We start from the raw sequence: 106,438 nt of genomic DNA, 5'->3' as shown, positions 1-106,438 counted from the left end.
CCAAGTCCCAAGCGATGTGGCTTGAGGCAAGTCTCTTCCCCTCTGGGCTTTATTTTTCTATCTTTAAAATGAGGATGATGAGTAATGTCTTCCTGCAGACCACAACCAGTACTGCCTGTTAACTGGACAGACTTGGAGCTCTTTCTGTCTTCTCTGAGGACTTTATTCCATGTCCCTCTTCCCGTCTCTGTGTGCAGTTCCTGAGTGCAGAAACATGAGGGAGCCTCTCCCATCAAAATCCTTCCCTTGTCCAAGCAGCCCTCAGCTGTGGCTCTGTCACAGCCTGCCCTTCGCCCCCAGGTTTCTGGGATGAGGACTTCCCACACTCACTCTCTAGGACACTCATTGGCTTCCCCCGCCCCTGCGACACCAGCCGCTCCCGGCAGTAGCTCTCAGCTCGGCCTTACTTGATGGTCTGCATGGCTGGACGACCTTGACCACACTCCCCCAAGGCTCTGCTGCCTTAGGGAAACTGATGCTCAGGGAAGAGGGTCAGGGGACTGGATTGGGGCCGAGGCTCAGGCTCCAGCCCTCCCCTCCCCGCCCTCCCCTCCCGACTGTACTGCACTGTGTCTGGCTTCCCAAACCTCCGGTCACCCGCCTGTTCCTCATGTTTCCTGGCTGCGACCACATTTCTGGCAGTGCCTGCTGGCTAGTGAGGCCCTCACACTTCCTGGTCTGGGCAAGGAGCGATGTCCTCTTGGATTCCTGGACCCAGAGTCAGGTGCCTTTTGCCTGGAGTGTCACCGGTGTGAGCTGGATGGTTAGAGGGAGCACCCTGCACCCAAGCAGGACTGCCCAAGGGGATAGTGGGAGCACACCACCAGGCCACTGCCGATAGCCACGCCATCCCACAGGACCTGCCTGCTTACCAGGCACTAGGACACGTGAATGCTTCAGTCCCTGCTGTGTTTCTACGAGGTGGGTGTCACTGGTCACATTGTTAGCCTAGGAGTCACAGCTAAGAAATTTGTTCACATCACTAACAGAAGGTGGAAGCAGGATTAGCACCAGCCTGGCTGAATGGGGGTCAGAGAAGCTTCCTCATGGAGATTATTCCTGACACTCAGGCCGCGGTCTCCAGGGTGGGTATACAGTAGGCGCTCAGCAAGTGCGTCTGGTGAAGTTTCTCGGACACACAGAGGTGAGCTGTACTGAGAGGCAGAGCAGCTCACCCAAGCAGGTACCTTCTGGGGTATAGAAGGAGGGTTCAGGGTCATCTCCTGTCCTGGGGTGACCCATGTGCTCTGTGACTTGGGTGAGTTCTGGTCCTGTCAACGTGGGTGGTACCCAGCGGTGAGGTGAGGGTAGAGTGCAGAGGAGCCCAGAATTGTCACCTAGACAGGCAGGAGGCCGACGCCCAGTCTTTCAAAGCGCCGGTGCAGCCCGAGGAGCTGGTGAGGCACCGCAAGCCGCTGGCGTATGTGTCCCCAGAGTCGTGCATGGAGGACTGTTCCCGCTGCCGCTGGTGGGTGGCCTGGGGCAGAGCCTGGAGCCTGTGAGCAGGAGCTGGCGTGATTGGCGGTGCTCACAGCACCTCCTTCCCTCCACACGGAGCAGACGGTGCCTCCTGATGTCTTCCCCTGCACTCCGCTCCCTCCGGCTATCCTGCAGGGGCCTGGCTCCCGGCCTTGAGGTTGTAGCCAAGACCTTGACTCCTAACCCCAAACGTCCGTCCCAACACTGCGGGCTGCAGTGAAATCATAGATGCATATGATCAGAGCTGGGTAGAACCTTAGACCAAGAACAGACTGAGAAGGAGAGAACAGGGAGGGAGCCATTTGCCTAAGGGGACAGATGGTGGAGCGGAGGAAGCTGTGCTGGACGCCAGCAACCTGCCTGCCTGTCCTCAGAGCCAGGAACCAGTCCCTTAAGAAGCATTTAAACCCTTCTGCATATCACATCCCTGCCTCTACCTGGCGGCTCACCTGGGTGCGCGCATACACTCACCCTGTACCCCCACTCACACACACACTGACACACACTCACACGTTCACACACATGTGCGTGCACGCTTTCCGGAGCCTTCGTCCTCACCTCTCCTGGGCTGGCTAGTTCCCTGTCCCCTCCCCTCCCCCATTAACCTCAGGGTGCTGGTGTCTGTGGCCCAGGGCTGACGTGACAGCGGGGGTGTCCGGACCCTGGGCCTGTCCACTCCCACCCCCACGGGCCAGGGGCCAGGCACAGGGCTTCACCACTTACAGCTGCGAGGCTCGAGGCTGGAAACATCCCCTCCAAGCCTCAACTTCTCACCTTGCAAAGGGGGAGAATAACACACCTCGCTCAGGGCCTGGTACCCCGTCAGCTCTTACTATTGGAGGGGCTGGTACTGTGCCTGACAGCAGCGACTCAGTGGGCAACCGGCCCCGGCAGCCCTTCCAGTGCGGTCCCACCTCCTCCCCAGGAAACCAGCACCCAGGAGTCCTTGAGGGGGTCTCAGTCCCCATTTCGCCCCATTGTCAGCCCAGCCCCTGGCACCTCAGCCCTGTCTGTTTGGGGTTATAAATAACCCTGCCATCTGTCCTGTGAAACCTCAGTGCTGAGAGCACAGCAGAAGCGCCTGGATCCGTCTCCATCCTTCCCCAGCTCCCTCTGCTCTGGCAGAAATGTGGTCTCTGCTCTGGCAGAAATGTGGTCTCTGCTTTAGGACCCACAGCTCTTTCCTTGTGTGCCTCCCCCCCGCCCAATCTCTGTCACCGCAGCGGGAAGGTGCACTCAGGGAGACCGCACCCTCCTCAGGCCCTGGCTGGGCACTCAGGGTGGGCTGTGCACAGGGAACCTGAGGGGTCCGGGCGGGCGCCACAGGAAAGGGCTCAGAAGTTGTAGGTTTCTGGGTCTCCAGAGCGAAGCAAGCCCACAGCCTCGTTGCGGGGATGAGGTGAGAATACGTGGGACCCGTCTTTTCTCATTCCCACTCCCCCTAACACACATTCCGCATAAGTCCCATGTGACTCAGCCTCTCTCACCCTGCAAGGTGACAGGGAGCCCCCGAAGTCACACGTGGCAGCCCGAACTGCCGTGTGGTGGCATGTGGAGAAGGGGCCCTTGGGGGTAGTGGGGGTTAGACGAGGTTCTGATGGTGGGTCCCTCATATGGGGTTTGTGGCCTCACAGAGCGAGACACCAGAGAGCTAGGCTCCCTCCATGTTCTTCCACCGGGAGAGGCATGTGGGCAGGGAAGAAGGCGGCACGTTTGCAAACCAGCAGGCGTGTCCTCCCCAGAGCCTGACTGTGTTGGGGCCCTGACCTTGGACCTGAGCCTGCAGATTTGTGAGAAAATAAATTGTGCGACCCCCATTCCGCAGTGTTTTCTCACGGCTGCCCGAGCAGAGTGACCCACACCACACAGCGTCCAGGACAGCCCTTCTGCCCAGGAGGAGCATTTCAACAGGGCTTCCTCTGCAGTATGCACACACGGCTTGTCTTACAAAAATTGGTTTAAAAGCGTTGCTGCGGTTATGTCTTTGTGCTTACGTTGTACACTGAGCAGCCCCTCGTCCAGGCACTGGTCGTGAGTGAGAGAAATCTAGGAAGAGAATGTTATCAAAGATGCACTCGTCCTTTTGGGAAGAGTGAGCTCTTTGCTCCTTTGGATGTGGAGCTTCGATTGCTTCAGACCCTGTCGGTCTGCCCGCCCCTCACACGTCCCAGCAGGTGGAAGTTGGGGGCTTTGAAGCGGAGCCTCAGCACTGGGGCCCGGATGGAGGGCAACAGATGCAGCCACACGGCCCGAGGGGAACAGGTGGAGACTAGGGGCTGGAGTGTGAATGCTGGCGATTCATGAGTGTCGGGCAGGCAGAGTGCCTGGCTCAGGGGCAGTGACAGCTGGCAGCACCTGGGTGGGGGCGGGGTGGGTTCAGTCACAGAAGAAGGCACCAGGGGGCAGGAGAGCAGCGAGGGAAAGAGGGGGAACTCCTCCTGCCCCCCATAGGCTGGGCAGGCTGAGCTGAGAGGCTTGCGAAGCTTCGGGGAGGGTGGGCATAATGAGACGGACAGGAGGCTCCTGGTGTGCACCTTCCCCTCCCCTCCCCCCCGCCCCGGCTGTCCTGGGTCCAACCCTAAACCCAAGGCATTTGGGCCACTTCAACAGCTGTGCCCGGCTTCTGGCTGGGGACAGAAGCAGCTGCCATCTCCCCTTGCAGACAGGGGCAGGAACCCAAGGAGGTACCCGGGTGGAGGGCATCTCAGCACATGACAGGACATGCCACACACACCCTGTGCCCCTCACCCCGTGCTTCTTCATGGAGAGTGACGGGGAAGGAAGGTGACATCTATGACCATGGAGCTACTGGTTTCACAGCACATTCCTACCTCCTCCCCGCAGCCCTGTGGACAAGGGTCGTACCTTCCATCTTACAGGCAAGAAAACCGAGCCTTCTTAATTAGACACGCAAGAAGGGAGAGAAGTAAGATTTGACGGCAAATTTGTTTGGCACTAGGGACCAAATTCATCACCTCCAAGGAAGACTGAATTAGTGAGATTCCCAGCAGCCCCCCATTTGCAGAAGAAACAGGAGGTGGGCAGGTCTAAGAGGGCCTTTCTCATGGTCAGAATGGCGGGCAGCCAGATGTGGTGGAAGATGAAAATCCTTTTCTCTGGCGATGTCTCCAAAGAGGAGTGACCTTGTCCCCTGGGGCTGGCTTTGGAGACTTGGCCCAAAAAAGAGGGAACAGAGCACCTTGGATTGGGCGTAAGGACACAGTCTGTCCATTCTCTGGTGGGCAGGTTGCTGGGCACCTTAGGTGCTGGCCCATGGCCTTCAGCTCCCCAGGTGGGCTCACAAACCCTCGCAGGGTGGGGTGGAGCTGCTCACTGAAGCCTCATGCAGACAGGGCTCCTCCTCTCAGCTCAGGAACCAGCTGGGAGCACTGGGCCGGGCCACTTCCTTACCCCATGCCCCGGTTCCTATCTGGCCAGCAGGGGGACCCTGCGCCCCAGCCACCAGCTCTGAGCAGCTACCGCCCCAAAGACCCACACCCCTCCCTGAGCCTCAGTTTCCTATTCGACTTCACCAGCCATGCTGTGGGCCTCGAAGGGTCCTAAGCAATGGAGAGTGAAGAGACTTTGTTCCTGTGATTGCTGTAGTCCTTCCTGCATGATGTCATTGCAAACACTCAATCCTGAGGTCCCCGAAGCCCTGGATGAAGTCCATCCAACCTGTGGGCCAGGGACAGTGGTTGGACGAAGAAGTCCCTGTAGCTGGCTGGCTCCCTGGATCTCCCACCCAACTTGACCAGTGGACACCTCTCACCAGCTCCTGCTTGTCCCTCTGGCCTGGAAGTTGGGACTTTGGGGTGGGTGACCATGTATGAGAGCCAGGCATGTGGTCCCACATTTTCTTCCAAGACAGAAGAAAAACACATGTTCACACCGATACTGTGAATGGATGTTCCCAGAAGCAGCATCTGTAAAAATGGACACAAGCCTGTGGCCATGAACTGAACTTGGGTAAACAGAGTGCCTTATCACACAGCGGAACATTACTCAGCCCTAAACATGTTAAACAGAGGTGACCTGTGGAAACGCTGTGCTAAGTGAAAGGAGCCCCTCACAAAAGCCACATACGTGATGGCTTCACTTATGTGAAATGTCCAGAAAAGGCAAATCCACAGAAGCAGAGAGTGGGTTAGTGATTCCAGGGTATGTGTAGGGGTGGGTAGGTTGGGAAATGGCTGCTAACGCATGCAAGGTTTTTTTGGGAGGTGATGAAAATGTTCTAAAATGAAATTGGGGTGACAGTTGTGCGAGTCTGTAATCACACTAAAGACCGTTGAGTTGTACACTTCACACAGAGAACTTTATGATACACAGATTATATCTCAAGAAAATGCAACTGGGTTCCTGACTGTAACCTGGCCACTCTGACTCTGTCTCCCCAACCCCTGCCCTGTCTCCAAGGCCTCTTCTCCCTCTCAGAAGTGGACATGTTTCTTTTTCTTTTAAAAAATATTTTAATTATTTATTTTTAGAGAGAGGGTAAGGGAGGGAGAAGTGTCTTTCAGATCCTTCAGGCTCCTGTTCAAAAACCCTCCAAGTGTCTCCTCACCAACCAAGGGGACCACGCGATCTGTCTCGTGACGACAGCTTGGGCAGCACTTTCAAACACGTAAAGCAGCTGGTGCGATTCAGAACCTAGGCTGAGCGCTGTGGTGCGCCGTCCGGGCTCACCCAGTCAGTGCCAGAGAGTGGAGTCCGGACGGGGTCCAGGCCTCCCGGCTGTCACTGACCTCCCAGGAGCCCCAGCAGCTCCTGGCTGTCACCCTGCGGCCGCCCCTGGTCCTGCCCAGGCAGCTCTCTTTCTGTTGCCCATGAAACCCTGCTCTAGTATCCAGCCCTGCTCCACAAACACAGCTTCCGGCCACTGTCGAAGGCCCGCCCCAGCCTGTGCCGGCCCAGCACACGGCCTCCCTTGTCTGCGACACCTGGGATGCACCGCCAGGAGCACTGGCCGTTCTGAGCATGGCAGACACAGCTTTGCCCTCCGCCCCACACTGGATTCTTGGAAGTCACCTTTGAATGTGCCACTTCCATAGAAGGACCCTAAGAAATGCCACTGAGCATGAACGTGAATGGCGCTGCTGGACAGTCTCCTCCTCCAGGAAGCCCTTTCACACCAGTGGGTTCCATGGATCCACTCACCCTGAGGAAAACACATCAGACTTGAGGAGTCTCAGCTTTGCTGCCTGGTGTCCCTCGACTCTCTCAGCTGTGGTTCCTCACCTACAATTGGGGACTAAGAACATCTGCTTTGCAACCTCCCAGGTGTGCAGCGAGAATTAAATGGGAAGCCGTACTTAAACCCTGAACTGCTCTGGGTGTATCGGCCTGAGGGGTGGTTGGGGGGGAAGCCAAGACCTGGTTTTACCAAGTTCGGAGTTTCAGGGGCTGGTGGTAAAGGGGTCCCTGAGCGTGGCTCACCTCTGACGTCCCCCTGTCTGGCCTGGCTCTGCCCCCAACTCATGCGTGGGTTGGAACAGGTTCATTGCCTGTCTGGGTCTCAGTTCCCTTATCTGTACAGTGGACAGATTAGCTCGAACCTCAAAATTTCAAGCTTTTAAAGCTACAGAGCTAAAAGAATCTTATGTTCAAGTAAAATCTCATCCCAAGAAGCCATATGTGGAAACAGTCAAAGCAGAGCTGCTCTGGCTAAAGTAGGGGTGCTTGTCTGAGTCCCCAGGACCTGGCCCTCCTTCCCAGCCTCAGCCAACCCACGGCTCCTCTCCTTGGCCCACATTATTGAACCATCATCCTTCAGGCATCAGCTGTCACCCGTGCGCATCCCTCTGACGTTCAGCTGGAGGAAGTGCTCCTGGATGCGGGTGTGACAGGTGTCCTGACCCTCACTGGAGGGACTGTCATTTGGGGTCCCTTGTGCCTTAGGTCCCCACCTGATTGGCAGCTCTTTCTGGAGACTGTGGCGTTTTTACCTCTGTTCCCAGCGCTCAGCTTACTCTGCATAAAGTGGTTCAGTACACATCTGTTGAGCAGAATAAATGGATGAATGAAGTAAAGGATGATGATGTTGAGAAAGAAATGAAAGCCACACACTCATGTAAGGGTTTAGAATATTCTGCCGTCTGGAGGCACCTGGACCGGCAGTCTCCCATCCCCCAACCACCCTCCCCCAACAGGCCCAGAGGGGAATACTCCGCCTGGGCCTTCCTCCTATTGACCCAGCATCTCCCCCACAGAAGCCTCTGAGGTAGGAGAAGGGACAGAGAGGAGGGATGGTGAAGAGGCAGAGACCTAGATTGCAGTCTGGAAAGCGGGGGCGGGGGGGGGGGGCGGGACTCCAAGGAAGTCACTGCAGGGACGGACTGGGCTAGGCTTGAGGGGCCCTGGGGGAAAGGCCAGGGGCTTTCTTGCCCTCATAAATCTTCTTTCAATCTTCCAGCCATGGTCCTTTCCCTCCTCCCCAACCCTCCCCCTCCCGCCCGCCATGAGCCCTGCCAGGGAATGGCTGAAAAGTAACACAAGGACCGCAGCAACCACTGCCTGTTGGAAGGGGGAAGCCTCTCCAGGCCTCCCTGAGCTGAGCCTCAGCACCCTTCTGCTGGTGTCCAAGGCATCTCCCCTTTCTAACGGGGCAGCTCAGGCTGCAGAGGATGGATGCAGAGGTTTCTTGCTGCGGCAGGGCCACCGTGAGCCTAGACGAGCCCCCTGGAGTGTTGGGGAAGTTCCTTCGGAAGCCTGGGCTCTAGGGAGGGACCGCAACTTTGCCGTCTGAGGCAGAAATGGAAGTTATCGCCCCTCCGCGGGAAGATTCAGCAAAGACCCTCGTCTCTGGCCAAAACTCTCTGGGGTCCTGAGATACAGAAAGGGGCAGAGCCCCAGCAGGCTGGTGTGGCCAGAGGCATGGGGTCCCCTTCCTGACTCTCTGCTCTCCCAGGGTTCTTTCCCATGATCCACGAGGAAGGATTTCTCAGGCTGGGATGTCTGCAAGGCACCTGTTCTGAGTGAGGGTCTGCGCGGGGCGGGGGTGGGGGGGTCGGGTGTCAGTAGGTGCCAGTGGACCACCTAACCCGAACCTTCCGCAGGAAGCAGCTAAGAAGGGAATCTGGGTCAGGCCAAGTGGGGAGCGTGCTGTTTGGGGGCTCCTTAGGATTTACTGGGCACCTGATTCCCTGGCGGGGCCTGTTTATCTACAACACCAGGGGACTGGGCTGTGCGGGCGTGGGGAGCAGAAAGGGGCCCCAGAGGCAGGATAGGATCGAGCTGAGCCTCGGTGCCCCATCTGTGAAATGGAAATCGCTCACATACAGATCTGAGAGCCCAGAAAGGATGCGGTGACTCAGGAGGGCGCTCGCAGCGCTGGTGCGGCTGGGTGCCAGCTCCTGAGCACACGCCGGGCTGGCGGGAGTCTCCCAGAGCCGGTCTCGGGTTGAGGGGTGGGGTGCGGCAAGTCTGAGCGAGGCCCGAGGGGGTGCTACGCGGCCGGCTGCAGGGGTTGCTCTCCGGGCACCATGCATCGGGAAGGCGGACTGAACGCAGGGAGGCTGCACCTCTGACCACTCAGGAGGCTGGATTTACACAGCGGACCCTACGCAAAGCTCCCATTTCCCAGCTTTTCTCACCCAGAATCATTGCCTTTGTTCAGCGTAGGTAGGGGGCGGGGAGAAGACGGAGGGCGAGGAGGGAGGGCCCGCGGTGCGCCGCCCCCGCCCCCGGTGTGCGCAGACCCGGTGTCACTCAGCTCCCGCGCGCCAGCGCCCGAGGCTCCATCCCCCGACCTGGCACGCCGGTCCCGGGTTCTCGGGCATCCTCGAGCTGGCGGCGCTGAAGGCGTCGGGGTTGGGGTGCGTTTGTACGGAACTGCTCAGGTGGCTGTGAGTTCTGCCAGCTTTGGTGACCTTGGGTAGGTCTGTGTTTCCGTCCGCACCAGGGCTCCCCGAGGTGGGTGCAGGAGAGGGTTGAAAACGGCGACTAGAAAGCCCCCTTCCAGGGGCAGGAGTGGGCGAGGGTCCCCGGCGGAGCTGGAGCGGGGCCCGAAGCGCAGCTGGGAGACTGGCGCCCAGCGACCAGGGTGGGTGGGCGTCCGCCGGGGAAAGGAGACCCCGTGCCCCGCCCTATGCCGGGCTGGGTTCCCCAGACCAGCGTCCGTCAGCCCTGTCCCAGGTGCAGAGTAGGGCGCTACCTCTTTAAAAGCGTCCGGGGCCGAGCCTCGGCGCACCATGTGATTGCTGGAAAGGCCGGGGCTGCGGTGGAGCAGGAGGACGATGAGCCGCGCGCGCGGTGCTAGGAACCCTGCCCAGCCTCGCGTGGCCCGGAGCTCTGGGCGGCACCAGGTGCCCCCAACTTTGAGCACCAGTACTGGGAGCCCCTGGCATCAAGCAGGCAGGCTGGTGAGCCCCTGGTATTCTGTTCTTTGGGCTTAGGTAGGCAGAGCCAAGCATGGGGGAGCCCTGTAGGGTGTGTGCTGGGGAGCTGCCTCACACCTGATAAAAAAAGCCTGGGGAGGGCAGGGTGCTGCTATCTTAAGTTACTGAGTGGAACTTCTGGGAGTGGGGGTGGGGGGTCAGAGATTAGGCCAAGCAAGGGCCAGGGAGTCTCGCCAGTCCGGGCTGGCGCCAGCTATGCCAAACAGGGCACATCTCCAGAGGGAGGGGACTCCAGAGCCCCGTCCCCTCCCTGCCCGGCAGACCTCCCACCCCAGGCTTCCTGACCACAGGTGCCGCCGCTGATGTGCCCAGCCTCCACCTGCAATGCCGCCCTCCATCTCGGGCTTCCAGGCTGCCTACATCAGCATCGAGGTGCTCATCGCCCTGGTCTCCGTGCCTGGGAACGTGCTGGTGATCTGGGCGGTGAAGGTGAACCAGGCGCTGCGGGATGCCACCTTCTGCTTCATCGCGTCCCTGGCAGTGGCTGACGTGGCCGTGGGCGCCCTGGTCATCCCACTCGCCATCCTCATCAACATTGGGCCACAGACCTACTTCCACACCTGCCTCATGTTCGCCTGCCCCGTCCTCATCCTCACGCAGAGCTCCATCCTGGCCCTGCTGGCCATTGCTGTGGACCGCTACCTCCGTGTCAAGATCCCACTCCGGTGAGTCCCCAGCAGAGCAGCGGGAGGTGCTGGCCACGCCCATGCTGGGTGGTGTGAGGGTCATCGAGAGGGTAGAAGGTGGTGCACAGAACCCAGTGAGCCAGATGTCCTCTGGGCCATCGTGCCCCAGTCCCCACTCTGTCCCCTGCCCTCTGCTTTGTGGTGTCAGGCTGAGCTGTCGTTGAAGCAGGAGGATGCTGGGTGGCCGAAGGCATGTGACCCTGGCAGTGCCCAGGGCCCCGAGCTATGCTGCTGCTGTTCTCTGGACACTGCCAGCTGTGGGGGCTTTGGGGGGGGGGCACCAGGACAGTCACAGCGAGCACTGGGCAGAGCGAGCTGAGCCCACCAGTCTTGGGGGAGAGGAAGGGGAGAGTGAGTTGCTAGGGTAGGTGAGTGTGGACTGAGGGTGGCTCCCCAGGGGTCGGGGGCAGCTGCCGCAGTCAGACAGGGCAGGCCTCCTGCAGATGCTCATAACCGCGCCAGCCAGCGGCCCCCAAGGCTGTGGAGCTGAGCAGTGAGATTGCCTCTGTCCGGCTCCCGCGCTGGGGTCTCTGCTGCAGGGAGGAGGAGGGAGAAATGTGGCGCCTTTTCTTAACACTCCTGTCTGTCACAAAGCTGGGCAAGTCTGTGGTGGCCACAGCACTGGCAGCCCCAGGGCAAGTGGCCTCATGATGGCCGTCGTCTCGCGGGTATGAGTCCACCCTGGGCTGTGTTCCCAGGACTTCCAGCCCCTGTCTCATCACCAGGCAGGGCCTGGGCGCAAGGCCAGCGGCCCTGCGGGGACACCCTGTGAGGCCCCTTGGTGAGTGCCGTCAGCAGGAGAGGGGCTCTGGCCATCTCTGGCACCTGCCATCTCTGGAGCAGCTTCCATATCAGGGACGTGGGGCCTCTGGCCTCACTTGGCAACTTGCCCAGGCAGCCTAGCCTCCCATGTTTCTCCCGTTTGCATTAAATTTGTGCAACTTTTGCAAGCTTTTCTTCATGTACCATTTTCTCCTGTCTAGAAGCTGCAGGGGGAGCAGGTAAAGGGAACACTCAGGCCCAGAGGGTTTCCTGATGCTGGTCGGGAGTAGAGCCTGCACACCCTGACCACCTACCTCTGAGCCTCCAGGTTGCCCAGGGGAGGTGGGGTGAAAGCTGCTGCTCTGGGGAGAGAGAGGCAGGGCAGGCAACCGGAAGCCCAGGAAGCCCTTGAACAGCCCTGGTTCCAGGTCATGGTGAGCTGTGCAGGTGGTGCTGGTCGCAGCCCATTCTGGTGGCTGGACCTCTGCTGACCGACCACACACAGTGCCACTGCCCCGGGAGAGTCACACAGACGTGCAGGTGCAGGAAGCTGCTCAGGAAATCCTGGCTGCAGTGGGTGCGAAGGTGAGCAGAGGCCTGGTCCTGATGTGACAGAGGTGGAACATGCCCTACCTGCTCTGCGCGGGTAGGGTAGCTGCAGGCCTGCCCCTCCAGGCGGCCGCTTCTGTGCTGCAGACCTCGAGAAGCTGCGGGTCTTGATGGGCTGCTTTCTAAGGACTGCGGTGTGCACAGAGGCTGAGAATGAAGGCCTGGGCTCCAGTCACAGCCGTGAGTTTCTAGCCGTGTGTCTTTGGAAAGCCACTCATTCACCTCCTTCAACTTCAGCTCCCATCCACCAAAGGGGACATGAACACTGTACCTTCTTCGTGGGATGCCTGGGTGGAGATAAAGCACTTAGTCTGTGTCGGGCATACTGTGTGCAAGCTACACACGAGAGGTTCATATTTGTCATCTCATTATTGTTAACATAAGACTCAAAGTAGGGCTAAATAGGCGGGCACTGTCCCCACCCATGCATGCCCCCCACCCCATGTTCCCAGGGAGGTGTCTAGGCACCAGGGCACGTGGGCAGTGATGGGGGCAGGCGTTGCATCTTGTCTGTCCCACTATTTCTCTAGAAAGCCTCGTGTGGTGTTGGGCATGTGGCAGGTGCTCAGTAATGGGATGGGACTCAGTGAGTTTCCGGAGCTCATGCGGCTGAGCCTCAGGCAGGCCTCCGAGAGGCTGGTCCTCCGAGTGGCCTTCTCTTGCAGCTGGAGCCTCCCTGCTTCCAGGGCTGCCCAGCAGCTCAGGCCCCAGTGCCTGCAGGGCCCATGGAGAGGAACCTTACTGCTGCTGGGGCTGCATTCCCAAAGCTGGGGTCCTGGAGGCTGGGCTGAGGTGGCAGGCCACTCCTGTCCCTGCCTGTCACCTCCCTAGTGCTCCCTGGAGTCACCGGACTCCTGGGTCTGGGAGAACACCTCTCAGCCAGAGGACCCCAGGCAGCCCGAGCCCGTCGCAGGTGCACGTGGACCCGGGCACCGGGGAGGAGTCCTGAACCAGCGTCTAGAGGCGTGTATCTGCAGCTGGTGGCGTGTCTGCTGGGCCCTTCACTGAGCCGGGCACGGTTGGGTCAGTCGACCACAAGTTTTATTTGCTTCCACTCGGCAGAAAGACAAGGGGGAAAAGGGGTCACAGCCTGTAGTGTGATCCAGTTACCAAAAAAGGAAAAACCTGAAATGGTGGGTTCATCAATGACCTGTGGTCATTTACATGTGCTTTGCATATTATTTGCAGAAAGCCTTCATGCTATTGCTCTCTACTCCTACCACAGCGAGCTCTCCCGCTTTTATCCCTGCACCACTCACCCTAGGTGTCTGGGTAGTTCCTACCCGGGGGGCTGCCTCTGGGAAGGAGTGCCAGCGGGCTCCCTGGCAAAGCCCTGTCTGTGGGCAGGCTGGGTGGTGGGTGTTTGGGAGTGACCGCGACCTGAGGCTCAGCCTGGCTGTGTTGCTGACTAACAGCGTCCTTAGCTGCAGAACCAGCGTGCAGCGTCTGAGCCTCCCCTCCTGCCAGACTGGGGGGCTGGACGTGAGCTCTGCGGTGCCTGTCAGCCGTGTGGCTCTTCCCCATTGTTGCCCCTGACAGTGCTGTGCTGGTGTCCTGGGGAAGTCGTAGTGGTTTTAGCTCCTGGTGTAAGAAGTAGGCAGGCTGCTGTGGCTTTATCTGCTTTACCTGACTTAACGCTCCCAGCCTTTGTCTGGCACAGACCCCTGATGGCCCCTTCCTACAGACACGTTTTTAGATAAACTGAGGTCTGAGGCTCAGGGAGGTTCAGAAGTTTGCCCAGATGAACATCTTGTCAGGAGAGACAAGGCCAGCCACCTTTACACAGCGAGTCCAAGGGCATCTGGAATCAGCCTCAAGTGCTACAGAGTTTGCGGGGGAGGCTGTTGGCCGTGTTAGCTCTTTCCTCTGATCTGCACCCGCGTCCCCGGCTCGCTGCTCAGCCCACACACGGTCCTCCCCGCCCTCCTCACCTTCACCCCAGTGGGCAGGGGAGGCCCTGATAGCCTTGCCTCTGTCCACAGCTGGAAGCCTGCCCAGCTGGGCTGCTGACCAGGATGCACAGCCGGGACGAGGAGGCCGGCCTGCTGGACCCGGCTCAGGCAGAGCAAGAAATCGGGTAGATTAGGGTGTGTTCCCTTTCACACAGGAATGTAGCCCTCCTCCCTCCCCACTAGCCTGGGCTTTTCTTGACAATGAAAGGGGTCCTGGGCCTGTGCGCCCCCCAGGCCACCATCTGTGGCCCCAGGGCCCCAGGGCGTGGAGCCTGCTTTCAGGAGCCGTAGGCGCCCCCTCCTCTGGGTAAGGACCGCCCGTCAGAGGCTGGGGGCAGCTGATGGGTCTCCAGCTCTTCCCTCCAGCCCCCCCACCTGCAGAACGGGAAGAAGCCAGCGTTCCAGCATGTTTAAGGTCACTCACCAAGAGGTCCGTCCAACCCCCGCCCCCGCCACCAGTGATCCCTCTTGCTCCCCAGCCTCTGACCCCAAAAGCTGAAAGGCTGGGGCAGGAACTGCTCTCAGTAGTTACCCCTTCTGGAGGAACAGAGCTCAGAAATGCAGGCTCTTCAGGAAACGGCGAATTGGGGCTGGGCTGACTGGGAGTGTGATTTGTGATTGTAAAGGTAACTTCTTTGAATTAGGGACGGCCTTCAGGTAGGTTTTGCCAAAGTGCCTCAGAGCTGCTGTGGATTAGCTTCAAGGGTGGCCACTTCCCTGCAGTGGCTTCCAACCTGCCCCCTGCCTAGGTCTGAGCTTCTTGGAAGCAGGTAGAGGCCAAGGTGCCCCTGCTCGAGGGTCCTGTTGTGGAGCCATAGAGGCCATAGCGTGGCATTTGATCCTTATTTCTAGGCATAAAAATCAATGTAGGGTTATTGTTTAAAATTTGAAAAATAAAGATGAGAAAATCATTGGTAATTCTGCCACTTACAGATAAGTATTTATATTTGGTTTCCAGAAAATTTTCCCACACATCTATTTATCTACCTATCTATCAATCATCTGGTTTTGCCTATTCTTGAATTTTTATGAAGGAAATGAAGTACAGTATTCCCTCACTTATCGTGGGTATTACGTTCTAGACCCCCTGCCCCCTCCCCCCGAGATAGGTGAAAATCCACGAATTAGGAACCTTACATTTATTTTAGTATTTATATATGTTTTAAGGCTTTATAAACCGTTCCCAGTCCCTTATTAACCTTTTCCACACTTTTATAAACACTACTTATGTTCATAAACATATTCTACACTCTTAAACCTACATAACTCTAACAGCATACGTACACAGTATCACAAAATCCCGCGATATAGCGAAAAATCTGTGATAAATAATTAGATATAATATTTTTAAAAATCCCACTATACAGTGAGGCCGCGATAAGTGAACCACGATATAGACAGGGACTACTGAAGTATGTAGGCTTTTCTATACACAATATTCTATTCACTTTAAACACAGATTTGTTTAAATTGTGGATCTATTTGGAAGAAAGAGCCAAAGAGTTTGCTTGTGGGTTGGATGTGGCACATGAGATAAAAGGAGGGCCAAGTGTGATCACACTTTTGGTCCAGAGCAACTGAAGGAGGGGCTGCAGGTGATGCCGGGATCACTTTGGGCTCACGCCACGTACCATGCTGAGCAGACAGCTAGATGTTCAAGGGCGGAGGTCAGGATAGAGGCCAGGGCTGGGGGTGAGAGCCGTTGGCACGTGGGCCCATAGGGCTGCATGGGGTCCCGAGATGCAGAGGGAGACCTAGGACTGGGTGTTGAGAGGTTGGCGAGAAGAGTGGGTGCCAGCACTGGGGAGTGAAGGAGACCCAGACATGCTGGTGGGACCCGGGAGCCCCGAGGATGGTGACCGAGAGGCCGAGAATGGAAAATGACCCTGAGGCAGCTGGCCGTCTCCTCTGAGGGGCGTGCAGTGTGACCAGCAACGCCGTGGAGCTGGGAAGTGGGAACAAGGCATTTTGTTCCATGTCTCTCAGACACTGGGCTGTTTGTGTGCTGACCGTGGCGGCAGGAGACAGTGAATAGCTCAGGCTGCAGCGAAGAAAGTCCTGGGTCAGGAAGCGGGCAGGACCTAGGGGCCACTCAGAGGGCTGGTGTAGAGGGGCGTGGAGCTCCTCACAGGCAGGGGCCAGAGTGTGTAGGTGCAGGTGCAGGTGCCAGGAGGCAGCGTCCCCTCCTGAAGCCAGGCCAGCGGCTGAGGGGGAGGACGGGGGTGGCCCTGACGGAGGCACTCGCGAGTGTGAAATCGGTCTCTCGGAAGTGGGCGGCCTGGTGTCAGCGGGAGCAGCAGAAAGCGCCTGCCTGAGGCTCATGGTGCTGAATTCGAGGTGAGACGCGTGTGCCTGCAGCCAGCCCCGTCTGCTGCATGGGCGCAGCCCCGGAAGAGGTCTTCCTTCACTGACCTGGAGGCGCCAGATTCCGGCACTGGCGTGAGGCCTCTGCTTCTGTGGCCCTTAGAGCCTGGTGGGCAGAGAGCCACTCCCCAGGGGACAGGCAGAGCTGCAGTCGCAGCCTAGGAGGAATGCAGGGCAGGAAGCCTGGCGTTCTCTGCGCAGGCTGTGCTGGGCTTCTCCCAAGTGTGGTCTGTGCAGAGAGACTCATGGCCGAGGACGGAGGGAGGCGGGGCCTGTGGCTCGGGGTCAAGAGTTTACATTTTATTCTAAGTGCACTAAGAAGCCTCAAAAGTGCTTTAAGCAGGGAATGACATAATCCCAATCATACATTTAAAAGGTCAAAAGTCCTTAATAAAATATTAGTGAATCAAATCCAGTGATATGTGAAAAGCATAATGTATCACAACCAAATTCTATGGGTGCCAGGGTGGGGCCTCACCCCGTGCACTCAGGAAGGTCCTGGCCTGCTGCTGGGAGAGTGGGCGGAGGCCAGGGAAGACTGTGGAGGGCAGAGTGGGAGGGACCGGGGGGTGGAGAGAGCAGGAGGGGTCGCAGGCATTAGCCTTAGAGCCGCCTGGAGCTGGAGCAGACGTGCAAAGTGGGAGAAAGAATGGGCCACGACTGCGGTTTGTGGCTGAAGCCATGGGGTGGGTGGTGCTGCTGTTCCTAGAGACGGGAGTGGGGGTGAGGAAGGATTGGGGGGAAGCCCAGATCTGCCAGGGGAGGTGACGGCAGATCCCCTGCCGTCTCCCTCTCACTGGCTCCTGCACCGTGGTCTCCCCCACCCCTCTGCCCCCACCGCCAGCAGGGCCTGTCACAGCTGCTGGGGCAGTGAGTGGCAGCAGGTACAATGGTCACTCAGGAGGCTGGCTGTTATCGTGAGCCCGGCTGAGCCCCAGGTGGCAGACCTGGTGAGCATGGGGGTGCTGGTGTCCAGAGAAGCACCCCAGCTCGCTCACACGGACAGTCTCCTTAGCCCCAAGAGCAGAGAGCACTTTGTGTGCATCTGGGGCTTCTGCCAGGCTTCCCAGCCCCCAGAAGCACCGCGTCCGTGTCTGAGCCCCCAGCATGGCCAGCACCGGCTGTCAGCCTTGTTCCTCTCCCAGGAGAACCAAGCACTTGAGCCACAGCCGCCCGGCGGGACCAGGAGCTCACTGGGCAGGACTCTCCTGGGAGCAGGGGAAGGGAAGTTCTGTTTCAAAGAAGCCCCTGTAGCCTGGAGACTTATAATGACCTTCTTTCCTAGAGGCATCGCTCTTCCTGTTCACAGAGACACAACTGTGGAAGGAAAGGTGGGAGCAGGCACCCAGGCCGATGGCCTCCTCACGCTTCCTCCACGTTGTTATGGGGCTTCCAGATGAGACGTGGGGGCCCGGAAAGTGCAGGTGCTCGGGGAGTGGGGGCTGTTCCTGGGTTAGACCGGAGCTTGTTTTCCATTTACCATGTGACGTCCTGCGGCCTCTGCGGGCCGCTGGGTTCAGATCTGCGTCAAGATGAGCTGCCAGCTCATGGGGGCAGGTGTGGTTCTCTGTTGTCTCGCTTGCTGTGTTCCTGTGTTTAAAACATGCCTGGCCGGCACTTAGCAGGTGGCTGAATCAGTGTCTGTCAGTGGAGAAGCGGGGGAATGGTCAAAGGCGGGGACAACCATACTGGGGAAGTGGGGTAGCCCAAGTGGGAAGAGGCCAGTCGGATATTTGCTGTTCACCCGCAGGGCAAAGGCAGGTACTGGAGAAGGAAGGGTGTTTGATGAAAACAGTCCTGAGAGATCAGAGGGTGGGTGGCTGGGGCCCAGAGAGGTAAACGGTCTCATCCAGCTTACCTGGCAAGTTAGGGGGGAGAATGCCTGTGTCCTGACCCCCTGCAGCTCCTGTTTCCAGGAGGGAAGGGGGTGAGCAGCCCCTCCCGAGTGCCTCCTTGTCTCCTGAGGGCCCCCTGTTGTGTTCCAGGGGAGGAAACAGGCAGTGTGTCTGGGGACTCCCAGAGCCACCTGCCGCGGGCCCCGGGGCCAGTGCTCTGCAGGGTGAACACAGCCCCTCCCCCTGTGTCAGGGGCTTCGAGCACAGTGGCCCAGCGAGGGCTGAGAGCAGTGCCGGTCCCCCTCAGAGGCTGGCAGTCTGGACTGGGTGAGCCCTCGAGGGCCATGAAAGCTTGACTGTAATGGGGACAGAAGGCCACAGCTGCTTTGTGTGTGTGTGGTGGGGGGTTGTATTCACACCTGTGTGTGTGTGCATGTGTGTGTGTAGATTGTAGCTTTTCATTCTTACTTTCACAAATCAAAAAGTACTGTCCCAGGCTTCCAGATCTTCCACAGGACTCTGCTTGCTCACCCCTGGCCCCTCCCCGACCAGACCCAGAGTGAGTCCCATCCAAGCAGGGCTCCATCCTGTGCATGCCGCCCCCAGCCTGGGAGGTGGTCCGGTTCGCTGCTAGCAGTGAGTCTGAGTCAGTCCTCGTCCCTCTGTGGCCCGCCTGTGTTTCCTCCTGGCCAACCAGTGTCCTTGTGTGAAAAGCAGGCGGCAGCTACGGAGGTCAGAGGTTGAGGGGGGACAGACGGGAGCAATAGTGAGGCCTTTGGGGACTTGAAAGCTGGTGCTGGGCTCTAACGTCTCAGCCCCGTGGCAGCTCCAGGGTCTAGTGTGGGACCTTCCTTGTGGCCCACATTGTGGGTATTGATTTCAGGGGGGAGGGAAGGCACTTTGGTGTGCCCTCCCCACTCCCCAGGCATGTTCTGCCCATTCTGGCCTCATTCAGTCCCTAAGGCCCATTGTTGCCAGCAGCCTGATGTTCTTTTTCCAGCTCTGAGCACTGTGCTTTCAAGATTTCATGCCCAGTGGATGGGAAAAAAGGGCTTTGATTTAATAAGCTTGCTCCCCCCGCCCCCACATCCAGGGTCCTGGCCCACATGAGAGCTTCACAGGGCTTTGCTGAAGTGGGAGAGCTGACTGAGAATGAGGTGATGGCTCACTCCTCAAAGGCCCACTCTGGGATGCTGCCAGGCTCTCTGCTGCTCCGTTCGGGGGTGCAGGGCACACCCCACAGCGGAGAACAGGCTGTTCTCCACCTCCACCAGGGCTGACAGTGAGCGGGAGGTTGGTCTTGCAGCAGGAGGAACTGAGGGTAGACTCCTGCTGGAACCTCTTAACTTGTTGGGCTGGTGGTGCAGCAGGACCATGGAAGGGAAACCTGGAGGTTCCCACGGAAGGTCCGCTCTCTCTGTGTGTGGCGGGGTGGGGGTGGGGTGCACAGGCTCTTGTGCTGGCGGGAGGGGCGTTGTGGAGAGCAGGAGGCCTCGGCCCTCCCCGCATTGACATCGAGTTCGTTTTCTGGTCCCCCCCAGGTCCTCTCTATCTCTATGCTCTCTGGTTGTAACTGAGAATTGCAAGTGAATCTGCTTTCCTTCCCCAAATGTTACTGGATGGTGACTGTGTGCCACGAACTGTGGCAGGTACCAGGAATCCACATGGGACCAGACTTGGTTCCCACCCTCCGGTACCTGCAGTTAAATACTCAGGCAGGAAAGCATAATTTCACTGACTGTCCCACATGGGGATCCTCCGTGCCTGCATCCACCTTGGCAAGCCAGATGCCTCCCTACCTCCTACTGTATCAGGGCCCCTCCTGCCTCCAGCCCGTCTCTGGGGCAAATGCCAGGGGACTGGAGGGGCAGGGTGAGGCAGGGCACAGGGGCCACTGGCTGAGAAGGGCTGGTTCCTGGATTGGGCCTGGGCTCTGGGCTCTGGGTTCTGGGCAAGTTTATTGAACAGAAGGGAGAGAATGCAAGGAGACACCACGGAGAGACGGTGGGAAGCAGCTGTGTGCTGGTTTTTTTCCCGCTGTGCCCCTTGGGTTGTGATGTAGCAGGAGTCACTGAAGTTAGACCCCAGGGAGGACTTCCTGATATAAAAGTACAAGCGATGGAATGGAGGTCCGTGGATGGGAGTGCGTTCTTTCTCTAGAAAGGTTTCCAGGGTGGGAAGTCTCCCCGTCTTCTGTCCTCCTCTTGACATTCTGCCACTTGCAGCATCTTTTCCAGAGAGAGGACTAGATGCCATCGGGAGAGCCACTGCCCCCTGAGGCCAGGGAAGATTCGGGCACTGGGGCGTCAGTCTGTGCAGGGTCTGCCCTTCAGGCAGAGGGCGAGTCGCGCCTGGTTCTAGACAGGTCAGAGGATGCCCAGAAGGAGGCGAGAGGAAAGGCCTGTGTGCCCCCACAGCTGCTACGGCACCCAGGAGGAGCAGGGGGAGGGTGGGGCCTGCTCACCCCTCTCACTTCACCTCCCCCCACTAGTCAGAGGGATCGGGGAACACAGACTGATTCTGTACCAAGGCTGAGGTCGCTGCAAAGCAGATACTGAAGCCATGTGAGCAGCCTCCTGAAGTGAAACAAGCAACTTTTTGTTTCTTTGTCCTTGCAACCTGCTCGCGTCTCTGTAGGACTGACCATGTGTTCCAGAGCGCTCAGGGGTGTCCTTCCGGCGGTGAAAGCAATGGGTGCTTCGCAGGACCAGCTCAGTCCCTGAACGAGCCTCTCAGCCACAGTGGTTGCCAAGCGCGTCTCGTCCCACTGTGCAGAGGACAAGACCCAAGACAAGGAACTGTGACCTGCTGAAGGCCACGAGCTATTAGCTGGTGGAGCCCAGTCTGAGCCCTGACTGGCTGCTCAGCACTCCGCTCACTCAGCAGATCTCAATTCTCTGCATTCCCTGGCACTCCCATCCACCCCACCCTCCCCCACGGGCAAGTAGCTAGAGTGTGACTGACATCCCTAGCGGGGATGCCCCTTGGGGAACGGATGTAACTCTGGGCTCCTGCTTCCCAGGCTGGTTCTCCTGTTTGTGCTTCCCTCCTCTGTGTGTCCAGGAGGGGAACTGAGGTCTGGTAGCACATGGGCACCTCTCAGTCAGTCCCACGTCATCCCGCTGAGGACCCAGGTGCCCCGGACAAGACGGAGGCTCTGGCGCCAACATGGCAAGGCTGCAAGGGAGGCTGCTCTCGGGTCCCGGTGTGGCTGCTTCACACGCATGCCCCACGCTGGGCAGCGTGGGTCCCTTTGCACGCTGCAGGTCAGGCGCAGTGGCATGAGGACAGGAAACTTCCAGGCTGTGGGGTTCTCTGCTGCCTCTCGTAAGTGACCACGGTCTGCTCCCGTTCCACACGACAACAGCTCTCTCCGCTTCACTGAAAAAGGAATGTCGCCTCCTCTGGCAGGCAGATGCCTCATGGAGACCTTGTTGCACAGCCAGTCATAGGTTACCGCGTCCTTGCACAGAAACGGTGGCTTTTTCCACGCCACCCGAGGAGTCAGAAAGTCACCCCAGCAGGTGGCCCTTGGTTATGGCCCTTGCACTGCCCTGGCTGTGCCCTGTAGCTGGCGCGTCAGGTTGCCGAGTAGGAGTGGCCAGGATTGCTGAGGTCAGGGGACACATTCCAGAGTTGGCTGTTCAGGTCAGCTGCCTGCTTTCTCAAGGACCACCGGCCACTGGGCTGTACCTGGTCTTGGGAGTCAGAGAGCTCGTTGCACCCGGGGAGGGGGGGAGGGGGCGAGGAGGTGGCTGTGTCTGAAAATCACCGAGGACGCTGTTTCCAAGCACAGTACCTGGGCTTCCAGTCTCCCTGGTGGGGCATTTCCCTGCGTCTGGACTCAGGAAAGGGTAGCGACTGTGGACAATGCGCCTCCCCTGCACCTGAGAACCTCCCTCCAAGTCCCTGGGGGCTCCCTGGGTCAGACCTCTGAGCAAACCGAAAGCCTCTGTCAGACTGGGAGGACACACCAGGGACCAGATACTCAGCCTGGGAGGCCTTACCCTGCGCGGCCTGTGAGCGTGTGGACAGTTCTGCACATGCTGGAGCGCCCTTTGCTCAGGGCCTGTGCCGCCCCCCAACCAGCTGGTCCCTCGGGCAGGAGCCCTGCTTCTCCTGCCGGCAGAGGCGGCGGGGTCCTGAGACGGAATCTGAAGCAGCCGGGGCGGGGAGGCACGCACGCCAGCCTGCGGAACGATGTGTCCTCAGAGAGACCAGGAGCAATTTCCAAAGCCCATCACGCTAATAACCTAATCTGCTCACTTGGCTCCTTTCCCTCAGGGAGCTCAGGGCACCTCCCTCCCTGGCAGCTCTGCGAGCTGGCTCCAGGCTCAGAGGTCCCACAGGGGACCCTGGGACACAGAGAGTCCCAGATGGTGGGCGATGCCAGAGGCCCAAAGCAGCAAACTTCAGAGCAGGGTCATTAGGACCCAGCCGCCCTTGCCTCCCGGTGCCCGCCCCGCTTCTGCTGCCCTTCATCCAGACTCCTCTGGGCAAAGTTACTGCTACATATTTGGCCCCTGGAGTGATTGTATCTGGTTTCCTGTTCTCCTCTGGGAGGAAGACTTTTTCTACAGGAAGTAGTTTAATAGTCTGAAAGCCTTACCTCTCTGGTCTTGAGATCCAAGTTTTCAGTTACAAGTGGCTGAGATCCTCGCTAAGAAAGGAGGCAAGAAAGAGTGGACCACAGCCATGAAGCACCCTCCTCAGCAGCTATGGGAGAAGCGTTCAGCCATCCCAGCATCAGGACTGCAGAGGGTGCTGGCTCCCCTGGCCCCCCACCCAGCCCTGGATCGAGAGCCTGAGCGAGGAGCCGTGACAGGGACACGGTTGGCCAGGCCTGGGGACTCTGCCCTGGTTCCAGCAGTTGGCCGGCCACGTCGTCAATGCTGCTTCAAGCACAGCCAAGCCTTTTTCAAACTCACCACACAGGGTCTCTCCCTGTCAGGCTGATGTGTTCTGTCGGGCAGGGTGACTTCGTGGCGGCTACTCCCCGTGCTGCCCGCTCCAGCATCACTCCCGAAACTTTGGGGTCTAACCAGGAACACAGAGATCAGTTAGGTGTTTACAGCTGAAGGCCTTTCATGCCAGAAATTGGTCACCCAGGGTATGAAACAGTTGAGAAGCCAAACGGGACAGTGAGGTAACCCAGAGCCCGGCCATCACAGCCAGTGACCCCCACCCTGGGCTGCGGGACCCAGAGCTGGCCTGAGACCCATGGGTGTCAGTGAGAGAGAGAGGCGAGGAATTATTCCGGCTTCTGTCCCCTCCCTCTGGCACTGCAGTGCTTCCCGTGGACCCAGATGACTCAGGAGCTTGGGAAAGGCCCCCCGCGAGGGTTCAGAGCCCTCAGTGACGCAGCGCGGGGCTTCAGGGCCAGCAACCCCAGAGCGCTCTGTTCCCCGTTCTTGTTGGAGCAGAGGGGGCCTTAGGGTCTCCATGTGCAGCCCTTCTCCTCGCTGTCAGGGGCTCTTTCCTGCCGGGCCCCATGGTCCACTAGGCACCTGCTGGCATTGTGAGACTTCCCTGTTTGAAGGAGTGTAAGCACCAGTCCCTGCTGGGTCCCGGAAGAGCCCTCCTGGGAGGTGTTGGGCAGGGAAAGGCCACTGCTCCGCACACAGGCCCCCCACTGGAAGTGGTCTTATCATGAAAGGGGCTATTCATGAGTCAAAGAACAGATAAGGAGCCCGGGACACGCGCTCATGGCTCCCGCTGTGATCTGGCTTGAGATTGAGACCTGGCTTCTCTGGGCTGCAGGCTGGAAGACTCGGGGTTGGGGAGGCTGGCTCTGGACATGAGCCTGCTGGTCTCACATTGCGTGGGGGCAGCATGGGGCTGGGGTCGTGCTGCACTGGACGGGTTGGAGTGGGGTGCATGCATGGTGGCATTGGCTCACGCCTCTTGTAAGGGTCCCGTCAGAGCAGCCTTGGGGGACAGGAGCTGTGCAGGGATCAGCCGTTGTCTGAATCAGCAGGGGGCTCCCCGCCGCTCCCAGGGCTCCAGCTCTCCCTTCATACAGACCTTCTCTAACCAAGCATCTGCCACGTCATCCTCTCCACTCTCACATGGCAGGCCCTCAATCAGCCATAAATGACTGACTACATCATTTCGATTTGTCATTGAATACATTTTATTTATCGTTGGGTAAATCATGAACAACTGAGTAAGTCACGCATGGACTTGTTCACCTACCGAACGTCTGGTTTTTGAGCAGCGTTCTAGGCATTGGGGGAAGCGGCGGTGACCCTGCCCGTGCAGGCTCCTGGAACTCACCCTCTGATGGAGAGAAACAGGGAGGAATATGAGTGTGGAGACAACCAGGAAAATTAAATGTGGGAGTTAAATAGGGGACTTTTGTGGTCGGGGACTATTCTCTGCCAAGGTGACCTCTGAGCTCTCTGGGCTGAGATCCTAGTGAGGGGAGGTGTCTTCCCAGACATCTAGGGGTGAGCAGCACATGCCAAGGCCCCAGGTGGGAGGTGCCCAGGTGCTCACAAAGAGGATCTGTGTCCACCTGGCTGCACTGCCAGTGAAAGCTGAACAGCTAAGCCACTCGTGAACACACCAGTCTGAGGCCTCTGAGAGGCCAGGCTGGGAGGGAGGAGGGAGGGTCCTAAGTAGGTTTGATGGCATCCTCACAGCCGCTGAGTCCAGGGGTCTTCCTGCACAGGCGAGATCCCCGCCGCCCCTTCCGCCCGCCCACCTCCCAGCCCCTCATCCTCCAGCTTCTGGAGCGGCAGAGCAGGCCCAGCATGGGCTTTGGACTCGGACAGATCTGCCTATGCCTCTTCCTGGCTCAGTGACCTTGTGCGTGTTTGCCTCGAAGTGGAAAACGAGAGGAACAGTCGCCACAACACCCACCACCTGGCCCGTGGGAGCCTCAGTGAAGGTTGGCTCTTGTTAGCGTTGTCATCGAGACTATTACTGTTTACACCCCCTTCCCGAGCCTCCAGAAGCCCCTTCCAGCCCTACTCAGATCCAGGGTTTGTCGCCTTCGTTTCTAACTTCCGATTCTGAACCGCGTGACTCGCTTCGGCATCAGCTACAATGAAATACTTGCCCGTCTGGCCAGGCTCGCTCTCGTCAGCAGGGACCCCTTCCACCTTTTCTTCAGGCTCTGCCCCTCCCTCTGATACCCTGTTATCATCAGCAGCAGAGGATACTGACTAATAGATCACCTCGTACTTTGGAGCTGGTGTTACCTGTGCACACAGAGGGGGCAAATCCAGACCCAAAGGGCCATCTCTGGTTTTAGCCCTTAGGAGGCAGGTGCTGGAGGTTGGGTGCAGCTGTTTCCTTCAGTGACGTCTTCAAGGAGCTTCCTGGGGACAGGGCCCCCTTGCAGTGTCCCTGCCTCTGCTTAGCCGCCCTTCCCACTCCTGAGGGCAGCCGTCTTGCTGGCTATTTCCCAGCACAACCTCGGAGCAGGTGAGGCCTCACACCCCATTTTGGAGGGACATCCCCAAGTGCTGGAGGCACACGCCCCACCCCCCACCCCACGGGCACCCAGGACTGGCAGCGTCCGCTCTTCTTTCCCACGTGTGGGAGAGACGGGCAGCTGCCTGGCTCTTCCGGGGCCAGCCTGCCTCACCTTAGCCAAGGTCCTGTGTCCAGCCCTTTCCCACCGTGGAGAAAATAGCAAGACAAACAGATGAGAGCTGATACCCTGAGCAGCAGGGTCTGCTGGGACCTGGCCCTGGAGGAGCCCCAGGAACACAGTGACCCAAGGGCTCCAGGAAGTTGTGACGGGACAGGGGGAGGGGGTTCTTCTGTGACCAGAAGTTGCCCCATCTCCCACCTGGGACACTGTCAGTACCCACCCCCTCCCTCAGTGCCTCCCACCCCCATCTCTGAACAGAGTCTAGACGGTTTCATTTTAAAGCCTGCAGGAGACAGACGGACATTTTTGGTCTGCCAATCATCCCGCGTCCAAACAACCCGCAGTGAGTCCACAGCCCCACGGGAGAGCTTGTTTTGGGAGACATGGGCACGGGATTACCACCTCTGGGCCTTGAGTCTGTACCCTGTGAAACTGGGGCTCCTTACAGCCTGTTACGAGGTTCTCTGAGGCGTGGGTATAAAAGGACTTGTACAGTGTGTTAGAGACACTGCAGGCAAGCTGGGCCCCTCAGCTCCCATCTCTCCCCCCAGAACTGTCTGTGCTCCTTGACCTGGTCCCCTGGACTCACAGCCAGGCCTTCTCTCACCACGGGACATCTGCAGAGCCCTGGGGGTCACCAGCAACCAGCCCCGAGCCAGGTGTCTGCTGAGCACCTTGTGGGGTCCAGGTGTGAGCATTTTGATGGGCTTGGAGGAGTGGGAGCCCAGCCGCAGTCTATCTAATCCGGTCTTCACAGTCTGAGTGGGTCCCACGGGTTATGGAGGGAGACTTGGTCTCACGTCTGGTCCGAGCATCTCCACCGAGCTTGCTCTCCTGTGGGGCCTCCAGCAGGAGCAACTGGGCCTCAGTCACAGCAGCAAGTGAGGATTCTGATGGAGAGGACCTCGGGGAGGTGCCCAGGGAAAGGGAGGGGCCCACTCCACAGGTGTGGGAATCATGGGTCTGCTCGGTGTTCCCACTGGAAAGGTAAGGAAATTGGAAATGAGATTTCCAAGGTCCCATCTAGCTCGCTTTGTAGATGGGGTTGGGGGGGAGGCCTGAGTTCTCCCCCCTGCAAAGTGTTCGGGGCAGGCATGGGGTAGAGGCAGCCATGGGAGGGAGGCCCCCTTCGCACCCATGGGTCTTGTAGCTGTTTACAGGCCGAGGAGGACACCCACTGTCTGTCTGTGAGGGCACGTGGGGGCTGCTGCGCTGCGCCAGCTCCGTCTCCAAGGCCTGCGTGTGGCCAGGGGTGCACTGGCTGCCGCAGGGTTTGGTTAACGGGAAGTGGGGATAGTGACAGCCTCAGCCCTCAGTGGTTGGCGGGTCCGTCACCAGCCATGGTTGCCTCATGGCTGTTCATGTCGTCAGAGGTTCTCATCATCTGTGTCATGATGTGTAAAAGCTCGGTGGCCCTGTCCCTGGGCATTTTCCCTTGTGTGTCCTTCCAAGGACATGTGACAGTCTTAAGTTGTTTTGTTGATTTATGTCCCTGCCTTTGTGTAACCTGTGTCTGATCCCAAAATGTGAGCTGCATGGGGCGGGACCTGGGACAGAGGCCACAGAAGTGTCTACTGAGTGAGGGCACCTGTCATGTGGCAGAGTCTCCATGACTGTCCTTTTTCTTTCCTGAGAGTAATTCCCAAGTAGCAGAGCCGGTTCTTGAGGACAAGCTCTCAAGAAGCGAGCCCTGGGCAGTGGGGGAGGGGAGGGGTGAGGAGGAGGTGGGCGATGGGGGGCTGGTGGGGGAGTGTGGATGGAATCTAGACGAGGGCTGTGGTGCTTGCTTGGAGTTGGGGATGCCCGGGGGAAGGCCGTCCGCGCGCCCATGGCTGTGCGGTCGTTGTGGGACTGCCGGGAAGCCCAGGGCAGCACAGCCTCCGTCCACGGAGCCTCGGCGGCTCACGGGACCACTTGGAACCTTCACGTCTTTGTCTGCCAGCGCTTTCCCACCCACGGGGGCTGTCGTGAAACAGTGATGCATGCCCAAGCAACTTTTACTTTGGTAATTTTATTAAAAGTGAAGGACGTCCTTGGCTTTCTGTTACAATTTTCATCATTAACCAGGAGAGGTGAGCCAGCGCTCGCAAGCTGTGCTGAGTCCTAGATCCTGAAAACGTGGTGCTTCAGCCACGCACGCACACTCCCCGCCGGGGGGCTGGGTCAGCCTCATTGGCGCCTCACACTCTGTCCTCCCCGGCAGGTACAAGACAGTGGTGACGCCCCGGAGGGCCGCGGTGGCCATCGCTGGCTGCTGGCTCCTCTCCTTCGTGGTGGGCTTGACTCCCATGTTCGGCTGGAACAACCTGAGCGCGGTGCAGCAGGCCTGGGCGGCCAACGGCAGCGTCGGGGAGCCAGTGATCCAGTGCGAGTTTGAGCAGGTCATCAGCATGGAGTACATGGTCTACTTCAACTTCTTCGTGTGGGTGCTGCCGCCCCTGCTGCTCATGGTCCTCATCTACCTGGAGGTCTTCTACCTGATCCGCCGGCAACTCAGCAAGAAGGTGTCGGCCTCCACCGGCGACCCTCAGAAGTACTACGGGAAGGAGCTGAAGATCGCCAAGTCGCTGGCGCTCATCCTCCTGCTCTTCGCCCTGAGCTGGCTGCCACTGCACATCCTCAACTGCGTCACCCTCTTCTGCCCGTCCTGCCGCAAGCCCAGCATCCTCATCTACGTTGCCATCTTCCTCACACACGGCAACTCGGCCATGAACCCCATCGTGTACGCCTTCCGCATCCAGAAGTTCCGGGTCACTTTCCTCAAGATCTGGAACGACCATTTCTGCGGGCAGTCGGCACCCCCCAAGGACGAGGGCCCCCCGGAAGAGAGGCCAGACGACTAGATTCTCTGCCCACCGCCAGAGTGGAGTAGCTCAGCTCTGTCCTCGCCAACGCTGAGGGTCCCACTTGTCCCAGTGAGCCTCCCCTGGCCGAGCTGTGGGGTGGGGTGCCCCGCACCCCTGGGTCAGGCAGGAGGTTTGGGGTGCATTCCGGGGGGAAGGAACGGGTAGTCTGAAGGAGGGGGAAAGTGGCTGGAGCCTTCCCATGTGTCTGACCCCCTCATAGGCAGCCCTGGCTTCAGGCAAAGAGGCCTCGGGGGCTGGGTGGGCAGGGGCTTGGCTCTCGGAGGCAGGGGAGCTCCCTGTCTCAGTGGTGGGGGCTGTGCAGCCCTGGGGCCATCTTTGGGATCCCCTACAAGATGAGTGGGGAAGAGCACCAAATGTCTTGGCATGGCCTTCTCCCCCATTCTGCAGGAGAAGGTGGCCAGAGCCATGGCGGGGCAGAAGGGAAGGAGGCTCTGCCCCTGCCTCCCGGGGCCAGGGTGCCCACCTCGCTTGCTCTGAGAAGCCCATGGTTATGCTTGGGAGGGAGGCAGAAACAGCAGGTCCAGAAATCAGTTCCAACATTTGCTTTATTCTGCATCAGTCTTTGGACCCTGGTGGGTGCTTGGAGACCCCGGAACGAGTGTGGAGTGTGGTGTGGGCCTCCCATGGCCACCAGGTGTCAGCACTGAGTGTCCCAAGCAGCAACTGCCCGTCTCCTGGGCCACCAGCCCCACACGGGCCTGGCCTCTCTTAGCACCTAGCACTGCTGCTTGTGGGCCTGATGGAGACGTGCCAACTCCTGGGAGCACTGTGCCTGCCCTGCGAGGGGGTGGACAAGGGGCGTGGCTGACTGTGGGCACTGCTGGGGTGAAATAGCACCAGCTGGGCCAGCCCACAGGTGCCCACCCTCCTGGAAGTATGGACAAGAAGGTGCTGCCGGCCTTTGAATACCGTCAGGAGCCCTGGCATTTGGTCCAGTTTTCAGGGTCTTTGGGGCTCTGCTGAAGAGTCGAGGATTTTTGGGGTGTCTGGGCAAGGGCACTACTGCCAAACATGGGGTCCTTTGCACAGAGGGGTGGGGGCGGAATTCTGTGTGAACAGGGGCTCCAGGCCTTGACTCCAGGCACTTCCCGCTCTCAGAGGCACACCGTGTCCTGACTTCCAGGGAGGCACCCACCCCCGCACGGGCCACAGACAGCCTTGACAGAGCAGATGCAAAGGAGGGACGAAAAGTGGGGAGTGGGGCGATGTGGAGGCCTTGGAAGCAAGGAGTGCACCAGAGAAGGGCGAGTTTGTTCTTATAATTGTTGTCTTGGGGTGGCAAGCCCCAAATGTGCAAGCAAGATTCTGGAAAATCGCATGACAGGAAAACCCCTGTGAATCCTGAGTACTTTCCCACTGGACCTTCCCGAAGGTGTCACATGTGGGGGCTCCCTCATGGTGACATGTTCAACACCACCTTGCAGGGACACACGACGAGGACCACTGTCAACGGAGGCCCGGCTGTAAAACACACCTTTATTTGCACGCCTGTCACCCAGTGTGCAGCTCTCTGCAGGGCATGCCGGTCGTGTCCCTGGTGCCCGGGAAGCCTGTCCCGGGCCTGCCAGGGCCCCTCCTGGGTCCTGGGCTCCAGCCTTGGGGGAGGGAGGCCAGGCTGGTACCAGGGAGCAGAGCTGTCAGCTGTCACCGTGGAAACGGGGGGCTTGGGCAGCAGTGATGGCCCTCACCCCTGAGGCCTACAGCACCTGGCAGAGAACGTGTTTCATGAGCCCTGATGGGGGATGCGGCCCCTCTCCTTCCCCGGATCTGTCTCTGCCCACTCCCTCCAGACCCTGAGCAGCTCTTGGCAGGGAAGGCTGTCGGCCTCACTTTTCTGATGAGAAGCACGCCCTGGCCTAAGGTCACGCAGAGTCAGGACCAGGCTGTCCAGCGAATCACTGCCCTCCTGGCTGCACCAGTATGGCCCTGCCTGCCCGCTGCCCTTGTGTCTCCGGGGGCCCCAGGACTGTGTGACTTCAGCCCTGCGCCCGAGCTGACTGCCTGCTCTCTGTCACCCTGCCGCACCCCTGCCCCTGACGAAGCTTAGGGAGCAGGTCCAGCCCATTACCTTTGTCCTTGTCACAGCCTCTTGCAGCCTCTTCAGTGTGTGGCTGAGGCTAGGAGAGATGCCACATGTTAGAGCTGGGGGCGGGGTGGGATCTGCTGGGGACCAAGTTGGCGGAGGGACCAGAGGCTCATGGCTACAACCGAGGGGACCCAGCTGCTCTGCCCACAATGGGCTGCCCTCCCGACAGTGAGCCACGGTCTCTCGAGCTCTCAGCCCCGCCTTGCCGCTCAAGGCTCAGCCTCACCTATGCCAGCAGCAGGGGCCGGGGCATCCTTTCCTCTCCCCCCATGGCAGGTCTCTGAGGAGAGACCCTCCTCCAGTCCTCACCTTTGACCTCCAGCCGGCAGTCCACAGAGGCCTCCCCCAGCACGTTGATGGCCTTGCAGGTATAGACTCCGGAGTCAAAGGGGCCAGGTTTTCGGATCTCCAGGGTGCAGACGCCTTGCTCCGAGAAGGCGCGGTATTTGGGGTCCCCCTGGATGTTCATGTTGTTTTTCAGCCAGATGATCTTGGGCTGGGGGGACACAGTCACAGGGAAGCCAGGAAGGCTGTGGGCTGGGCCAGGCCCTCCACGGCCGTCCGCAGGCTTTGGCGGAGATGCCTGGTCAGACTCTTCAGCCCCACTGTCCCGCCTGCCCCTCCCCCAGGGCCCAGCAGGGCCCTGCCCCTCACCTTGGGTGAAGCTCGGACACTGCAGGAGAGCTGGGTGCTGTAGCCGGGGGTGGTGGTATGGTCAACCAGGGGCTGGGTGAACGAGGGGGCTTCCGAGAAGTCTCTCACAACAAACCTTTTGAGGTTGGCAACAATATCTGGGTTTAGGGGAGAAAGGGGCGAATTTGAGGTTACGGGAGGAGACCTCTTACGACTGACCTGAGCCCTTCTGCTAAATAATCACTAAGCTCCCACCCAGGCACCATCAGCTGATTGCAGCTCTCAGTGTGATGTGCTGATGGCCTGGATGAAGAGCTTAGCCTCTGGGGCTCTGTGGCGGGACCCCAGGCCTGGCCAGTGTGCATGTGGGGACTTAGAAAGTCTCAAAGAGGCAGAGGACAGCTGAGCCCTGGGTGGGTGGGGAGGGAGCAGAGGGATGGGGGGGTCTTGGCAGCAGCCCCGGGACACTGCATTTCATTTCTGTTTATCTCTGGAAATCTGAGTGCTTTCCTTTCCTAAACAGAAATTTCCTCCTAATTCTGTGCAGCTCAGGCTGGCGTTTGGAAGAACGTGCCTTCTGGAGTCCATACAGCGTCAGCGGGGGGAGGGCCCTGGAGAAGGGGCATGGGGTTTCACGTGGGATGCACGGGGCCGCATCCCGTACAGAGACAACGACTTCCCGCCCCTCTCCTGCCCATCTGCTTGGTGTTATATCTGGGTCAGGAGGTGTGTGCTTTGGGCAAACTTGCCAGAACCCACTCTGCACGCTGCCCCTGGCGCCACTGCATGTGAGACTCCATGTCCGCAGCCACACAGCATCTTCCTAATAAAGACAAAGCCTCCCAAGGGACAGTTTTTATTTGCATGGGATTGCTCTGATGTGTTTGTTAGATCAATCCACTCCCTCTGTCTGTTGGCGGTTGCGTGTGTGTGCATCGCTGTGTGTGGATGTGCGTGTGTGTCTGTGCTCAGCCGTACATGGATCTGGACCAGACAGCACTGTCCAGTGAGTGGCATCCCTGAGAAGCCCTCGGGGAGGGCAGCGGGCACACCCAGGAAAAGTGGGAGGTGGCGATGGGGGGAGGGTGTCAGTCTCACGGGTTCTGGCTCACTTCCTGGTCCAGGCCCAGACCCAGACCTACCTGCCTTCCGGATATGGGCCAGCTCCTTGGTGACCGCAGCCGAGACACTGAGTCCACACAGGTTTTCCGAAAAGACCCGGAAGGAGTACGAGTTGCCCACAATGAGGTCAGAGATGGTGCAGGACGTTGGGTGGTAGCGCTCCAGCACGGTGAACCATTGCTGCGGGCAGGCGGTGCGGCCCCCTGAGCACCACCCCACCCCACCCTCCCTGCTCACCGCGCCCGCACCCTGGGAGGCCAAAGCCTCCAGCCTCGAGCTGCAGGCACTTTGTGTTGGGAAAAGGGGCCTCTGGGTCATTCAGGTGACCTCTCTGGGGTTCTAAGAGAATTTTCAAGTCTCACACTTGAAGTACGACGTGAGGACCAGACCTCGTAGGTCTCAGCCCTCACCCTGAACCTACTGAATTACAATCTTCATTTTAGCAAGAGTCCTAGGGGATTTGCACGGCCAGGAAATTTCCAGAAGTTCCATCTGGAACCCAGAGGGCCTCAGAGAGCGCCCCTCCCCCCACTGCACCCATGCCGGCTTCAGGAGGAACCCAAGGCCCAGAGAGGAGAGCCATCCTTCCAAAAGCTGCCAAGTCATGGTGGCAGGAGGTAGCCTGGAACCGAGTCCCAGACCCTCCACCTGACCACCTCCTCCCTGCCCCATGCACCCTCCCTCCTGGCTCCGGCCCAGCACCTCACCCCTGTTCGTTTGTCTGCCTTCTGCACCGTGTAGCCCAGGAGCTCTGTGTTGCCGGTGTCCTGGGGCGGCGTCCACTCGAGGGCCACGTTGCAGCCCCAAACGTCTAGGAGTCGGATGCTGCTGGGAGGTCCGGGCTTCTCTGCAGAACCAGAGCATCAGGGGCAGTGAGGAGGGGGCTGGGCTTGCCACAAAGCCCCCCACCCAGGGTCTTCCTCCCACCACACTGTCCTGGTCTGCGCAAATGAACATGCTCTGGGGGCGGGACGTTGGGGGTCTCTGCGTCCCTGGTGAGGCCCCCTGCCTTCCCGGCCTGTACCTGTGACCAGGATGTTGATGGCTGCTCGGGCCTCTAGGTTGTCCAGCCGCAGGGTGAGCTCGTAGCTGCCCGAGTCTGCTCGCTGGGCCGAGCGGATGAAGAAGATGGAGTCCTTGTCCCCCGTGTGCACGCTGACCCTCTGGCTGTCCAGGGCGTGGCCCTCATGGGTCCATGATGCCTGAGGCTTGGGATTCCCCTGGGCGGGAGGAGCCCCAGAGTGTGTGCAGGAGGCACCAGCACCCAGAGCCACCCAGTTGCAGGGCCTCTGGGGCTGTGTCGGGGGAGCCGCCCCACCTGCCCTTCCCGGGACGGGCAGCAGAGTGTGGAGCCACAGGTGGACCCCAGAGCCTCACCCTCCAGGCGTCCTGGCCCTGGGACGAGCTGCGCCGTCCACAGGTTGGAGAATGTGTGTGACAGAAGGAGGTTGGGGCCTGGGTGGGTTCCAGGCTGACCCCCCACGGGGATCCTGACATTTCCCGGCTCTTCCAACTACCTCCAATGTGGCCCTGGTTTCCACCCGCGTTTGTACCCTGGGCAGGAGAGACACACCTGGAAGGGAATCTGCAGGTTGATGGTCTCTCCCACCTCGCGGATGTACGTCTGACGTAGGTGGCGGGGCACACGGATCTTGGGGGGATCTGCATGAAAGCGGGAGCCTCAGCTCAGCACAGCAGTGGGGTTGCTGATTGGTGAGTGCTGCTGGCTGGGCTGGAGGGCTCCTGGGTGTGTTCTGAGGTTGCCTCCTTGTGGGATGGGTGAAACTGCCTCCTGAGATCCAGGGCCCCACAGCCTCTGGGGTCACTGGGGACAAAGAGCCAGGAGGCCCCAGGAGGGCAGGGCCCTGTGGACTGTGGAGTGAGTGGGAAGCATCCGGCATGCCCCGGGGCTCCTAGACCTTGCTTGGCAGGGACCTTCCTGCAGCCCCAGAGTCCTGGGCTCCTGATGTCAGGGATTTGCACTTGCCGGCTGGCATTCCCAGAAAGGGGAGCAAAGCCTTGGCCTCCTCGTCCAGCCCCTGCAGCCTCACTTGCCCAGGATCTTCCAAGAAGCCCCTGGGAGACCCAGATGCCCCATGCAAGGACAGGACACCACCATCCCGCAGGCACCTCACCAGGTGTCACCCGGAAGCCACCAGGCATTCCCAGGGAAGTGGCAGCCGCCACGGCCACTTGCCCCCGGTGGGGTGGTGGTGGGGGAGACTGAGGCTGCTCTATGCAAACAGGTGGCCACAGTTGGCCCGCAGGGTGGAGGGGAGGAGACAGTGAGGAGGACACTGTGTCCCTGAGGATTAGTTGTGTGGGCGCTGGGCTCCGGGAGCCTCAGGCTGGAATGCTTGGAAGCTGCAGGTGGCCAAGATGGACAGCTGAGCAGCTGAGGAAGCTGGGCTGGCCCCTGCCCTGCCCTGCTCTGCCCACCAGGCAGGCTTGGCTGGGTCCTGTTAGTTCACAGCCTCTACCCTCTTCTCTCCAGGAAATCCCCTCGTCCACTGCCAGAGGAATTCTGGTGGAGCTGTGGGTGCTGAGTCTGGCTGCCAGCATCGGGCTGTAGAGGAGAGGCCGAGCCCTCGCTGCTCCTAGGAGTCTGTGCTCACTGGGGCCATGGGAAAGCGCCAGGATCCTCCCCACCCAGAGGTCCTCGTGCCTGCGCAGCAGCAGCCCAGTGTGACCATGTGTTACCCAGACCCGAAGGCAGGAAATATCCTTGGGTTTAGAAAACCGCCGAGAAGGCGGCCTGCCACCTCTCAGGCGTGAATGGTCCTCTTTGGGTCAGATTCAGGGAGGGACTGTCCCTGGAGCTCCTCTCCGCTGCAGAGTCCCTGAGCTCTTGGACCAGCTGGGACATCCTTCAGCTGCCCCTGGGGCTCGCATCTCTCAGGACCTAGAGTTGAAAGTCCTGTTCTTGAACCAAAAACTTGATCACTTCTGTGGCCATGAAACCCCTGTTTCTGGAGTCCTTGTTCCGAACTATGGGGTCCCCCTCTCGGGGTTGAGTTCAGGAGGTAGGATGAAGGTGGAGAAGGCCTTGAGCCACCTGCTCTCGTGTGTCTCTCTTTCCTGGGGCCCTGCGCCATCCCCAGAGACCTTGGATCAGAACAAATGAGTCACTGACATTAACAGACTGAAACCTGACCGGCTCTGGGCGGGAGCGCCCCGCAAATAGAACTCTTAGCCACCAACGCAGGTCCCCAGGGCAGTGCTGGCCTCTGGGGGTGCAGAAACCTTCAGGGGCCTTCTGGTACCTCTCTATCGCCAACCCTCAGGGAAGTCTGGAACCCAGGCTGTGTGAAATGGGCAGAAAATGGGCAGAAATGAGTTTTTGTGGCCACTGGAGGGATGAAGAGTAGATAGGAGGAAGGAAGGAAGGAAGGAATGACTTAGGTTTGGGAATCTGAAGCAGGTGAACTGGGGGACTTGAGCTTAATTCTTGTGGGTCAGGAAGCCCCCTCATGCTTGGGGGCAGGACCCCTCAGGGGAATGGCCTCTTGCATCTACAGACGTCTCTTGGTGCTAAGCAACCTGGAACTTTATTTTCTTTCTGAAATTGTATTGTGTTTCACAATGAGCTGCTGTGAGAGCTATTCATATGTGAATTATAAATAAATATCTACCCACGTGTGTAGTGGCTGATAGTAGAACCTGGAACTCTCTTGAGGAAAGAATGTGGCAGTGTGTGTGTCTCGTGCCCTGTGGTGGGGGATGGGGGGTGACGGCCCTGTTCCCTGCGTCTACTGGCCTGAGCTTCTCCACCTGTCAGAAAAGGTTCCTGGGCAGGGCTGGCTGAGGACAGGAGAGGAAGGTTTACCTATGATCTGGCGGATGTGCACAGGCTGGCCCAGCTCCGCCGGTGGGCCGGCCCCTGCAGAGCTTGCAGCTGCCACGCGCAGGAAGAACTTGTCCCCCAGAGTCAGGTTCCTCAAGGTCTGCTGGGTCACCATCACCGGCCGGGAGTTCACCGGCACCCACTCCGAGGCTGGGGGAGGAGAGGGCGTGAGGCCCTGGCCTTGAGGTCACGGGTGGGGCTGCCGAAGCTCAGGGAGGGTGGATGCATTTGCCAAGTCACATAGCAAGGAAGGGCCCGCAGCAGATCCCAGGCTGACGTTGGCTGTCATGGGGTGGACAAGAGGAATCTGTTCCCTTTCTCCTCACTGGCTCTAACTTTCCCTCTGCCCCTCTGCACTCCCCAGGCAGGGTCTTCTGATATGTGGCCCCTTCCTCACTTCTTTGCAGAGCCTTTTGTGCTGTTACTCAGGGGCGCCCTGGAGCCAGAGGGCAAGCATCCCCTAAGGTCACTCGGACACCCCTGCCTCCACTGCCCGTGAGGCGTGTTCCCGGGCTGAGCAACAGCCGCGTCTGGGGGCTCGCCCCTGCATCCCCGAGCACATGCGGCCCCGGATGTCTGCAGAGCCTCGGCCAGAGCTCACCTCCCTCTCTGCGAAGCGACAGCAGGTAGCCCTGGAGCCCCAGCCGGCCCAGCCTCTCCGGCGGCTCCCAGCTCACGGTCACCGAGCTGTCGCTCACGTCCTCCACGGTCAGCAGCAGCGGGGCGCTGGGCAGGTCTGCGGGGGAAGGGAGAGGAAGAGGGGCGTGGCCAAGAGCCCCCCATCCTCCTGCCATGCCTGCCTCCGCCCTTCACCTGCCCCACCTCTTGTCACCTTCACTTGCAGGGGCAGGCGTAGGTGTCTCAGGGGCGGGCGCAGGTGCCTCAGGGGCGGGCGCAGGTGTCTCAGGGGCGGGCGCAGGTGTCTCAGGGGCTGCCATGGGAGCCTGCTCTTCCCTCATCATCTCCGACGTTGCCACTTCCTCCAAGGGCTCTGGGGGCACCGGGGCCAACTCGGAGGCATTCTCCTCTGGTTCAGAGGCCGAGGCCTCCGAGGCGGCTTTTCCTGTCATTGCCAGGCTGGCTGGGGGTCTGGCTGAGGTGCGCAGAAGTCAGTAGTGGAGGGCCTGGGCCTCCAGGGTTCCTGGGGCACCTGGGTCCAGGCTTATATAGGCAGGGGCTGCCCCACCCCCAGCCAAATGCTTCCCAGCTGTGGGGTCAGGTCAGGTGGGGGGGACGGGGGGCGGGAGGCGTCCAGGCCAGGAATAGCTCGGGGGAGGAACCGCAGGGTCCCTTGAGGAGCACACTGCATCGTCCGTCACCCCGGCTGGCTCTCGCAGGCCGGGCGCTGGTGCCCAGATGGGAGGCAGGCACAGATGGGTGAGAGGGGACGTTGCCAGGAGCCTGTGCCAGGGGTCAGGGCAGTGGGAACGAGAGCTTCCATCTGGAGGGTGAACCCAGATCAGGCCACCTTGGCCTTCAGGGGGTCACGTGTGCCCAGGGCTACTGGCCTGGGCCTGGGGCCTGGATGGCCTGAAACAGCCTTCCCCGGGTCGTTGGCCCCAGGTCCTCCCTTTCCCGGGGGTCTCCCTGGCACTGTAGGAGGTTGGGGACCATGGAGAGGGAGCAAGCCAGGGTTCCAAGGTGGGGCTGAGGAAGGACTTGTAGCAAAGGGATTCCAGGAATGGGTCCGAGGCTCCTGGTTACTGCCTCTTTTGGGGATGCTGACAAGGACCTCAGGATGACAGACCCCTAGCCATTGGGGTGGGGTCAGGTCAACCAGGCCTATGCGGCCGCACTCTGACTCCTGGACACAGGGCCTGTGGGCGCATGTGCAGCGCAGTAGATGGGGCACATTTGTAGTCATCCTGTCACTTGTCCACTGACGTGTTCCGATGGCGGCGCTTTCCGAAGCCGAGAAGCACCATGTGTAGGGGAAGGGAAACAACAAGTGCTCCCATTGCTGCTGCAAGTGCGAAGGGGAGGAATTACGTCGGGGAAGGTGGGGTGCGATCTTCTAGCACGGTGAAACCTGTGCACACCCTGGCGCCCAGCGGCGACACCCCAGAGCTCTCACACACACATGCCCCAGGAGACAGGCACCCTGAATAGCATCCCCCATAGGGTTGTTTGCAGCAGTGGTCCCCTGGGGAGAAAGCTGCCTGCACAGAGGAACGCATCAGTGACGGCAGAGCGTGTGCCCTGAGGAGGCGGAAATGGCGTCACCCCATCCACATCGAACGCAGGCATCTCCACGAGGCTGCCAGGGTGGGTCTGCCTCTGGGCGGAGCTTCAGGCCATGAGTGACGTCTCATCTCCTTATTACAGAATAAGGGCGTCCAAAAATCCCAGAGCCAGAGCTTGCTGCTGGGGGATGTGGAAAAGGAAGCAGCTTTTAACATGCCTTTGCATGCCTGGGGCTAGTGGCTGGTAACTTTGTTGCACAAATGGCTTGGAAAATTCCAAGGCCCAGGAAGATGGGAGTGGTGTTGGACCCTGGGGTGGTATTGAAAGAGCTTACAGAGCCTGCGTAAGGTTCTGTGAATGGTCAGAACTGGTTACCACGCCCACTGCGTCCGAGGACACAGCCAGAGATTTAAAAAGCAGCTGCAGACATTTTAGCAGGGGCTCTTGCCATGCGGTTTTGAGAAGGAGCGGAGATCCACGGGGTTTGCAGGAAGAAGGCGCTCTCTCTCCCCATGTGGATTAAAGAAGGTGAGTTCTCCATGCGGTTCTGCATTGAAAACTGGCGGGCACCACTACACAGAAAGACCTCCCTAATCAGGATTGAATGATCAGCAGCTACCGGTAAAGCTGAACTGTGTCTAGGAAGTAGGGAACCGGTATCTCTTACTTTTCTTAAACTAGCCTGGTTTGGTAGGGGGAGCCAGAACTATGTGTTTGTGGGTGTTTTAAGGAACATCAGACTTAATGGCAGAAATCCGCAAATAATCTAAATCTATATAACTGTTAAATAAACACTTATTTTTCTTTTCACTGAACTCTGGTATTGAGAGTTATAATTCTGGCGGGGGGCAGTCGGGCCCCTAACTAAACAGCCTGTGGGTTCTGTTTCAATCGGAGCAGCCCAAGGGCTCTGTTGCATCCTGTCTTGGGAGCCGGTGGCACAAGTTTTCACTCTCTAGCCATCCTTTAGATTAAAAACATAGCTTTCATGCCATCTTTAGCATGTACGGTATATCCCACAAGTAGAAAATAAATACACATGTGATTAATTTAGGGTCCTCATCCACAGGCACAGTGTCTTGCCTTTCTGGGGACAGTGGCCGCCTCTCACTCCGGCTGTCCTTGTTGGGCAGTGCAGGGCCTTGCCTCAGTGCCTGTGGCCTCTGCCAGGTGACTCAATGTCCTGCCGGGCAGGGGCGGGTCCTGGAGGCCCGAGTCCCATCCTGTCCTCTGAGTCTGCAGCTATAAGTGAGCGTGACGAACTGTGCAGCCCTGAGTCAGCCCTGCTGCTCGGTCCCAGTCGGGGAAGGGTGGGTGCCTTGTAGGCCTCCAGCCCCAGGCTTTCAAGGACCCTTGGGCAGTGGGCTGGGCAGTCGTCAGGGGGCAGGGAACACTTGGCCCCAGTGGCCAGCGGTGGAATGTCACGTTCACCCGAGGCCCTGGCGAGGTCCCCAGTGCCTTTGACTTTACCCAGGCCGTGACCTTGGGATCAGTTGCATCTGCTCATCTTCGGCTGGTTCAGATTTCAGGGTGGCCAATAGGTATTTCCTTCCCTATACCTCAAGCGAGTCTTGCAAGACGCTAGGCCAAGTTCCAGAGTCGAGCTTCAGGGACTCCAGGAACTGAGTTCCTGGGCTTTGAGCTGCATCTGGACTCTGTTTGGATACCAGGCATGCCGTCCCCCCCGTCCAGTGCCAGGCTGTGTGGAGGAGCCTTGGTCTCTGCCAGGTTGAGGTCTTAGTGTGTCCCAGAAGAGAGATGAGGGGATGTGGGCTGACCCTGGCCTGCTTTCGGGACTCCCTGGGTCCCCTTTGGCAAGCTCAGGGGCCCCAAGCCCGGGAGAGAGGAACCCAGAAGTGTTGGGGGAGTTGAGCCCAGTGGTCAGAGACAGATGGGGGCAGGTCCACACTGTGAAGCTGTGTCACTTTATTGAGGAAAAAGAAGTCAGATAAGCATGCTGGGCAGCTTGAGAGACTTGCGCCCGGAAGTGGGGGTGGAAGGGACAAAGCTTTCCGGAAAGGTGAGCAGCGAGATGCGTGTGAGGCGCAGGAGGAAGGAAAGAGAGACCGGATCGCGGAGAACAGCGGGGCGGCCCATAGAGACAGCATGGCCTGCAAAGCCAGGGACCCCCACAGGTTGGGGTCTGGACTCTACTTATTTGTGGCATTTGAACCTGGGGAGAGTTTTCCAGTGTCAGTCATCTCAGTAGAAAAATATCAAGCGTTTAGAGTTCTCATGAAGCACCTTCCTTCCGTGTTGATGACAAAAGGTAACCTGGGATCCAGGTAATGACCTGCACACCGGCACGATGAGGTCGGGAGCGGCTGGGAGCCCGTCCTCACCAGACGTCTTTACGCTCCCCTGATCCATCTGTCTTCCCTCCCCTCCTTCTTTCTACTGGCCTGAAATTTCTCCTTTCCTCAACTTTTCTTAGGCTTTTATCTCTAATTTTTTTGCACCACAATGTATCCCTGTCATTGAACTTTACATGATTTTAAGTCCCATTGTCTCAACTACCCAAAATTTGGAATGAAGTTGTTTAGAAATATTGTTTGTTAAATATGGTTTTGTCTTCCTTTAAATGATGTAATTATTTTTAGATAGAGGGGAAAAATAGGGAGAACGACATGAATGTGCGGTCGCTTCCTATGCATACGCAGCCTGGGCTCAGAACCCAGGCATGTGCTTGCCCTGATGGGGAATCGAGCCTGTGGTCCTTTGGCTCGCAGGCTGGCACTCCATCCACTGAGCCGCACCGACCAGGGCCGGTTTTGTCTTCTGTTAAAAATCAGGTCTCTTATGCTGTATACATGTCTGCCAATTAAGAAGAAGGTGCAAGAGCATCCACCGCTACATCAAGTGACCTAACATTGCTGTTTGCGCCTCAGGTGATTATTTTTTCAACTGAGATCACTGTTTCTTCCTAGAAAATGGCTGCTACCATGAGATCAAAGGGGACTGTCTCAAGGCATCCTAGGCCCTGGGCACCAGCAGGACTCTTCACTGGCCGGGGAGTGGAGATTCCGATGCCTTCCAAAGACCACGTGGCTGTGAGTCACCACAGGGATTCTCTGGACAAGGCCAGACATCGTGATCAGCCTGTCCTTCGATGTGGAGCAGGGTAGACGGGACTGAAGGAGCCTCTGCTTCTGCTGGAGGCTCTTACTGAAAGGAGGGGTTAGGTGAGCAGGGTGAGGGGTCACTTGAGACGAAGGGAAGTTCTGGCCTTCCCTCAATGTCCTTTTTTCCAGGAAGGGCAGTCAGTGGTTGGTGGTGGTTGCCCATAGTCAGTTGGTTGCTCAGCTTAACACTCCCCACTGTGGTGGGACACCGTGGACTCTGGTAGAGGTCCCTGGGCCAAGGCCACGTGGAGAAGCAGAGGTGAGGTCCTATCCTCTGTTCCAGGGCTCCTTTGAGTCTGGCAGTAGGAATATGGTGGGTAACATTCTTCTTCCATTGTGACTCGAGGGGTCCTGGGCATCTAGCCCAAATTATGGCCCGGGAGCCCCTCCTAAGGCAACTCCACCCGTCATTGGGTGTGGGGTTTAGTGAAGGAGTCTCAGGACATACCCCAGAGGCACCCCAGGACTCAGCCTTGGACTCAGAGAAGCCACATGGGCATACTGAGAGTGAAGACCAAAGAGGATGGGGTGGAGACTCCCATTCCTCCAGAGGCCCAAAGTATGTCATGAGAATTGTTGATACAGCTCGAGGGTCTCAAACGAGAGACCAGAGGAGTTCAGGGGGGAAGAGCCCTCTGGCCCGTGGATTCCATGGAACGGAATCCACGGAAACAGCCTGGATGACCGCTGGGAAGGGTTTGAAAAGCTAGGATGCCTTCCCTCTTTGCACGCACCGTCTTCCCCAGCTGACTGCCCAAGTCTCACCCCGAGCACCTGTTGGGTGAGTGTGGCCAGCCTCACCTTTAGGTCATGTACAGATTTTCTTCATGTAAATCGACTGAGGTGTAACCCAAAGCCGCAAGGACTGTCTGATCATTGTAGTCATGCAGGATACTGTGTGCGCGCATGCTCTCGTGGCCCATCTTGGCGCATGTAGGTCTTGGTTCGTTCTGGACTTTGAACTATATCAGAATGAGTGTTTAGTATAAATATCTGTGAAATACAGTTAACAAATGTTCCTGTCTCATCTAGCAAAAGGGAGCAAAAGGCAAGATGAGGCATCCAATGGGATTAAGCTAGGAATGTTACCCAAGTGAGCTTTATTACCAAATCTGGACTCCCTTTGTCTTTCGGATTCTCACTGTAGTGCGCAGTAGGGAAAGGCTTAGACCAGGGAAAGTCGGTCTGTGCCGCCTCCTCGTGGGCATTTAAGGAATAACAGTGCAGTGGACGTGACGGCATGGTGGGGTGGAGGTCGGGGAGAGTCTTTGCTGCCATCTCGTGTGCACCTTGTGAACAGCACCGTAGTGGAAGTCATCAAGAAACGGTCTTGGTCGTCGCTAGCGTGCACCTTGGGAATAAAATCTTCGCTATCTCCCGTGCAGCTAGAGAACGACACCTCAGAAGGTGCTAGAAAAAGTTTAACAAACGTGTGTAGTTTACAAGGAAAAGGTGTTCTCGCCGCTTTATTCTGTGTGACTAGTGAACAGCAAGCGAACGTCCGTCATTATACAGTTATTCTGTGCCTCCATGTAGTGTGCATTTTGAAAATAATATCTGAGTGGAGGTCATCATGAAAAGTTTTTCTCTGCAGTAGTCTCTCACACTATTTTGAAATAACACGTAAGGCCGCAGCCAGCCAAGCAGGTCAGTTGGTTGAAGTGCCATCACTGACGCCAAGGTCATGGGGTCCATTCCCTGGTCAGGGCGAGTATAAGAATCCACCAGTGACTTCTGGACAAGATGGAGGCCTAGACAGATACACTGTGTCTCCCTCCACAGCTAAGAAGACATACAACTACCTCAACACTAGAGATAAAGAGAAGTTCCAGAAGAACGAGCTGCATGGAAGTTTAACAAAGAAAAATATAAAGAAGAAATACTCATCCAGACAGGTAGGAGGGGTGGAACTGGGGCAGAGAGGGCGTGTTGTTGTGGCAGCAGTGGTGGCATTGGGAGGACATTGGAAAGCGCCGTCACATGTTTTAAAAACTAGGGAGGGACACCCGGGGATCACCCCCAATAGCTGATGGTTCCAGCGCCTGGGAAAATTGAGCCTCATTGCTCCTGGCTGAGCACACCAGTGTGGGCTGGGGTGGAGGAAGAACTGCTGGCACCTCAGCAGAGTCTGCTTTTTTAAAGGGCTCCCATGGTCGTACAACATCCGCAGACCTGCCCACTCTGGGAACAATGGCCAGGATAAGAGCTAGAGAAGCACCATTCCCATATGGAAGTGGGAGAAGTGCCTGGAAAAGGGGTGAAAGCTGAGCAAGGGGCATTGTTTCCTCTCAGACCCCTCGCATACAAATAGTGCTACAATGTGGTGAAATGGGTCGCCGCTTACTGAGGAATAGCAAAGATTCTGCCTCTTACAACATAACAGATGTGACAGTTCTCCCTAAGACACAGAGGCAAACAAACACAAGAGCCTGTTAAGATGAGGAGACAGAGAAGTATGGCCCAAAAGGTGCAGCAGATGAAGGCTCCAGTTGGGAGAACTAAGTGAGGAGGAGATAGTCAAGCTCACAAGCAAGGAGCTAGCCAACCTAACAGACATTGAGTTCAAAACAGTGTTGATAAAGATGCTCACAGGCTATGCAGTTTGTGTTTAGCATCTGGCCACAAGGCCTAGACCAGTAATAAAACAGGAATGCTTCTGCTTCAATTGTGCCCATTCCAGCTGACTCCGAAGCCAGTAAGGATTGTGCCTTGTAGACCTGGACTGTGCCTGGACTCTTGGAACTGTGGATGAATGGAGAGGAAAGTGTCAGGACTTGTGTCCTGGATTATTATATGGAGGCTGATGACATCATACCCTAGATCCTGAAGGAGAGGGTGGATAGATAAGGAATGGGGAACTGTTTGGCTTGGTTTTTGTTTATAGCCTTTTGAGGAGCAAGGGCAGTGTTGGGTCTCATGGGAAAAGAGGTCTGCAATCAGGATTTCTCACGGTACACCCAAGGTTGGAATATTGTAATGAAAGATCCATTTTAACTCAACGTTAATTGTGGGGCCATACACCTAGCTGCCATTTGAATAAGGCCCCCTTTGGTTGGTAACAGATCTAACGCTGGCCCCTGAACCAAAAGGTTGCCATTGTGATTTGTGGTCAGGGTACATTCCTGAGTGGTGGGCTGGTCTGCCAGTTGAGGGTGTGGGAGAGGTAGCCAGCTGATGTTTCTTTGTCATGCTGTTACAGAACCCCTGGGCTACTCCAGTTGAAAACAAACCCACGGGCTCTTTAGTTAGGGGCCCGATTGCCCGCCGCCAAAATTATAACTCTCAATACCAGAGTTTAACGAAAAGAAAAAGAATTGTTTATTTAACAGTTATATAGATTTAGTTATTTGCGGATTTCTGTTGTTAAGTCTTATGCTCTTTAAAATACCCACAAACACATATCCTTGCCTCCCCCCCCTTCCAAACCAGGCTAGTTTTAGGAAAGTCAGAGAAACCGTTTCCCTACTTCCTAGGCACAGTTCAGCTTTACCAGCAGCTGCCAATCACTCAGTTCTGATTGGGGAGGTCCTTTCTGTGCTGTGGTGCCCTCCAGCTCTCAATGCAGAACCGCCTGGATTCTCAGCCTCCTTGCAAACTGTCTTCTTCCTGCAAACTGCGCGGATCTCCTTTCCTTCTCAAAACCGCATGGCGAGAGCCTCTTAACGCAGCCTGGAGACCCCTTCACCAAGCCACGTGGAGGGAGCACACGAGAGTGAGAGCGAGACCCCGAGAGCGAGCGCGCGAGTGAGAGCCCGAGTTAGAGCGAGAGTCTGAGAGCGAGCGTCTGAGCTAAAATGTCTGCAGCTGCTTATATATCCCTGACTGCGTCATCTGACGCAGTGGGCGTTGCAAACAGTTCTGACCATTCACAGAACCTTATGTAGGCTCTGTGTGCTTTCCATACCGTCCCCTGGTTCAAGACTCCACCCATCTGCCTGAGGCTTTGGATGCATTAAAGCCATTTGCATAAGAAAGACATTGGCCACCAGCCTCAGGCATGTGGAGGCATTCTGAAAGCTGCTTCCTTCTCCCCATTCCCCAGCAGCAAGCTCTGGGGATTTTTGGACTCCCCTGTTTCTGTAACAATGCTGATGTTTGTCTCTCTGTCCCCCCTCTTCATGTTTTTCAGAAAAGAAGTAAGTAAATAAATAAATACTTTATTTTTAAAGAATGAGAAGCAGCGGTCCTGTGATGTGTACTGTGGTTTATCACAGTGTGATTCAGTCTGCTAAGGTGTCAGATGTTCCTTGGTTTCTGAGCTTTTGCTGGTGTCTTCTGGGCAAGTACACCGGTCCACAATATTTGTAAGATGGCTGGGTTTTTTCTGTCCTTGTTCTGTATCTCACTGCTTGCTCGAGGGGTTTGATATCAGATGTAGGGTGCAAAGTTGCATAGTGTTTTTGCTGTAATGGACTCTTCATCATGCTCCCTATAGATCATGCTTTGCCATTCTCAGTTTATGGGCCATTTTTTTTTGTGGGGGGGTATTTTTCTCTGCCTTGTAGGTATGTTGAAATAAGGACATAGTGATTCCCAAACCAGTAGAAAGTAACAAAAGGCAAATGTAATTAAAGGGTCTTAAGGGCAAATGTAATTAGAGGATCTCTGAGAAGGGAGTTGATAGCACTGGCATATGTACAAATCAGAGAAGGGGCATTTAGATAACCGTGTTAGATTGTAACTCCGGAGTAACCAGTGATGGAAAAACGGGGAAGAAGGAGAGGGGAGGGGGAGCTAATTGCATTAGGGCGGGGAAGCTAATCACTTTAGGGTGGCAATTTTAGGGTGGAAAAGATAATCACTTTAGGGTGGCAGTTTTAGGGTGAGGAAGCTAAGACTATAAACCCAGTTTCCTTTGTCTACTCGGCGCGCACATTCTCCTGGCTGTGAGCATGCGCCCGGCTCTGCAGACTCGTGAATAAAGGCTTCGCTTTACTGCTGAAGTCCTGTGTCTAAGTTTTTATTGTGAGCGTTTCTCACAGGGGTTTGTTAGCACTTATGACCTCTATTCACTGCCTGCCGGGAACACCCTCTGTAACCCCACCCTATAGACTATGTGAAAGGTTTCCATACAATGGCAAATGTCCCCTTTGGGCAAAACCAGCCTTTTGCTGAAAGCGGATGTTTAAGCTTGGATTGTTTCTGGAAGCTCAGTGATCCAGCCTCAGTATGTAGTGTTCTTGTTCTTAGTATTTCGTCCAAGTTATTTTGTAAGTCCAATGGCAATTTATTTTTTGGGTGGGGCTGTTATTTAGAATAGTATTTCATAAGTTGTGAGGATAAAGTATGTGAGAAGCGCTCACAATAAAAACTGGGACACAGAACTTGAGCAGTAAAGTGAGGCCTTTTTTCACAAGTCTGCAGAGCCGGGTGCACCCTCACAGCCAGGAGAATGTGGGCGCCAAGTAGACAAAGGAAACTGGTTTTGTAGTCTTAGCTTCCCCACACTGAAACTGCCACCCTAAAGTGATTATTTTTCCACCCTGAAATTGCCATTCTAAAGTGATTAGCTTCTCCACCCCAAAATTGCCACCCTAAAGTGAGAGCGATTATCTTCCCCGCCCTAACGCAACTAGCTTCCCCTCCCCTCTCCTTCCCCGTTTCTCCATGACTGGATACTCCAGAGTTACAATCTAAGACGTTCATCTAAATGCCCCTATTGTGATCTGTGAATATGCTAATGCTGTCAACTCCCTTCTCAGAGATCCTTTAATCACATTTGCCCTTTGTTACCAATGACATTTTACTGGTTTGGGAGTCACTATGTCCTTGTTTCCAACAAGTACTTTGTAGGTATCTTTTGTTACCGATTTCTAGAGTAAGGGCAATGTCAGCAAGGAATATTTCACATGGACATAATGAGTCTTTTGAATTTTGTTGTAATTTGGTGTATGTCACAATACATTTAGTCTTTAAAAAGTGCTAAGTGTGCTTGGTAGTCACCAGTCATTAGAATTTTTTGGGTTTAGTGAAATATTTATGCATGTTGAATGCAATCTGCTTCTCATGTCATTTTTAAACAATTTTACTCAATGTTCTGTGGGCTTTATGGTTCTGAGACTTGTACATTTTATCCTCCAATGAGAGAGGTTTGCTAATCTTCTGAAACCCAAACCGGAATAAGCCAGTGTCTATGCTGCCCATCATCTATCAGGCCCACGACGCAGAGAGAGGGATCGAGTCTTTCTGAGCGCCTTATTCAAATGGTAGGTAATGTCAGAAGACAATTGTTAGAAACAAGGACATAGTGACTCCCAAACCAGTGAAAAGTCATTAGTAACAAAGGGCAAATGTAATTAGAGGGTCTCTGAGAAGGGAGCTGACATCACTGGCATATCTACAAACCACAGAAGGGGCATTTAGATAACCGTGTTAGATTGTAACTCCGGAGTAACCAGTAATGGAGAAACGGGGAAGAAGGAGAGGGGAGGGGGAGCTAATTGCGTTAGGGCGGGGAAGCTAATCGCTCTCACTTTAGGGCAGAGAAGATAATCACTTTAGGGTGGCAATTTTAGGGTGGAGAAGATAATCACTTTAGGGTGGCAATTTCAGGGTGGGGAAGCTAAGACTATAAAACCAGTTTCCTTTGTCTACTTGGCGCGCACATTCTCCTGGCTGTGAGGGTGCGCCCGGCTCTGCAGACTCGTGAATAAAGGCCTCGCTTTACTGCTCAAGTCCTGTGTCCCAGTTTTTATTGTGAGCGTTTCTCACAATTTGGGGGCTCGTCCGGGATCCTCCGCCTGTGTGTGGGAAGGGCTCTGAGCCAAGGTGGGGAGACGCGTCCTACCCGCTTTTGGGTGGCCCGCTTGACCCAGGGCCCACCCGCCTCAGTGTCCGGAAACGACCCGAGACTTCTTGTTGGGTGTATTCGTCTTTTGGTGGAAATGATAGGGGAACTGAGGATATTAGAGAGTCAGTAAAGACATCCTGTGTGGTCTTAAAGAAGTTGTGCTCTGAATCAGTATTTGTAGAAGTGATAGAAGTTTATAAATATCCATCTGAAGAATACTGGCATAATGGAATTCAAAATTTGTAGTCTTAGATTTCCCTGAAAATGAAGTGTTTTTTAAGGTTAAGAATTTTAAGGAAAGATACAGAAAAGAGCTAGTGAAATGTCTAAGCGATAAATAAGATGTATTGTGAGGTGCATTTTGCAGAGAAAGAGAATTAGTTTTGTGTTAAGAGTGGCTGGTTGTTCTTGAGTGAGACAGTAAAAGCAGGAGAAAAGGTGACTGTGGAAAGGGAGGTGAGGTCAGATCTATGAAGAGAAAAGCAGGAATGCAGAGAGGGAGTGTTCCCTACGGTGAAGCTGAGTAAGGATGAAATGAATGTAATTAAATAAAGGAATGTAGATGTGAAAAGTAAGCTGATGTGGAAGCAGAGTCCCGTTGTACCTGACCGCGTTAAAAGGGCGAAGGTTTCCTGTATTGTGTGGCAGCAGAGAAGATAGCATGAAACTGTCTGTTTCTGTTTGTGTTTTGGATCAGTGAAGAAAAGAGTCTTCTGAGTCCTAAGAAGTAAAGATGTGAGAAGCAGATATCGATCCAGAGCCCATGTGTCCGGACCCCCGATCGCTGAGGTAGGGCCCCTCCTGACACTCACAGTACTGAGAGCGGCCGTAACCGCACACCGTAGTGCCCCTCAGACGACTCAGAGCTAACATCCCAAAGCCCCCAGTCTGTCACGTTTGCCTGTTCCACAGAGTCCCATGACCCAGGGGTGTTGTGAAAGGACCTCTTTTTGTTTGTGGCGGTTCCCATTTCACACTCAATGGAAGTATAAGTAATGTGAAAGAATCCCCAACGGTAACATGGAGGGATCCTGTCCCTATAGTCAGGGGACTCAGAGGCGATATGAGAAGACCTCCTGATCTCAGGTGGGACCCTTCCCCAGCACCCTGGGGCCCAGATGTGATATCTCCAGGCTCCACGCTCTCTGGTAAGGCCCTTTGGAGTGCTGAGAGGGTGCAGAGTGGATGTGAGAGATCCCCTTTCCTGGCCGTCGGCCCATACCTGTCTGTGGCCGTCAGGAGGAACTTGGCCGTGTGGCCGGAGGTGAGTGGCGGTCCAGCAAGAGAAGCTTCTGTGACCTGAGTGTCCGAGCTGCATTTCTTCCACGAAGTGGGTCCCTGGTGCTGAAAAGGCTGGGGATCTGGCCTGTGTAGCACAGCGTGGAAGCCCAGGCATAGTCAGGTGAGCAGATGCGGGAAGCATTCTTTTTTGCTGCCCGGTATTGCAGGTCTTGGGAATAGCATGTATTTATTGGGTTGGGTCCAAAATTCCCTTTTGCTTTCCCATTGAAATAAAAGGCTTGCTTTTCCTTTTTTCTAAGAACTTGATGGCTTTTGGGTGTTGTGATCCTATTGGCCATCTCCCACTATTGGGTTGTAGCAGGCAGAGGGCAAGGATGCCAGTAAACATCTTCCGATGCATAAGTGTCACAGCAGAGAAGAATGTACCCAAGTGTGCATCTTAGCAATAAACTTTGCAAGCCGTTTTTGAGACACTGAATGAGTCTCAGCACCAATCTTTGTTTGCATTTCAGTAGCATTTGTACCTTGTTGTAAATAGGAAGCCTATTATGCCAAAAAAGGTTTGTATGTTTGCTGCGGTCAGTGTTAAAACGGTTGTACAGGAATTCACCCGTCTTGACAATTTTTTTTTAACGTATGCCGATATGACGGGCGTCCTAGTTTACCATATGTTTTGGAATGAAGTTAAGAGATAGGTAATCAGTACCAGAGCCGTTGCCCAGAAGAAATGTAATGGAGTTCTTGGCCAACCCAATAATAAGCATCCACTTGTATGATTTTGCAAGGACACTATGAATCTCCAGGGTACATTCCCACCATGTGTAGCTCAGCATGTCATGTCTTGTATTTCTATCTTTGTAGGACTCAAAGTAAGTGTGGTGGGACCTACTGCTATCTGAAAATAGAGAGTTCACGTGATAGGATTCACTGTTGTCTCCAGAGGGTCCTTTCCCCAAATGAAGAGGATATGTATCTTATTGGATAAGGCCCTCCCTCCACTCTAGAGTGGGAGTACTGTCCTTAGTCATAGAAGTCAGACCTTGAGGGACATGACCCCTTTCTTTAACGGAAGTCTTTCCAACAGTGACAAGATGCAGACCTGTCCTAACAGGAGCCCCTAAGCCCCTACTGATTAAGGTCTCTCACGTGTGGTCGTTTGGAAATCCAAAGAGCCGAGATGCGAAGTCAGAGGAGTTAGTATACCAGTGGGAGGCTCTCCCTGGGGGGCGCTGGGCGGCCCTCTGTTCGCTGCCAAGAGCCATAGCTGACAGAACACGAGCTGTTACTTTGTCCGTTGAGGACTCAGAGGTAATGTTTCAGAGCTGGATAGTGTCGTAGGTAATAAGTGTTCCAGTATTCAGAGGACCCCGGGCTGATGCACGAGGAGACTGTCCTGTGTCAATCGTGACTGTGTGCATTGTGCCACACATTGGCATCCAGTGTGCTTCTGGAATAGCACCTGGTCTGCGGCCATAGGAAACGGGTTCGTGTGTTGTTGCGTGTGTCCGTCTTGGAAATGGTGCCTTTTTTGGAAGCATGAGCTGTTATTATTTTTCAGGGACACTGAAGTCCCAAGGTAGGTCCCATCATCACTATGTCAGGGTGGTTTATGTGCCTAGGTTTCCATTCTAGTGCTGATATTATTCAGCACTGGGGTTTCTGCCTCATGTAAGTGAGGTTCCCATGACTTCATGTGTCTTAAAAGCGGTTATTTTAATTTTCTGATCTGTGCCGTGTGTATCGGAACATTGCAGAAACCCCGAGATCCTTGAGGTCAGAGGAGAGCCCATTTGTCCATGACGTGAGCAGCTAATCAGATATTTAAGGGGAGGTATATCTGGGGAGCATTTGTATGTAGCCTTAGAGTCCGTAAAATTATTCTGAAAGTGAGTGAGAATGCCCACGAAAATGGGAGCAATGTACTCATGTTGCTTGTGGGTACCTGTCAACGTCGTGTTTGAAGTTTCTAAGTTGGTCATGAAAAGGGCCAGAGATTAGAATTTTATTTTACAGTGGATGTTAAAAATGGGAGTACAGATCAATTAATGATGATGCTAATATCATCTGTAAGAGATTAGCTTTAGGAAGAGAGCTTTAGTAGAATCAAGTTAGCTCTAGGCACTAATAGTTTCACCCAAGTCGTGTTCCCCGTTGTCCCTTTTTCCTTGTATATGAAAGTGTTCTGGTTTTGCAGAATGGAAAGGAACCTGCCAGGTATGCTGCCTTTTATTCCCCAAGTTACGAGAATGCCAGCCATGCGACATTAAAAATGGAAGAGTTTTCTTTTCCAACACATGGCAAAGAGGCAATATCATTGGTAGTCATGTGAATATGAATCCCCCTCCTGTGTGCATGCATATTTGATTACCATCCCAGCTGATACCATTTAGAAGGTATGATGTAAATCATCTAACCCGCCCCTCCCCCCCCCCAGTGTTGCAGAGCTGAGCAAGTGACAAGGACGGCAGGGACACTCCCATCTGGAAAGTGCAGCTTCTGAGGGATCACGATGTTTCCAAGAGAAGGTGAGTATTTTTAGTTTTTAGTGCTTCGTCAGGGTTTTTGGTGTATTTTTGCAGGGTTTGGCATCATGGAGCAGTTATGTGATGTAATTTTCTGTCATGTGTAATGAAGTGGGTGTGAGAAGATGCCTTAGAGGCTAGACCCTGGGACTTAGGGAGTGAAGAGTGTTGGCCATCACGTTGGTTCTGTTAACATTGTGAGGATTCAGTTCCACTCCCATAGGCTGTACCTGGCAACCAGGCTCTATCGTCCAGCTCTGGGATATGTTTTGGTGTGCCTTTGTGTCACGGGTTTGTGCTTGTGGTCCGCATAGAGTGTGATGTATGGAATGTGGTGTCTGCAGTGGTCTGTCAGTCTTTGGTGTCTGTCATTCAGGGTCTGTGGTTTGGGTGGGGTCTCAGGGACATTTTTGGGATCGGGCCAGGGGCTCGTGTTTTAGCTTTTGGTGTTCGTTGTTGTCCAGCGTCCAGGTTCCGGAGTCCACGTTCCCAGGTCAGTGTTTGGCAAATGCTGCCTGTGACGTCACGGTGCTTGGCTTTCATTCCATGGGAACATGAGTTCCGGTAAAAAAGGAAAGTTTATGTAGTGCAAAGAGCTCAAGTTGCATAGAGAGCGGGTGTGAGTGCGGTACAGCCGTTAGGGAGCTCCTTACAGGTGAAGAATGAAACAGCACCATGATGGATCAGGTCAGCGGTGTAGCTTCTTAGTTATGAAGCGTCAGGGCCGTGAGGAGTCTGTGAAGGGAGATAGGCCTGGGCAGATGGCCTGTCAGGCTGTGTTCCTGAAATATTTTCTCCTCATCATCCATCTGAGTTCTGGTGAGGTCCTGTCATATCTTTTCTTTTGCTTCATCTACCTAGAAAGAAGCATAGCTCTGTAAAGGAGCCCCTGCTGAATGATACATCAGGATGCAGAATGCCTTGTTTTTTTTTGTAAGTTACTTACCAATGAGAATTGGCGAAAATGAATTGAGTGTTCTACCCAAATAGGTAATAAGTGCTATCTTTTCAAATATGTATCCTTCCAGACATGTGTCCTTGAACATTTCTATTCCATTGTGTCTGGAGTAAATTGATCATTGTAGGTTTGTCCTATGGAGGGAAAACCTTTTTTTTAGACCTTGCTTCCCGATGTGAGGAAGGAATCACCACTCTATTTCCCTGTAGGTTTATTATGCATTGTTTGTGTTGTCATGAAGTTCAAATAGTTTTTCCGTTGTCATTGTGATGTAACTTGAGGGTTATTTAGAAGCCTGTTTCATATGTTTGAAATGGAAGAATGTTCTAGTAACCTGTTGTAACTGCTTTTCCGGTTAAGTTCAGTGAGAGCCAGGAACAGAGTTTTTGCTCAGCTGGTGTGGCTCAGCAGATGGAGCCTCAGTCTGTGAACGCAAGTGTTGCCAGTTTGATTCTCAGTTGAGGGCCTGTGCCTGGGTTGTGGGCCAGGTCAGTCGCTGGGGTTGTGTGAGAGGCAAGCCATGTTTGTCTCAGTCACAGATCGGTGTTTCTCTCCCTGTCTTAGTCTGTCGCTTAAATGTCTATCTGAAAGTAAAGAAAAAAAATTTTTTTTTTAAGAAAAGGAACGTGCAGTATAGAATGTTCCTCTATGCTATGTATTTGAAAGCTGTAAGTCTTAATGCGGTCCAAGTGGGAAACGTTCCAAGTGTGAGCGTTTGCTGCCATCTGCCGTTCATTTTGGCAATAACACCTTCAGGGAGAGGCCAGTGGGGAAAGTTGTCCCGTGCAGCTTATCTGTGACTGTTGAAAGTCCTCTGTTGCTTATGTTGCTTCTTATAGCCGTATTGTAATTTCTGAGGTGATGTGTTGTTTCCTGAATTTTCTGAGGTGCTGTGGTGTTTTGTTCCTGAAATAGACATGGTGTAGTCCTGGTGAGAGAGGTGTGATATGTGTAGCATGAGTCTAAGTTTTTCTTGACGTCTGTGTTGTCTCTAATATAAGGCGATGATATGAGTGACACGGAGGGATGAGAGTCTGCCGGGTCCATTACAGTGGTGGACAGGAAGCGCCCTTCCTCTGTAGAAAGTGTCTGAGGTGCAGTGCACATGTGGTTCATTTTTCATTCTGTTGACAGTTGCTCAATGCGGGGCGGTGCCAGAGCAGTCGGAGTGTCGTGAGTGGGAGCGGTAGGAGTGTGTCGTTGTGACAGCATTTCACCGCGAAGAGATCAGGTTACCAGGAGCGTGAACAGGTGTTTATGTTTTCAGTTTCCATGTGTTTGTAGCCTGTGTCCCAGGCAAGTCTTAGGAGGCAGCCTGTGAGGGACAGAAATGTGCATCTAGACTGTTTCTGGGGCACATCCTTAAGTTCCCAAGTGAAGGGATCATTTGTCTATTTTAATGTAATCTGGATTACATTCCATTTCTGGACAACTTTGGTAAATGGATGGGATTGTTGAATATCACATTCATGGTCAGGTAACTGAGTTTGCATTTTGTGTTTCTATTATCGGAGTGTGTCCTTTTTCAGAGCAGTGTGTTGTTTTATGAAGCATATATTAATATCGTATCTCTTAAGGGAAGTAGACATGTATGAGGATAGCCGATTCCTGGCTGAGTTTGTTTCCAAGGACCAGTAAGAATCGCACTGACAGTGAATGGGTGGGTCCCTTCTTAGGTTTAGAAGCCAGAATGGGTGGGAGGGGAGGAGCGGGGCCAAGGTAAAGACGTGAGCGGTCAAGGGTCGGTTGGATAGGAGGTGATTTTTGGTGGTCTTGGTGAGGCAAGGGATGGTCTGGAGGAGAGAGAGGAGGAACTAAGTGGACCTGAGGTCAGGAGCCCTTGGTTGCTTGTTTCTGCGGGTCATGACGTGAAGGTCAAGGCCAAATGTGACACCATGCGTGAGAGCCAGGGAAGTCAGGTGAGGCTGGTAGTTGGCAGATATGAAGCGAGGGGTTGGTGGAGCAGCTCCTGCTAGCCTGTGAGGAGCAGCAAAGGGCAGCCAGAGTGTTCTGGGGTGTCATGTCTTGGGTCTCAGATGAAGCAACCACTTGTATTGTAACCTAGATCATATCACATTTATAGACAACTGTGGTAAATAGTCATTGTGAGTGTGTGTCTGTTTTAATCCCAAAGTGGGTGATAGCTCATGTGTTTTAGTTTGTTATCAGTGTCATTTTTCAATGTTGGTCATGTAGATCTTATACATGGTCTTTAGGTTTGTCTCCAGCTTAATTCTTAACGTTTTTATTGTTATTGAGACTTTTAAAAATGGTATGTTTATCCCTGGCTGGTGTGGCTCAGTAGACCGAGGTGCCATCCTTTGAACGGAAGGGTTCACGGGTTTGATTCCCACTGTGGGCACAGGCCTGGGTCGTGGGGTAGTGTGAGAGGCAAGCAGAGATGGATGTTTCTCTCCCGGTTTCCCGTTTTTTTCCCCTGTGTCTAGAAACAAATGAGATCCTCAAGAAAAGTAGTAACAATCCAGGAAAATGTAAGTTAAATTTATTATTTGTACATAGGAAGATTTTAATGCATACCTGTTTTTTCCCATGAACATAGTAATTCGTCTGTCATCTTTTTCTTTGCATTCTGATGACAAGAGTAATGTCTGTTACTAGGAAAAAGGTGCTGCCATGGAATCCCAGGATTAGAGAGTGGCTGTGAAGGCTTCTGGGCTCCAGGATTTTGGCACTGCTCTCCACTGTTAGCAGGGAGGACATCTGGAGGAAATCTGAAGTCTACGGGGCTCAGTCGCCATGGGGATTCTCTGGACATGGGTGTGATGTTGAGGTGAGTGAGTGAGTCCTGTCCTGTGGAGGGTCACCCTGGATGGAGCAAGACCCTGTCCTTGGCTGTAAACTCATCTGAAAGGGAGGATCGTGGTTGGGAAAGCAGGATGAGGGGGCACTTGGGCTTTCCCACATTGTGTGGTAGAACCATGGTGAGTTGGGGGTTGAGGCCCCTGTTCCCACCAGTGGTTTTGTGTGTCGTATCGCTGTTTACCTGTGAGGAGCCTGAGGGAATGTCCTTGGTATTAGGTGTCATGCTAGTGGCACTGCTGCTGTTGTCCTACTGATGCTTCTATATCCCTGCATGTGGCCTGTACATGGCCCTTTTTTGGGCTGTGGTCTGCAAGGGACATGGGGGCCACAGGTGTGTGCAGGGGGGCTGGGAGCTAGCCTGTCGAGTATGGGCTTCTTGGCCCTTAGATGCATGTGTGTGTCCTTGGTTTGCAGGGTGGCTGTGGACAGCAAGCAGAGCATGGAGCAGGCCCGTCGGTGGTCCCTGGGGTGCGTGTGCAGCAGGTCGTTGCCTGAACGAGTGCAGGGGACTGGTCGGAATGGCTGCATGTTTTCCTCCCCAGTTTCTGCTGAAGAAAACCAGATGCAACACAAGAGCAATGTCGTGGGACGGTGTTTGGAAGCGATGTTGTTTTTCCTGAAGAGCAGTGTCTGCCTGGCGAGTGGAGCGGTGGCAGGAATTGTGGCCTTCCTTCACTGCCGGTGTGACTTCTGAAAACCAGCTGGTTTGGAGTGCAAGGCTGTGGAAGGAGGCTGGAGCGCTGGTCAGCAGTGCTGGCAGTGATTGTGCTGAGACCTTCCCCAGTTCATGAAGAAACGTCCCCCCGCAGAGTGTCAGAGTCTTGGCTTTTTTCTCACCTTGCGCTTCCTGTGCCAAAGTTCCTCCCGGTGCCTCTGGGTTCTGTGATTGGGGGCCCCCGGGGTGGTGGTGTGTTCTTCATTCACGTGGTTGGGGAGGGATGACATACTGGATGAGGAGCCACCCTTACTTCCCTTGATTAGGCATGGTGAGCTGTTTGAGGAGTGTCCTTTGGGAGACCCATGCACATTGAAGCCTGTGTGCAGTATGGAGAGTCCCCAGGCCAGAAGGGAGGCATTGCTGCCTGTGGATACCGGCAGCTGTGCGACTTCCCTGTTAGGGGATGTGGATGCTGATGAGTAGGCCGGAGTGCAGTCCCTGCAGGTGCTGGAGAGGTTGGATCATGTGAGTGTGCGTACTTTCTCTGTGTCATGCTGTTGGCTGAGCTGTGTGATGTTTGGGTGGGTGTGAGAAGGTGCAGTGTGGTTTCCCGTGTGGGTGTGTGCTGACCTCGTACGGGTGCCTGTGGCCCTGTTTGCTGTTACCAGGTGTGTTCCAAATGACTGGCCCTGTACACAAATGCGGGCCTTGGTTTCTCTGAAGCTTTTCAAATCAGTCCTGTTTCTGTGTGAGTGGTGTGGTTTATTTCCACAGAATGTACCTTAGTGTCAAGGGAGTTTTCTGCTTCCACGTGCACAGTGATTCTCATGGTGGCATGTGTGCTGCTTTCACTGACGTGTATCTTGTCACGTGAAAGGGCTGTGTGTGTGTGTCCCTGTACCTGGCTGTAGCTCTGTCCTATCTGATAGCTGAGTGATTGCCTGCTCTCTCCCCCATTGTGGGCATGCCCTGCAGCCGCCCTGGAGCGTAGGGTGTCCTTCAGCAGCTTGCTCCTGGGTGGAGCTGCTGATATTTTTAATGTTACTGGTGGCGGTGCCGGGATGTCCTCTGGTAGCAGTGTTGGTCCCTGTGGTCCTGATGACTGAATCAGTACCCTGCAAGTTTTGGAGGGCTTCTCACGTGCAAATTCTCCTTCCTGCCCTTTAGCTTTTTAAGTGCCTGTTCCCTGTTGTAAATTGCCGCCCCAGCGACAGCGGGGCTAGGACAGGCCGTGCCACCGACCGTGCTGATGGAGGTGGCAGCAGTGCTGCTGATGCAGGCTCCGTAGGGGATGTCGGCTGGGCAGTGGTGTTGCAAAGGTGTCAGGGACAGTGGGGGGACGAAGGTCTGGTGTCTGTTGCAATGGTTCTGGGACTTGGGTGGGGGAGGGGCTGTTATCTGGCCAGTGTTGGGCTCGAGGTCCACAGAGTGATGATGCCCTTCTCAGAAAGGACTTGTGTGGTGACTGAAATGCTGAGAGGAGATGGAGCATTTATTTTCCTTAGTAAATGCTGAGCACGGGGAATGGTGAGCCCCAGAGTCAGAGGTGGCAGATGGAAGGCTGAGCCCTGGGCTGCGGTGATGTTTGTGACTGTGTTCAGGGCCTCTGGAAAGACTTGGGGAGGAAGTGGGTGCCTGGATGGAGGGGTGTGAGATGGTGATGCCTGGGCATCGTGGCTGCTCCGCTTTGACAGCCTCGGAAAACCTGGGCCTGGGGTCTTGCTACGTGTGCCCTGGCTACTCGGTGATGCTCGACCCAGTGCTCGTGGGGCTGTGTCTTTGTCTAGTGGTGGTGGGAGGAGGCCCGTGGCCAGGAGGCCTACCCACTTTCCCGGCCTGTGATGGTGACTGGTACTCAAGGATGGTCCTGTGTGAGTTTGGTGCCTATTTCATAGTGTGTGCAAGGTGTCTCCCTCTTCGATGCATGAAAGGTGGTGGCGCCTGCCATGGAATCTGCAGCTGTTAGAGGTGGGCCGTGGCTGCCGATGATGAGTGTAGACTCCACAGTCCCTGGGTTTCCTGGTGTGGGAGAATGGGAGGATCTGCTGGCTTTTCTAGTGCTGCCCTGCAGTCTGGGCTGTGCCACTGTGGGATGGATGTGAGGCCCGTGCATTGTGTGGCCTCCCAGGTGGGTGTGTCTGTGACCACAGACCGGTGAGTGCCTGTCTCCCAGTGTGCTGCTAGCAGGGGTCTGTCAGAGGTATGGACCTTTACCCAAGTGCTGGGGCTTGGCTCATGTGACTGTTCTCCGCAGACGGTGGTGCTTCTTATTCATTCATGGCCCTGTGAGTGAGGTAATTCATTTTTGTGGCATTTTCCTCTATGTAAATGAGTAGTTTCCCTTTTCTATGGGGACAGTGAGTTTCATGGTGGTGTATGTTTTTTTTCAGTGATGTGTGTTGGGTCACGTGAGAGGTGTCTTGTTTGTCCCTGTCCTTCCTTGGAGATGTGTCATATGTCCTTGCTGAGTGAGTGTGTTCTTTGCTGTAGGACCCCCCCCCCCCCCCGGAAGCCAGCAGGTCCCTCAGCACCCAGACCCCACCCCCTGGGCATAAGCCATATGTAATATCTGCAGTGATGCTCTCACTGCTGCTGAGATGTTGTCTCCCAGCGGTGCGGGTCCCTGCCAAGTCTCTGTGGTCCTGGTGTCAGAAATGCCTACCCCATGCAAAATTCTGGAGGCAGTCTCACTTCGCAGTTGTCCTCCCCAGCGTTAGCGGCCCTTCTTTTCCGTGTCCGGCCGCGGTGACTGCAGGGCTAGGCTCGCCCTCCCCGTGTATCTGTGTAGGTGGTGGAGGCGGCGTGGGTGATGTCAGCTGGGCAGTGCTGGTGCTAGGGGGGGCCTTACGTCTGGTGCAAGGTTCTAGAACTTGGGGGGCAGGCGGGGCTGTTGTCTGCTTATTGTGGGCCTGGAGGCACTGAGGGTGGAAGGAGCGTGGCAGCCGTGTTTCCCTGCTCAAAAAGCACTTGTTGGCTTTGGGGTCCCGTGTCTAGAAGAGTTGCAGCCTTTTCTGCCATCGCTGAGGTCTGAGGGCCAGGAGGTGGGCGTGCCCTCTTTGGGGTCAGAGGTGGTGGAAGGTGGGTGAAGTCCCATGGTTGCAGAGGTGACTGTGCTCTGGATTATGGGCCCTTGCGGAAGAGTTTGGGAGGAGGCGGGTGGCCGGAAGGAGGGGAGTGAGCTGGGGTTGGGCTTGTGATTGTGCCTGTGGACCTGGGAGACTTCCGTAGTCCTGATGGAGTGTCCCTACGAATCTTTTAGGGCTGCTCCCCTTTCAGAGCCTCGTCCGTCCTTCCCAGTGCTGCATCCCAGGGTACTGCCCCCCCCCCTCCGTCGCCCTGTAGGTGCCACCGGAACCAGCGGCAGCGGGCCAGCCGGTCGGCAGTGAGAGGTGCTTTCCTTGCCTGGTGCCGGAGGGAGGAGAGCTGGAGCGACTTAGGCTCCTTCCCTTCCCTTGTCTCTGGCAGCGGAAAGTCTTCGAGGGGTGTCCTGTGGGAGGTTGGTGCCTATTTAATAGGAGTGTGTCCCCAGTGTTGCAGTGCCGGAGGGCAGAATGGTGCTGGTGTGTGGGTTTCCTGTTCTGGGAAAGTGGGGTGCTGGTGAGGAAGCTGCTCTCCAGTCACTGCACTTGTTGAGATTGGAGGACGAGTCTGCCCTGTTCCCCCGTCCCTCCTGCTGGCAGGCTGAGTGTTTGTAGAACGTGTGTGCATGTGGCCTCTCAGGCTGGCATGTTTCTGTCTGCTGATTGTGGCTGCCTGCCATCCTGTGCGCCTCTGCCCGATCCCTGCCAAGCTCCTGTCTGTATTTTCTAACTGGTGTCTGTGGTGGCCTTAAGCATAGGCTTTGATGTTTGTGAAAAATGGGCTCCATGGGGGCATGAGTGCTTCTGTCCAATGCTGTGTCCTGTCATGTGAGAGACCTCTGTCTGTGTGCCTGATTGAGGATGTGTCCTGTGTCATTGTTTCTTCAGCGCCCCACCGTCCTGGTCTCACTGACAGGGCCGCACTGTGGTCCTGGAAGAGACAGTGGTGGTGCCAGCGCTCCCACGTGCCTTTTGCATGCGCACTTCTGGGGCTGCTCGTGTCTGTGCCGTGTGGTTCCAGTGGGTTTTCCTCTCCTGGTAGTGCTGTCTGCACTGGCTGTCTGCCTGTGGTCTCGATGGCTGAGATGCACATGTGCATGCACACACACACATACACACATACACACATACATACATCCATGTGGGCCCCCAGAGGCTGTCATATTCGAGGTAAGACTGTGCCCTGAGCCAGCTCACTGTGTTGTCCCACTTGTGTGTCCCCCCTACTCCCCCATGACTGGAGAGCTGGGATGTCCCATGCGTGTGGGGCTTGGCTGGGGAGTCAGCAGGACAGTTTGTGGCCTGGGAAGGTCTTAAGGATGGTGGGGGAAGGGGGTCCGATATCTGTCGCAGAGCTTTCAGGATTTGTGGGGAGCGCCTGTTATCTGCTTAGTGGGGGTGTTTGTGGAGGTGCTGAGAGGGGGCAGAAGAGGTCAGCATCGGTGAGCGAGTGGCGTTTTTGTTCTAGAAGTGCAATTGTCACCTTTGGAGTCCAGTGCCTGGGAGTTGCAGCCTTTTCTCTTGTCATTGCATTCTGAGTAGTCGGGAAGTGGGTTTACCCTCTGCTGTGGCAGGGGCCCTGGGAGGAGGGTGGAGTGGGTCCTGTGGTGGCTGCTTGGGCCTGTGGGGCTCTGGGATGAGTTGGGAAGGAAGGGGGCCCCTGGAAGACGGACGTGAGCTGGGGCACAGGTGTTTGACTCAAACTGGGGTCCTGGGAGGCTTCCTGCACTTCCGGTGAGGTGGCCCTGCCAACCCTGTGGGGCTGCTCCCGTCGCAGAGCCTCGTTCATCCTTTCCTGTCCTGGATTCCGCAGTCCCATTCTCCCTCCTCCCTTCCTCTCCCCTCCCCTCCCCTCGATGCTGCCTGAGTCTGCGCCAGTGGGGCCCTGTGAGGCACTTTCTCCTCTGTCTGGGCGAGGGTTGAGGAGTGAGGAGAACCTGAGCAATGTGCCTTGTGCACTTGCTTTGCCACGTGGCAGTGGACTGTGTTGGATGAAGTGCCCAGTGTGAGGGTGTCATTTAAATAAGTGTGTCCCAGGTGTCACGGTGCCCTGAGGCCAACCCTGGTGGAGTTGGGCCCCTTGGAGTATGTAGCCAAGTGTGGGTTCCTTGCTTTGGGGAAGTGGGGTCATTGATGACGAAGCCGGTCTACAGAGTTTCCGCATTTCCTGAGGTTGCAGGGTGGGTCTCCTTCCCTGGGTCATCCCGCTGGGTGTGCTGTGTTATGGGGTGTGTGTATGGCCTTCCTGGTTGGCAGATGTGGTTGCCGGCAGATCATGTGACTGTCATCCTGTGCACTTCTGCACGATTCTTGCCAAGTGACTGCTACTTTGCCTGTGACTGCCTTGGTGGCAGTAAACATAGGCTTTGGAGTTTGTGAGTGGTGTGTTCTATGGGGACATGGATGCTTCTATCCAGTGTGTCTTGTCATGTGGGAGGCCTATGTCCCTGTCCCTGAATGAGGATGTGTCCCGTATCATAGTTTATGTAGGGTCCCCTTACGCTGGGCTTAGTGAGGGGCTGCCCCCACCGTTTCTTAAGAAATGGTGGCAGTGACAGCACTCTTCTCAGCGTCTTCCATGTGCTGGCGGGTTCTCTGCCGCCTGGTGATTTCGATGGTGCACGCTCGTGTGTGAGTGCAGGCACTGACAGACACACACATGCACGGACACACACGTGCACGCAGTGATACCCCCCATACACTCCCTGTGGTCCCCCAGAGGCTATGTCCCACCGTAGCCCAGACAGCCTTTAATGGAGGCACCTCCCTCCCCTGTCACCTCTGCCTAACCTGCCCTGTCCCCGTGAGTGCAGAGCTGTGATGTCCGTGTGTTGCAGGGCACGGCAGGGGAGTCGGCAGGGCGGTGTGGGGGCCTGGGAAGGTCTCAGGTGCCTGGGGGTGGGGGGTGGGGAGGTGTTCGATGTCTGTTGCAGATCTTCCAGGCGTTCGGATGTGAGAGGACGCCTATGTCTGTAGTGGGGAGGGGGGGGTGGAGGCACGGAGAGGGAGTGGAGAGAGCTCAGTATTTGGGAGCAGCGTGTTCCTTTCTCCTGTCACTGTGGTCTGAGGTCAGCAGCGCCGGCGGTGGAAGGCGGGTGGAGCGCTGTCCCGCCGTGACTGCTCGGGGACGTGGGGCTTCCGGGAAGTCGACGATGAAGCGGATGCCCGGAAGAAGGGGCCTGAGCTGGGGCGTGAGTGCTGACTCAACTTGGGGGCCTGGGAGGCTCCTTGCAATCCCGGGAGGTGGCCTTGCCAACCTTCTGGGGCTTCTCCCCTCGTGGAGCCTCGCCTGTCCTTTCCTGTCCCTGATACCGGGGTCCCGCTCTCTGCCTCTCCCAATCCTCCCCTTCATGCTGCCTGAATGAGAGTCAGCATGGCCCCAGGGCGGCGCTGCGAGGCTGTCTGCCCTCCCGCTGGGGGAGGGAGGAGCCCGAACAACGCGCCTTCCGCGCTTCCCCTGCCTCTGCCGGCGGACTGTCTTGGAGGAAGTGTCCTGGGAGGTGGGCACCTATATAAGCAGCGCGTGTCACATGTGCCCCGAGGCCAGCACGGTGGTGGTGTCCCCCACCCCGCAACGTGCAGCCGTGTGTGGGTTCCCTGTTCCGGGGCAGTGGGGGTGCTGACATGGAAGCCGGGCTCTGCACTCCCCGGATTCGCGGAGAGGTCCTAGGATGAGTGTACCCCACCACCCAGTTCCCGCCCACTGGCCGCGCTGTGCCAGCGCAGGATGTGTGTGCTCCTGTGCTCGTCCTACCTGGCTGGCGGGCGGCTGCCCGCAGACCTGGTGTGGCTGCTTGTCCTGCGAGCTGCCTGCCTCTTAGCCTGTAGTGGTGGCCTCGGCTTCGTGAGACAGAGGCCTGTCGTTCCTCATGTCTTATTGTGCGAATGTGCTCTTATGTTTTTGTATGTTTCTTATTGTAAATGAAGCTTCCGAGTGAGCAATGTGGGTGTGTGCTTCTTCCAGTGCTGTGTGGCCTGTCCTGTGAAAGACGCCTGTCGCTGTACCTGAGTGAGGGGTGTCCCATCTCATTGCTCACTCAGCGCCCCAGTCCTGAGTGTTCCCCGGCGCCCTCCTGGAAGAAGCAGTGGTGCGTCCAGCACCCCTTGCAGCATTTTCCCTTCCGGGACCCTTTGCCGTGGATCCGCTAATAAACCTGCGGCCCCGTGCCCCAGGGTCTCGTGGCCTGTTTGCGCATTTTGCGCATGCTGCTGGCCCGTGGTCCCGATGGAATGCCCCCATCCCTCCTGTGCGGTCCTAGAGGCCATCCGGCCTCCAAGCTGAGACTGTCCACCCAGCCACTGCCTGCCCTTGTCCTCCTTGGCCCCTCCCCCTGTGACTGCAGAGTTGGGGCGTCCCACGTGGGTGTAGGGGTCAGCAGGTGTGTCAGCGGGAAGGTGTGGGTCTGTGAAGGTCTCTGGGATGGCAGGGAGGAGGGGGTCGACGTTCTTTGCAAAGCTTCGATGGGTTGGATGGAGGGGCTACTATGTGAGTATTGGGTGAGTGGGAGCTCTGGCAAGGGACGATGGAACGGGGCAGCGTTGAGCGCCGCCACAGGGGCGTGTGCTGGGGGGAGGGTGGGCGCATGGGCGTAAGGGAGCACGGGCGCATAGAGAAAGGTGTGGCTGAGACCCTCAGGGGGCTGTGCGGAGGTGGGCGCTGGCAGGGGAGGGTATTGCTGAAATGGCCGTGGGAGGTGTTGGAGGCAAGGCTTCCGGGTTTCCGAGGTGGGAGGGGGAGGCAGGCGTATGCGGAGTTTTGGGAGTGTGTGCTCAAAGGAGGTCGAGATTTCTCCTGCCCACGCACCCCCCGCGTCCCCGCCCTGTTAGGGAAATGGACGACAGCGGGAACCCTGGTAGCCTGGGAGTGCGTTTTCAGAGGTTGGGGTGCCTCTGTGGTTGTTTTCTGGCGCTGTGACTTAGGGCCCAATGTGGGGTCTCTTGGCGTCTGGGCGATGGGCTGGCAGGCCTGGGAAGGGACCCTCACAATGTGTTCCCTGCTCCTGCTTTTTGTAAAGTCTGCAAAAGTAAGGTCTTATACCTGCAGTTAATAAGCGCTACCGTCTGTTTCTGCAGCGGAACATACTCGTTCGCAGATACTTCCATGCGTAGTGAGGTTATTGTTACTCACCTCAGGGTCGAAATGGCTCTCGGGACGTGTTCCTCATCCACCCGCTGAGCCTGCATACCCAGTATAGTGACAGGAAGGCATAGGAACAGAAGTTGTCACCATCGTTGGAAGTTCCTGGACAGTGGGAGAGGAACAGGGCTTGACATGTGCCAAGTCAGAAGCTCGTCTGTGGCAAACTTCATCCTTAAGGTGTGTGCAGTTACCATCTGGGGATTCAGGTCTCGTGATGCCGGAAACGCCGGGGGGCGGGGGGGGTGGTGCCTTACGGGTATGTCGGCTCATCGAACCACTGCGGTAATTTGGTGAGGTTTCTCATTCTGATTTTCAATTTGATGCCCAATTTTGTATTTGCACTGTCGTATTCTTTGGCTTTAAGAGGACACCGCCCCCCCCCAGCCCGCTACACACACACACAAATAGTATGTTCTATATAAACCCGAATCAACCCCTGCTTTCCCTCGTCCTGAGAATAAAGTCCATTTTCTTCATTCTGACCTGCAACTCGCCACTGCCTTGTTGCTGATGCTCTGTCCTGGACCCCCGCCCCCCGCCCCCCTCTGGACCGCCCTCTGTCTGTCCCTCACCCTCTCTGGAATGCTCTTCTCTCTGCACTCTGTGTCTCCCGCCCCCGAAGAACTACCCCGTCCTCTTCCCTGTCCCCGTGGGACTTCGGGGCCCTCTATCCTGCTCCCGAAGGTCTTACACACCCTCCGCCCCGCTTCCGACAGGCTGCCGGCACCTCGACCCCGCCCCTGGAGGACTTAGGAGCCGCCTCCGGGAAGTCTGATTTTCCGCAGCACTTCCGGGACACTTCCGCCCTCCCGGTCCGACCCCAGAGGACTTCCGGGCGACTTCCGCTTGCGGCGGACCCGCCATCTTGTTCCCGCCCTAGAAGGTCTGACGCAGCCGAGGCCCAACCCCCGAAGGTCCACGTAGCCTGCCCCGCCATCTTGGTCCCACCCCAAAGGTCTTCCGGGTGTTCGGCCTCGCCTCGCTTCCGGGAGTCTTCCGCCACCCTGTCCCCGCCCCCGGAGAACTGCCGCGTCCCCTTCCCGGCCTCCCCCCCCGGGACTTCGGGGTCCTCTGTCCCGCTCCCGAAGGTCTTACACGTCCTCCGCAATTCTATGGAGAGGTTTACGGTATCAAATTACAATAGTAAACTCAACATTTACTTAATCTGATGGTGCTCAGACTTTTTTAGAAAGTGCAAATCATCACCTCTCGATTCAGACGCCAGGCTCTGGGATTGCCAAGAAGCCACTTAAGTCCACTGAACTCAACGCGCTTCACCTGCTCCTGTGCGCTCCAGAGGAACTCTTCCATCAACCTGTCAGTGTGCTTGCCGGCTGTGGCTCCCCGTCTGTCTCAGTGCTGCCCTCCTGTGGGGAACTCTGGGAATTACAGCTAAGGGAAGCTCACCGAGTCCATTGTACGGATAGGGCTAGATGGCTAGGCTCAGGGTTGATAGGTTTAGCGTTAATGAGCCTAGGGTTAACAGGCTTCTATCTTTAATAGACTCAGCCTTCCTGGATGGAGCTTCAGAAGAGCTAACAGATTTCGTATGTACCCCATCATCAGGCCCAGTGCTCTTTCGGGGTGGCTGTAGGAACCCCGAAAGCGAGGAGTAAGGCCAGCGGGAGACTGTGCAGAGCGCACGTCTGTCCCAGCACACTAAGTGTGAGTAGTCGTAGCGGGGGTAAAAAGAAAAAGAATGGCAAACTACCTAGATACTACCTGACTTAGTGAGATAATATAGCTTATTTAATTTTTTCTGCACAACAGTGAGGCAGCAAAGCAGAAGTTATTCTTTCTTATTAATTTTCTAGAATTAAAAAATTCAAACATACATAAAATATTCAAATATAATGACTTGAAGAGTTCTTGCCATACACTTTTAACAATTATTGACATTGTGCCAATAGATATCCATATTGATGTAGGTTAGGATATTGTGGCATGTGCAGGTTCACAGCTAAACGAGTGGTGGTGCCAAGTATTCAAAATAAGGTTTTCAGCTTTGCAGTCCTTCGTCCTTCCTTAATCACCAAATTTTTTTAGGTAAATCATTCTTCTAACTCCCCAAATTTGAGACAGTACTAGAGAAATGATATTCAAAGTTAAAATTGAATTTGTACAGCCAAAACTTAAGTCTCTCAGAGTGTTAATGTCATGTTTCTTATTTATACCTTTTATGTATCCAGTTTACTTTGTCTCCTGTTATTGGCAATTTTTTGGTCTTGTTTTAAATTGTTGTTCTTTTACAGTTGTCCCAGTTTTTCTCCCGTGTTGTTTGTATTTTTAACTATCGACCCAATACCTTCCTATTTTTGTTCTTATACTGTTTTTAGTGTGCGTCACTGCTTGAACCCCTTCACTTTTTTTTTTTTTTGAAATATGTCATCTGTGTGCTATTAGTAGGTTGCTCTTCTAATTATCATTATTAGCTTTAAAGGGTGTAGACTCTGGGAAAGCTTCTTATTGAACTGTCATTGTACTGTGCAGAGAGTGCCCAGTTCCACAGACAAGCTCTTCCCTCGTATTTTGCAAGGTTCCGTTCCTCGGGTGATCTGTACGGAAACGACCTTTAGTGGCCCTCCGGGAGGTTTCAGGCAGAATCAGTAGCTCTGCAGGCAGTGACTGCTTTTGTTGCAGTATTTCTGTGTATTTGTGTCTTTGGAGGTCTATCGGTTACCATTACTCTAGTAGTCATTTGTGGAATAATCAGAATGACCCCGTGCTGGCACTTCCATGCACAGTTTTATTTCATCCTCACCGTGGTCAGTTTTACAGAAGGCAAAACTGATATGCAGAGAAGGAGGTAACTTGCTTTCAGGTCAGACAGCAGGTGTTAGAGGCTGGAAGGAACCCAAGCCGTCCACCTGAAAATCCTGTGTTCTTAACCAGCGTGCTGTTATCCCCTCTCTTCATACTCAAATCTGAGTAAGACTAGGTCTCCAATTTTAAGAAGCGCAGGCTAATGCCTCATCGTCCTTAATAGCAAATTTCTGCAACTAGGTGAAAGTTGTTTCGCGACCGACGATGAAACTCCGAATATTGGAAAGAAAAGGGAATTGTCAGATGGCATGGACTCATGTATTCATTCGTGTATTCATTCAACAAAGTGAGCACCTACTATGTACTTCGTATATCTTTGTATATTAAAATCATGTATGTCTGGCTGGTGTGGCTCCGTGGGTTGAGTGAACTAAAGGGTTGCTGGTTCGATTCCCAGTCAGGGCACAGGCCTGGGTTGCAGGCCAGGTCCCCAGTCAGTGTGGGTGCATGAGAAGTGACCACACACTGATGTTTCTCCCCCTCTGTTTCTCCCCACTTCCCCTCTAAAAATACATCAATAAAATCTTTTCTAAAAACATGGAAATTAAAGCACGTTTATTTTACATCTACCGTTGATACGTTTATTTTACTTCCATACATGTTTTCTAGGTTTGAAATGTTGTGTCAAGCAACCCCCTAACTGGTCATTTAAAGGCTTCTGTTACTCGGAAGTTAAATAAGTCTGTACTAAGTACCGAGTGCTTCTTAGGGAACTCTGCCTATTTCCATGAGAGTCCTCTGATTTAACTTAAAAACATACCTGAACTGGAGTGTTCCTTATTGATCACAAAGAATTGTATTAATATTTCATCTTTAAAGTACTATTAATAATAGCCTAATAGTTTGGTTCACTAATGATGACGAACTTTTAAAAGTTATTTGTAGGAGAGAAGCCAGTACGCTAACTTTTAAAAATTTGTTAGACAGGATTAGCTGAACCGTTCTTTATTGCAAAACATGAAGATAGCTTGTTTAAGGATTTATTTCGGGGCGACGAAAGATGGGTTCGTCCTGTGGAACACCCACGAATGACAAGATAAAAATCCAGTTTGGCCTCACCATATCTCAGTTAGTGGGTGTGGTAGGTGTGCATGTCATTCTGTATTCTGTACCCCGCCCTCTTCCCTGTCCCCGTGGGACTTCGGGGCCCTCTATCCTGCTCCCGAAGGTCTTACACAGCCTCCGCCACGCTTCCGACAGGCTGCTGGCACCTCGGCCCCGCCCCTGGAGAACTTAGGAGCCGCCTCCGGGAAGTCTGACCTTCCGCCGCACTTCCGGGACACTTCCACCCTCCCGGTCCCACCCCAGAGGACTTCCGGGCGACTTCCGCTTGCGGCCGACCCGCTGTCTTGTTCCCGCCCTAGGAGGTCTCACGCAGCCGAGGCCCAACCCCCGAAGGTCTATGCAGCCTGCGCCGCCATCTTGGTCTCACCCAGAAGGTCTTCCGGGTGTTCGGCCTCGCCCCGCTTCCGGGAGTCTTCCGCCACCCTGTCCCCGCCCCCGAAGAACTAGAACTACCGCGTCCCCTTCCCTGCCCCGCACTGGCACTTCGGGGTCCTCTATCCTGCTCCCGAAGGCCTTACACATCCTCCGATAGCGTTCCGGCACCTCGCCCCCGCCCCTGGAGGACTTAGGAGCCGCCTCCGGGAAGTCTGACCTTCCGCCGCACTTCCGGGACACTTCCACCCTCCCGGTCCCACCCCAGAGGACTTCCGGGCGACTTCCGCTTGCGGCGGACCCGCCATCTTGTTCCCGCCCTAGAAGGTCTGACGCAGCCGAGGCCCAACCCCCGAAGGTCCACGCAGCCTGCCCCGCCATCTTGGTCCCACCCCGAAGGTCTTCCGGGTGTTCGGCCTCGCCCCGCTTCCGGGAGTCTTCCGCCACCCTGTCCCCGCCCCCGGAGAACTGCCGCGTCCCATTCCCTGCCCCACCCCCGCCCCGGGACTTCGGGGTCCTCTATCCTGCTCCCGAAGGTCTTACACATCCTCCGATAGAGTTCCGGCACCTCGCCCCCGCCCCTGGAGGACTTAGGAGCCGCTTCCGGGAAGTCTGACCTTCCGCCGCTCTTCCGGGACACTTCCGCCCTCCCGGTCCGACCCCAGAGGACTTCCGGGCGACTTCCGCTTGCGGCGGACCCGCCATCTTGTTCCCGCCCTAGAAGGTCTGACGCAGCCGAGGCCCAACCCCCGAAGGTCCACGTAGCCTGCCCCGCCATCTTGGTCCCACCCCGAAGGTCTTCCGGGTGTTCGGCCTCGCCTCGCTTCCGGGAGTCTTCCGCCACCCTGTCCCCGCCCCCGGAGAACTGCCGCGTCCCCTTCCCGGCCTCCCCCCCCCGGGACTTCGGGGTCCTCTGTCCCGCTCCCGAAGGTCTTACACGTCCTCCGCAATTCTATGGAGAGGTTTACGGTATCAAATTACAATAGTAAACTCAACATTTACTTAATCTGATGGTGCTCAGACTTTTTTAGAAAGTGCAAATCATCACCTCTCGATTCAGACGCCAGGCTCTGGGATTGCCAAGAAGCCACTTAAGTCCACTGAACTCAACGCGCTTCACCTGCTCCTGTGCGCTCCAGAGGAACTCTTCCATCAACCTGTCAGTGTGCTTGCCGGCTGTGGCTCCCCGTCTGTCTCAGTGCTGCCCTCCTGTGGGGAACTCTGGGAATTACAGCTAAGGGAAGCTCACCGAGTCCATTGTACGGATAGGGCTAGATGGCTAGGCTCAGGGTTGATAGGTTTAGCGTTAATGAGCCTAGGGTTAACAGGCTTCTATCTTTAATAGACTCAGCCTTCCTGGATGGAGCTTCAGAAGAGCTAACAGATTTCGTATGTACCCCATCATCAGGCCCAGTGCTCTTTCGGGGTGGCTGTAGGAACCCCGAAAGCGAGGAGTAAGGCCAGCGGGAGACTGTGCAGAGCGCACGTCTGTCCCAGCACACTAAGTGTGAGTAGTCGTAGCGGGGGTAAAAAGAAAAAGAATGGCAAACTACCTAGATACTACCTGACTTAGTGAGATAATATAGCTTATTTAATTTTTTCTGCACAACAGTGAGGCAGCAAAGCAGAAGTTATTCTTTCTTATTAATTTTCTAGAATTAAAAAATTCAAACATACATAAAATATTCAAATATAATGACTTGAAGAGTTCTTGCCATACACTTTTAACAATTATTGACATTGTGCCAATAGATATCCATATTGATGTAGGTTAGGATATTGTGGCATGTGCAGGTTCACAGCTAAACGAGTGGTGGTGCCAAGTATTCAAAATAAGGTTTTCAGCTTTGCAGTCCTTCGTCCTTCCTTAATCACCAAATTTTTTTAGGTAAATCATTCTTCTAACTCCCCAAATTTGAGACAGTACTAGAGAAATGATATTCAAAGTTAAAATTGAATTTGTACAGCCAAAACTTAAGTCTCTCAGAGTGTTAATGTCATGTTTCTTATTTATACCTTTTATGTATCCAGTTTACTTTGTCTCCTGTTATTGGCAATTTTTTGGTCTTGTTTTAAATTGTTGTTCTTTTACAGTTGTCCCAGTTTTTCTCCCGTGTTGTTTGTATTTTTAACTATCGACCCAATACCTTCCTATTTTTGTTCTTATACTGTTTTTAGTGTGCGTCACTGCTTGAACCCCTTCACTTTTTTTTTTTTTTGAAATATGTCATCTGTGTGCTATTAGTAGGTTGCTCTTCTAATTATCATTATTAGCTTTAAAGGGTGTAGACTCTGGGAAAGCTTCTTATTGAACTGTCATTGTACTGTGCAGAGAGTGCCCAGTTCCACAGACAAGCTCTTCCCTCGTATTTTGCAAGGTTCCGTTCCTCGGGTGATCTGTACGGAAACGACCTTTAGTGGCCCTCCGGGAGGTTTCAGGCAGAATCAGTAGCTCTGCAGGCAGTGACTGCTTTTGTTGCAGTATTTCTGTGTATTTGTGTCTTTGGAGGTCTATCGGTTACCATTACTCTAGTAGTCATTTGTGGAATAATCAGAATGACCCCGTGCTGGCACTTCCATGCACAGTTTTATTTCATCCTCACCGTGGTCAGTTTTACAGAAGGCAAAACTGATATGCAGAGAAGGAGGTAACTTGCTTTCAGGTCAGACAGCAGGTGTTAGAGGCTGGAAGGAACCCAAGCCGTCCACCTGAAAATCCTGTGTTCTTAACCAGCGTGCTGTTATCCCCTCTCTTCATACTCAAATCTGAGTAAGACTAGGTCTCCAATTTTAAGAAGCGCAGGCTAATGCCTCATCATCCTTAATAGCAAATTTCTGCAACTAGGTGAAAGTTGTTTCGCGACCGACGATGAAACTCCGAATATTGGAAAGAAAAGGGAATTGTCAGATGGCATGGACTCATGTATTCATTCGTGTATGCATTCAACAAAGTGAGCACCTACTATGTACTTCGTATATCTTTGTATATTAAAATCATGTATGTCTGGCTGGTGTGGCTCCGTGGGTTGAGTGAACTAAAGGGTTGCTGGTTCGATTCCCAGTCAGGTCACAGGCCTGGGTTGCAGGCCAGGTCCCCAGTCAGTGTGGGTGCATGAGAAGTGACCACACACTGATGTTTCTCCCCCTCTGTTTCTCCCCACTTCCCCTCTAAAAATACATCAATAAAATCTTTTCTAAAAACATGGAAATTAAAGCACGTTTATTTTACATCTACCGTTGATACGTTTTTTGAAATGTTGTGTCAAGCAACCCCCTAACTGGTCATTTAAAGGCTTCTGTTACTCGGAAGTTAAATAAGTCTGTACTAAGTACCGAGTGCTTCTTAGGGAACTCTGCCTATTTCCATGAGAGTCCTCTGATTTAACTTAAAAACATACCTGAACTGGAGTGTTCCTTATTGATCACAAAGAATTGTATTAATATTTCATCTTTAAAGTACTATTAATAATAGCCTAACTAATAGTTTGGTTCACTAATGATGACGAACTTTTAAAAGTTATTTGTAGGAGAGAAGCCAGTACGCTAACTTTTAAAAATTTGTTAGACAGGATTAGCTGAACCGTTCTTTATTGCAAAACATGAAGATAGCTTGTTTAAGGATTTATTTCGGGGCGACGAAAGATGGGTTCGTCCTGTGGAACACCCACGAATGACAAGATAAAAATCCAGTTTGGCCTCGCCATATCTCAGTTAGTGGGTGTGGTAGGTGTGCATGTCATTCTGTATTCAATGCCATCCTCCTCTGTAGGTCAAATCGCTCGGGGGCCGTCCGCTAAGCTATTTATTCTTCTGTCCTCTCCGCGACTATAGGGACGCCCGGCGGCGGCGTCACTCTAGGGACGCAGAGTGTACGTACAAGCTTTACGAAGCTGCCGTTCTAGCTGTGGCCTCGGTATTTTTTTCTACGTAGCAGCTTCACAGAGATTCAAGCCTGTGCCTCGGCTCCTTGGGTGTTGGTAAGCTTGGAGAAGAATACACTGGGAAGGAGGACAGGGCGTGTCGGGGTCTGAATAGGATGGTCTGGAAAGGTGTCCCTGAGAAGCGGCCGGGCCGTGGGACTACCCCGGGGAGGGTGTGTCAGGCCGGGGAACTGTCGCGAGTGCAAAGGCCCCGAGGCTGGCGTGTGCCGGTGTGTTTGCGGAGCAGCGAGGAGGCCCGTGTGGCTAGAGGCGAGTGACCCCTGGGGAGGAGTGCAGGAGATGGGGTCAGAGAGGCAGTGGCAGGCTGGCCACTCGGAGATTTTGGCTTTGACAAAGATTTTGGCATCAGAACCTGGCGGCGGCTGGAACGCCCACCCGGACTTTTGACGTACGCAAATGAACTGCATGCAAATGAACCTAGTCCCAGCATCTCCCAGAGGAAATAAAAATGGACTTGGCTCCTTCTCAGAAGAAATGTTGATGGACTTAGCATGATACATGACCGGCCTGGCGGAGAGAAAAGCAGGGCGATATAAATAGCCTGCTGAATGTGTCGCCGCGTAAACTCGCTGTAAGTGAAATGTACTGTTTGGAAAGATGTGGAGGGAGGTCTTGCACCACCCCCGTCCCGCTTCCGATAGGCCGCCGGCACCTGGTCCCCGCCCCCGGAGGGCTTAGAAGCCGCCTCCGGGGAGGTCTGGCCTTCCGCTGCACTTCCGCCACGCTTCCGCCGCTTTGGTCCCACCCCAAAGGACTTCCCGGTGTTCGGCCTCGCCCCGCTTCCGGGAGTCTTCCGCCACCTTGTCTCCGCCCCCGAAGGGCTTCCTTGTCCTCGGCCCCGCCGCCCCGGAGGACTTCCGTATCTTCGGCCCGTTCTCCCCGCCCCATTCCCCCCCACCCCGCGAGATCGTTCTGCGCACGCGCGTGGGCCACATGGGCAGCGGACACTCGGTGGGGCGATAGTGGGTTCTTCCTGTGGCGTGAGGCCCTTCGTGTAGCCCTCGATTCTAGTTTTTCTTCTCCGGTTAGTACCTGCCTTTCAGGCGCCGCGGGGGTGCCGGCTGCGCCGGCGTGGGGCATGGGGATGAGGACTCTCCGGCGGCCTGGTCGCAGGTCACCGCCTCCCAAAGTGCCAGGCAGGCCCCGAGGCCCCGGCCCACCTTTAAGAAATCTCGTCTGGGCGCGCCGGTCCTGCGGCCTTCGTCTGGTGTTCCGCTATTTGGGAAATGTGCTCTGGGGCCGAGGTCGCCCCACGGCCCTACCCCCAACCCCCCGCCTCCTTCCGCATGCAGGACCCCAGCCCTCCCGGGAGAAGCCTCTGCCCCTCTTCACGTGTCCGTCCTCCTGGACTCCGTGGTCGGGATACTGGCTTAGCTTTCGAGCGGCTGCGATTCTTTTTTTTTTTTTTTTTTTTTTTTTTTGAGCTTCGGCCGTTTGTCTCTTGGCCGTGAGGCGTCTGACTCAGTGTTTTCTGCTGAAGCTTCCTGCTCCGCCTGGACGCCCTGTTCTTTCTCCTTCCCCAGTTCTTCCTCTTGGACCTGCAGGGTCTCATCCCTCTTTCTGCCTCTACCGTGTCTCATTTGGGCTCCTTTTCTGCGTTGGTTTTTTTCCAAAAAAGGGCTTTTTCGATTTTCCCCTCCAGCCCCGGTGCCTCGGTCTCCACCTGTGTCAAATCGTGTTTGCGTCCCTCACCTCGGCCAAAGAAGGGGGTGGACGGAACGGTTTTAAGCCGTGGAAATGCTTTTTCAGTTGTAACTTTCGTTTTAGTAAGGATCTTACCTTACTTTCTTTTGACAGGAGCCGTAAAGTTCAGAACACACGGTAAGTTCCGCACACGTCCGTAAGCTATCGCCTGACAGAGGGTCTGGTACTCAGCTTACAGACCTGCGTGAGAAAATGGGAGTGGGAAGAAATGATCGGTTCCCTGCTACACACTGGACTCTGGGTGCCAGGATGTGTTTTATGCAGGAGTTACTTTCAGTGGACGGGAGTCATGGGTATATATTTTCCTTTGCGGTCTCGAAGCTATGACTCCAGGACCACTATATTTTCTCCAGGAGGCAAAATAGGAATTGTAGAATCTGTCTCAAAAGTATTTTTAAGTGCTTGACTTTTGGGGGGGTGGGGGTGGGGGGGCGGAAGTCAAGACACTTTTTGTATAGTTCATGCTCTCTTGTGTTTTGATGTCATTATGGTCACCAGGTCGATCACGCGCAGCACGAGAGAACGAGAGAGGGACTCGAGGGTAGAGCCTGTCAGGGTTCCCGCTGACTCTCTTGGCCCAGTGGTCCAAGCACCCAGAAGGGAGTCTCGGTTTCTCACCGCTTGTGTTTTGCAGGTCGCTTGTACCAGGTTGAATACGCCATGGAGGCCATCGGACGTGCGGGCACCTGTCCGGGAACTTTAGCGAACGACGGTGTTTGGCTTGCAGCAGAGCGACGCAACATCCACAAGCTGCTTGATGAAGTTGTTGTCCCTGAAAAAATTTATAAGCTCGATGATGAGTAAGTGAGCTCACAGGGGGGAGAGGGTTTCAATATCTCATGTGCTCACATACGTAGGATCTCACGTATTTCGGGAGGGTTGGCCCGTGTGCCGTAGTAAACTTGAAGCGAACGCTTGTTATTGTGCCTTTACTGGTGGACACTTTTGATTCTTATTTGAAACTTCCTTGAGGCTTAGGACGATGCGTTATTATTTTGACGTGCAGGGCCAAGCCCTAGGTGGAGAAACTATTCTATACCGTTCGGAGTACAGGCGTGGTAGGTGTGCAGATCTGGGTTAAGTCTGTGTGGTCTCGCACCCGTTGCTTTCCTTCTCTGGGCTTCGGTGCCGCCTCGAGTGGTGGTGGCCGTTTAATGAACTAGAGTAAAACGAGTGAAATACACTAGCGCAGGGTCTGACACGTGGCAGGCTCCCCGAGTGTTCAGAACGGCTACTCGGGAATTGTGTGGAAGTGTCCCGAATCCTACCCCTGGAGGTCTGGGAACAGTTTAGATGAGCCCCGTCAGTTTCGCGTCGTTGGGCGTGCGGGACTCCTAGCCTGCGGGGCACTGGGTTTGCCTGTCAGAGACTTCCCCCCTGAGTGGGGGACGAGGCGGGTGCCGGTTCTAGGGCCTTTGGATGCGTGTCCAAGGAAGCGTCATCCCTCCAGAGTCACCGCCGGGCCACGGGCCGCTCGGCAGCCGGCAGGCTTGCGGAGGTGTAGTGACAGCAGGTGACAGAGGGTGCCAGCTCTAGGGGAGCCGGCGCAGCCCTCGGGGAGCGGCAGCAAAGAAAGGAAAGGCGCCTTTCCTGGGAGCCTAGCCCCTGAGCCCCCTCCCTCCGCCCCGGCCAGCCAGGCCTTTGGAGGTGAGAATACCGATGACCCAGGAGTGGGGGTAGTTTTTCTTCCCCTCTGGCAAAACCTCTGTCTTGCTTCTGGACCCTCTCGGGACTTGCTTTAGCTTCCTAGTGCTCCTTCTCTCGCCCTGTTCGGCGTCGTGGCGCTGAATACGCCTATCGAAGAACTGGAGGGGGCGCTGTGCATCTTTCATGTCATAAACGACGTCAGGTTTGTCCCGCAAAGATAAACCTTCTGTAGTTTCTGTCTGTTCAGAAGAAAACCAGAGCATTGACGCGAGCATGGTAAACTTATCATGGAACTTGGGGCTTTGCAAATACTTCTTAAAGGCCCTCTCAGACACCTGCTCTGCTTACAGACACATGAATACATTTTTTTTTTCTTCCTCCAGGGGCATGGCTTGCACCGTGGCCGGCGTAACTTCTGACGCTAACATTCTGACCAACGAACTGAGGCTCATTGCCCAAAGGTATGGTCAGAGAGAGTGTGACTGACGATCTATAATTCAGTTTGCTTGATATCTCTAAGGAGAACTCGTTTTTGCCAAGATGAGAGTCATCGCAGATTTATTAATTGAAAATTGCTTCTTTTTTCTAACCCGAACTTATAAAATGCTATGGTCATAAGATTGTTAGGATGTTGACATTCCCCTGCTCCCCTTTCAAATGACAGGTGACTGTCAATGTCCCCCCATGGCGCAGGTTTATGTCCAGAATATGTTTTGCTTAGATTTTTGTGTCTTAGGAAAAAATGATGACTATGCCAGTGTTTTCATCCTAGGTATTTATTTATTACAGTATCGGGAGCCAATTCCTCGTGAGCAGTTGGTGACAGCGCTCTGTGATATCAAACAAGCGTACGCGCAGTTTGGAGGTAGGAAATCTGGGGCATATTTATTCCAGAAAGGGGAAACATTTTCTAGGTAATAATTTTTTTATGAGATGGTAAAAAGAAATTGAAAAGTAAGTGAAAAACTTTTTGTACATTTGCGCTTCGTGGTTTCTGCGATATGTATTATCATATGTTTTATTAACAGACCATCGAGAGGCAGAAATAGCCTTTTTAAATCTGGAAACCGATTGCTTTTCTTACCTAATAATTAAACTCAGCACGGAGTAGCGGCCCTCCGGGTCTTAACTCCGTCTCCTGGCTGTGCCCATCTCCCGGAAGCAAGTGGACGTTTTGGTGGGCCTTAGTCTGTGGTGGCCAGAACAGAGCCACTTACGAATGCTCAGCTTCACAAGAAAGGTGCTTCAGCTACGTTCGGGGAGCTCGAGTGACTGTACCGATACTGCCTTTGGGCGGCTGATGTGCTTGACGGTCCTCTTTTCTTGGTTAAAGGGAAAAACGTGCCTTTGGCGTCTCGCTGCTGTCCATTGGCTGGGATAAGCGTTACGGCTTTCAGCTCTATCGGAGCGACCCAAGCGGAAATTACGGGGGATGGAAGGCCGCACGCATTGGCAATAACGGCGCCGTGAGTATTTCTGTGTTGCTGTAAAACCTAGCGATAGGTACCTAACGTGATTTTGCAACGGCGATGAATGTAAACGGTATTTTAAGGTAGCTGCAACAACTTTAGCACCTGTGATTGCTATAACGCAGCCGTGCGTGTGTGTGTTTGCCCCCAGTGGAAATTGCCACGCCGACCAGAGAGAATGGAAAGACGGTCATCGGAGTCCTCGGACAGAAGGAACTGGAACAGCTGATCAGAAGACACGAGGAAGAAGAAGCTAAGGCTGAGCGTGAGAAGAAAGAAAAAGAACAAAAAGAAAAGGATACATGGAAGACAGAATTGGGGGTCTTATAAATCTTTTGAGCCCCATTTCAGCCGCCCTCTTCCACAGTGAGCACGTGTTGGCTTTTGAACCCGGACGGTGGGAAAGAGGGATGGTAGCCTCTGATCGGGGCCTCGCCTTTCTGTAAGTTGAGCGGTGACTGCTCTTCATGGGCCTTTCTACCCCCCTCCCCCCTTTTCTTGGAATAAAACTCGGTAAGAATGGAAACGGTGAAGGAGAATTGTCTGTAGCAGTCACTGTTGTTCACCGGGGTTAGTGGGTCTGTGATCCTTCATGCTTCAGTGTCCTGGGGCAGCCCTGGAGGTGCCGGGACACAAGAGGCTAAAGTTGGTGGGTGCGAGTGTCATAAGCAGGGAAAGATGGGACTTGTGCCCTGAAGGCCTCCCTTGCTGTGTCCCTACTGTCTTGGAGAACCCGTGGCCCTCGGCCTCTGTGGGAATCACATTCTTGTACCTGTTGCCAGCCATCGACATCGATGGCTCTTCCTAGGACCGGAAGTGTGTGCGTGCACATGTATACACACACGCGTTCACGCAAACCGCTCCGAAAACACGTGAAAGGCCCGTTTACAGTGCAAGCCCTGCACCCGCTACAGTAATCGGTCATCAGTGCTTCTGAGCACCTCTGGATCCCTCAGATCCCATTTCCCTCTCCCCCTCTACTCCCGAGAGAGAACTCGAGTTTACCTTTCCCCTTACCTACAATGCGTTTGTCTGTTCCTCTGACCCAGGTGGCACATCCCTCAGGGTAGCCGGGTGTGCCCTCTCTCCGTCTCCAGCGCTTGGTTTAAGAACGACCGTGGGCTGAGCCGACCCAGACCAGACGGGCGGGGGGATGACAGCTGCGGACGCCGCAGCAGGCCCACGGCGGGCGCGTGGCAGGTCCTGTGCAGGAGAGATTATGGCCACAGAGGAAAAGGGGCCGCAGACGAGAGCAGTCGGTCTTGGCTGAGGCGGGGCGGTGGGTGGGGGGTGGGGGGCCCTGGTCTCAGCCCAGGAAGGCTCCAGGGCCACCGCCGCAGTGCCGGCCTCCCACACTTGTCCCCTCCAGCTCTCCTCAGAGCACATTGAACCCTTCCGTCGGTTCCCCATGCGAGACTTTCAAAGATCTGCTGCGAAGTGAGCGAAGCTTAAGCTTCAGGACCCCTCGCTTCCGAGGCCTGGGAAGGGACCCTCACAATGTGTTCCGTGCTCGTGCTTTTTGTAAAGTCTGCAAAAGTAAGGTCTTCTACCTGCGGTTAATAAGCGCTACCGTCTGTTTCTGCAGCGGAACATACTTGTCCGCAGATACTTCCATGCGTAGTGAGGTTATTGTTACTCACCTCAGGGTCGAAATGGCTCTCGGGACGTGTTCCTCACCCACCCGATGAGCCTGCATACCCAGTATAGTGACAGGAAGGCACAGGAACAGAAGTTGTCACCGTCGTTGGACGTTCCTGGACAGTGGGAGAGGAACAGGGCTTGACATGGGCCAAGTCAGAAGCAAAGTTCATCCTTAAGGTGTGTGCAGTTACCATCTGGGGATTCAGGTCCCGTGATGCCGGAAACGCCGGGGGGGCGGGGGGGTGCCTTACGGGTATGTCGGCTCATCGAACCACTGCGGTAATTTGGTGAGGTTTCTCATTCTGATTTTCAGTTTGATACCCAATTTTGTATTTGTACTGCCGTATTCTTTTGCTTTAAGAGGACACCCCCCCACTCCGCTACACACACACACACACACACACACACAGATAGTATCTTCTATATAAACCCGAATCAGCCCCTGCTTTCCCTCGTCCTGAGAATAAAGTCCACTTTCTTCATTCTGACCTGCAACTCGCCACTGCCTTGTTGCTGATGCTCTGTCCTGGACCCCCGCCCCCCTCTGGACCGCCCTCTGTCTGTCCCTCACCCTCTCTGGAATGCTCTTCTCTCTGCACTCTGTGTCTCCCGCCCCCGAAGAACTACCCCGTCCTCTTCCCTGTCCCCGTGGGACTTCGGGGCCCTCTATCCTGCTCCCGAAGGTCTTATACACCCTCCGCCACGCTTCCGGTAGGCTGCCGGCACCTCGGCCCCGCCCCTGGAGGACTTAGGAGCCGCCTCCGGGAAGTCTGACCTTCTGCCGCACTTCCGGGACACTTCCACCCTCCCGGTCCCACCCCAGAGGACTTCCGGGCGACTTCCGCTTGCGGCGGACGCGCCGTCTTGTTCCCGCCCTAGGAGGTCTCACGCAGCCGAGGCCCAACCCCCGAAGGTCTATGCAGCCTGCGCCGCCATCTTGGTCTCACCCAGAAGGTCTTCCGGGTGTTCGGCCTCGCCCCGCTTCCGGGAGTCTTCCGCCACCCTGTCCCCGCCCCCGAAGAACTAGAACTACCGCGTCCCCTTCCCTGCCCCGCACTGGCACTTCGGGGTCCTCTATCCTGCTCCCGAAGGCCTTACACATCCTCCGATAGCGTTCCGGCACCTCGCCCCCGCCCCTGGAGGACTTAGGAGCCGCCTCCGGGAAGTCTGACCTTCCGCCGCACTTCCGGGACACTTCCACCCTCCCGGTCCCACCCCAGAGGACTTCCGGGCGACTTCCGCTTGCGGCGGACCCGCCATCTTGTTCCCGCCCTAGAAGGTCTGACGCAGCCGAGGCCCAACCCCCGAAGGTCCACGCAGCCTGCCCCGCCATCTTGGTCCCACCCCGAAGGTCTTCCGGGTGTTCGGCCTCGCCCCGCTTCCGGGAGTCTTCCGCCACCCTGTCCCCGCCCCCGGAGAACTGCCGCGTCCCATTCCCTGCCCCACCCCCGCCCCGGGACTTCGGGGTCCTCTATCCTGCTCCCGAAGGTCTTACACATCCTCCGATAGAGTTCCGGCACCTCGCCCCCGCCCCTGGAGGACTTAGGAGCCGCTTCCGGGAAGTCTGACCTTCCGCCGCTCTTCCGGGACACTTCCGCCCTCCCGGTCCGACCCCAGAGGACTTCCGGGCGACTTCCGCTTGCGGCGGACCCGCCATCTTGTTCCCGCCCTAGAAGGTCTGACGCAGCCGAGGCCCAACCCCCGAAGGTCCACGTAGCCTGCCCCGCCATCTTGGTCCCACCCCGAAGGTCTTCCGGGTGTTCGGCCTCGCCTCGCTTCCGGGAGTCTTCCGCCACCCTGTCCCCGCCCCCGGAGAACTGCCGCGTCCCCTTCCCGGCCTCCCCCCCCCGGGACTTCGGGGTCCTCTGTCCCGCTCCCGAAGGTCTTACACGTCCTCCGCAATTCTATGGAGAGGTTTACGGTATCAAATTACAATAGTAAACTCAACATTTACTTAATCTGATGGTGCTCAGACTTTTTTAGAAAGTGCAAATCATCACCTCTCGATTCAGACGCCAGGCTCTGGGATTGCCAAGAAGCCACTTAAGTCCACTGAACTCAACGCGCTTCACCTGCTCCTGTGCGCTCCAGAGGAACTCTTCCATCAACCTGTCAGTGTGCTTGCCGGCTGTGGCTCCCCGTCTGTCTCAGTGCTGCCCTCCTGTGGGGAACTCTGGGAATTACAGCTAAGGGAAGCTCACCGAGTCCATTGTACGGATAGGGCTAGATGGCTAGGCTCAGGGTTGATAGGTTTAGCGTTAATGAGCCTAGGGTTAACAGGCTTCTATCTTTAATAGACTCAGCCTTCCTGGATGGAGCTTCAGAAGAGCTAACAGATTTCGTATGTACCCCATCATCAGGCCCAGTGCTCTTTCGGGGTGGCTGTAGGAACCCCGAAAGCGAGGAGTAAGGCCAGCGGGAGACTGTGCAGAGCGCACGTCTGTCCCAGCACACTAAGTGTGAGTAGTCGTAGCGGGGGTAAAAAGAAAAAGAATGGCAAACTACCTAGATACTACCTGACTTAGTGAGATAATATAGCTTATTTAATTTTTTCTGCACAACAGTGAGGCAGCAAAGCAGAAGTTATTCTTTCTTATTAATTTTCTAGAATTAAAAAATTCAAACATACATAAAATATTCAAATATAATGACTTGAAGAGTTCTTGCCATACACTTTTAACAATTATTGACATTGTGCCAATAGATATCCATATTGATGTAGGTTAGGATATTGTGGCATGTGCAGGTTCACAGCTAAACGAGTGGTGGTGCCAAGTATTCAAAATAAGGTTTTCAGCTTTGCAGTCCTTCGTCCTTCCTTAATCACCAAATTTTTTTAGGTAAATCATTCTTCTAACTCCCCAAATTTGAGACAGTACTAGAGAAATGATATTCAAAGTTAAAATTGAATTTGTACAGCCAAAACTTAAGTCTCTCAGAGTGTTAATGTCATGTTTCTTATTTATACCTTTTATGTATCCAGTTTACTTTGTCTCCTGTTATTGGCAATTTTTTGGTCTTGTTTTAAATTGTTGTTCTTTTACAGTTGTCCCAGTTTTTCTCCCGTGTTGTTTGTATTTTTAACTATCGACCCAATACCTTCCTATTTTTGTTCTTATACTGTTTTTAGTGTGCGTCACTGCTTGAACCCCTTCACTTTTTTTTTTTTTGAAATATGTCATCTGTGTGCTATTAGTAGGTTGCTCTTCTAATTATCATTATTAGCTTTAAAGGGTGTAGACTCTGGGAAAGCTTCTTATTGAACTGTCATTGTACTGTGCAGAGAGTGCCCAGTTCCACAGACAAGCTCTTCCCTCGTATTTTGCAAGGTTCCGTTCCTCGGGTGATCTGTACGGAAACGACCTTTAGTGGCCCTCCGGGAGGTTTCAGGCAGAATCAGTAGCTCTGCAGGCAGTGACTGCTTTTGTTGCAGTATTTCTGTGTATTTGTGTCTTTGGAGGTCTATCGGTTACCATTACTCTAGTAGTCATTTGTGGAATAATCAGAATGACCCCGTGCTGGCACTTCCATGCACAGTTTTATTTCATCCTCACCGTGGTCAGTTTTACAGAAGGCAAAACTGATATGCAGAGAAGGAGGTAACTTGCTTTCAGGTCAGACAGCAGGTGTTAGAGGCTGGAAGGAACCCAAGCCGTCCACCTGAAAATCCTGTGTTCTTAACCAGCGTGCTGTTATCCCCTCTCTTCATACTCAAATCTGAGTAAGACTAGGTCTCCAATTTTAAGAAGCGCAGGCTAATGCCTCATCATCCTTAATAGCAAATTTCTGCAACTAGGTGAAAGTTGTTTCGCGACCGACGATGAAACTCCGAATATTGGAAAGAAAAGGGAATTGTCAGATGGCATGGACTCATGTATTCATTCGTGTATGCATTCAACAAAGTGAGCACCTACTATGTACTTCGTATATCTTTGTATATTAAAATCATGTATGTCTGGCTGGTGTGGCTCCGTGGGTTGAGTGAACTAAAGGGTTGCTGGTTCGATTCCCAGTCAGGTCACAGGCCTGGGTTGCAGGCCAGGTCCCCAGTCAGTGTGGGTGCATGAGAAGTGACCACACACTGATGTTTCTCCCCCTCTGTTTCTCCCCACTTCCCCTCTAAAAATACATCAATAAAATCTTTTCTAAAAACATGGAAATTAAAGCACGTTTATTTTACATCTACCGTTGATACGTTTTTTGAAATGTTGTGTCAAGCAACCCCCTAACTGGTCATTTAAAGGCTTCTGTTACTCGGAAGTTAAATAAGTCTGTACTAAGTACCGAGTGCTTCTTAGGGAACTCTGCCTATTTCCATGAGAGTCCTCTGATTTAACTTAAAAACATACCTGAACTGGAGTGTTCCTTATTGATCACAAAGAATTGTATTAATATTTCATCTTTAAAGTACTATTAATAATAGCCTAACTAATAGTTTGGTTCACTAATGATGACGAACTTTTAAAAGTTATTTGTAGGAGAGAAGCCAGTACGCTAACTTTTAAAAATTTGTTAGACAGGATTAGCTGAACCGTTCTTTATTGCAAAACATGAAGATAGCTTGTTTAAGGATTTATTTCGGGGCGACGAAAGATGGGTTCGTCCTGTGGAACACCCACGAATGACAAGATAAAAATCCAGTTTGGCCTCGCCATATCTCAGTTAGTGGGTGTGGTAGGTGTGCATGTCATTCTGTATTCAATGCCATCCTCCTCTGTAGGTCAAATCGCTCGGGGGCCGTCCGCTAAGCTATTTATTCTTCTGTCCTCTCCGCGACTATAGGGACGCCCGGCGGCGGCGTCACTCTAGGGACGCAGAGTGTACGTACAAGCTTTACGAAGCTGCCGTTCTAGCTGTGGCCTCGGTATTTTTTTCTACGTAGCAGCTTCACAGAGATTCAAGCCTGTGCCTCGGCTCCTTGGGTGTTGGTAAGCTTGGAGAAGAATACACTGGGAAGGAGGACAGGGCGTGTCGGGGTCTGAATAGGATGGTCTGGAAAGGTGTCCCTGAGAAGCGGCCGGGCCGTGGGACTACCCCGGGGAGGGTGTGTCAGGCCGGGGAACTGTCGCGAGTGCAAAGGCCCCGAGGCTGGCGTGTGCCGGTGTGTTTGCGGAGCAGCGAGGAGGCCCGTGTGGCTAGAGGCGAGTGACCCCTGGGGAGGAGTGCAGGAGATGGGGTCAGAGAGGCAGTGGCAGGCTGGCCACTCGGAGATTTTGGCTTTGACAAAGATTTTGGCATCAGAACCTGGCGGCGGCTGGAACGCCCACCCGGACTTTTGACGTACGCAAATGAACTGCATGCAAATGAACCTAGTCCCAGCATCTCCCAGAGGAAATAAAAATGGACTTGGCTCCTTCTCAGAAGAAATGTTGATGGACTTAGCATGATACATGACCGGCCTGGCGGAGAGAAAAGCAGGGCGATATAAATAGCCTGCTGAATGTGTCGCCGCGTAAACTCGCTGTAAGTGAAATGTACTGTTTGGAAAGATGTGGAGGGAGGTCTTGCACCACCCCCGTCCCGCTTCCGATAGGCCGCCGGCACCTGGTCCCCGCCCCCGGAGGGCTTAGAAGCCGCCTCCGGGGAGGTCTGGCCTTCCGCTGCACTTCCGCCACGCTTCCGCCGCTTTGGTCCCACCCCAAAGGACTTCCCGGTGTTCGGCCTCGCCCCGCTTCCGGGAGTCTTCCGCCACCTTGTCTCCGCCCCCGAAGGGCTTCCTTGTCCTCGGCCCCGCCGCCCCGGAGGACTTCCGTATCTTCGGCCCGTTCTCCCCGCCCCATTCCCCCCCACCCCGCGAGATCGTTCTGCGCACGCGCGTGGGCCACATGGGCAGCGGACACTCGGTGGGGCGATAGTGGGTTCTTCCTGTGGCGTGAGGCCCTTCGTGTAGCCCTCGATTCTAGTTTTTCTTCTCCGGTTAGTACCTGCCTTTCGGGCGCCGCGGGGGTGCCGGCTGCGCCGGCGTGGGGCATGGGGATGAGGACTCTCCGGCGGCCTGGTCGCAGGTCACCGCCTCCCAAAGTGCCAGGCAGGCCCCGAGGCCCCGGCCCACCTTTAAGAAATCTCGTCTGGGCGCGCCGGTCCTGCGGCCTTCGTCTGGTGTTCCGCTATTTGGGAAATGTGCTCTGGGGCCGAGGTCGCCCCACGCCCCTACCCCCAACCCCCCGCCTCCTTCCGCATGCAGGACCCCAGCCCTCCCGGGAGAAGCCTCTGCCCCTCTTCACGTGTCCGTCCTCCTGGACTCCGTGGTCGGGATACTGGCTTAGCTTTCGAGCGGCTGCGATTCTTTTTTTTTTTTTTTTTTTTTTTTTTTTGAGCTTCGGCCGTTTGTCTCTTGGCCGTGAGGCGTCTGACTCAGTGTTTTCTGCTGAAGCTTCCTGCTCCGCCTGGACGCCCTGTTCTTTCTCCTTCCCCAGTTCTTCCTCTTGGACCTGCAGGGTCTCATCCCTCTTTCTGCCTCTACCGTGTCTCATTTGGGCTCCTTTTCTGCGTTGGTTTTTTTCCAAAAAAGGGCTTTTTCGATTTTCCCCTCCAGCCCCGGTGCCTCGGTCTCCACCTGTGTCAAATCGTGTTTGCGTCCCTCACCTCGGCCAAAGAAGGGGGTGGACGGAACGGTTTTAAGCCGTGGAAATGCTTTTTCAGTTGTAACTTTCGTTTTAGTAAGGATCTTACCTTACTTTCTTTTGACAGGAGCCGTAAAGTTCAGAACACACGGTAAGTTCCGCACACGTCCGTAAGCTATCGCCTGACAGAGGGTCTGGTACTCAGCTTACAGACCTGCGTGAGAAAATGGGAGTGGGAAGAAATGATCGGTTCCCTGCTACACACTGGACTCTGGGTGCCAGGATGTGTTTTATGCAGGAGTTACTTTCAGTGGACGGGAGTCATGGGTATATATTTTCCTTTGCGGTCTCGAAGCTATGACTCCAGGACCACTATATTTTCTCCAGGAGGCAAAATAGGAATTGTAGAATCTGTCTCAAAAGTATTTTTAAGTGCTTGACTTTTGGGGGGGTGGGGGTGGGGGGGCGGAAGTCAAGACACTTTTTGTATAGTTCATGCTCTCTTGTGTTTTGATGTCATTATGGTCACCAGGTCGATCACGCGCAGCACGAGAGAACGAGAGAGGGACTCGAGGGTAGAGCCTGTCAGGGTTCCCGCTGACTCTCTTGGCCCAGTGGTCCAAGCACCCAGAAGGGAGTCTCGGTTTCTCACCGCTTGTGTTTTGCAGGTCGCTTGTACCAGGTTGAATACGCCATGGAGGCCATCGGACGTGCGGGCACCTGTCCGGGAACTTTAGCGAACGACGGTGTTTGGCTTGCAGCAGAGCGACGCAACATCCACAAGCTGCTTGATGAAGTTGTTGTCCCTGAAAAAATTTATAAGCTCGATGATGAGTAAGTGAGCTCACAGGGGGGAGAGGGTTTCAATATCTCATGTGCTCACATACGTAGGATCTCACGTATTTCGGGAGGGTTGGCCCGTGTGCCGTAGTAAACTTGAAGCGAACGCTTGTTATTGTGCCTTTACTGGTGGACACTTTTGATTCTTATTTGAAACTTCCTTGAGGCTTAGGACGATGCGTTATTATTTTGACGTGCAGGGCCAAGCCCTAGGTGGAGAAACTATTCTATACCGTTCGGAGTACAGGCGTGGTAGGTGTGCAGATCTGGGTTAAGTCTGTGTGGCCTCGCACCCGTTGCTTTCCTTCTCTGGGCTTCGGTGCCGCCTCGAGTGGTGGTGGCCGTTTAATGAACTAGAGTAAAACGAGTGAAATACACTAGCGCAGGGTCTGACACGTGGCAGGCTCCCCGAGTGTTCAGAACGGCTACTCGGGAATTGTGTGGAAGTGTCCCGAATCCTACCCCTGGAGGTCTGGGAACAGTTTAGATGAGCCCCGTCAGTTTCGCGTCGTTGGGCGTGCGGGACTCCTAGCCTGCGGGGCACTGGGTTTGCCTGTCAGAGACTTCCCCCCTGAGTGGGGGACGAGGCGGGTGCCGGTTCTAGGGCCTTTGGATGCGTGTCCAAGGAAGCGTCATCCCTCCAGAGTCACCGCCGGGCCACGGGCCGCTCGGCAGCCGGCAGGCTTGCGGAGGTGTAGTGACAGCAGGTGACAGAGGGTGCCAGCTCTAGGGGAGCCGGCGCAGCCCTCGGGGAGCGGCAGCAAAGAAAGGAAAGGCGCCTTTCCTGGGAGCCTAGCCCCTGAGCCCCCTCCCTCCGCCCCGGCCAGCCAGGCCTTTGGAGGTGAGAATACCGATGACCCAGGAGTGGGGGTAGTTTTTCTTCCCCTCTGGCAAAACCTCTGTCTTGCTTCTGGACCCTCTCGGGACTTGCTTTAGCTTCCTAGTGCTCCTTCTCTCGCCCTGTTCGGCGTCGTGGCGCTGAATACGCCTATCGAAGAACTGGAGGGGGCGCTGTGCATCTTTCATGTCATAAACGACGTCAGGTTTGTCCCGCAAAGATAAACCTTCTGTAGTTTCTGTCTGTTCAGAAGAAAACCAGAGCATTGACGCGAGCATGGTAAACTTATCATGGAACTTGGGGCTTTGCAAATACTTCTTAAAGGCCCTCTCAGACACCTGCTCTGCTTACAGACACATGAATACATTTTTTTTTTCTTCCTCCAGGGGCATGGCTTGCACCGTGGCCGGCGTAACTTCTGACGCTAACATTCTGACCAACGAACTGAGGCTCATTGCCCAAAGGTATGGTCAGAGAGAGTGTGACTGACGATCTATAATTCAGTTTGCTTGATATCTCTAAGGAGAACTCGTTTTTGCCAAGATGAGAGTCATCGCAGATTTATTAATTGAAAATTGCTTCTTTTTTCTAACCCGAACTTATAAAATGCTATGGTCATAAGATTGTTAGGATGTTGACATTCCCCTGCTCCCCTTTCAAATGACAGGTGACTGTCAATGTCCCCCCATGGCGCAGGTTTATGTCCAGAATATGTTTTGCTTAGATTTTTGTGTCTTAGGAAAAAATGATGACTATGCCAGTGTTTTCATCCTAGGTATTTATTTATTACAGTATCGGGAGCCAATTCCTCGTGAGCAGTTGGTGACAGCGCTCTGTGATATCAAACAAGCGTACGCGCAGTTTGGAGGTAGGAAATCTGGGGCATATTTATTCCAGAAAGGGGAAACATTTTCTAGGTAATAATTTTTTTATGAGATGGTAAAAAGAAATTGAAAAGTAAGTGAAAAACTTTTTGTACATTTGCGCTTCGTGGTTTCTGCGATATGTATTATCATATGTTTTATTAACAGACCATCGAGAGGCAGAAATAGCCTTTTTAAATCTGGAAACCGATTGCTTTTCTTACCTAATAATTAAACTCAGCACGGAGTAGCGGCCCTCCGGGTCTTAACTCCGTCTCCTGGCTGTGCCCATCTCCCGGAAGCAAGTGGACGTTTTGGTGGGCCTTAGTCTGTGGTGGCCAGAACAGAGCCACTTACGAATGCTCAGCTTCACAAGAAAGGTGCTTCAGCTACGTTCGGGGAGCTCGAGTGACTGTACCGATACTGCCTTTGGGCGGCTGATGTGCTTGACGGTCCTCTTTTCTTGGTTAAAGGGAAAAACGTGCCTTTGGCGTCTCGCTGCTGTCCATTGGCTGGGATAAGCGTTACGGCTTTCAGCTCTATCGGAGCGACCCAAGCGGAAATTACGGGGGATGGAAGGCCGCACGCATTGGCAATAACGGCGCCGTGAGTATTTCTGTGTTGCTGTAAAACCTAGCGATAGGTACCTAACGTGATTTTGCAACGGCGATGAATGTAAACGGTATTTTAAGGTAGCTGCAACAACTTTAGCACCTGTGATTGCTATAACGCAGCCGTGCGTGTGTGTGTTTGCCCCCAGTGGAAATTGCCACGCCGACCAGAGAGAATGGAAAGACGGTCATCGGAGTCCTCGGACAGAAGGAACTGGAACAGCTGATCAGAAGACACGAGGAAGAAGAAGCTAAGGCTGAGCGTGAGAAGAAAGAAAAAGAACAAAAAGAAAAGGATACATGGAAGACAGAATTGGGGGTCTTATAAATCTTTTGAGCCCCATTTCAGCCGCCCTCTTCCACAGTGAGCACGTGTTGGCTTTTGAACCCGGACGGTGGGAAAGAGGGATGGTAGCCTCTGATCGGGGCCTCGCCTTTCTGTAAGTTGAGCGGTGACTGCTCTTCATGGGCCTTTCTACCCCCCTCCCCCCTTTTCTTGGAATAAAACTCGGTAAGAATGGAAACGGTGAAGGAGAATTGTCTGTAGCAGTCACTGTTGTTCACCGGGGTTAGTGGGTCTGTGATCCTTCATGCTTCAGTGTCCTGGGGCAGCCCTGGAGGTGCCGGGACACAAGAGGCTAAAGTTGGTGGGTGCGAGTGTCATAAGCAGGGAAAGATGGGACTTGTGCCCTGAAGGCCTCCCTTGCTGTGTCCCTACTGTCTTGGAGAACCCGTGGCCCTCGGCCTCTGTGGGAATCACATTCTTGTACCTGTTGCCAGCCATCGACATCGATGGCTCTTCCTAGGACCGGAAGTGTGTGCGTGCACATGTATACACACACGCGTTCACGCAAACCGCTCCGAAAACACGTGAAAGGCCCGTTTACAGTGCAAGCCCTGCACCCGCTACAGTAATCGGTCATCAGTGCTTCTGAGCACCTCTGGATCCCTCAGATCCCATTTCCCTCTCCCCCTCTACTCCCGAGAGAGAACTCGAGTTTACCTTTCCCCTTACCTACAATGCGTTTGTCTGTTCCTCTGACCCAGGTGGCACATCCCTCAGGGTAGCCGGGTGTGCCCTCTCTCCGTCTCCAGCGCTTGGTTTAAGAACGACCGTGGGCTGAGCCGACCCAGACCAGACGGGCGGGGGGATGACAGCTGCGGACGCCGCAGCAGGCCCACGGCGGGCGCGTGGCAGGTCCTGTGCAGGAGAGATTATGGCCACAGAGGAAAAGGGGCCGCAGACGAGAGCAGTCGGTCTTGGCTGAGGCGGGGCGGTGGGTGGGGGGTGGGGGGCCCTGGTCTCAGCCCAGGAAGGCTCCAGGGCCACCGCCGCAGTGCCGGCCTCCCACACTTGTCCCCTCCAGCTCTCCTCAGAGCACATTGAACCCTTCCGTCGGTTCCCCATGCGAGACTTTCAAAGATCTGCTGCGAAGTGAGCGAAGCTTAAGCTTCAGGACCCCTCGCTTCCGAGGCCTGGGAAGGGACCCTCACAATGTGTTCCGTGCTCGTGCTTTTTGTAAAGTCTGCAAAAGTAAGGTCTTCTACCTGCGGTTAATAAGCGCTACCGTCTGTTTCTGCAGCGGAACATACTTGTCCGCAGATACTTCCATGCGTAGTGAGGTTATTGTTACTCACCTCAGGGTCGAAATGGCTCTCGGGACGTGTTCCTCACCCACCCGATGAGCCTGCATACCCAGTATAGTGACAGGAAGGCACAGGAACAGAAGTTGTCACCGTCGTTGGACGTTCCTGGACAGTGGGAGAGGAACAGGGCTTGACATGGGCCAAGTCAGAAGCAAAGTTCATCCTTAAGGTGTGTGCAGTTACCATCTGGGGATTCAGGTCCCGTGATGCCGGAAACGCCGGGGGGGCGGGGGGGTGCCTTACGGGTATGTCGGCTCATCGAACCACTGCGGTAATTTGGTGAGGTTTCTCATTCTGATTTTCAGTTTGATACCCAATTTTGTATTTGTACTGCCGTATTCTTTTGCTTTAAGAGGACACCCCCCCACTCCGCTACACACACACACACACACACACACACAGATAGTATCTTCTATATAAACCCGAATCAGCCCCTGCTTTCCCTCGTCCTGAGAATAAAGTCCACTTTCTTCATTCTGACCTGCAACTCGCCACTGCCTTGTTGCTGATGCTCTGTCCTGGACCCCCGCCCCCCTCTGGACCGCCCTCTGTCTGTCCCTCACCCTCTCTGGAATGCTCTTCTCTCTGCACTCTGTGTCTCCCGCCCCCGAAGAACTACCCCGTCCTCTTCCCTGTCCCCGTGGGACTTCGGGGCCCTCTATCCTGCTCCCGAAGGTCTTATACACCCTCCGCCACGCTTCCGGTAGGCTGCCGGCACCTCGGCCCCGCCCCTGGAGGACTTAGGAGCCGCCTCCGGGAAGTCTGACCTTCTGCCGCACTTCCGGGACACTTCCACCCTCCCGGTCCCACCCCAGAGGACTTCCGGGCGACTTCCGCTTGCGGCGGACGCGCCGTCTTGTTCCCGCCCTAGGAGGTCTCACGCAGCCGAGGCCCAACCCCCGAAGGTCTATGCAGCCTGCGCCGCCATCTTGGTCTCACCCAGAAGGTCTTCCGGGTGTTCGGCCTCGCCCCGCTTCCGGGAGTCTTCCGCCACCCTGTCCCCGCCCCCGAAGAACTAGAACTACCGCGTCCCCTTCCCTGCCCCGCACTGGCACTTCGGGGTCCTCTATCCTGCTCCCGAAGGCCTTACACATCCTCCGATAGCGTTCCGGCACCTCGCCCCCGCCCCTGGAGGACTTAGGAGCCGCCTCCGGGAAGTCTGACCTTCCGCCGCACTTCCGGGACACTTCCACCCTCCCGGTCCCACCCCAGAGGACTTCCGGGCGACTTCCGCTTGCGGCGGACCCGCCATCTTGTTCCCGCCCTAGAAGGTCTGACGCAGCCGAGGCCCAACCCCCGAAGGTCCACGCAGCCTGCCCCGCCATCTTGGTCCCACCCCGAAGGTCTTCCGGGTGTTCGGCCTCGCCCCGCTTCCGGGAGTCTTCCGCCACCCTGTCCCCGCCCCCGGAGAACTGCCGCGTCCCATTCCCTGCCCCACCCCCGCCCCGGGACTTCGGGGTCCTCTATCCTGCTCCCGAAGGTCTTACACATCCTCCGATAGAGTTCCGGCACCTCGCCCCCGCCCCTGGAGGACTTAGGAGCCGCTTCCGGGAAGTCTGACCTTCCGCCGCTCTTCCGGGACACTTCCGCCCTCCCGGTCCGACCCCAGAGGACTTCCGGGCGACTTCCGCTTGCGGCGGACCCGCCATCTTGTTCCCGCCCTAGAAGGTCTGACGCAGCCGAGGCCCAACCCCCGAAGGTCCACGTAGCCTGCCCCGCCATCTTGGTCCCACCCCGAAGGTCTTCCGGGTGTTCGGCCTCGCCTCGCTTCCGGGAGTCTTCCGCCACCCTGTCCCCGCCCCCGGAGAACTGCCGCGTCCCCTTCCCGGCCTCCCCCCCCCGGGACTTCGGGGTCCTCTGTCCCGCTCCCGAAGGTCTTACACGTCCTCCGCAATTCTATGGAGAGGTTTACGGTATCAAATTACAATAGTAAACTCAACATTTACTTAATCTGATGGTGCTCAGACTTTTTTAGAAAGTGCAAATCATCACCTCTCGATTCAGACGCCAGGCTCTGGGATTGCCAAGAAGCCACTTAAGTCCACTGAACTCAACGCGCTTCACCTGCTCCTGTGCGCTCCAGAGGAACTCTTCCATCAACCTGTCAGTGTGCTTGCCGGCTGTGGCTCCCCGTCTGTCTCAGTGCTGCCCTCCTGTGGGGAACTCTGGGAATTACAGCTAAGGGAAGCTCACCGAGTCCATTGTACGGATAGGGCTAGATGGCTAGGCTCAGGGTTGATAGGTTTAGCGTTAATGAGCCTAGGGTTAACAGGCTTCTATCTTTAATAGACTCAGCCTTCCTGGATGGAGCTTCAGAAGAGCTAACAGATTTCGTATGTACCCCATCATCAGGCCCAGTGCTCTTTCGGGGTGGCTGTAGGAACCCCGAAAGCGAGGAGTAAGGCCAGCGGGAGACTGTGCAGAGCGCACGTCTGTCCCAGCACACTAAGTGTGAGTAGTCGTAGCGGGGGTAAAAAGAAAAAGAATGGCAAACTACCTAGATACTACCTGACTTAGTGAGATAATATAGCTTATTTAATTTTTTCTGCACAACAGTGAGGCAGCAAAGCAGAAGTTATTCTTTCTTATTAATTTTCTAGAATTAAAAAATTCAAACATACATAAAATATTCAAATATAATGACTTGAAGAGTTCTTGCCATACACTTTTAACAATTATTGACATTGTGCCAATAGATATCCATATTGATGTAGGTTAGGATATTGTGGCATGTGCAGGTTCACAGCTAAACGAGTGGTGGTGCCAAGTATTCAAAATAAGGTTTTCAGCTTTGCAGTCCTTCGTCCTTCCTTAATCACCAAATTTTTTTAGGTAAATCATTCTTCTAACTCCCCAAATTTGAGACAGTACTAGAGAAATGATATTCAAAGTTAAAATTGAATTTGTACAGCCAAAACTTAAGTCTCTCAGAGTGTTAATGTCATGTTTCTTATTTATACCTTTTATGTATCCAGTTTACTTTGTCTCCTGTTATTGGCAATTTTTTGGTCTTGTTTTAAATTGTTGTTCTTTTACAGTTGTCCCAGTTTTTCTCCCGTGTTGTTTGTATTTTTAACTATCGACCCAATACCTTCCTATTTTTGTTCTTATACTGTTTTTAGTGTGCGTCACTGCTTGAACCCCTTCACTTTTTTTTTTTTTTGAAATATGTCATCTGTGTGCTATTAGTAGGTTGCTCTTCTAATTATCATTATTAGCTTTAAAGGGTGTAGACTCTGGGAAAGCTTCTTATTGAACTGTCATTGTACTGTGCAGAGAGTGCCCAGTTCCACAGACAAGCTCTTCCCTCGTATTTTGCAAGGTTCCGTTCCTCGGGTGATCTGTACGGAAACGACCTTTAGTGGCCCTCCGGGAGGTTTCAGGCAGAATCAGTAGCTCTGCAGGCAGTGACTGCTTTTGTTGCAGTATTTCTGTGTATTTGTGTCTTTGGAGGTCTATCGGTTACCATTACTCTAGTAGTCATTTGTGGAATAATCAGAATGACCCCGTGCTGGCACTTCCATGCACAGTTTTATTTCATCCTCACCGTGGTCAGTTTTACAGAAGGCAAAACTGATATGCAGAGAAGGAGGTAACTTGCTTTCAGGTCAGACAGCAGGTGTTAGAGGCTGGAAGGAACCCAAGCCGTCCACCTGAAAATCCTGTGTTCTTAACCAGCGTGCTGTTATCCCCTCTCTTCATACTCAAATCTGAGTAAGACTAGGTCTCCAATTTTAAGAAGCGCAGGCTAATGCCTCATCATCCTTAATAGCAAATTTCTGCAACTAGGTGAAAGTTGTTTCGCGACCGACGATGAAACTCCGAATATTGGAAAGAAAAGGGAATTGTCAGATGGCATGGACTCATGTATTCATTCGTGTATGCATTCAACAAAGTGAGCACCTACTATGTACTTCGTATATCTTTGTATATTAAAATCATGTATGTCTGGCTGGTGTGGCTCCGTGGGTTGAGTGAACTAAAGGGTTGCTGGTTCGATTCCCAGTCAGGTCACAGGCCTGGGTTGCAGGCCAGGTCCCCAGTCAGTGTGGGTGCATGAGAAGTGACCACACACTGATGTTTCTCCCCCTCTGTTTCTCCCCACTTCCCCTCTAAAAATACATCAATAAAATCTTTTCTAAAAACATGGAAATTAAAGCACGTTTATTTTACATCTACCGTTGATACGTTTTTTGAAATGTTGTGTCAAGCAACCCCCTAACTGGTCATTTAAAGGCTTCTGTTACTCGGAAGTTAAATAAGTCTGTACTAAGTACCGAGTGCTTCTTAGGGAACTCTGCCTATTTCCATGAGAGTCCTCTGATTTAACTTAAAAACATACCTGAACTGGAGTGTTCCTTATTGATCACAAAGAATTGTATTAATATTTCATCTTTAAAGTACTATTAATAATAGCCTAACTAATAGTTTGGTTCACTAATGATGACGAACTTTTAAAAGTTATTTGTAGGAGAGAAGCCAGTACGCTAACTTTTAAAAATTTGTTAGACAGGATTAGCTGAACCGTTCTTTATTGCAAAACATGAAGATAGCTTGTTTAAGGATTTATTTCGGGGCGACGAAAGATGGGTTCGTCCTGTGGAACACCCACGAATGACAAGATAAAAATCCAGTTTGGCCTCGCCATATCTCAGTTAGTGGGTGTGGTAGGTGTGCATGTCATTCTGTATTCAATGCCATCCTCCTCTGTAGGTCAAATCGCTCGGGGGCCGTCCGCTAAGCTATTTATTCTTCTGTCCTCTCCGCGACTATAGGGACGCCCGGCGGCGGCGTCACTCTAGGGACGCAGAGTGTACGTACAAGCTTTACGAAGCTGCCGTTCTAGCTGTGGCCTCGGTATTTTTTTCTACGTAGCAGCTTCACAGAGATTCAAGCCTGTGCCTCGGCTCCTTGGGTGTTGGTAAGCTTGGAGAAGAATACACTGGGAAGGAGGACAGGGCGTGTCGGGGTCTGAATAGGATGGTCTGGAAAGGTGTCCCTGAGAAGCGGCCGGGCCGTGGGACTACCCCGGGGAGGGTGTGTCAGGCCGGGGAACTGTCGCGAGTGCAAAGGCCCCGAGGCTGGCGTGTGCCGGTGTGTTTGCGGAGCAGCGAGGAGGCCCGTGTGGCTAGAGGCGAGTGACCCCTGGGGAGGAGTGCAGGAGATGGGGTCAGAGAGGCAGTGGCAGGCTGGCCACTCGGAGATTTTGGCTTTGACAAAGATTTTGGCATCAGAACCTGGCGGCGGCTGGAACGCCCACCCGGACTTTTGACGTACGCAAATGAACTGCATGCAAATGAACCTAGTCCCAGCATCTCCCAGAGGAAATAAAAATGGACTTGGCTCCTTCTCAGAAGAAATGTTGATGGACTTAGCATGATACATGACCGGCCTGGCGGAGAGAAAAGCAGGGCGATATAAATAGCCTGCTGAATGTGTCGCCGCGTAAACTCGCTGTAAGTGAAATGTACTGTTTGGAAAGATGTGGAGGGAGGTCTTGCACCACCCCCGTCCCGCTTCCGATAGGCCGCCGGCACCTGGTCCCCGCCCCCGGAGGGCTTAGAAGCCGCCTCCGGGGAGGTCTGGCCTTCCGCTGCACTTCCGCCACGCTTCCGCCGCTTTGGTCCCACCCCAAAGGACTTCCCGGTGTTCGGCCTCGCCCCGCTTCCGGGAGTCTTCCGCCACCTTGTCTCCGCCCCCGAAGGGCTTCCTTGTCCTCGGCCCCGCCGCCCCGGAGGACTTCCGTATCTTCGGCCCGTTCTCCCCGCCCCATTCCCCCCCACCCCGCGAGATCGTTCTGCGCACGCGCGTGGGCCACATGGGCAGCGGACACTCGGTGGGGCGATAGTGGGTTCTTCCTGTGGCGTGAGGCCCTTCGTGTAGCCCTCGATTCTAGTTTTTCTTCTCCGGTTAGTACCTGCCTTTCGGGCGCCGCGGGGGTGCCGGCTGCGCCGGCGTGGGGCATGGGGATGAGGACTCTCCGGCGGCCTGGTCGCAGGTCACCGCCTCCCAAAGTGCCAGGCAGGCCCCGAGGCCCCGGCCCACCTTTAAGAAATCTCGTCTGGGCGCGCCGGTCCTGCGGCCTTCGTCTGGTGTTCCGCTATTTGGGAAATGTGCTCTGGGGCCGAGGTCGCCCCACGCCCCTACCCCCAACCCCCCGCCTCCTTCCGCATGCAGGACCCCAGCCCTCCCGGGAGAAGCCTCTGCCCCTCTTCACGTGTCCGTCCTCCTGGACTCCGTGGTCGGGATACTGGCTTAGCTTTCGAGCGGCTGCGATTCTTTTTTTTTTTTTTTTTTTTTTTTTTTGAGCTTCGGCCGTTTGTCTCTTGGCCGTGAGGCGTCTGACTCAGTGTTTTCTGCTGAAGCTTCCTGCTCCGCCTGGACGCCCTGTTCTTTCTCCTTCCCCAGTTCTTCCTCTTGGACCTGCAGGGTCTCATCCCTCTTTCTGCCTCTACCGTGTCTCATTTGGGCTCCTTTTCTGCGTTGGTTTTTTTCCAAAAAAGGGCTTTTTCGATTTTCCCCTCCAGCCCCGGTGCCTCGGTCTCCACCTGTGTCAAATCGTGTTTGCGTCCCTCACCTCGGCCAAAGAAGGGGGTGGACGGAACGGTTTTAAGCCGTGGAAATGCTTTTTCAGTTGTAACTTTCGTTTTAGTAAGGATCTTACCTTACTTTCTTTTGACAGGAGCCGTAAAGTTCAGAACACACGGTAAGTTCCGCACACGTCCGTAAGCTATCGCCTGACAGAGGGTCTGGTACTCAGCTTACAGACCTGCGTGAGAAAATGGGAGTGGGAAGAAATGATCGGTTCCCTGCTACACACTGGACTCTGGGTGCCAGGATGTGTTTTATGCAGGAGTTACTTTCAGTGGACGGGAGTCATGGGTATATATTTTCCTTTGCGGTCTCGAAGCTATGACTCCAGGACCACTATATTTTCTCCAGGAGGCAAAATAGGAATTGTAGAATCTGTCTCAAAAGTATTTTTAAGTGCTTGACTTTTGGGGGGGTGGGGGTGGGGGGGCGGAAGTCAAGACACTTTTTGTATAGTTCATGCTCTCTTGTGTTTTGATGTCATTATGGTCACCAGGTCGATCACGCGCAGCACGAGAGAACGAGAGAGGGACTCGAGGGTAGAGCCTGTCAGGGTTCCCGCTGACTCTCTTGGCCCAGTGGTCCAAGCACCCAGAAGGGAGTCTCGGTTTCTCACCGCTTGTGTTTTGCAGGTCGCTTGTACCAGGTTGAATACGCCATGGAGGCCATCGGACGTGCGGGCACCTGTCCGGGAACTTTAGCGAACGACGGTGTTTGGCTTGCAGCAGAGCGACGCAACATCCACAAGCTGCTTGATGAAGTTGTTGTCCCTGAAAAAATTTATAAGCTCGATGATGAGTAAGTGAGCTCACAGGGGGGAGAGGGTTTCAATATCTCATGTGCTCACATACGTAGGATCTCACGTATTTCGGGAGGGTTGGCCCGTGTGCCGTAGTAAACTTGAAGCGAACGCTTGTTATTGTGCCTTTACTGGTGGACACTTTTGATTCTTATTTGAAACTTCCTTGAGGCTTAGGACGATGCGTTATTATTTTGACGTGCAGGGCCAAGCCCTAGGTGGAGAAACTATTCTATACCGTTCGGAGTACAGGCGTGGTAGGTGTGCAGATCTGGGTTAAGTCTGTGTGGCCTCGCACCCGTTGCTTTCCTTCTCTGGGCTTCGGTGCCGCCTCGAGTGGTGGTGGCCGTTTAATGAACTAGAGTAAAACGAGTGAAATACACTAGCGCAGGGTCTGACACGTGGCAGGCTCCCCGAGTGTTCAGAACGGCTACTCGGGAATTGTGTGGAAGTGTCCCGAATCCTACCCCTGGAGGTCTGGGAACAGTTTAGATGAGCCCCGTCAGTTTCGCGTCGTTGGGCGTGCGGGACTCCTAGCCTGTGGGGCACTGGGTTTGCCTGTCAGAGACTTCCCCCCTGAGTGGGGGACGAGGCGGGTGCCGGTTCTAGGGCCTTTGGATGCGTGTCCAAGGAAGCGTCATCCCTCCAGAGTCACCGCCGGGCCACGGGCCGCTCGGCAGCCGGCAGGCTTGCGGAGGTGTAGTGACAGCAGGTGACAGAGGGTGCCAGCTCTAGGGGAGCCGGCGCAGCCCTCGGGGAGCGGCAGCAAAGAAAGGAAAGGCGCCTTTCCTGGGAGCCTAGCCCCTGAGCCCCCTCCCTCCGCCCCGGCCAGCCAGGCCTTTGGAGGTGAGAATACCGATGACCCAGGAGTGGGGGTAGTTTTTCTTCCCCTCTGGCAAAACCTCTGTCTTGCTTCTGGACCCTCTCGGGACTTGCTTTAGCTTCCTAGTGCTCCTTCTCTCGCCCTGTTCGGCGTCGTGGCGCTGAATACGCCTATCGAAGAACTGGAGGGGGCGCTGTGCATCTTTCATGTCATAAACGACGTCAGGTTTGTCCCGCAAAGATAAACCTTCTGTAGTTTCTGTCTGTTCAGAAGAAAACCAGAGCATTGACGCGAGCATGGTAAACTTATCATGGAACTTGGGGCTTTGCAAATACTTCTTAAAGGCCCTCTCAGACACCTGCTCTGCTTACAGACACATGAATACATTTTTTTTTTCTTCCTCCAGGGGCATGGCTTGCACCGTGGCCGGCGTAACTTCTGACGCTAACATTCTGACCAACGAACTGAGGCTCATTGCCCAAAGGTATGGTCAGAGAGAGTGTGACTGACGATCTATAATTCAGTTTGCTTGATATCTCTAAGGAGAACTCGTTTTTGCCAAGATGAGAGTCATCGCAGATTTATTAATTGAAAATTGCTTCTTTTTTCTAACCCGAACTTATAAAATGCTATGGTCATAAGATTGTTAGGATGTTGACATTCCCCTGCTCCCCTTTCAAATGACAGGTGACTGTCAATGTCCCCCCATGGCGCAGGTTTATGTCCAGAATATGTTTTGCTTAGATTTTTGTGTCTTAGGAAAAAATGATGACTATGCCAGTGTTTTCATCCTAGGTATTTATTTATTACAGTATCGGGAGCCAATTCCTCGTGAGCAGTTGGTGACAGCGCTCTGTGATATCAAACAAGCGTACGCGCAGTTTGGAGGTAGGAAATCTGGGGCATATTTATTCCAGAAAGGGGAAACATTTTCTAGGTAATAATTTTTTTATGAGATGGTAAAAAGAAATTGAAAAGTAAGTGAAAAACTTTTTGTACATTTGCGCTTCGTGGTTTCTGCGATATGTATTATCATATGTTTTATTAACAGACCATCGAGAGGCAGAAATAGCCTTTTTAAATCTGGAAACCGATTGCTTTTCTTACCTAATAATTAAACTCAGCACGGAGTAGCGGCCCTCCGGGTCTTAACTCCGTCTCCTGGCTGTGCCCATCTCCCGGAAGCAAGTGGACGTTTTGGTGGGCCTTAGTCTGTGGTGGCCAGAACAGAGCCACTTACGAATGCTCAGCTTCACAAGAAAGGTGCTTCAGCTACGTTCGGGGAGCTCGAGTGACTGTACCGATACTGCCTTTGGGCGGCTGATGTGCTTGACGGTCCTCTTTTCTTGGTTAAAGGGAAAAACGTGCCTTTGGCGTCTCGCTGCTGTCCATTGGCTGGGATAAGCGTTACGGCTTTCAGCTCTATCGGAGCGACCCAAGCGGAAATTACGGGGGATGGAAGGCCGCACGCATTGGCAATAACGGCGCCGTGAGTATTTCTGTGTTGCTGTAAAACCTAGCGATAGGTACCTAACGTGATTTTGCAACGGCGATGAATGTAAACGGTATTTTAAGGTAGCTGCAACAACTTTAGCACCTGTGATTGCTATAACGCAGCCGTGCGTGTGTGTGTTTGCCCCCAGTGGAAATTGCCACGCCGACCAGAGAGAATGGAAAGACGGTCATCGGAGTCCTCGGACAGAAGGAACTGGAACAGCTGATCAGAAGACACGAGGAAGAAGAAGCTAAGGCTGAGCGTGAGAAGAAAGAAAAAGAACAAAAAGAAAAGGATACATGGAAGACAGAATTGGAGGTCTTATAAATCTTTTGAGCCCCATTTCAGCCGCCCTCTTCCACAGTGAGCACGTGTTGGCTTTTGAACCCGGACGGTGGGAAAGAGGGATGGTAGCCTCTGATCGGGGCCTCGCCTTTCTGTAAGTTGAGCGGTGACTGCTCTTCATGGGCCTTTCTACCCCCCTCCCCCCTTTTCTTGGAATAAAACTCGGTAAGAATGGAAACGGTGAAGGAGAATTGTCTGTAGCAGTCACTGTTGTTCACCGGGGTTAGTGGGTCTGTGATCCTTCATGCTTCAGTGTCCTGGGGCAGCCCTGGAGGTGCCGGGACACAAGAGGCTAAAGTTGGTGGGTGCGAGTGTCATAAGCAGGGAAAGATGGGACTTGTGCCCTGAAGGCCTCCCTTGCTGTGTCCCTACTGTCTTGGAGAACCCGTGGCCCTCGGCCTCTGTGGGAATCACATTCTTGTACCTGTTGCCAGCCATCGACATCGATGGCTCTTCCTAGGACCGGAAGTGTGTGCGTGCACATGTATACACACACGCGTTCACGCAAACCGCTCCGAAAACACGTGAAAGGCCCGTTTACAGTGCAAGCCCTGCACCCGCTACAGTAATCGGTCATCAGTGCTTCTGAGCACCTCTGGATCCCTCAGATCCCATTTCCCTCTCCCCCTCTACTCCCGAGAGAGAACTCGAGTTTACCTTTCCCCTTACCTACAATGCGTTTGTCTGTTCCTCTGACCCAGGTGGCACATCCCTCAGGGTAGCCGGGTGTGCCCTCTCTCCGTCTCCAGCGCTTGGTTTAAGAACGACCGTGGGCTGAGCCGACCCAGACCAGACGGGCGGGGGGATGACAGCTGCGGACGCCGCAGCAGGCCCACGGCGGGCGCGTGGCAGGTCCTGTGCAGGAGAGATTATGGCCACAGAGGAAAAGGGGCCGCAGACGAGAGCAGTCGGTCTTGGCTGAGGCGGGGCGGTGGGTGGGGGGTGGGGGGCCCTGGTCTCAGCCCAGGAAGGCTCCAGGGCCACCGCCGCAGTGCCGGCCTCCCACACTTGTCCCCTCCAGCTCTCCTCAGAGCACATTGAACCCTTCCGTCGGTTCCCCATGCGAGACTTTCAAAGATCTGCTGCGAAGTGAGCGAAGCTTAAGCTTCAGGACCCCTCGCTTCCGAGGCCTGGGAAGGGACCCTCACAATGTGTTCCGTGCTCGTGCTTTTTGTAAAGTCTGCAAAAGTAAGGTCTTCTACCTGCGGTTAATAAGCGCTACCGTCTGTTTCTGCAGCGGAACATACTTGTCCGCAGATACTTCCATGCGTAGTGAGGTTATTGTTACTCACCTCAGGGTCGAAATGGCTCTCGGGACGTGTTCCTCACCCACCCGATGAGCCTGCATACCCAGTATAGTGACAGGAAGGCACAGGAACAGAAGTTGTCACCGTCGTTGGACGTTCCTGGACAGTGGGAGAGGAACAGGGCTTGACATGGGCCAAGTCAGAAGCAAAGTTCATCCTTAAGGTGTGTGCAGTTACCATCTGGGGATTCAGGTCCCGTGATGCCGGAAACGCCGGGGGGGCGGGGGGGTGCCTTACGGGTATGTCGGCTCATCGAACCACTGCGGTAATTTGGTGAGGTTTCTCATTCTGATTTTCAGTTTGATACCCAATTTTGTATTTGTACTGCCGTATTCTTTTGCTTTAAGAGGACACCCCCCCACTCCGCTACACACACACACACACACACACACACAGATAGTATCTTCTATATAAACCCGAATCAGCCCCTGCTTTCCCTCGTCCTGAGAATAAAGTCCACTTTCTTCATTCTGACCTGCAACTCGCCACTGCCTTGTTGCTGATGCTCTGTCCTGGACCCCCGCCCCCCTCTGGACCGCCCTCTGTCTGTCCCTCACCCTCTCTGGAATGCTCTTCTCTCTGCACTCTGTGTCTCCCGCCCCCGAAGAACTACCCCGTCCTCTTCCCTGTCCCCGTGGGACTTCGGGGCCCTCTATCCTGCTCCCGAAGGTCTTATACACCCTCCGCCACGCTTCCGGTAGGCTGCCGGCACCTCGGCCCCGCCCCTGGAGGACTTAGGAGCCGCCTCCGGGAAGTCTGACCTTCTGCCGCACTTCCGGGACACTTCCACCCTCCCGGTCCCACCCCAGAGGACTTCCGGGCGACTTCCGCTTGCGGCGGACGCGCCGTCTTGTTCCCGCCCTAGGAGGTCTCACGCAGCCGAGGCCCAACCCCCGAAGGTCTATGCAGCCTGCGCCGCCATCTTGGTCTCACCCAGAAGGTCTTCCGGGTGTTCGGCCTCGCCCCGCTTCCGGGAGTCTTCCGCCACCCTGTCCCCGCCCCCGAAGAACTAGAACTACCGCGTCCCCTTCCCTGCCCCGCACTGGCACTTCGGGGTCCTCTATCCTGCTCCCGAAGGCCTTACACATCCTCCGATAGCGTTCCGGCACCTCGCCCCCGCCCCTGGAGGACTTAGGAGCCGCCTCCGGGAAGTCTGACCTTCCGCCGCACTTCCGGGACACTTCCACCCTCCCGGTCCCACCCCAGAGGACTTCCGGGCGACTTCCGCTTGCGGCGGACCCGCCATCTTGTTCCCGCCCTAGAAGGTCTGACGCAGCCGAGGCCCAACCCCCGAAGGTCCACGCAGCCTGCCCCGCCATCTTGGTCCCACCCCGAAGGTCTTCCGGGTGTTCGGCCTCGCCCCGCTTCCGGGAGTCTTCCGCCACCCTGTCCCCGCCCCCGGAGAACTGCCGCGTCCCCTTCCCGGCCTCCCCCCCCGGGACTTCGGGGTCCTCTGTCCCGCTCCCGAAGGTCTTACACGTCCTCCGCAATTCTATGGAGAGGTTTACGGTATCAAATTACAATAGTAAACTCAACATTTACTTAATCTGATGGTGCTCAGACTTTTTTAGAAAGTGCAAATCATCACCTCTCGATTCAGACGCCAGGCTCTGGGATTGCCAAGAAGCCACTTAAGTCCACTGAACTCAACGCGCTTCACCTGCTCCTGTGCGCTCCAGAGGAACTCTTCCATCAACCTGTCAGTGTGCTTGCCGGCTGTGGCTCCCCGTCTGTCTCAGTGCTGCCCTCCTGTGGGGAACTCTGGGAATTACAGCTAAGGGAAGCTCACCGAGTCCATTGTACGGATAGGGCTAGATGGCTAGGCTCAGGGTTGATAGGTTTAGCGTTAATGAGCCTAGGGTTAACAGGCTTCTATCTTTAATAGACTCAGCCTTCCTGGATGGAGCTTCAGAAGAGCTAACAGATTTCGTATGTACCCCATCATCAGGCCCAGTGCTCTTTCGGGGTGGCTGTAGGAACCCCGAAAGCGAGGAGTAAGGCCAGCGGGAGACTGTGCAGAGCGCACGTCTGTCCCAGCACACTAAGTGTGAGTAGTCGTAGCGGGGGTAAAAAGAAAAAGAATGGCAAACTACCTAGATACTACCTGACTTAGTGAGATAATATAGCTTATTTAATTTTTTCTGCACAACAGTGAGGCAGCAAAGCAGAAGTTATTCTTTCTTATTAATTTTCTAGAATTAAAAAATTCAAACATACATAAAATATTCAAATATAATGACTTGAAGAGTTCTTGCCATACACTTTTAACAATTATTGACATTGTGCCAATAGATATCCATATTGATGTAGGTTAGGATATTGTGGCATGTGCAGGTTCACAGCTAAACGAGTGGTGGTGCCAAGTATTCAAAATAAGGTTTTCAGCTTTGCAGTCCTTCGTCCTTCCTTAATCACCAAATTTTTTTAGGTAAATCATTCTTCTAACTCCCCAAATTTGAGACAGTACTAGAGAAATGATATTCAAAGTTAAAATTGAATTTGTACAGCCAAAACTTAAGTCTCTCAGAGTGTTAATGTCATGTTTCTTATTTATACCTTTTATGTATCCAGTTTACTTTGTCTCCTGTTATTGGCAATTTTTTGGTCTTGTTTTAAATTGTTGTTCTTTTACAGTTGTCCCAGTTTTTCTCCCGTGTTGTTTGTATTTTTAACTATCGACCCAATACCTTCCTATTTTTGTTCTTATACTGTTTTTAGTGTGCGTCACTGCTTGAACCCCTTCACTTTTTTTTTTTTTTGAAATATGTCATCTGTGTGCTATTAGTAGGTTGCTCTTCTAATTATCATTATTAGCTTTAAAGGGTGTAGACTCTGGGAAAGCTTCTTATTGAACTGTCATTGTACTGTGCAGAGAGTGCCCAGTTCCACAGACAAGCTCTTCCCTCGTATTTTGCAAGGTTCCGTTCCTCGGGTGATCTGTACGGAAACGACCTTTAGTGGCCCTCCGGGAGGTTTCAGGCAGAATCAGTAGCTCTGCAGGCAGTGACTGCTTTTGTTGCAGTATTTCTGTGTATTTGTGTCTTTGGAGGTCTATCGGTTACCATTACTCTAGTAGTCATTTGTGGAATAATCAGAATGACCCCGTGCTGGCACTTCCATGCACAGTTTTATTTCATCCTCACCGTGGTCAGTTTTACAGAAGGCAAAACTGATATGCAGAGAAGGAGGTAACTTGCTTTCAGGTCAGACAGCAGGTGTTAGAGGCTGGAAGGAACCCAAGCCGTCCACCTGAAAATCCTGTGTTCTTAACCAGCGTGCTGTTATCCCCTCTCTTCATACTCAAATCTGAGTAAGACTAGGTCTCCAATTTTAAGAAGCGCAGGCTAATGCCTCATCATCCTTAATAGCAAATTTCTGCAACTAGGTGAAAGTTGTTTCGCGACCGACGATGAAACTCCGAATATTGGAAAGAAAAGGGAATTGTCAGATGGCATGGACTCATGTATTCATTCGTGTATGCATTCAACAAAGTGAGCACCTACTATGTACTTCGTATATCTTTGTATATTAAAATCATGTATGTCTGGCTGGTGTGGCTCCGTGGGTTGAGTGAACTAAAGGGTTGCTGGTTCGATTCCCAGTCAGGTCACAGGCCTGGGTTGCAGGCCAGGTCCCCAGTCAGTGTGGGTGCATGAGAAGTGACCACACACTGATGTTTCTCCCCCTCTGTTTCTCCCCACTTCCCCTCTAAAAATACATCAATAAAATCTTTTCTAAAAACATGGAAATTAAAGCACGTTTATTTTACATCTACCGTTGATACGTTTTTTGAAATGTTGTGTCAAGCAACCCCCTAACTGGTCATTTAAAGGCTTCTGTTACTCGGAAGTTAAATAAGTCTGTACTAAGTACCGAGTGCTTCTTAGGGAACTCTGCCTATTTCCATGAGAGTCCTCTGATTTAACTTAAAAACATACCTGAACTGGAGTGTTCCTTATTGATCACAAAGAATTGTATTAATATTTCATCTTTAAAGTACTATTAATAATAGCCTAACTAATAGTTTGGTTCACTAATGATGACGAACTTTTAAAAGTTATTTGTAGGAGAGAAGCCAGTACGCTAACTTTTAAAAATTTGTTAGACAGGATTAGCTGAACCGTTCTTTATTGCAAAACATGAAGATAGCTTGTTTAAGGATTTATTTCGGGGCGACGAAAGATGGGTTCGTCCTGTGGAACACCCACGAATGACAAGATAAAAATCCAGTTTGGCCTCGCCATATCTCAGTTAGTGGGTGTGGTAGGTGTGCATGTCATTCTGTATTCAATGC

The 106,438-nt window shown here is 54.4% G+C and overlaps 2 protein-coding genes and 5 long non-coding RNA genes across 10 annotated transcripts; 6 read left to right on the top strand and 1 right to left on the bottom strand.

Annotated features, from left to right (window-relative positions):
- The first annotated feature begins 8,860 nt into the window (after positions 1-8,860).
- ADORA1 (adenosine A1 receptor) lies at positions 8,861-30,368 on the top strand. Of its 3 annotated transcripts, none has more exons than XM_090263444.1 (3): positions 8,861-9,098; positions 10,169-10,543; positions 27,893-30,368. In XM_090263444.1, the coding sequence occupies exons 2-3, from the start codon at positions 10,203-10,205 to the stop codon at positions 28,530-28,532; spliced, it is 981 nt and encodes a 326-aa protein (XP_090119570.1). In that variant the 5' UTR covers positions 8,861-9,098; positions 10,169-10,202; the 3' UTR covers positions 28,533-30,368. The 3 variants fall into 3 exon arrangements, with proteins under 3 accessions (XP_090119570.1, XP_090119569.1, XP_090119568.1); XM_090263443.1 differs by lacking the exon at positions 8,861-9,098 and adding an exon at positions 9,194-9,355; XM_090263442.1 differs by lacking the exon at positions 8,861-9,098 and adding an exon at positions 9,686-9,842.
- Positions 30,014-37,393, bottom strand: MYBPH (myosin binding protein H). The gene is made up of 11 exons (XM_090263445.1): positions 37,074-37,393; positions 36,843-36,977; positions 36,224-36,391; positions 33,971-34,059; positions 33,422-33,617; positions 33,105-33,244; positions 32,418-32,577; positions 31,297-31,433; positions 30,952-31,138; positions 30,625-30,673; positions 30,014-30,262 (listed from the first exon to the last, which is right to left on the bottom strand). Exons 1-10 carry the CDS (start codon positions 37,309-37,311, stop codon positions 30,657-30,659), a joined length of 1,467 nt encoding a protein of 488 aa, XP_090119571.1. The 5' UTR covers positions 37,312-37,393; the 3' UTR covers positions 30,014-30,262; positions 30,625-30,656.
- Positions 33,707-36,043, top strand: LOC149992235 (uncharacterized). The gene is made up of 2 exons (XR_016508309.1): positions 33,707-34,110; positions 34,434-36,043. It is a non-coding gene; the product is annotated as an uncharacterized LOC149992235 (long non-coding RNA).
- Positions 37,394-52,017: 14,624 nt separating the features above from the next.
- Positions 52,018-56,351, top strand: LOC149992233 (uncharacterized). Of its 2 annotated transcripts, none has more exons than XR_016508315.1 (3): positions 52,018-52,104; positions 55,679-55,850; positions 56,297-56,351. It is a non-coding gene; the product is annotated as an uncharacterized LOC149992233 (long non-coding RNA). The 2 variants fall into 2 exon arrangements; XR_016508316.1 differs by lacking the exon at positions 52,018-52,104 and adding an exon at positions 55,362-55,551.
- Positions 56,352-76,722: 20,371 nt separating this feature from the next.
- Positions 76,723-78,204, top strand: LOC149992232 (uncharacterized). The gene is made up of 3 exons (XR_016508284.1): positions 76,723-76,773; positions 77,102-77,778; positions 77,933-78,204. It is a non-coding gene; the product is annotated as an uncharacterized LOC149992232 (long non-coding RNA).
- A 9,872-nt stretch (positions 78,205-88,076) lies between these two features.
- LOC149992231 (uncharacterized) lies at positions 88,077-89,558 on the top strand. The gene is made up of 3 exons (XR_016508285.1): positions 88,077-88,127; positions 88,456-89,132; positions 89,287-89,558. It is a non-coding gene; the product is annotated as an uncharacterized LOC149992231 (long non-coding RNA).
- Positions 89,559-99,430: 9,872 nt separating this feature from the next.
- Positions 99,431-100,788, top strand: LOC149992230 (uncharacterized). The gene is made up of 3 exons (XR_016508293.1): positions 99,431-99,481; positions 99,810-100,486; positions 100,641-100,788. It is a non-coding gene; the product is annotated as an uncharacterized LOC149992230 (long non-coding RNA).
- The last annotated feature ends 5,650 nt before the right edge of the window (positions 100,789-106,438 follow it).

This window comes from Furipterus horrens, unplaced genomic scaffold, assembly GCF_987537825.1.
Source record: "Furipterus horrens unplaced genomic scaffold, mFurHor1.1.pri manual_scaffold_15, whole genome shotgun sequence".
Lineage (NCBI taxonomy): Eukaryota > Metazoa > Chordata > Mammalia > Chiroptera > Furipteridae > Furipterus > Furipterus horrens.
The sequence above is the reverse complement of the archived record's forward strand: the minus strand, read 5'-3'. Positions and strand labels throughout refer to the sequence as shown.

Bases quoted from the DNA above. Each gene is read 5' to 3' on its own strand.
- ADORA1 (XM_090263444.1), top strand. From the start codon at position 10,203: ATGCCGCCCTCCATCTCGGGCTTCCAGGCTGCCTACATCAGCATCGAG. The intron at 10,544-27,892 runs GTGAGTCCCCAG...CCTCCCCGGCAG, and splicing joins CGTGTCAAGATCCCACTCCG to GTACAAGACAGTGGTGACGC.
- MYBPH (XM_090263445.1), bottom strand. From the start codon at position 37,311: ATGACAGGAAAAGCCGCCTCGGAGGCCTCGGCCTCTGAACCAGAGGAG. The intron at 36,392-36,842 runs GTGAGCTCTGGC...CTCCTCCCCCAG, and splicing joins GTCGCTTCGCAGAGAGGGAG to CCTCGGAGTGGGTGCCGGTG. The intron at 31,139-31,296 runs GTGAGGGGCAGG...GTGTCCCCCCAG, and splicing joins GTGTCCGAGCTTCACCCAAG to CCCAAGATCATCTGGCTGAA.